Genomic DNA, 144,179 nt, shown 5'->3' with positions numbered 1-144,179 from the left:
GCATGGACTCAGTGCACTTTAAATGGTACTGATCTGTTTTTGATCATTTCAGATGACAGATGACAAAACATTCTAGAGAGATGAAGCTGAGTGTGGGAAAATGAATGTATCGTACCCCAAAGAAAAAAGTTGTCTACCAATTTCCCTGCAAACCTGTATTCCATTCGTTTCTTTATCAGTACTAAAGCTAGACTGGAAGCAGCTCTTCTTTAGAATAGTACAATTATTTAATCAGGTATTGATGCTAGAAATGGCAAGAACGTGGACATCATTCTTTCAGTATATCTACAAAGGCTCAGTTTTGATCACATAGGAGCTCTGTGATATTCTATTAAGGCTTTGTCATGACGTGAGTCACCAGAACAACAACACAATTTAATTCCCCACCCTAACCTGAATATATTTTATATAGGGACCTAATCAGGCCTAATCCTTCTCCTCAGCATCACCACAACCCAGGTGCACCCACCGATTTTTAGCTGAGCTATTTTCTCATCAACTTGGCCATTTGCAGTACAGTTTTGATTGCCTATGGTTTTGCCTCTTAAGTATATGTATCTCTTTAAATCAGGTTTCCAACTTCAATTATCTGTCTATCAAAGCTATTTTTGATTTATTGGCCTTTTCTGATGAGCTCATTTATTTGGCATAGGTTGCCAAAACTATGCTCAAGTTTTTCATAGATTAATTACCATTACTAAATATATTCTTGTCTTTGTATGCTTTTGGCTAGAAGAACAGAAATGAGCAGACACAGACTTTTTCAGACAAATGAAAAAACATGAAAATGAATGCATGTGTAAAACTCATAGTCTGCGTATTCCAATGTGGTTTTAAAATCAGGACTGGCAAATTGCAATGAATAATGGGAAAGCAGGGTCAAAATGATTATAGGGGCACCACTGCTAAACTCCTGAAAAGATCTAAGTCAGCATGTTTAAGACTGTGCATATTCCAAAGGTTATGCCCTAAAGCAAAATTACATTCTCCATTGCAGTCTTCTTTTTTCACTTGTTAAGTCACGTTGTGGCATTTAAGCGTTTGGCAGTTATGCTTGGTTTCAGGACACTTGAATATACACAATTATTTTATTTTATTCCTTTCTAAAGAACCACTTGAAGAAATTATAACACCTTTTTTACTGATGAAAAATATACAGTAGTGATATAAATAAAAGGACTCAGCGTGACAACTAGTAAAATAAATAATTCTTAATACAAATTAAGTAAGGTTTTATACAGTATTGCTGACAAATCACTTCAAATGATGCAGTAGGCTGTCTATGCAGCCTGGCATTATTAACACACACTGTTTCCTGATTTTAAGTCACTCCTTAATCAGCATATTTCCTTTGTATCCAAAGCTCTCATAATACTGTCATGGGCTGGTTCTATGACTTACAGAATTTCACATTTGGGCACTGAGTATAAATACGCTAATTTTTAAAACAAATTAGTTTGAAGTAATTTATGAAGGTATCTATTGGTGTGTAATTGTTCTAATGTATTTATAGTGCAATACATTAGAAAACTACTTTCTTCAGTTATAAGATCCAACTAAACGCACACACTGCTGTTCAACTCGTCATTTCAGCTCCATATTCCTTCTTAAATTTCCCTATCGCATTTACAGTCTTATTCTAGTAACAAATTATGAATGAAAGAAAACACATAGATCAGTTGTGGACTTCATACAATGCATCCATATGTTGCAAATATTTCAATAACATGAAAACTTATTAGATTATATTTATCACATGGTTTTTGGTAAGACCAAAGTTAACTGTAGGGTCATTACTTCTGGATTAAGACTAACATTTCAAAATACTGTGAATTTCTTGCCACTAAATGAAATACAGATGCTTACATTGACAATCTCTCTCTAATAAGCACAGACTCTTATGTTTTATACTCACTTAAATTGGATACATTCTCATATCAAACATTTGCAAACAAGAAACCTTCTTCAAGCTGTAAAACAAATTTATTTCAAAGCAGTTTTTTTCAGTTGACCGGAGGGTGTGCATTTCAAAGGACAATGTGCAGGCTTAGGCCTGCTGCTGTGGAAGATTCCAAAAAAGGCCCAATTACTGACCTCAGAGGGAGCCAGCATTCCAGAGATTAGAGTCACAGGGAGTTTGCTTCACAAACTCACTTCTCATAATTTAGCATGGTCCAGGCACCATTAATCTGCCTTGACTCAGTCAGCAATAAGATATGTCTGCAGGCCAAAAGAGTTATTAACGAGAGTAAGAGCTAAATCCCTAATTGGAAACAGCAACATTTGCAAGCAATGTATTAACAGCAGTTAACAAGCAGTCCGGAATACTAGGTCTGAGTTATGGCATTGTCAGTTAGGGTTGTGTTAAAAGCAATTACTACTGAAAAATAATGTGTGCTTTAGTGTGTAGTTATTGACCATAAATGGTGGGTAGTAACATCTTATCTTCTATGAAAACCTACTGCTTTTTCTAGACCTTTTCAGAAATGGTGGGACCTGTCTTCCCAGTTGAAGCATGGATTTTTTGATGGCCCGTCAGTGAGTGGGTGTAACTACGAATCTTCCTAGCAATCAGGAATCAGCTCTTCATCTGTTCTGATTCCATTAAATTAACCAGGCCTCCTTTAGGTATGATAGATGCAACAGACAATTATGTACATAGAATATGGCAGCAAGTTTAGGGAATCCATCTGCACAATGGCAAGAATTCGTCAATAATCCAAACTTGCAGGACACTGACAAAAAAGTGAATGCATATGCAATACTGACATTTAAGTGTATTGTGATGATTTACACAAACCAGCCTTTGGATTTTGTGCTAAAATGGGAATACAGCATACAGTATATTTAATTTGGTGTTTTTATGTAAAAAAAAAAAAAAAAAAAAAAAAAAAGGAAAAAAAAAGTGGATAAAGTGGATTGAAGTTCAGTTTTTCTTTGTTTTTATGTATTAAAAAAAGGCAGACAGCTTGTACTTGTTTTGTTGTTTTTCCATTCCTTCTGTCAAGTGTGTCTGAGAAGTGGTTTCCTTCCTGGTTATTCCCTGAGCTGTTTTAGTACAAAATTGGAAATAAAATAAGCAAAGAGATTATGCAACATCCACTCTCTGGGCACCGTGACAGTTGTAACAGCATTTGTGTTATCATATGTTTAAAAACAAAATAAACATGTGCGCGTCACAGGGGATTACAGCATCAAATGGGACACTAATTGTCGGTTTACAATATGCTGGTCCCATTTGATAGTAAAATTTAGAAAAATGGTCCCAGGTGTATGTTCCCATAGGGAAGATTGTGCATAACGTAAAGTGGGCCATCCTTATTTCCCTTATTTAAACACGAGCATAGTCACAAAAGACCAACAGTATGCACAGGTTCTGTAACAATGGCTTCTATATTTAAAAAAAGACACTGGGCTCAACCTTGTTTTTGTTGTGTTATAGTCGTGAAAACAATGCTTCAAATTGCTATAGAAGATAGGGCAGCACTTTCAGCATTCAACACAGATCTACAAATAAAGGAAAGACTGTCTGATCCAGAGTGTGGTTCTTGATTAGCTGTTTCAGTGTTGAACGTTATGGTACCTCTCCACAAGAGAATGTTCCAGGCTATTTTTTTAATTTTTTTTTTAATAGTAAGATTTGACAATGCCAAAATGGAAAATGTTAAAAAGCTGCACCAGTCAGGTTAAAATAAGGGCATACTCTTGGTATTGGTTATGGTATTTATCTGTTAAGCAGCACGTGGCCTGCACAGAGATTTCTATTTAATCCAATAACACTGATAAAAATATCAACTGTTAAAAATCATCCCTAATGCAACATGTTTAAAGGAACAATGGAAATGACTGCTATCTGCAACTATCAGACTGCAATCACCTCTGCGTAAGTCCCAGTGTTAACTTGTGTTCATGTCAATACATCCAATAGAAAAACAAGATTACTTCTGCTGCTTATTGATAAACAAAAATGGCCATTGACTTCCAGTACGCCAAATTATTCTGTTAGAAGTTTCCCAGGCAGGTCATATTCAATCGATTGGAATAAGCCTTTTCAGCTCGCCTCAATCTCCCTCATTCCCCTGCCCTGTAATTAGTTAGGTTATGAGTCTACTCCTCTCATTTGTCACAGAGCATGAGTATCCAAGAGCAACTATTTTATTGGGGTTGTATTGATTTAGGAATTTACAAATGTTGTTAGCAAATTGTATTGTATCTCACACATACACACATACAGGCATCAGGGATGTACCTTCACTGTTAGCCTGAAAAGACCATTTGTTCTCTTATTATTTCCCGGTTGAGAAGGATTCATTGCAGAGCAGATTTACAAAATAAATCTTGACATGGTAATTGTTGAATGTGGTGTTTTAATCATTCCTTTTAGCTCCAATCTTTTTGCTGTATTTTTTTATTATTATTTTATGTGAGGAACTTTTCAGCAGTTTTTTGGCCTGGTTGCTCATCCACCCCCAGCAGTCAGACTGGTTTAGAATAATGTAAACTTGGCATCTGCCACAATAATAATTTTAGGATTGTTAAGAGCCACCTTAAACATTCTCCAGATAGACAAAGTCTGGCAAAATCATTTTTTATACAATATGTTTGGGCAATGGCAACCACCATAGAACAAACCCAAAAGCACTAATGGGGAGCACTGTTATTCTGAATGGGTATTTTACCATTATCTTGTTGCAAATCTCTTTCATTTTTACTAGTAAACAAAGACTATATTAACCCTGCTATCCTTTTAGCAGCTTTGAAAAAGTACCAAATAGCAAAATAGACAGCTTCGCTGGTGTGCAAGTAGTGCTCTTCTAGTCCTTTAGGCCTATTAAAAATAGAAATTCATAGATAAAAGACAAATACTGTAAAACTAAAAGACCAAGTATGACTTGGCTGTTATTTCAGTGACATATTATTCACATTCAACTTGTAGTGTTGATGTTGCAACAGCTAGCAAGTCACAGAAGATATATATTGGGCCCACACAAAAACCTCAATGTGTACAATATTACGCAATGCAATACTTAGGTCTTTTACTATAGAAAATGCAGAAACTTAAAGGACTCTCTTTAAAAATATAACAGCTGTTTATGGTTACAGCAAAGAACCATTAGAAGCTTTCTTCGTGGAGTGCTTTGTAGACCCGCCAGAATTTTTAATTGGGGTTTGGCTCACATATATTGTCCAAACCAGTCTTTACAGTTGCTATGGGGATGAAGGAAAAGGGTTAATTATTTTATTGGTTGAGTCATTTATTGTACTTGAAGGATAATACACCTGTAAAAAGTATAAGCTCCCATAGATAACAAAAGAAAAAAGAAAATTATGTGTTATGGTCCCTTGTATCAGACATGTGTTTTCCTCTTACACATGTAGAAAACAGCAGCATTTCAGCAACTGTAATAATGTATGGGAAAACTGACCAAACAAGTTCTCTTCAGCAAACCATAATCCAAGAGACCAGATCCAACTGAATTGACAAAAAAAACATCTCCTTGACTGATAATGAAATAATGGCATTTTTTTTTTTTTTTTTTTTTTTTTTTGCGAATCAACATTGCAAGACTACTGTCAGTAAATCCATTATCTCTCATCTTATAAACACTGTCGGGTCTACTGCCACACAAAGCCACCTGTCACTTTAACCAGTCAGGGTATTGATTTAAAAAAAAAAAAAAAAGTCAGATCCTAATCTTCCCTTATTGCTTTGGTGCAGACACGTTTTGTTAATCACTTTGAGTTACAGTTTTCCTTCTTATTTATTTTTCTCCCCACTCTCCCCAAGGATTTCTTTCTTTTTCATTGTGACTATGCTAGTGATGGGAAGCCAGAGGCAGTCTGATTACCAACAGGAAATTAAAAGTTTCAACCCAATATGGTATATTTGTTTTCTTCTTTAAATCTAATGCTAGTGAAAAAAAAAATGAAATCATTTCTTGCCTCTAGATTCCCTTTTTATTAAGTTGTATCTTAATCTTAATTTGTGAATGTGTTATTGTGGTATGTGTTTATTATGCCTATTTTATAGCATCTTTCATGATAAAACATTACAATTACTGCACATCAAAGACAAAGCTGCTATAATCAGCAGATTATTCTTGACATTCATATAAAAACAATGGAAACATATGTTTGGCTTGTATTGATGCTATAATTAATTTACTGGCTACAGTATTCAAGAACAGAAAACCTAATTTGTCTAATTTAATTTTTTTAAGATTAAGAGTTTATTCTCCTGAATACTCATTATTAAACCTGTACACAAAGATTATTATTATTTTCTTGCTTTGACTTTGGAACTAACTGCAGTTAAAGTGTATTTAACCATGTACAAGACAATCATTTAAAACATTTTCCAAAAAGGGGGTTTATTACCAATAACACAGCAAATAAAGGTGCTGAAAAAGTGTACTTGTTTTTTACTATGTAGGAACCTAATCAAAACATCAACCATGACTGAAGCATAAACCAAGGAAGCCTGAGCCTGGGTTTAGCAAATACAACCAAGATAAGGCATGTGATGAAAAGAGAAAGCAAAATATGTCAAGCATAGTAGATTAGTGTAAAAGAAGCAGGTAATAACTTTAACACATGACATCTTGCCACTTTCCATTACAAAGGCAACTTCAAAGAGAATATGGTATTTATTGATGGCCTCATAACTCAAGATCTTGAAAAAAATGGTTGGGTTTCATTAGACAAAGCAGAGAAAATATGAAACAGATGCTATGCTGTTATAACTATATGACGTGTATCTTCTGGGTAAAGTAATAGTAAATTCCAAAAAAAGTATCCTTTTGTATTTAATTTGTCCACCAATTTATTTTACTTATTAAGTTCTGTAAAACAGTTATGCTGCCTTACAACAGCTTATTTTTAATTATCTATCTCCCTATATTCTCTCTCTCTGTCTTTGTCTGAATTTAATGAACACAGCATTTTCTAAGCCAAGTCTTAACCACAATCAGAAAACAACACCTAGTTTAAACAAAACCCCTTTATGATCTAACTGTAAACAAATTTGGCGAGTGAAAAAAGATTCATTAACAAAAAAAGGGTAAATTCCTGTATAAGTACATTGATTGACTTTAAAAACTCCAACAGAAATTCTGAGGTCAAAACAGTATAAGTTATTTCTTCATCTAACTAATGTATAGATGCATTTGTCTCTTGAACTTTACAATGCTGTGTATAACTGAAACCTTTTTGTTTAATCGCTGGTTGTGCATTTTTACACAGGGCACAAACCAAAACAACTTTTTTCACCTGAGAAAGCTGTTTCTCACACCTCTTTCAGACACAATATTCTGGAGATGTGTATTTCAAAATGTGCACAGTCACAGAAAACAGCTCTCTCTTTTTTATATATATATATTTTTTGTATTTTATTACTTTGCCAGCTGCCCGGAGAAGGGGTATGAACCCTGAACCTCATTTCTTGCCTCAGAAAGCTGTCTGTTGTACCTCTCTTGGATATTTGTCATGTGTATTTCAGGACGGACAGTCACTCAAACAAGGTTAATGACCCTTGAATCTCATTTCTTCAAACAGATGCACCTCTCTGTCAGGTTTGATATTGTGTTAGATATTTATCATTTTTCTCGGACAAGGGGCATGAAGTCCAAACCTAATTTCTCTACTCAGAAAGCTGTTTGGCACTCTCTGGAATAAGTGCATTAAGTTCAAACATCACATCTGATACGATATTACAGGTCGCACATTTCCAGTGTATTTCAGCTCCCACAAAGGACATTAACCCCAAACTCATTTCTCAATTCAAACCACAGTAAAACATTAAAAAATACTTGTAAATACTTTAAAGTTTTTATTGTTGAGGGTATACATTGAGATGCTTGACATGAATATTTCACACACCACGTGCAATGCTCTCCACCAGAACTTATTACATCTACTGTGCCGTTCTGATAACCATACTGGCAGACATAAGACAGATCTATTCACACTTTACACATGCCAGAGGATTTCACAAAGCAAACACTGTTTTGTGAGAGTATTTAGTGTGGAAATCTGCTGCTGTTATAGATCTGGTTACAAAGAGGGCTTCCAAAAAATATGCTGTAGCCCAGGAGATATATTGCTTGCATGTGATTCTGGTTTATGACCATGAAAAATAGCTGCTGCAGTGAGTAATATTTTGGCAGCACAGCAAGAATGCCTCAGGAGAGATAACAAGATGTACACTTCTCATGTTGTCAGTGTTGTCTCTGGGTTGTGCTCATTGCCAACAGTGCTGGGTGTGCTTCACATTCAATTAGCCAGACAAGGCAAGCACATTCTAAATCTGCTGTTTTATATGAACATGCTAACCTCACAATCAGTGTTACCCCAGTTTTGGTCCTTTAGAGGTTTGTATAGTCAAATTGGTATAATTCTAAAACCTTGACCTGCCTCACGTAAAGTCAAAGTTTGAATTGGGAGCTGTATTTCTGCACCACAATAGTAGTTGCTGTGATTTACAAAATAATTTGAGCAACTTTGTGTAACCACTACAAAAAGGTCAGACTTTTTTGCATGCTTTATATCATAGGTTCAGTTGAGTTGTATGACAAATCTAATTCACTTTCCGCTCAATGCTAATAAATAAATAGATAAATAAATAATTACATTTATTAAATTACTGAAATATAGATCTTTATAAGTACAGAAACAAAAGTTAAACATGGTCTTGTTATGAAAAGGCCAGTGTCTATTTAGTTTGGAGCTAATACAATGAAACATGCAATTATAGCACAACACAGCAGTGAGGCCATAACAGCAGCCTCTGATGGTGGATTTTCTTTTAAAGAAGTGTAGGAACGGACAGTGCTGAAGATTGAAGCCCCCTGTTTCAACACAGACAAGAAGCAGGCAAAGTGCCAGGCTTTACTGCACAGCTCCACCAGTTCATCTCATCTTTGATTCTAATGAACTACCCTCATTTCCAGTTTAATACTCAGTGTTGAACCTTATCTCTCATTGTGTATTCAAGCCTGTCCACAAAGCTTAGGAGTATAAAACACAGTTTTAAAAGAAAACATCAAACAGGGAGCCTGACCATGTATTTGGCAAGCAAAGGGACACAAAGAAACCTGGTTCATATTACATGCTTAGAAGAGATCTTATCTGTGTGTTCCCATACTGCCTGGTGGTGTTAGGTCTCATTTGCTCCCATTTGTAGTCCTAATAAGCCGATACAGTGGACTGTACCCATATCCTTTCTAGTCATCTCCATGGAACCAAGCGATAATTTGTTACTGTGGAAATTTGTAAATAATACTAGAACAATTCCCTACTGTCTTAACATGGGACCAGATACCCCTTTAAAACAGTAGGTTCATAACCTTTTCTGTTGAAGAAAACGCTTAAAATACTGTATTGTGAAGCGGGATTCTTTGTAACACTATCATATGCATAGTGTTATATTTTGGGGATCTGCTACAAGAGAAATGACCAGAGGTATAACCCATGCAGCATATTTACAGTAATTTGGTATAATGACAGGTATTACAAAGTGATTGGGTTCATAGTAGCGTGAAGAGAATAAACACACCACTGCCTTTAATAGTATCATTCTATTTTATTATTCAAATACACTGTATATTTTATGTCATGCACTATATTATGTGTAACCATTTAGGGCGATTCTACTGCCTTTCCTTCTGTGCAATGATAATAAGCTGTGTATCCTTGTTTAAACCATTATAAATGTTATTTGTACTGTAGTAGCTGGAAGCAGTGTTGAAACCACAAATGACGTGTTGTAGTTATTTATTTAGGTAAAGAAGCTCAAATATTTGATGAAGCAATTTAGTTACAATTATAATGTGAAATTACTTAAAATACATGCCTTGCCTTTGGTATGGTTTGATGATATGTGTGTTATTTGGGGTAATTGAGTGTGACATTATATTGCACAGCTAATGTACTATAGTGTAACATAAAACAAATAAACTAAAAATTGTATGCTGGCTCAAAACTTCTGCCTTGTGCCTCTCGTTTTTGATGAATTCTTGCACATTGTAACTATTTGTTGACTCAACAGTCTATTGCTACTGGTGCTAGGCCTAAACTTCTATAAACTCTACAAATTGAATTAAATATCAAATACAACAACACTGTAGTCTCAGCTCTTTAAGATTTGCAAAGCATGCAAAAAGTTGCCTCCATTTTCTTTTATTTAAACATCTACAGTAGAAGATGAATGATGATTCTTCAGCATTTTCAATCTCAAAGAGCAATGTGGTTATTGGTGTGCAATGAATTACAGATGCCATTTTCTTTCCTGTTCTATTTTGTATTCCCAAATCTCTGAAACACAGGAAATGCTAAAGGTAACATTTCTGGGGGATCTGGTGCATGCTTTAAAAAGTAGTTTGATGTTGGAGCCTTTGGGCATATTGCAATGATTATGAAAAAGCAGTTTTATAGCAATGTAGTCACGTGATCAGCAAATAATAGACCTCTATGAAAAATGTTTAATAAATGCTGGAGGCAACATTCTGTTTAAGTTTGGCATATAAAATACAGTCCCTTCCAACTTGATGTGTGCTAAAGTTCATGGCAGTACCGGTAACTAATATAAAAATATAATGATTTCTTGCCAATCAGAGAGTAAAAACCTATATGTTATTTTCTCTTGAAAATACTAAATTGATACAATTTGGTACAACAGTAATAAATTATAGGTTGTCAAATGTATAGCTAAATAAAATGTTTTCATTCCCTAGGACAGAGTGTGATTGAATTTGCATTGAATATGAACAGAAATACCAAAGCAGTTGGTTAATAGTACTGGGAACATCTTTTCTCGATTAGCACATTGTAGGTCTTTACTTTGGCATTTTTTCTTAATACTTCATCCAAAAAGACACACCATCCCAAAGCCCATGATAATTATAACACAAACTTTCCTTCTTATTCAGCACAATGAAACTTCTGGTTTAATAATTTCCAGAGAATGCCTCCTTGAACCCTGGTCTAATACCAATATTACATTTTTTTATTATTTTTTTTTTTAAAGAAACATTTTAATAACAACTATTAGAACAGTGTAGAAGACAGAACTGTATGTAGTCTTGCAGCAGTGAGTTCCCTTTCAATTCAAAGACGACCACCGACAATACTTTTTCACTGAGAATTTTATGTCAGAGCTGCCGATAGGCCTCGGTCCCGCCTCCTGAGGGATCAAGCAATCACTCCATGGAACTCACTTTCTCTTTTGCTTCTCACTGCTACTAACCTGTCCAGTTACTATGATTGAGTCTGTCTTAAAGAGCTCTCACTCAAGTTTACTGTAGTTCTATAGTTTATTTTCTGTAGTTTATGTTTAAGAAAATATTGCTGAAAGTCGGCTTGCCACTTCCCTTCTAACGGAGCTATAATCACTGCGCAACTGCGCTTCATTAAATCTTTTTCTTTTTCACCAGTCTGCATCGCATTGTGTCACAGGCTGCTTTCTAAACAAGCAGCAAATGCTGTTGTGTGTATATTTTTCCTGCTAATTGCAGTGAAAAAAAAAAAAAAAGACGCGTGATTTCCTACACCGGGGACTTGTTCTACCTTGCCCCGCTGTTGAGTAGACTACTGTAGCTCTTTGAGCTTGTGCTCTGCTCTGGTGAATGCTGTACACTGCTCCGGTTGTGTGAGTGCACGCAGTCCAGGCCAGGCTATCACCCACGCTGCACCTTCGGTGCCCTTGGTGTTTCATCACCCCTGGTGCCCTCGGTACTTCGACACTTCGGGGCCTCAAAGCCTCGGTGCACATGATGCCCTTGATGCTTCGGTGCCTCGCCACTCCAGTACTTAGACATCCTCGGTGCCTCAGAGCCTCATGCCCTCGCTGCTTCGGCACCTCAGTGCCTCAGCGCTCTACTGGTTAATGCTTCGCACCCTTGGGTCTCAGAGTCTCAGACCCCGATACCTTCGGTGCCCTTGGTGCTTCGGTGTCCTCGGTGCCTCAACACTCCAGCGTTAGATGTACTAGTTTTTCGGTGCCCTCTGTGCTTTCAGCACCTTCAGGGCCTCAGAGCCCCAGCACCTCGATGCCCTCTGTGCTTTTGGTGGTTCGCCGCCCTCAGTGCCTAGGTGCATCCATTTCTGGATGCCCTCAATGCTTGAGCAATCGGTTTTTCACTCCGGTATTTTACACCTTGTGCAAGTGGTGTAACCTCGATGGCAAGCATGCTTGCATGACCTGCAGAGGGACGCTTCCTCCAGAGGACAAGCACTTCCTTTGTGTCCGGTGCCTGGGCATGCAGCACACCTCCTCTGCCTTGGGAGATCTGTGCAGCATTCCAGACACGGGTCCGATGCAGCAGATTCACAAAGTTCACCGCTGTGGCTTCTGCAGCTAGCTCGGCTGAGCCGTCCATGGCACCTGGAGCCCCGCTCTTCCCCCTTCTCCATCTATCCGCGAGCCCATCGGAGAGCATTCCCTGCGATCAGGCTCTGATGCCTTGTTCTCGCACTCCTGCGTGGAGTGCTAAGCAGACGAAACAGTCAAAGCAGGAACAGGATATCTCGGACTTGAAGGACCAACAAATGGCTCAAGTCCTGGAGTATTTGGCCAGGCAGCAGGCCCAACCCCCTGCTCTGGGGCCGGCTCTGCCGCTATCACCTGTCCCGGAACTGGCCCCATCCTTCCCGGTGGTCACCTGGGACGTTTTAGAGCCAGACTTGGCTGTGGCTGAGGAAGACGGCCACCTGGGACAATAGCTAGGAAGGAGATGTCCAGGAGGCAACCTCAGACGCTGGGCTTTCCCATCTTCCAAGCTCATTCCTGGTGCTTATGAAACAAGCCTCCAAGTTCCTCCAGGTTCCTCCAGACTGGCGCCCAAACTGCGCCAGTCTGTCTTCAGGATGCAGGCTTCATTGCACCGCCTTCAGCCCTTCCAGACATGCCCTGATTTCCTGGAAGAGGTATGGTCTTCTTGGAACCACCCAGTTTCTGCACTGAGTGTGGTGAAACGAGCAAACCCGCTGGCTTCTTTAGAAGGCATGTGGGCGCTGGGCTTGGTGGAATTCCCAGAAGTGAACTCGACCATTGTGGCCCTGGTGCGATCCCCTCCAGTAGGGGGTTTACCTAAAGACACTGCCTGCCCTAACGGTCAATGCAGGGTAACAGAGGCCCATTTAAAAAAAGGCCTATGTGGCAGAAGCGCAAGTCATGCAACTGGTTAACATGGCAGGCCTCTTTACGGCTTACCTGGATGGCATACTGCAGTCGGCGCCCCTCCCTGAACCGGTGGCTTCAGAGCTGCGCCTAGTATCAGGCACGCACCTCCAGAGTTCCAGCTTCCAAGGGTAGGCCCTGAGCAGGAGCCTGGCAAGCCTTGTAGTGTTTCTCAAGCAGCTTTGGCTATCCCAAGCAAGGGTTCCTAATGCAGAGGTGTCGATCTCTCCCAGGCGTACCATGGACTTAAAGGACACATATTTTCACGTCCCTGTTCATTGAACACACAGGAAGTATCTCCGCTTCGCCTCTCAGGGAAGCTTCTTCGAGTTTTCCACGCTGCCATTCAGGCTCTCCTTAGCCCCCTGCATGTTCTCAAAGTGCATGGATGCCATCCTGTCCCCCTTGCAGCTGCAAGGGATCAGGGTGTTGAACTACTTGGAAGACTGGTTGATCTATCCCCAGTCGCAGAAAGGAGCAGCATGGTTTACTTCAGACTCCGGCTGGAATGCGAGCCTAGCTGTCAGACAACGTGGCATATGTCAACCACGAGGGAGGACTTTGGTCCCTGGGGTTACATTGTTATAGCCTTCTGATTATTGACTTGGGCACAATGGAACCTGCTATCCCTCCGGGATGTTCATCTCCCTGGAGTAGTCAATTGGGCAGCAGACCTCCTCTCGAGGAAGGTTCCTCACCCATCAGAATGGCAGCTCCACCCTCAGGTGGTGGAGCATAATTGGGAGCATTTTGGCAAGACCATATCTCTTTGCCACGGCAGAAATGACTCAGTATCCCCTATGGTTCTCCCTTCTCTGCTTTGGCGGTCCACTAGACATTGATGCCCTAGCCCACGGGTGGCCTAGGATGCTCATGTACGCATTCCAGCCAATACAGTTGCTCCCGGACATCCTAGACAAGGTCCGGAGAGAGAGGGAGACAGTTCTCCTGGTGGCCCCCCGATGGACCAGGAGAATCTGGTTTTCGACTATTACAGCTATTACAAGGCCAGCCCTGGGAAATCCAGCTACCGCTGGAACACTGCAGAATGCTAGGGCCTTCTCCACAAGGTTGTTGTACGCCTACAAATGGAGATATTTTCAAGATTGGTATCTGACCCGGGGTCATGACCCTATCTCTTCCCCTATAGCAACTATTCTGCAATTCCTACAAGAACTTCTGGGAGCAAGTAAATCCCCACTAAAGGTGTACCTGGCAACCATATCTGTATGCCCTGTCCCCGTTGACTCAGTGTCCCCAGGCACCCATTTCCTGGCCACCCGTTTTCTGAAGGGCACACAGCAGTTATATCCATCTAGAACGGACGTCCTCCCCGAGTGGAGTCTAGATGTTGTACTGGAGGCTCTCATTAATACCTTTCTATGAATGCAATCCTTTTTGTTAGCCATCACCTCCACCAAGCGGGTCAGTAAGCTACAGGCTCTGTCTGTGCACTGCTCCTGTATGCGTGTCTGGGACGATGGAAACAGGTTATCATTACATACGAACCTTCATTCCTCCCTAAGGTGGTTACGGCTTTCCACGTAAATCAGTCAGTAGCGTTTTCAGAGGAGGATCAAAGACTAAACTCCCTCTGCCCGGTTCAGGCACTGAGATGTTATGTTGACAGGACGAGAGCTCTGCGTCAGTCTGATCAGCTCTTAGTCTGTCATGGTGTAAGAACTCTGGGTCAGACCATCTCAAAGCAGCAGCTGTCTCACTGGATTGTGGACACAGTTTTGACTGCATATACTAATGCCGGCCTACCCCCATCTGGGCAGCTGGCCATGCACTCTATCAGAGGAGTGGCTACATAATGGGCCCTCTTTAGAGGAGCCTCATTGTCTGATGTTGTCACTTGTCATGTATTGTGGCTAGCTGGGCTATTCAAATACGTTCACCTGGTTCTACCAACTTAATATGGTAGATCCCTCTATGCCTTAATTAGGCACAAGGGTCCTTGAAGTTGCACGCTCGCACCATAAACTCTCGTTTTGTGGTAGCAAGATGTCCCTTGTCTGCTGTCTCTGCTCATGCTCACTCTCCCTCGCAACGGCTTTGGTATACTTTTCCCAAAAATATTGGTTGGTGGTTGTCTAGGAATTGAAAGAGAACATTAGGTTACAGATGTAACCCTGGTTCCCTGAAAGAGAAGATGACCACCAACCTCAGAGGTCACATCTGTCGCCTTCGCAGGTTCAATGCAAAAGAGGAAGTGAGCTCCATGGAGTATAACTATTTAATCCCTCGGGGGCGGGACTGAGGACGTCAGTCCACCGATCGGCAGCTCTGACATAAAATGCTCAGTGAATACCTGACCTGTAGCCGGCACATCCCAAAAGTATTGCTGGTGGTCGTCTTCTCTTTTAGGGAACCAGGGTTACATCTTTAACCTAACATTTTGCATTCTGGTTTGAAAAATAAAACTGTTTCTTTAAACTGGTAAAAACCTTGCGTAGACTGTAAAGACTCTGGGTTGACTAGCTGTCATGAACCCTGTGTTTGTTTTGTGGCTTTCCCTTTGAATGCGATTGTTTTATTGAAATGTGTTTTTAACTAGTACTTAATGCCAACTGGTGGCTAAGTGGTGTAATTACACAATTATGTTGTGTATATAGTAACATGTCCCTCATGTTATGTTATTTTGAGAAAATCTGACTTTTATTAGAAATCTGCCCACTTGCAGCTTCAGATAAAGACATAGTGTTCCCCTGGTGTTTTGTCTAACACTTGGGCTGGTCCACTTTTGTTATTTATTTATTTATTTATTTATTTATTTATGGTCTGATGTAACAGTATCCCCCCCCTTGATGTCAGATTGGCTTGTTATGTTTATCAGGCTTTTTTCAGAGATTCAATGTTTTCGCACATCCACATGTTTTGTGAAGGGTGTTCTTTGTTTACACAAGGAACTATATTTTATATACAGTACTTCCAAAAGGGAAATTACAGTGTCAGAATGTATCCCACAAATCTGAAACTTTGTGAGACTTAGGGAGCCATTTTCCAGATCATAAACAAACATTAAAAAAGGCGGCTATGCCACTTTTATACTACCTGGTATTATAATCCACAAAACAATTTTTGCTACACGTTTTGTTTCCATATAGGAGGCTGTGTGGTCTGGTGGTTAAATAGAAAGGCTTGTAGCTAGGAGGTGCCTGGTTCAAATCACAGCTCTGCCACGGACTCCCTGTGTGACCTTGAGCAAATCACTTAATCTCCTTGTGCTCTGCCTTTTGGGTGAGATGTTGTTGTAAGTGGCTTCAGCTGATTGGTAGTTCACACACCCTAGTCTCTCTAAGTCGCCTTGGATAAAGCTGTCTGCTAAATAAACAAATAATAAGTAGTGCTGTTTTCTAGATTAATAAGATAAAAAGGAGAATGCATGTTCTAGTGTCATTTTCAGTTTTGTTTCTTCTGTGTTTGATGGCCTTGGTCTAGATGCTTTAAGCCTTTCAATGGGCTTTCCTTCTACAAACACAGGGATTCAAACCTAAACTGATCCATCAGGCTAAAATAACAGGAAGTTTCAATTTTCCTGAAAAAGCTCACATACCCCTTTCTGACTTCTGACCTATATTAAATAAGAGTAAGAGCCGTCACATTTGACCTGCAACGCTCATTTAAGAAAGTCTGATGGAAACGTTACTAACTGAAAGTGTATCATCATCATAAATCAGGTACTGGAGCGGTTGATTTTGTCAACAGGACAGCTGGTGTATTTTAATCTGCATTTTGAGTGTGATTACAAGAGTACTTCTACTATTATCTTGTTGAGCATTTCTTGGCATTATTGCTGTCAGCAATAAAACAAAATGAAATAACAGCCCAGCAATGGGCCAGCACTTGTGTGAAAAGGAACAATGGAGACTTTTATTGCTTTTTGATGGCATAGCAACTATTTTTGTTTGTTTTAATTTATGAAAACAACTAGCTGCAAGTTTTGGCAAATGGTAGACATTCTAGCTTCTACTGAGTCAATAATTATGGGCTGCGATATAAAAATAACTTGACAGAAGGAATTTGAATACCAGATGGCCCAGTTGTTTATTATCCACTCAGGAACAACTGATGAGCCACAAGCTACTAAATACCTGCAGGGCATACATGCCAATCAAGGCAGGAAGTCCTTTCAATTAGGGAAGAGGGACTCAACTAGCAGGGCCTGAGGCAGGCCTCTGTTCAGAAAGGTTGTCTTCTTAATGTGTGAATCAGGAAAGAAGAAAAGAAAATGTTTATATTTACTCTTAACAGTTCAAAATCTACCATCACAAAATGAACGAAGATCCTTATGCACAGATACAAGTACGGAGAGCAAATTCGCCAGAATTGTTAGTCTTGGCTTGAGAAGGGCCCTGTAGAACTAAAGGGCAGGGCCTGTTTAGATCATGAATGAGTTGGGGGGGGTGGGGTGGGGTGGGCAGGTATTGTCCCTTACCAGGAGATGTCCTTGAAGGGTACGACAAAAGAGAAAACTATCAGGGGAAAATGTTCTTTTTCCCTCTATACTTTGTCTTGCTGGCACTGTGTAGGTGTGTGTGATAGTTTTTTTCTTTTTTTTTTTGTTTACTGTAGTTTGCAAGTTGTACAAAATAATAACAGCTAAGCATTCATGTGGACAGACCAATGGCTCGCTCTAGCATTGTAATTGTTTTTTTTGGAAATTTCTCAGCATACCAAAAAAGACAGCTACAACTACAGTTACAGAAACATAAGTTGACTTCCCACCCATCAAATGCCAGAAATGAAATTAATTACTATAGAAATAATCTAGCAACCTTCTTCTGTATAGAAAAACATGTCAACAGCCTGTCGTTTCTGATTTCTGAGAAGTAATCTAATTAAAAGGGTAGACAGTAAAAAAAAAATGATACAGCGGGCCAAGAATGCTTAAGACATCATATTCCATGTTTTAGAGAAAAATGAAAAACATATTTTACAACTGACATCTTGGTTGTGTGGAGACACGATCAGAGGTGACTAATATCCTGCATTCAAGACTGATAACATGCAGTCTAAGTAATGGTTTTATTGAAATAGGTAAGCTCAATTTATAGTACTTGTACAGCTATGGCCAAAAGTTTTGCATCACCCTGTAGAATTAATTAATTTTGCTTCATAAAGTCGAATGAAACATGCTGAATAATATTACGTTAACATATTGAATTACATACCGCTTTGTAGTTTTCCATATACTGACATTGAAAAATGTGAAAATGTTCAATCTAAAATGAAATAATGTACTACAATTGTGGCTTCCGGTGGACTTTTGCTGTTTGTAGTTTCTTTGATTACATGATGTTAAATAAAAGATCTAAATTATGTTCATTCATATATATATATATATATATATATATATATATATATATATATATATATATATATATATATATATATATATATATATATATATTTTTTTTTTTTTTTTTTTTTTGCATGATGTCTCAATCCTAACATTTTAGGCAATAGCATTTGGCAATAGCTGTACATATCAGAGTCTGGTTGCAAATTTAAAGCTTAGCTTGGTATTACTTTTTAAGAGCTAAGCAAACAACCACTCACACAAGTATGAAATCCTGGTTATGCATGAGTGCCTCAGGATTGCTTTTGCACAATCCCTCTCCTTCAGCTGTAAAAATGTAGTTGTTTCTTTAAATTGTTCAGCAGCTCACTGGCTAAATACAGCAATGTGATTTACAGAAAGTCATTATCAACAGCAAATACAGGTTAGGCTCTAGCAAGTAATTATATCCGAACAGGAAATGTATGGTGCCAAAATACATTATTAGAACATCAAAAGTTTCCATTGTATCACAGTTAAATAATCATCTGCATGCTTTTAAACAGTCAGGGGTAGATGTACTAAGGTGGGTCTCAGTGCAAACAATTTGCAAAGTATACATTTTGTCATATGCACAAAGTGAACATATGTTAATGAAGAGAGCCGCAATATACCAATTAAAATATTTGTTGCGTCATCTTAGCGAGATCTAGCATTGCAAGAGTCACAGAACATTTTATTCCAATGAATAATAAAAGTCAGTTTATTCCCATCAGACTCTATAGTGGGGAACCCAAAATTGCGGACACATTCATTTATACTGCTCAGTGTATTTTAAATGTATAAATCATTGCACTGAAATAACACTAATTTGTTTTGGGTAGGCTACATATTACATTATATAAAAAATATAAATCTGTACAGTGGGCCTATGCAGTATACATTACAGCAGTAAAAATCAAATGAATAGCTAGCACACTTACTTTAGCCTTCTGTAGGCTACCACTAACACAAAATAAACCATGCTGCTGCATTATACACAATTTGGTGCACAATGCGAATAAAAGATTATTTTAAATTGAAACTAAATGACTTTAGCAGGGTTTTTTTTAGCATTATTATTTTTAGCCTAGACAATTAACACAAAATAGATCATGGTGCCGCATTGACAAATTATGTTACTTACTGGACGACAGTCAATTCTCATTAATACAAATTTCAAGGAACCAGCAACAAATTTTGCATTATACCACTAATTTGTATTATCATGAGTAGCCTATAAGCCAAATGTATACTGCCAGTTTTTGTTTAAGTTAGTCAGTGGTGCAGTGCTAAATTGTGTACAATTACAAGCCACCTGCACTCTAACAGAACAGGTGTGTTTCCTATTATACTGGAGGGTTAGAAGCACATGTGTGCAGTTTATTGCTCCCAACATGTTGGGGAAATCAGAAATGTCACAGAAATTTGTTTTCAAGGCTTGTAAGTACACGCTGCTTTTAGGGGAAAATAAGTATTTGGGTTTTTGCCTCAAAAACGCTTTGAGCACAACTGGCAACGCATGACAAAAAGCAGACTGGGAAATGCCAGCAACAGTTGTGACAGTCCCATGAAAGGACCCAGAGGCAGGATAATGCAGGGTGGACAATAGTTTGACCCCTGCAGGGATAGCCCATGGTTTCTCTGGGTGACAGGCTCCAGGTCATCTTTTAAATCTGACAGATCAAGAATTATGTGGCTGCCGAGCCTGTACCTATTCTTAATTTGGTCTTTATTTAAATCAAAGAGGGTAATGCGGATATGAAATACCCTTTCAGCACAGAGAATCCGCAATGAATGATTTATCGATGCAATTGCAGATGATTTAATGAACTGTGATGGGTGCTCAGGGCCCGATGACTGTGATGGATGCTCAGGACCCGAGTGAAAGATAAATTTGACCGGAAGACTTGTCTGTGGGTGCTCGACGGTTACCTGCATGAGGCAGGCTGGAAAAACATGAACAGTTACATGCATCCCAGTGCCGCAGATAGGAAGTGGCCCTGGGACGAGGCACGCTGCAAGGTGGTGGCTGGGGCAAACAAATGAAGTGACATGGGAGAATAACACACAGAGCCTTTATGCGCTTGCTGATGATATGTTGGTTAGGGGTGGATTCTCCTTCCAGAAAAGCAACGAGTTTACAATTCAGCACAGAGAATCAAACTGTGGTGGGCACTGAAGGCCAGATGACTGTGATGGATGCTTGTCCATGGGTGCTCGATGGCTACCTGCGCGAGACTAGCTGGAAAAACATGAACAGTTACATGCAACCCAGTGCCGCAAATAAGAAGTGGCTATGGGCCACCTCCCCCAGAAAGACGAGGACTACAAACCATGAATGGAAATATAAATGATTAACGCACCCCACAGTGGCGCACTGCCACCTACCCCCCATATTGAAGAAATTAATGAAAATGAGCAGCTGAGTTATGGCCCGTCCCCCAGAGCATGACTGCACTGCGGGAAGAGCCCAGCCTCTCCAGGCCGACCACGCACCCCGCAGAACTAAATACGAACTGCTCAGCACTCAGGTAAGGAAAAAACCCCTTCTCACATATTTTACATTTTTGGTGTAGGGGGGAACCTCAGGAATCCATGGCTGAGGGTAGACCTTCCTCCAGATTCTAAGCAGTCGATTCCTGTTTCGGCTTCTGAGCGTGTGACTGAGAAGCCGAAACAAAAGAAGCGATATGGGAGAATAACACACTGAGCCTTCACGAGCACGCTGATGACGTGTTGGTTAGGAGAGGATTCTCCTTCCAAAAAAGCAACCAAGTTTACAATTCTCATCCTACAAATCCCTCGCTCTTGCTGAAGACGATGTCTCCTTGTTGTAATCACAGAAGCCGTGGTTAGGGAATAGTGTTTTTCATACTGCCTTTTAAAGGTTTACTAATTGTCGCAATTGCCGGTAGCTTTAGTACATCCGATTATAATATTTGAGAACCTAGATTTGCACTATCTCCACCTGCTTTTTGTAAATGTATGCAGGAATGCCCATAATTACATATTCATCTATGATTGAACCGCAAAGAAAAGCTGCTTCGGCAAAGCATTTCCTACGAAGTCGCTAACAGCATTGCGCATTACATTTCACCCTAGACTTCCGACTCGTTTGCACATGGCTTGCGATGACTGGGACAGGCCCAGCACTTTAGTACATCTACCCCTCAATCGTAAAAGCACATTATTACTTAAACTTTCTATTAAGTTAAATAGAGAAATACAATCTGTATAATGTTATACATCCCGATTACAGAAACTTACATCACTGACAAATTTGTAATTAAAGTATCTACGGTATTTTGCCAGTAATATAAAATAATTTTTCCTATGTGGTTTCTTTTCCTTTTTTTTTTTCTTTTTTGGCAGTGTTGCTTCTATGGCATGTCTGGTATGTTAACCTCTGTCTTTCTTCATTAAGGGTATTGTTTCAGAAATAATCCACAAATGATTTGAACTGAGCAATTCTTTATTGCATTTGACAGCGCCATGCCCATGAGGGAACAGGATACATATTTTTTTGGCCCATGGCCTTGTCCATTGGCACTCTACAGCCACCACATGTGCTGGATGAAATGACAAGGAGGCAAAAGGTTATTTATAGGAACAGTTTGATTATGTATGATTAGAGGGCGGATCCTCCTATCAGAAACACAACATAGTTTCCAATTCATGTTTGCTTCTTTAGAGATTAACTACTAGTCAATTAGCAGAGTTCAACTAATATTATCTGAAAGTATCCACTTAATGACTATGCCTGAAGTGGAAGCGCTTGAGGTGTGCTTAAGCGCTGGCATCACTGCTTGCATGGGATCTTTTCCCTTCAAAGTCACGACATAACACACAAGATTGAAATGAACAGCGCTGAAGCGCTATTTTTAATAATACACACAAAACAAACACAATAAACACCTAGCTCTTACTAGAGCGCTAACTGAACAACAGGAACCTAACTAACACAGGACAGCTAGGCTGTTTACCTGTTTTAAAAACTAGCAAAACACACACAAAAAAAACATTTTCACACAGTACCTTTTTTTGTAATGGCTGAAAGCACCATCCACCTGGCCCTCCACACAGCAGCAGCCTTGAGCACACTGGTTGCTTTCTTTAAATACCCTGCACCTGGCTCTAATTTACAATAATCACCAGGTGCAAAGGATAATTAATAATAAAACAATTAACAATTAAACAATTAAACACACACACACACAAACATACATATATATATATATATATATATATATATATATATATATATATATATATATATATATATATATATATATATATATATATATATATATATGAAATTCAGAATTCATCAGCAATTTCCTTCAGACAGAACCATGTGATTGCAGTTTGCATATTATGCCAAGGAAATAAAGGCCTAGTGGTTGAATATCACCTATGACCACAAAATATATGAAAGCATTTTGGTATTTATTCTAGATGATGGTAAAGAATGTTTGAGCAAAAAAAAAAAAAAAAATCTATCTAGCATGTTAGGACATGGCTGAACCTTATCTCATTATCAAGTACTTGCTTTATCTAGCAGTTACGGCCAAGAACTTGTATTGCTGTCTGTATATATGTGTCCAAAGAGGACAAAGGAGAAAGATTTCTGAATATACTGTGATGCCTAATCAGTGTTGATTAACATCGATTTAATTTAGAAACAAACATTTTGGCTCATTTGAATTATATATAGTACAGCAGATAAGGACAGCTAGATTTTCATCAGGAGAAAACAAGCTGCTGAGTTCAGCCGTATAAACATCTGTGGTTTGTGGTTGAAAGCGATTATTTATTTCCTTGTCAGGCTGATACAGCACAGTACTTATGTAGGGAATTTGATTTTTAGTTGAAGGTGACGTGAGTCTAAACTATACCCAAATGATCCCTCTTCTAATACTTTTAGAGGTAAATTCCACTTGATATGAGGTGCCTGCAGATCCTAAATCAATAACATCACTCAAAGTATGAATTAAAGGGACTGTGATTCAGATATCAAATTAAAAGAAAAGCATCACAATTTTGTCACATGACTACAAGCACCCTGTAATTCTTGTAACTTTCGCAATAATCCTCAGATTTAGATACCTGAATGAAAGCTGCAGTGCCCCTTTAAACTTTTCCTTAGTTTGTGGAAATGTGAGCAACCTAACCAGCTGAAAGGGAACCTAGCCAAACAGGTTAGTCCAAATTGCCTGAGAAAAATAACAACCCCCCCCCCCTCCCCGGATTTACAATTATAAACAGAAGTTATACATTTATGTAAATGAGCTCAGAAAATACACCAAACACAAATAGATAGCACAACCAATGGGAACTAACACACTCAGTCCACAGTCCAGGAAGCCGACCCCCTGCTCCTGCTGCAGCTGTTGCCTCTGACTGAGCTTCCCTGAACAGTGCTGCTGCCACTCCTTTATAATTTAAATCCAAACAATTTATTATTGAAGTAACATCTCTTTGTGTAAGCATGATGTTGTATGATAATTATACAGGACTGTAAGCCTTCTGTTTTCCAAGACAAGTGGTCCCTGATAGATACCAACATCATCATTATTAAAAATAATATCAGCTAAGCATTCATCATAGTTCAAATAATAGCTCAAAAACGCAATTGACCATATGTGAACTTTTCCCCAGAGATTAAATTGTACATACTGCATTAGATCTTTGATTAGACCCCTCATGTAACACTGGCTGTTTGTGTCATCAGTTTGCCTAAACTGTTTCCTTTCTGAAAGGTAAATGGAGATAAGAAAATTGTTTCTTCTAAAACAACAAGCTCACTTAACATAGCCTTCACATTCCCATGCAAACAGCTAACAGCTGCAATAGGAACACTTGTCAAAATATGACTCTACTGCACGTCTGTGTTGCTGTGCAGCTCAAAATGTTCCACAGATCTTCAGTCCAGACTTTGAAGTTTTATCAAAGCTAAAACAAAAATGCCTCTGGCAAATGACCAGTCATTCTCCAGGACCATGTAATGCATTACAGATCTTTCCACATCAGGCAATCCAAACGGTAATGCTTTGTCTTTTTTTTTTTTTTTTGCTATTTAATAAATGTGTCATTCCTTCCAGGGGCTTTACTTTAACTACAAAACCACCAAAGTATAAAAAAGTTAGCCCATGTTCAGCAAAACTGATTAGCTAAACTTTCCGACACCTGTGTTGTCTAATTACTTTCTTTAAAGGACTTATTTTTTAAACAGCATTATTCAACTTTTTAGGATTTTAAAAGGCTATTGGTGTTCTTAAGTATGTTTTAAAATATTCTTTTTGTCTTTTCATTATAACAAAAGAAACCAGTTTCGACAACATAAGATGTGTTCTCCTTTAAAATGTGTATCTCCATTGTTATTTCAACAAAGGCTGGTTTATTCCCGCAGCCCAGTTTCTTCCACTGCAGGACTGCATATATCTTAACATTAAGGAGCATTGTCTTGAATCATGTACTGCACTTACCAGACTGGGGAACAAACTGAGCACCAAACTTCCAACAGCTACAAAAAACACACTCAAAAATGATAGGAGAAGAACAAGCTAAAGATAAAATACCTAAGCTGAAGCACACCATGTACAAAGATAGACTCACCAAGGACAAAGTGTCAACAGACCCAGCAGTTACCTTCACGCAATGCAGAGACCATTAAAGCAACATATTGACAGTTTGGGGTCTATTCAATTAATCTATTACACTGCTAGATTAAGATACTGCTTTAGGCAAATGAAATTGGATTCACTTGTGTGTGTCTTTAGTACATCTACAGTATGTAAAATACAGCTAGGGCTGTATTTCAATGATTTTGGAATTTACAGTGGTTGACTGGACTTATTGAGGAGTGGCTGGGTTGCTTTTGTAATTTTATTTTTAGAATAGTAAACTAAAATATATTTTCAGGAAAAAATAGATAAAACACTCAAAAACACTAGGCTAGGTAAAGAGATATAGCAGAATCCCTAATCCTAACTATGATAACTGGATACCAATACAGAACATTTCAGACAATTTCTTATCAGGTTAAAGGGCAACAAAACCTGCTAAATGCAAATATTTGTATTCAATACACTTGTAAAGATGATACCCACCCCAAAGGACAATCCGATATTTTAGTTATATGAGATTTGCTTGTTAACATTATTATTCTATCTTAAATTGATTAAGCCTCCATTTTGTAGCTTACAATTCTGTACCAGTCGCTCTATATAAAGAATCTCTAAGCACAGTGATTGATGTCCATTTGCCTGAGTGCAAGCATTTCAAACATATATCCTGATATTATCGTGTCTGGCCAGTTTTATCTGTGTCATCCATCATTGCATGTTCTGGAGTTTATACAACAGATATAGGATTTTTAGGCATGGATTTCAAGATATAAATCACTTTGGAGATGCAAAGTAATTTGGCATCTGGCACTTGGAGATGGGGCTGTAGCTTGTAAACATATTTGTAACTCTAAAATTGATAACTGCAATTTGTTAGAGGAACATAAAAGCATATCCAAGACATGCACATAAATCTTTATGTATTTATTTATTGATTTATTTACAATATTAAAGCGCGAGAGCCTCAAAGATAAAACACCTCACTACAAGGATATCTTGTCCCCCGCAATGGGGAGTCATGACATTGAAGAATTATTTAAAGGGGAATGAGCTGCCATTGCGACCTTATTATAACATCCTCCCACATGCAGTATTAGCAACTTTGTTAAATGAAAACTAAAGTAACAGCCTTGTTGTACATTGTACCCAATATATCTGTCGTGTCTGTAGCAAATACATTAACATTTCTTTAATATCCATTGCATTTGGTTTTCCTTGTTCAAGCATATACAGTATGGATACATGGTCTTGCCTTCTGTTACATTCTTCTGTGCTCATCAGTGAAGTCCGGATCATGTAGGCTGTGCATTACAGAGGATGATTGTTTAAGAGTCTGGGCCTAGTTTTTGAACAGGCACTTCAGCAGCATATAAAGGTCAGCTAAAAAAAACAAAAAACATTGAATCAGGTATTTTGAGGCGATTTATCAACTAGAACTGTATGTGTGTGTGTGTGTGTGTGTGTGTGTGTGTGTGTGTTTTCTTTTCTAAGCAGGATTATTAAGGTATTTGGATATAATGAGAGGCATATGGGCAATGCGGCTGTTTGAGGTCATATATAAGTATATTTAATAAATAAACAGTTTGATGTTTTTTTTTTTCTAGTACAGTACATGTCAATATAATTATAAGATGAAATTCACTGACCAAACATTTTTCTAAGTTCATTTTTAATGCTACCAAAAACAAATGCTACAAAAGTCATTTAGTCAACAGTAGTATGAGGGGAGTATAATTCTATGATAAAAGTATTTTAACAAAACAATACAAACAGGCATATCAGTGACATGGCCGTGAATGAATGGTAGAGCTATCATTAACATAAAAAGTACATTATCATGAGCAATAACCACTGTTGTAAAAATGTAAGCTGTACATAGATACAGACCAACAGATAGCTACATATATCTATGAAACTAAGTAACCTGTGCTAAACACAAGGTCCTTAGCAAGTTTCATCACAATTGGACCTGGAAAATGAGATGTAAAACTGCAAGCTTGAAATACAGTACAGGTACACAGAAAGACAGATAGATAACTCCTATATTCTGGTACTGTCAATAACTTGTGCTATAGAATGGCCTTATAAAGATTCATCACAATCAGATAAGTGATTCTCCAGAAATATGTAGGTGTGACATACAGACATATGGTTAGACAGACAGAAAGGCCATATTATGATATACTCAATAACCAAAGAATATTGCACCAAAACAGGTTTTATTAGAACTGGACAACTGGTTATCAAGATAAATGAAAGATACATTGTGTGACATACAGATAATCAGTCAGACAGACAGCTCCCATATAACCCCAGATTATGAAAAATGCAATCACTTTTGTTAAAGAAGGTCTTCAGCAAGTTTATTCCCAATTGGAGAATCAGTGCTCTCTCTATATATACAGTGCCTATAGAAAGTCTACACTCCCTTTCAAAATGTTAACCTTTTGTTGTCTTATAGCCTGGAATTAAAATGCATTCAAAAATTGTTTTTCATTAATCTACAGATCCTACCCTACTACTTCCAAGTGAAAAACACAAATATTCTAGAAACTTGTAGAAAATTAATTAAAAATAAAAACTGAAATAGCTTGGTTGGATAAGTGTCCACCCCCCTTGTAATAGCAATCCTAAATTATCTCAGGTATAACAAATCACCTTCAAAATCACACACCAAGTTAAGTGGCCTCCATCTATGTTAAACTGTAGTGATTCACATGATTTCAGGATATATTCAGCAGTTCCTGTAGGTTCCCTTTGCTGGGTAGTGCATTTCAAAGGAAAGACTCAACCATGAGCACCAAGAAGCTTTCAAAAGAACTCCAGGATAAAAATGAAAGGCACAGATCAGTGGATGGGTATAAAAAATATCAAAGGCCTTGAATATCCTTTGGTGCATGGTCAAGACGATTATTAAGAAGTGGAAGTTGAATGGAACCACCAAGACCCTGTCTAGATCAGGCCGTCCCTCCAAACTGGATGACCAAGCAAGAAGGATACTGATCAGAGAGGCTACCAAGAGGCCAATGGCAACTTTGCAAGAGCTGCAGGCTTTTATGGCCAAGACTGGTCAAAGTGTGCATCTGACAACAATATCCCAAGCACTCCACAAATCTGACCTGTATGGTAGGGCGGCAAGAGGGAAGCCATTACTCAAGAAAGCCCACCTTGAATCAGATTTGTAGTATGCAAAAAAAGCATTCAGGAGATTCTGTAGCCATGTGGCAAAACATTTTGTGGTTTGACGAAACTAAAATGGAATTTTTTGGCCTAAATGCAAAGCGTTATGTTTGGCACAAACCCAACACAGCACATCACCCAAAGAACATCATCCCTACTGTGAAGCATGGTGGTGGCAGCATCATGTTATGGAGATGTTCCTCATCGGCAGGGACTGGGGCACTTGTCAGGATAGAAGGGAAAATTAATGGATCAAAGTACAGAGAAGTCCTTGAGGAAAACCTGCTGCTCTCTGCAAGAAAGCTGAAACTGGGATGGAAGTTAACCTTTCAGCATAATGACCCAAAGCACACAGCCAAAGCTACACTGGAGTGGCTAAGGAACAAAAAGATAAATGTCCTTGATTGTGGCATGACTTGAAGATTGCTGTCCATCAACGCTCCCCAAGGAACTTGACAGAGCTTGAACAGTTTTGTAAAGAAGAATGGTCAAACATTGTCAAATCTAGGTGTGTAAAGTTGGTAGAGACCTATCCCAACAGATTCACAGCTGTAATTGCCGCCAAAGGTGCTTCCACCAAGTATTAACTCGGGGGTGGAGACTTATCCAATTATGGTCTTTCAGTTTTGTATTTTTATATATATATATATATATATATATATATATATATATATATATATATATATATATATATATCAATAATAAAAACTTTTTTTCCCCTTAACAGTGTGGAGTATGGTGTGTAGATAAGTGGAAAAAAATCCTCATTTAAATGTATGAAACTCTGAGGCACTGACACAACAAAATGTGAAAAAAAGTTCAAGGGGGTGTAGACTTTCTATAGGCATGTTATATTGAAAACTCTACAGTGTGATGTAGGTACAGGATGGCCAGGGTTATGCATTCCCAACAGGGATAACAATGCACAGAATGGATTTTCTGATGAGACACATTAGCCCTTTTTAGGTGCCACGGTATTTAGGGCTGCTTTTCCAAACAGAGTAATACCTGCGGTATGTTTACAAACGGCTGTTCAGACAATCAAACACTTTGAGGGTCAGTCATTTTCACACATCAGTCCTCTTCTTTGAGCAGGAGTTTACACAGAGCATTCATGTGGAAAAGTGATACCTTAGCACCAGTGAAATGCTCACCCATTGGGCTGTTAAAATAACAGAACACTCACAGGGATAAGAGACACTTTGTTTCTTCAGCACTGGTGACTCCCCAGCTAACCCGTTGGAAGTCAGCCATCCAGTAGATGTGTGCTTAGCCCTGACCACCATTTGGCTGCCCTCACTGCACAGGGTTATGCTGTTGAACAACAAGGCAACATTGCTGTCTGTTAGGGCCAGATTTGTTAAACTTTTATTCCAGTGCAAATTTCAATACTCTGCTTGTGTTATACAAACAACTTTTGACCATATTTATAAAAGTTAGTGGCCTGTATTTTAATGATCCTCAGTATTGCTCAGTGTTTAGTATGTGATATAGAAAAGACATTAAAGATTTTAAAGCAACATAAAGCATTTAGCGCATCAATCATTTAGTTATGTGTTTATTTATTTTAGCTTTTGTATGCTCTCCATATTTCTTGTCATCAGGCATTGACTACTATTTGCAAAAATACATACTGTACATACATACATACATTGCTTTTAGACTGTTTTCCTCCTAATATGTGTTTCTTATATACATTTTGTGGGAAAGTAATAGGTAAAGTTCATAAAACCAGTTACTTGACTGAGTGCTCTTTATTCAACATTACTTCTAATTCTGAATCATGTGCCAGTTTGTTCCAGCAAATGATTCATTTCAAAACTTTTTTTTTCCACTTTAAAAACACTCCTATAATCAGGCCGGGGACTCCAAATGGATAACAACCGACATTAGCTTTAAAATGAACACTGTGCCAAATGTCAAACGTGCCTCCTTTAACACTGAACCTGTTGTAAAAGAGGCAATTCACATATAGGTGATTTAAGTGGAATGTATGTGGAAAACATCTGGTTTTGACAAGAAATAACACCTAATATGAGTGAAAACAGACAATGCATTACAGAGCCAGAGCTTGTGTAACATAGTTTGAGCTGTGTTTCTCAAAAGCACAGCTTGATGCTTATGTACAAAAAAATGACCAAAATCTTGATTCAAACTACCATAAGAATGTATTCAACCAGATCATTCCTATGCTATTATACTTGTATACTATTTTGTGGGAGGTGTGACGAGATGGTAGGACTGATGGATGAACCTTACTGGAAGAGGAATAACCTTATATATAAGAGGAATAACATAAAAAATGATTCAGCTAATTAAATGGATTTCCCATAAACAGTTACATGAATTATGACAGACTGTGAAACTGTGATGCATTAAGACCAGTTAGATCACATGTAATATCTTGCATTTCCAAATGTGAAGGAACTGAAAGGGTCAATGGATCAATACATACCCTGAACTACACACAAATTATAGTATTACGCATAGCTTGGTGATTGAGATCAATCTGGTAACTGAAAAATATGTTCTGTACAATGGTTTGCAACTGTGCATGTTTAGTGAAAACTTTTAAAGGATTACACATCCTTTAGGATAAGCAATTTATGAAGCTCTGTGCATTTTTATTTTTGACTGAGGGACAAATCATTGACAATTTTAAACAGGCAATTAAGAATGTAGTTTTTCCCTGTCTACAACTTAGAAAGGGTTTACTTCCTGCTGCAGCGCTATCAGGGGTACAATCTGAAAAACCTCATTTTTCAAAAGAAAAATCGTCTTTACAAGCATATTATCATCTGGAACAAAAAACAGAGCTTAAACCCATGTAAAAAGAACCGAATTTAGGATAAAATTATGTATCTTAACTACTGTATTGTACGAGGCTGTTTATTTTTCTTGATTTATCGAACAAATATTGTGTGAGTGATGAGTGACAAGTTACTCTTATCTGCCATGATCTCAGTCCCATAGGTAAAATTTTACAGTACGCTTTGTCCAATTTGTATTCAAATTTACTGCATGTGAGGGGCAAGTTGAAACGGGGTGTGGAATTTAATGTCATTTTTTGCAATGCAGTAGCGTAGTTGTTTGTACCCTCTCAGTTGAAATATATATATATATATATATATATATATATATATATATATATATATATATATATATATATATATATATATATATATGTTACATGTACAGAAGATAAATACTTCTATGGAAAACCTTTTTAAGACAACTTAAACAAGAGATGAGGTATGGAAGAAAGAGGTACTTCAAATTGACATACATTCGCTAAGAGTAAAGGAGCATAATTACCTTGAACTGCAGCGATGGTGATTAGTCATTCTAAACAACTCGGTAAGAAACTTAGACGGTTTCAATTTTTCATTAAAAAAATTATTTTAAACAACTGCACTTTAGAATATGGACTAGGTAATTAGGCAGCTGGTTCCATAATAGACAGTGTTATAGTGTCATTACATAATGCTTCAAACACTCCATATAGTGGGACTATAATTTTGAACACCACAAAATATGTACTCTGTGTTATTTTTCCTTTATGCTAAATAACATTCTTTGAACTGTGTAGAACTATGATGAATTCTAGAGCACCAAACACTGAGCATGATAAATTGATTCCAGCAGCTTTTAAACAAGGGGGCGGGGGGGTTCCTGTACAGTGCAGTTTATAGAAAACAGAATTCACTACTGTTTTGCAGTGAGGTTCATTCTGTTTTTTTTTTTAATTTAGAATCTATAATCCCAATTTGGAATGCACAATTATTATTATTATTATCCCAACTCAGCGCTGCAACTCCCACGCCGATTCGAGAAATAGCGACTGACACTCGCGTCCTCCGAAATGTGTCCAGCCAAGCCGTTCCTTTTCACATTGCAGGTCTACAGCGAAGCCACCAGACCCATAGTGCTGGAGGACAATACAGATCTGAGTTACTTCTACAGCAGACCCGCAGGCGCCCTGTTGGCTGGTGCGTGGTGAACCTAGGATTACCCTGCCGACCTGAGCCCTCCCCACCCGGTCAGCGCTCGGCCAATTGTGCGCCACCCCCTGGGAACTCCCGGCTGCGATCGTCGATGGCATAACCTGGACTCGAACCATCATTCTCCAGGCTATAGGATGCATCCTGCAAGCCTTTACTGGCTACGTCACTTTTTTTTTTTTCCCTCCAGTATGACACATCCCCTCTAATTATGGAGGTCATGTTACGAAGTGCCATTAACATTATGTGACACCTAACAGGTGTTATAGGGCCATAACAAATGGAAACATCAAAAAAATAAATAAATGTGAGTTATACTGTGATTAGAAAAAATGATTGGTGCTAACAAAAGGTCGGATACTAGCATAAACTAGTTCTGACAGCTTTACCCCTTTGACCATTTGATTTCAGTGTTATCTTGTTTGAAAGTATCTGGGGGGGGGGGGGGGGGGGGGGGGGGGGGGGGGGGGGGGGGGAGGACACTTTGACTCCTAGCACTGCTTTCCACTGTTGGCTCATCCTCTGAGGTCAGGAACATTGTAAAATCAGGATTTCATAACTTCATAATTAACGTCATTCCGTAGCTGGGTTTGTTACACATGCTTAAAAAAAAAAAAAAAAAAAAAAAAAACCTTTACCGTAATTCAACTTTCTATACTCCATGCACAGAGAGACTGTCTTCTATTTTGTTTTCTCAAAGCAGTTAAAACAAACAGGCAAAGTAGTGACCCTTGTCTAAACTTGATCATCGTTCAGAACATCTGCTTGTATATCACGATATAATAATGTTCTCACCTGCTTGGCTGCTGAGGCAAAAACTAAACAGCTGGCACTGAAGTTACAATTGGAGTTACATTTTTATTAGCCAGAAATTTTCCATCACATGATCGCTGTTAATCCAGCCAACAAATTTGGTTCCAGCAGCCAGAACAGGAAACACTAAGAAACTGTTTTGTTTTCTATTGTTGTAAGAATAAAGTAGAAAACAAAACTTGGAAGAAGGCACACATGCACAAATACACACATTCCTTGGGTTACTATGGGATCTGTAAAACAGAAGCCTGTTGAGTTCAAGACAAGACTTTTAATAGGTGCTGGGCACAATGTGGTGTTTTGGAACATTGATGTTTACTTTAAACACAACAAAAACTAAACATGCACATTTGTGTATTAAGGAGGCACTAAGTGCTGATTAAGACCCATACAACAACAACTATTATTATTATTATTATTATTATTATTATTATTATTATTACATGTATTGTCACATTGCATTCACCTCTGGAATAACTGCTCTCAATAAATAAATTAGAGTAACACATTTTTAAACTGTTTTTCTTTTTCCATCAGAGCTTGCAGAACAAAATATAATACTGAGACCTACTGTAGCACTCACATGAAACACCAGCTGACTTTATGCTAACAATACATTTAAATGGGAATTCAATTCAGTTCATATTATTTCAAGACTGTAGCTTCTTCCACTACCTGTAGCATAGAATTGAGTGAAATTTAAAATAAAGTCCGTAAATGTATTGTCTAGTCTCATAGCCCCTGATTAGCACTAATATTGGACTACGAAAGCTTTCCACGGTAGTATAAAACAGACGCTAATTGAGGTCTGTGAAACCATACACTATAAAATCATATAATATTAACAGCAAAAACAATGTTGTAGTGTTAAAATGTACTTTCAAATCTTGTTTTTTTATGATAACCTTTAAAGGTATGTTTTTGTTGTTTAAACTATCTGTAATACTTGAATGATGATGACTTTTCATTCATTTTAAATGGTTTTTGCACTTCACAATCTCAAGTCGCCCTAACCCCTAACCTCCCATGCTAGTAAGTAAATAGGTGTTCAAGAAACTACCAGCAGCTTAAAATAGCTTAAATTTGACAGACAAACAAATTACGAAAAAAGGGTGTAATTACACTTCAAATCTGTTTATAAAACAACAAACAAACAGCTTGATTTAATCAAAAGAAAAAAGTAAATCTCAAAATAAGACAGTAAGTTCTACAGCACAATACAATGTACCAAGGTATAGATCAGGGCTTCTCAAACTCAGTGCTGGGGATCCCCTGTGGCTGCTGGTTTTCGTTCCAACCGAGCTCTCAATTATTTAACTAGACCCTTAATTGAACTGATAATTTGCTTAATTAGACTTTTTACTTGTTTTCAGCTCTTAAACAGTTGCAGAGTTCAAGTTACTTATAAAATTGTATACCTAACTTGAAATATGTAACTGTTAAGAGCTGAAAATAGTTACAAATGTCTAATTCAGCAAACTAGCAATTGAATTAAGGGTCTAGTTAAGTAATTGAGAGATCAGTTGGAAGGAAAACCAACAGCCACAGGGGGCCCCCAAGAATGAGTTTGAGAAGCCCTGGTATAGATGAACAGTGTGTGGGTGAGGGTTTACAGCAGGGGTCTCCAACCCTGGTCCTGAAGAGCCCCTATCCAGCAGGTTTTATAGGTCTTTACATCATCAGTTGTTAAAGGTCTGGTAAACGCCTGTTAATCATGACTAATTAAGATAATAATTGGTTCAGTTAAGTAACTGAGAGATTGGTTGAAACAAAAACCAGCAGCCACAGTGGCCCTCCAGGACCAGGGTTGGAGACCCCTGGTTTAGAGGATGCCATTTCTTTTATCTAAATGCATACAATATAATTATTTTATGGCTAGATCCTACAGGAGTACAAATTTTTTTTTTCTTACATTCCTTATGGTTCTTGCCACAGACCATGGATAATAACCCAACATGATCCTGAACAGCTGTCCCTTAGAGTATTAGTGTTGTGTAACCTTCATTTTATGGTCACTTCCAAATAACCCAATACACCCACCATTTAAACTACATGTTGACAAATACTTGTCAACGCATCATTTCAATGACATCTACCCACAGTATTACAAACTGTGAACAACAGGAGAATTCAATGAATTCAGAAACAAGAACATAAACATCGCAATGTCCTAGCCACATTTTTACCAAATTACGTTTTTAGGTTTTTTTATGCATTATTACACCAGGAATATATTGCTGGAACCTTCCAATAGAGTTTGAATAGCAAGACAGGTTAACCTTTACATCTCATCAGGTAACAATCTCCACAAATATGCACTGCACCATACAGTAGATGAATGGTGTTCCAGGTTATTAAAAACAGAATTAAACTTGCACCCTGACTCAAGCTAAATCTGAAAATGTCTTAAAATAGCTCTACACGTGCCAAACAATAGGGCTATCATAACAAAATCTTTATTTACAGCTTCTGCACTTCCATTTTGGAAGAGATTAGAAGGAATAATCCCAACACAATATCCCAGATAAAGGTACCTAAGACAAACAGATGAGGCGAGTAGACAGTTGCCAAAGGAATATGTCCTCTTTGAATGCAGAGCCTTATTTGAATGCCTTTTCTAATTCAATAACTCTTCACCCTCTTTCAATTCAGCACTGGTTCATAAAAAGGAGTGCCCTGAAAGGGAACAAATAACATGCTGGTCCTCAAGAGGGATGAGTTAATCAGCTGTTAGACAGGTTGTGCCTAAGTAAACATGACAGATGTCCGTTAACAAGTTCAAGTCATGTGAGAAGTGAATGTGGATGGAACAGAAGAAGCAATTAGGTTGATGATATTTTCACATTTGTAGAGGCACAGTCTTCTATTTGCCATCTCTCTCATAACATTTATTTTGGAAAACATCTCCAATATACCACGGCTAATTAGGATTGTAGTTCTAATGGAACATGAACATTATGAACCAGACCAATCTTGGCCTCTTTGTTGGGCAATGTCGCTGGTGTATTCAGTTTACTTCCAGGGAATTACATTTTGCCCATGAAGGTAAATATTATTTCACTCTTTATAAACAATATCAGAAATGTTACCATGCATTAGAAAACTGGATGAGTATTCAGCCCAAAAACAACATAATTAGAAAGAAAAAAAAAACAGTTAAATCAAAAATGATTTTTATTTCTTTCAAATTATGTTGTTTTTTAATGCAAGAATATCAATACTAATCATGCAATCTAAATCTAGAAAATACAGATCTTTATAGGCTCACAATAAAGCCATCCATAACAGTATTGCATACACCCAGGAAGAATTGAATGACAAGATCGAATTTTGTGGTTTTACCCACACCAGAAATTAGGGAGTTGTGTTTGTACATCATATTGAAACTACAAATACAGACGTCTGATTACAGTATTGGCATTAGAGTGCTATATAATTAGTTAGTTTGTTTGATGTAGTGTTTCTATCCCCTTGGGGTTCAGATAAATGTTTTAATGCACTTCTAAATCAATTAGATGCTCGTAACCTGAACATTTGTTGTCTAATTTATTCCCTTGAAGATGCCATATGCCCCCAAAATAAATTCTTGTCAGAAGACAGGAGGGTCTAAATAAACTGAAACCTTTGATGTAATTCTTACACTTGTGTGGTTATGAAAGAGATACATTTATTCAATGAACAAAATAGTAATGGGTTATAGTTCAGTACTTATGTACTGAAGAAACTCTGACAAAACTCCAAACCTCTGTTTGCATCAAAGTAGGTTGTAAATTAAATTGTAATTGAGTGGACAATACCTGGTCAGTTATTTCCAACTGCATATAGAATATTTACATCACACGTGATCATGTACATTAGGACTGGTGAAAAGACAACGAAAGCAACAAAGCAAAAACAAAAGCCTCTTTATAATTCCCTCCTCGGATACCGGTAATACAATTTGACATTGAACTTACAGTACGCGGTCTGCTTAAGATCTGAAAGTGGGAATTACCAGCAAATGATACCCCATGACATCCAACCACTCTGATAGCTCCATTGCAGTAGATTACCTCATCCAACACCACACTCTATGGGGGTTTGTAGATTAAAACCAGCCTGATTAAATTAAAAAAAAAAAACACATACATACAAAACGAAAACTATAGAAACTATAAAAGAAGAGAACTAAATAAAACAATAAATAAACTTGCTTTAATTAGTCCTGGTGTGTTGGATTCTGTAAATGAATCACGTGCAGTAGGGATATTTTGTTTAGTTTCTGTGATTTATCATGCAGATTACTCACCAAACCCAAGTCCCAGGTAAAGGTTAAAAAATGTGTTTCCATCTAATTGTTGACCGAAGATGTGTGAATAAAACTATCAAAACAAATGTGATTATTTAAAAATATATAGGACAACACAGAATTTCTATACAGCAAAGGTAAATTATTGCAATTTTTGCAAACATTGCAGTGTGTTCTATAACAATTTACCACATTATGTAAAATATTAAATTACAACCAGCAGAAACCAGTCCCAGATGTTGTGGCTAACAAAAGATGAGGTTGTCTCTGGAAAGAAAATAACATGTAAGGCCGATTACACAACATCATCATACACACAGCATTTACATGCTGCCCACTGCATGACTGGGGGCTTAATAAGAACAGGAATTGTTTGCACCCAAGCAATTTGATTAAATGAAGTATTTTAATGAATGCTGAAAAGGCCTCATAATAGCCAATGAAGTTCTGCTATTAACGATTCAGTCGTCCCTTAGAGATAAAGTTATTTTTTTCTGATCAAAAGCTTTCAGCCCTGTAGACCCTTGTAAAATGTTCCAGTTCTCTCAAAGACAGCTCAGTGCCTCATGCTATAGTTCTAAGGTTTCTCAATCCCCAGCTGAATGTCAGACGGGTGCAGTCGCCATTTCATTTGCAGTGGTTTGCAATGTGGACATATCAGACAGAGTCAGTAAAAAAAACAAAAAAACAAAAAAACTGTCAGATTCAATTTTGCTTTTAGGAAATAGTCCATTAATACAATTCTATAAAAGATATACCGTATTTACATTTTACACCATCCCATACCCCACTTCCCAACCTGTACCGCTTATCCAAGTCTCAGTCTGTTACAAATGTGCCATTCAACAGTACTCCAAGAGTATTGTACAATACATTGGGTCTCCACAACCAAAAAAAACAATCATCAGTTATCTTTATCACAGTTCTTATTGGTTTAAGTTGCTACTTTTTAAAATACGCTAGATTTGCCTTTGCACTCACGGCCCTAGTAATTATAGGATCACTGACTCCCATCTTTTATTATTTATTATTCAAAAAGCCCCCATGTATCTTATAATAATAATTACAATATGCTACATCTTATAATGCCTTATAATGCACTATTAAATTAACTTGATCAATACAATGAAGAGTAAAGAAAAGATACAATTGTCAGTTAATAAAATAAAGTAAAATTAATGGTTTGTATCAAGAAAGAAAGCGGGCCACAAACAAAGGGGAATGCAGGAATTTCGACTAAACACAAAACACGTTCATGCACCTATTTTGTGTTTAGCGGCAGATTAAAACCTACTAGATTTTAGAAGAGCAAAAGACTACAGATAATAATTATGTAAATTCCCCTTTTTGCTAACAAATGGTTGCCTGGTAGTTTTATAACATTACACAGATTAGATTACAAAAGGTGCCGTTGTCATTGCTCTTGCTTTCAAAACAGGGACCTATGCGGTTAAAGCAACACTGGAATTTGTCACATGAAACTGTAAAACTTTTCAAATGTTAGCTGCAACGTGATATGTCTCAATAGATGGCTCCAATAACTAGCTTAAATTGTTAGGAAAAGACACCTGGTTTGAAATTGGCTTCTGTGTGGGAGAAACAAAGTGCTGGGTGTCATGAAACCTTGATTAAAATTCTTCCCTGGGAATAATTTTCCAATTCTCTCAACAGGTGTGTTGAGGAAAGTTGGTTTTAGCCTTGATAACTGCATCAGATTCCTTTCCTATCCTTCATCAGGGCCTGTAATGAAGGCTGACTGAGGTAGGCCCTAATCCTGGCAGCCAGGGTGGAATGGGACTTTGACTGAAAGTTGACACCAACCTTGAGGTGGAAGGTTGTAGCTATGGCGATAGTTTTTTTTTTTGTTTGTTTGTTTGTTTTTTTTGGTGATACATTTTAAAGAACAGGGTTAACAGTTATGTGAAAGTAACAGCTGTTGTTTCCTGTGTAGAAAATACAAGATCATGCATGATGCAATTAACCTTCTTTTCAATTATTAGTTTCATTGACCTGCTAAACAATTTAACTGCAGTGAAAAGCTCCTGTTCAGTTATTAGCTTAGGAAAAACATCCAGGTTGATTAGAACAGCAGGCACAGTTTGATATTTTACATTAAATAAGAAATGAGGTAATGAGTCACATTCTCTGAAACAGCTAGATTTTGGCCAATTTTATACAAAGAACAACACATTTAGCATTACATCTTAACAACAAAAATCTTTTGATTTATCAATGTACCCTCGACAGCCGTAAAAAATGTAGAGTTGGAACCATTTTTAAACTGTTTTAAAAGCTGCATCGGATTAACATGCCAGCATAAACATAGCTAATCTAGTTTCTTTTACTCATAGTTTTACCATTTCATTGCTGTATCAGAAACAGATTGAGGCTAATAGTGCAGCTATGAGTGATTTGGTAGATTTCTACTACATGCACTGTATGAGAACCCAAAATGTTTTCTTTTGTTTTTATTTTGTTTTTTTGTTTTGCCGTACAGGATTAATTAATCTTTGCTGCCAAGATGTCTGCTATGCAGACATTGTTCTTTGTTTGGTGGTGACTTTTTGTTTGGATTCAAAGTGGTATTACATTTTACGGAGAGGGAAAGCATTTGTTTGGAGCTCGTAGCCAGGATACGGATGTGTCTAAAAAATAGTGTACAAACCACACTAAAGTAAAAGTTAACATGAAAACAGTGCACTAACTAAAAATAACAAATTACAAAAAATGTACATATCACTTGTATGTCCATGTTGGTTGATTTAGGTTTCTTCAGCTGTGTTTAAAAATGACAAAGAAGAAAGAGGGAGAGCGAGAGAGAGAAAGAGAGTGAGAGAGAGAGCTTGAGAGTGAGAGAGAGAGAGAGAGAGAGAGAGAGAGAGAGAGAGAGAGAGAGAGTTACACTTAAGCCAGCACTTCTATATAATATTCATATTTTGGAAACTATATATTGGTCATTACACAGAACAGAGTGACCAGTTACAGTACCTCACCAAGCAAAATTCAGCAGAAATTTTCCTCTAATGCAAAGTATATTTAAAATTAAAAAAAAAAAAAACAGCCATGTTGCATATATCCTGAAATCAAAAACTGAGTTTAGTTTGTTCTGTTTTATCTGCTTTGCTGAAAAAGTCCATTTATCCACAAAGTTAAAAAAAAACAGTTATCCTCTACTTGGAAATGCTTGAATAAAAAAAGCTGCAATGTGTTGGTGCTTTCCAATAGAGTATGTAAAATAAAATATTCCTCTCTCTCTCTCTCTCTCTCTCTCTCTCTCTCTCTCTCTTTATCTCTCAATGCATAACATGGCAAATAGCCCTGCATTCTATGCCCTTAAAAGCACAGAAAAACATGGACAGCCTGTTTTGTATTTATCATTATGTGTTAAGGTTTATAGAACTTGTAAGGAATTTTAAGAGATGGAGCACTTTGACTGTGCACAGTTTAATCAAATCGCCATAATGGATTAAGAATCTGAATAAGCAGTATAAAAGACCCCATCATATTAAGAATATGTTCTTCTTATGTAGTTGATGCTACTGTATTCTCGCTTGATTGAAATTAACCAGCTGGCTAAAACAGGAAAAAAAAAAAAAAAAAAAAAAAAAAAAAAAACAGATCCTGTAGCACATGGAAGCAATTAAATGTTCCCATTGGGCTGTTGTCTGTTAATTTATATGAACAGATAACTTTTTAGAACAGGACATTAGAGTTTATGGGTATCATTAGCAAATGATACTGGTGTTTTTACTTCCCTCAATTACAGTCTCAGATGATCTTGTCTGCTTTCTCTTTTCGACTCTCCTCCCTTTCTGGTTTCTGTCTCCTCTCTCCCTTTCTCTCCCTCTTCATCCCCTCTTTGTAATTCCTTTCCCACCCATTGACCCTTTTCACAGCAAGCACCATGACTTTTACACTTGATTTGTAGTGTGCTCATAAAAGGGTCAATCCGGGTTTTATGGTTTACTTAAAACCTCTTTCTAGAAAATAATTGTTGCTTAACAAGTGTTAGGAAAATAGAGATGTGTATCTATTTTTTTTTTTACAGCATTAACGGTTAATGCTATTGAGTTATCATAAGTCCCTATGATTACATGCTTAACAATACACAGTACTGTAAATGTCACATTCTGAGGAAAAAAACAAAAACAAAACTATAAGTCAGCTAGACTATAGCCTGTCAGCTTTGAGTCAAATCAATTCAGTGTTAATACAAAATATGATAGTAAAACAGCATTTTAATTATTTTGATCAATAGCTTGCATTGGCAAAATGTTTTAATAAAGGGCTGCACTTATGACTTGTATTTGTTAAATGTGTCTGAAAGTAGTTTTCTTTTATACAAGTGTATTTGTCTACATTGCTATGTTGAAGAATGCCCAGTGGGGATGCAAGTTAAACTTATGTGAAACAATGCTGTTCATTCTTACTATACTAAAGCCAAATATCTTACTTTAAAAAACAAATTTGAAATTGATCTTAGCCAACTTCATGTGTGGTCGAAATGTCTGACTGAAGGCCTGTTATATTTTACCCACTTTACATAAAGTATGAGATATTTTTAACCCTGAGACCACCAGACTTTGTCCATAAAACATTGAAGGCAAAAATAAAAGTACTATTTAAGGAAGATTGATGTTTAATAAAATAAAAGGTTATTTGTCAACAGATGCATGGAAACATTCTGAAACGTGAACATTCCAGACTGAACTTGTTGTTGGATTCTTATGATAATCATCCGTTCGGTTGATTCTACTAATAAATAAACGGCTTTGTACAAAATGAGCTAACACGGTTCTCAGGCAACATGCAGATATGATGTATAGTGGCACCCTAGTGACGATAGTCATAAAACATCACTGGGAAAAATAAATAAGTAGCAGCTTTTTTGCCTTTGCACGCTGGTTCCATCACTCTGCTTCATATTCATTAATTACTCTGAAGGTCCATTTGTGTTTAGTTTACAAAGCCTCTTAAACTCACGCACCAGTTTAACATATTTATGACCCCTTTTCTCTTTCTTTTCCCAGAGACTGTACGGTAATTGTTCACTAAACCCGGGTATTCCAGTGATGAAAAGAGACAACATAAAGGAGGAAATGAATGTGCAAAGGATGAATACCTTCCAGAAAACAACTGGGTGCAATTTGGCCCCTGGCCCTGAGGGTCAGTTTAATAGAGTTGAGCCTCAGCCCCTATTGAGTGAATAGCACACTATTAACTCTTTAACAACTCCCAAGCTTAGGTTCATTATTTATTTCGTTAAAGGTTTTGTGGCTGCTGCTTCGATTTACTGCTCACTCTGCCTATATAGTTGATGGCAATACTACATAACTAGAAGTCATGTGCTGAATAAAAACATAATCACGTACCAAATGAACAATGTTGTTTGTGGGGTGGGGGTGGGTGATGGGGGGAGGCGGGTTAAGTGTTTCCATTTCTTACTTAAACAATCGGTTCTCAGCTACAGGTGGTCCAATATTAAAAGATTTAGCCTAAGCCAACAGCTCAGGTAGTATTTTTGTATTTATTTTTTTTTGGTTAAAAAATGAAAAATTACATTTTATAAGGAAATTATACAAAGAGAAAAGATAATATATTATATATATATAATATATATATATATATATATATATATATATAGCCAACGTCCCAATTTCTCGGTTGAAGGTTACAGAGTAATACAAAATCGTCTCAGTATGTTTAAACAAAACACAAACTTTTTTTGTAAACCTCCATGAATTGCTGAGCAACTACGGTCACGTTGATGTGAGTGAAACCATCAGATCAGTTTGGTAGTACATGTCACTAAGTAAACGAGGCATTAATTACTACTTCTCGTTAGCAATCAGGAAAGATAAATTTGGATTTCCGTTAGTACCAAACTCAGGCATCATGGTATTGAATCTATTTATCTATGGAAATGTATAATTCTAGAGATTTTAGGAAAAATGATAGGAAAAATATTTTATAGCAAAAGGTTTGCTTTTGTGGACGAGGAAACAAAGTTACAAGAAATTATTTACAATTATTTATTTCAGCAAATGTTTTGCAAAACTGAAAAAATGCTAATTCAAAAGTATTCATATCCTGACAAGGAAAATTTTATTTAATAGCTAGTTGAGGCACTTTTAACAATAATAACCTCTTTTAAACAATTAGGATATTTGTCAATGAGCTTTTGGCATGATTCGTTAGTGATCTTCAATTCAAAATTGTTCCAGTTTATCCAAATTTCTAGGACTTCTCTTGTGCAGAGCCTTCTTCAACTCATACTCAATTGGATTTAGATTGGGACATTGACTAGGCCATTCCAGAACCTTGATTTTGTTCTTCTTTAACCATTATGAAGTAGATTTTGATGTGTGCTTTGGATCGTTGTTGTGTTGGAACGTCCAGTTGCGCTTTAAACCAAGTTTTGTAGCGGAGGGTTTCAAATGATCGGCCAATATCTTTTGGTATGCTACAGAATCCAATTACCATGTATTGGAACTAAATTTTCTTTGCCATTAGAGGAGAAACAGCCCCATAGAAGATATTACCACATCCATGCTTCACAGTAGGCATTGTGTTCTTTTCTTTGTATGCCTCACCAGACTTTCTCCAAACGTAATGACTATTTGTGTGATCAAATAGCTCGATTCACTCCATAAAACCTTTGACCAGAACTCATATCTGGCATTCAAATGCCGTTTTGCAAACTTTATGCGATTGTCCTTCGACTTTTTCTTAAGAGTGGCTTTTTCCCGGCCAATCAATTTAGTTGGTAGTAGCGTATTGATCCCATAATCTCATCAAGCAGTTTCTTGAAGGAACCCAGGGTGTAAGCTTCAACATTATTGGGGAGTTGTTTCCAGACCCTCACAATTCTCTGTATAAAAAGTGCCTCCTATTTTCTGTTCTGAATGCCCTTTTATCTAATCTTTTTTACTACAACTATATATATATATATTAGGGCTGACATAGGTTACTCGGTTATCCAGGCTATCCGGTAACGATATTACCTGAATCCATTTTCAGGATTCGATTCCTCTTCAAATCCCTTTCTCCTAAAATCAAACATCTCAGTTTTCCATGCGACCTGTTGTAGAAGAGCCTCTCGACTTGACGGCTAGACCAGTGTTTTTCAGCCTGTGGTACGTATACCTTTACTGGTATTCGACAGACTTGCCACTGGTATATTAACACCAGCAGAATACAAGAACCCCAGTTTCTTGTAACAGTTGTGATTGTGACCAAACGTGTGAGACTGCTCACAAAAAAGTAGCTTAAACTCAACAGTTGTTTAAAATGTAGAACAAGAACAGAAAGAAATAAAAATACACTTAAAGTTTGTGTCTTGGGCACATGCCATTAACAAAATGCCCTGAAAACTTAACATAATTAATGAAGGGCTGTCATGCAGCAAAAAGAGCAAGAATTAAACAAGGACATGAAAATGTTACTGTGCCAAGTTGAAAAAAGTTGTCTTGTGAACTCCAATAAACCAATGTTATCTTTCTCCAGTCAAATCGTAGAGTGCCTCAATAAAGTTTTGAGTCAACACAAATTGATTTTTTTTTGTCTCTTGTGTCTTGCATCTTAGGAGATTACCATCAGGAGTTAAAGTGATTTAATTACACAAGATTCCATGCAGATGATGAGCTGATAATATCTCTTCAGCCAAAGAATCAGCCACAGTAATTTAAGAGCAACGTTACCATCATGTAGCTTTGTACTAAAGCAGGGTCAGCTGTTGAACAAAGTTTATTTCACAAACTGACCATTTAAAATATGTGAAAGCACAACACACAGAAATGCATGCGGTCAGCTGGTTTGCATTCCCTTCTCTTCTCCCCTGCTCCAGCTATGACGTTCAATGACCTTCAATGACCTTCAAACTTGATTATTTCGACCTACAGCCACAAACACCTGTGCATTAGTTCATAGTGCTTTAGAGGCAAAAACGGTGTAATTAACCCTTTGCAGGAATCAAGTAACCTGGTTCCTAGAAGGCCTAAAACTGACTCTGAATTATTCTACCCATATATATATATATATATAAACACTTTTTTTTTCTCTGTATTAAAAACAAGAACGCCTCTTGTATGACAGCACAAGAGGCGTTCTTGTTTTTAATACAGAGAAAAAGTTAAATGGAAGGTAGTGGTCCATACCAATAAACACTAAAAAAAGGAGGCAACCATTTTGGCAAATGCCGAAGTACTAGACTTGTGTCTACTTTGTTATATTTCCTTGTAGGTTCACCTCAGGGTTGTAACAAGACACTAAATGAGGTCCTGAAAAATGAGGCCCAAGACAGGCACAAAATCTAAAAGCAGGAGTATGATCTACCAAAATATATACATACCATTTTAACTAATTCGGTATCCTTCATTTAGTCTATATTTAGTTATAATGTAGAATACAAAAAAAATCTGGATTTGAACATACAGGACCATTGATACTTCATATTATCAGGAAGCATAAACAGTAATTATAGCACAAAACAAATGACAAACACAGTACTCTGCCTTTATTAACATAAATAAGAAGGTTGTTTAGAGTATTGTCTGGGTGTTGTGAAAGCAATTTAATTGGAGTTTATAACCAACTTTGCCTAAACCTTTTCTAGTACTATTGTTCCATCTCAGTTTGTCAGAAGTGTCTTCATATATTTATGGTTGTCAACATCAATATTAAATACATTGATTTGCAAAATATTCACACTGTACTATTTTAATTGATCTTTCATAAATTAAACTAAAAAAATCTTTAAGAAAATTTATTATAAAACTGAAAACAAGATCATAACATAAATGCAACCAAAGATGAATGAACCAATTATATTTTTTGTAAGCTAGGCATCAGAAATATGTTTGATAACTTGCCATTTTTCTTCACAGGAATATATGTGTATGCATATGCATATTGATTAGGTGCACATCCAGCCTATTTCTTGAAACCCTAAAACACCTTTAAGAAGATACAGTTAGTTGAAAAAGGTAATTTGTAAGGGGGCTGTGATTTTTATAGGTACATAAGACAGATAGATAGATAGATAGATAGATAGATAGATAGATAGATAGATAGATAGATAGATAGATAGATAGATAGATAGATAGATAGATAGACTGATCCTTAAAGGGTGATTAATTTAAAGTGAGCAAAGTCCGCTTCATTAAGACAAGCCCATAAATCGTGGAGATCACCTCCTCTTTTCAAAAGGCTCTCCACAGTCTAAGTTTCCCTTTTGGGTCAGTAAGGGCATTGAAGTTTTAATGGCATGCCACAGCAGATTACACGACACAGCTGTCCCGGCACCGTGAAAATTAAGTTATGCCCCGTGTCAGCAAGTTTTGTGTTTCTTTCCCTCTCCCTGTCTAACTCTCCCCCTCTTCTCTCTTCAGTCTTTATTTTTCCCTTTCTTTCTTAGCTGGGTGAAGCTGCTGAGAAGTGCGCATCCAGGGAGTCAAAGTGAGTGTTCTGATCGACCATTCAGTGTTGGTAAATAGAGATGATGGCCAGTATAGAATAAAATTGGAGTCTTTGTCTCACGTCACAGAGAGAGGTCTTAGCCCCTCGTCCACATTCAGACACTTCAGCGCTCATTCAAGACACTAGACAACAATCACCCTTCAGTTTTTTTTTTTCCATGATTTCCACCTCACAACAATCTACTTACTTAATATGTTGAAGGTTTGTTTTCTTCATTCACTACAATGCCTCCCCCCTATTTAGGAGATTCGCTGGTTTTAGTGTACTATACATAAAAGTAAAGAAGGTCAAAAATATTTTAAAGACCTTTTGTTTCTTGCCACAGCTTCCTTCCTTCCTTCCTTCCTTCCTTCCTTCCTTCCTTCCTTCCTTCCTTCCTTCTGAGTGCATTACCTTCATGCAGTTCATTATCTTAGATATTCTAATAAAATTATTCTCAAGAGGCAGTGGAGATACAACCTAAGCAAACATTATGTTAAATACACTCCATATATATATATATATATATATATATATATATATATTATATATATATATATATATATATATATTATATATACAGAGATGTATCTCTCTCTTCTCTCTTCTCTCTCTATCTCCCTATATATATATATATGCTCTATATATATATATATATATATATATATAGAGAGAGAGAGAGAGAGAGAGAGAGAGAGAGAGAGAGAGAGAGAGAGAGAGAGATAGAGATCAGTGAAGTTTATTATATTCAAGATATATATTCACGTATATATACGTTATTATATTAGCGAAATTTGATTATAACGTTGTATTGTAATTTTTAAGGAAGGAAAATTTATTATCGTATCCTTAACGACGGTAAGCAAACATTAATTGAACAATTATCTAATTGTAATTAACTAGGATTTTTTTTTTTTTAAATATTGCCTTAAAGTTTTGTAAAGGGATTCCTAACAGAAATACGTGTTAGCCCAAACAGAACAAATAAGCTTTTGATAAATCCAAAGGAATTTACTACTGCAGTAGAAGAGTTTGCCATCTCTAATTGCACCATGTACGATTGCTCTAACCATTACAAATACCAGCAAACAGTCATAGGATAGAGGGGGTTGTCCCAGTGCAACTGAAATTGAACTAGGGAGCCTTGGCTATTGTGGGATGTTGGAACTTGGACTAATCAGCTTTCACTGAAAACTGAATGGCTTCTTTAATCAGCTAACTCTATAGCCTTACTGAGTCTCACCCTTAGGGGTGCCTGAGATCCAACTCTCACCATAATAGCCTGAGCTCAAGACTGACTTTAATAAAAGACAATCCAACAAGGTCTTTCATGCAAAGCCTTTTGAATAATTATGAACAGGACTAAGACTAGGAGCTATTTAAAGACATCTGATTTATTAACAATGCTCCCTAGCACAGCAATTGGGACCGGCAACCTTCTTACCTGTGGTGCACCTGCAAATACATTTTCTAATTTTTTTTTTGTAAATAAACAATAATGTTAAAAACATTCAAATAAAATGTGTAAGGTTAATTCAAGACCTCCTACATGCACCTGCAAGTTCTGTAACACTAGCAGGTTTTTTTTCTTTTTTTTTCTAATTCTTTGTGAATATGGCCCTTACAGTATGAGGGACATTCACTTAATTTTCACTCTTCTGACATGAATGGGCGACCCTCACTTCAGAATTGTTATTCATTGCAGCCTCTGCCTTTCTCCTATTCTGAACACCCATACTGTGCTTTAAAACCACCACTAGGGCTGTTTTTATATACTAATGATAATTGTGAACTATTTTCTAAGAGCTCTGTCGCATTAATTATACGGCCATTTCATCTGGAAAGCAGATGTCTATAGACTGGACTTAACAAAAAAATTCTCTCACTTTTTGAACATTCTCTTTCTCCTCTGTTTTGTCACTTCAGTTAGGATTATCTGTTCTTTCCTTCTTCCCATACCTCAGGCAAGAACAGAAACAATTTCAGCTTACTGGTACACATGACCTTACATACACAAGCACCAATAATAACAGATACAACCTTTTGAAAGCTAGGAGAAACTAGCATAGTTATTTATTGTTACAGTGGCAGGTGTGACCCATCATGTAGGTTGATTACTGGAGTAATTTACTGGAGTTTACTTGGGAAATTGGGAGTAGACTTTACAATAACGCCAATCAAAGATTATTGGAACCTTAGTAAACCTATTGATTTGGTGTGTATTTGTGCAATGAAGTGAAGTAGTGTAAATTAGTCTTTTAATATATTTTTGCCAATTTTGGTTTCTTCTGAGATATTGTATAAAGGTAATTTGTTTTCATGGGTTATTATGAGATTTTTTAATATTAAAGATACACTTCACAGTCTTTTTAAGATCTCAGTAGCTAGACATGTTAACCCATATCATATCAATCAAGTAACTGCACTGCAAAGTAATGTCAGTCCTTGGTAGCAGGCCTGAGGCATTCCCCTCGAGTTATGGAGATGGAGTAGTATTAGTTGGCACACAATGGGTTAATGAGTGTTTCCAGGTTCGATGGTTTTGTTCTTGGAGTTATTTTAGGCTATTGAAATGCATTCTCGGCTCCAGGTCTTAGTGTGGAGGACTCCAGTGGGTTATAAAGCAAGGAGCTGAGGATCTGTAACTTTATCAAATAACAATAACTGACTGATTGGCATTGTCACTATTTTTTTAATTTCAACTTTATATTTCATTACATTTAAATCAAACAGTTTCTAAGTAATTCAAACAGAGTCTTCCCAGGCCACTAGAAACAATATCTATATAATAATATCCAAATGCAACCGTCTAACAAGTGAATAGATGTCTGGAGGGATTCAGAGCACAAACAAGCAAAACAAACACATTATAATCCAATGTGGTGAAATGACCATCTGTTAGCACAGCTGAGCCTAGATAAATAAAAAGGGGAGCATACAACAAGAGGTCCTTAACAGGTTCAAATGAGATGTTAAATTCTGTGAAATTGAATATGTATAATATAACAAATAAAAAATGGAATGAGTTATTTCCTGGTCCTGGGTGAATCAGACACTTAAAGAAAATATGATGTATTGTTTAATGTTTTAAGACACTGTAGTCTATAGCCTGATTACAGTATGTGTTCCTCATTGTAATGGTAATGCAAGTTCAAGTAAAATGGCAAACACTATAACCATTTCTTTATTGTGAGACCCTATTATAATAAGGTACATGTTTTTTTTTGTTTTTGTTTTTTATTTAGGTGAGAACAAGTTAAAAATTGAACATATATAGAGCTTTTTTTTTTTTCTTTTTTATATATTACATATATAGCAAAACAATATTTTGCATTTCCAGGCCAGATCTTTTTTTTAGCAAGTATAGTTTTAGAGCCGTTATTATTTAATTTCAACTTAATGTGCCTTCATGTTTAAACTATACAATTTCAAAATAGTTTAAACAGAAGGGTAAGGGGTTTGTTTGAGAAAACGTTAATCCTGCAGTTCTCTCTCAGGACCTAGAGTCCTGGCCCCAGCTGGTATAACTGGATTAAGAACCTTTTCTCATTTCAAAGGGTTGTGATCTCAACAAGGGTTAGATGTGATGAAATCAAAGTGGCAGCTTGGATCACAAAAACTATTTGGATTTGGAAATCTGTAAGCTTAACTCTAGTGTGGCAACTGGGCAATAGTGTGGATGGCTTCAAACGCCATCAATACAGCCAGAGCCAAATATTGTACATCGGCTGTGCTATGCAAAAGGGGTTCTAATAGGAAAAGTAATGAGAACAAGATGATTGCTTTGGTCATGTGTTATTTTATATTAAGCAATTCATTACAACAGAAATTCCTCCTGTAATACACATACAAGTAAAAGAGATGTGGAAAGGTTGTATCATACTTTTTACAACATTAAAACTTACACATGATAAATTAAGTTATAGGTACAATACTGTATAGGTAGTGAGATGTAACTATTGTCCATTTACAATAAAAACAAGATTTTTTTATTAAATTTTATGGCTGTAAAAAGGTTCAGGTCCATGTGCAGCTATGGCCAAGAGTTTTGCATCACCCAATAGAATTAACTAATTTTGCATTGAATTTTGCATGTAATATTACATGAACAAATTGAATTGCATACAGTTTTGTAGTTCCCCATATACAAAAAACTGACAAATTGAAAATGTGACATTACAAAATCTAACTGTACTACTATTATGACTTCCGGTAGACTTTGGCTTTCTTTGATTACATGATGTTAAATAAAATATCTAAATAATGTTCATATAGTTGTGTTTTTTTAAAATCATGTCTCCATCCTAAAATCCTAGGTGATGCAACACATTTGGTCATTGTTGTAGTTTGCTCCTTCAGATTCAATGTTTAGCTTTCCAACGCTAAAATGGAAGGCTTATTTCAATATCCATATAAATAAGCATTCGATTGAAAGGTTTATCCAGTAGTCACAGTGATGCCAAGTGTCTGACCCTGTCTTCATCAGACACCAGATAATAACTCAAAGGACCCTGTCCAAAGCAAACTGAAAGAAACTCACATGAAATCATTACCCTCTGCAAATCCATAACATTCAGCTGAAACTCCTTATCAATGAGAGTCTTAGTGAGAGAGCAGAAGTCGTTGAATTATGATGTGCTTGTTTTAATGAAATTCTACTCCTGCTGAGATGTTCCCTGCAGATTTTCCATATTCAGCATGGGAAACGTTTGGTGCTTTCCTGTCAGTGCCAAGAGTTAATTGAAAACATTTCAGGGGAAAGTCGGGTTGGGGGCCAACACTTCCAGTCCTTCATTATCCCTAACAATAATAAAGAGGCAATACGATTATTAATGGGCTAAAAAGAGCTGTGTTTTCTTAAAGTGACAGTACCCTTTTGTGTGGCATATCAAAGAACTAAATGCATTACACACACACACATCTTAACAAAACAAATTGCAGGTGCGCTCTATACTTTTATTAATAACTATGCTGAAATAATATTTCCCCCTGGGAACTTAGAAAATAGTGTGAAATAATATGCACAGTATAGCGCAAACACATTTACCAATAACACAAACAATCTTCTGCAGAAAAGAATGCCACACACAGGCTACACTAAAACCAAGTGAAGGCAGATTTTTGGTAGTGTAGTATATATATATATATATATATATATATATATATATATATATATATATATATATATATATATATATATATATATATATATAACATTACATTCCCATGTATGGCTGTTTATCTTAGACTCTTTCCAGTAGTGTTTCATTCAATAAACAAGTCACTTGTCAAAATATTTGTCTGCTAGTTTACCAAGATTTAACCCTATGCAATTGAAATTTGGGCCTAGAATTAATTTCGAAGAACAAACTTTGAAATGTAGCTCCATATTAGCAAACGGCTTTGTCTCAAATCAACCTCTACAAAATTCCTAAATTATACATATATTGGTATTCATTTTATTGTCAAAGTAGTAGAGACATATGACACAAATCGTATTATCTCTGCTGTTTTTTCAGTTGATGTGTAATTGTGATTAATACGAGCCGGGTTATAAAAATACAACATGTTGCTAAGCTTCTCACTGCATGCAATTTACAACCTTTTTTTATTACGACTTTAGTTAAACTCGAGTAATTTGGAAACATTCTAGAAACATACTTCCAAGAAACCAACCTCTCTAAGAAGAGCTCTGTACAGTGGCTGCTATTTCCTTAATTGCACCATAGCAATCTTTATGAAGAAATATTTTTTGTGACAGTGGACCTTAGTTCTTTACCTACCATTTTCACAAAGCATGATTTATCACCATGCTAATACCTTCTTTTTTTTCTAACAAAAATTTAATGTTAAAAGCTTTCAGTGAATGACCCAGGGCACTCATTCAACACCCACTACGTGCTCCTTAGTTGTTTCTTGCTAGTTCTGTAACATTATCAGATTGATTTGAGATTTTAGGTTAGCATGGTGGCAAATGCTTTGTGAATATGACCCCTTGTCTATAAGAAAGAGCCACACACAAAAAGCATTACATTTTCTAGTCTAATGGGGAAACTTGTAACAGATGCTGGTGAGGTGATAACCAGCGAGAGTTACTAATCAGAACACACTGTACTGGTTACTTACTTACTCCCAGCTGGTATATGAAATGCCAGCACAGGTGTTCTGTTTTTCTTTAAATATTTGAAATAAATAAATAAATAAACTATTGAATTTCCATCTTTTACACAAATCGACTTGAAATATATTTAACCAAATAATATAATAAGCTGCATAATTTTACATTTACAAAAATACTGAGAGAAATAATGTAATTAGTCCTTCCTGCAACTCAATTCTTCCTTGCTGCACTGTAAACATGTTTAAGGATGAAACACAAATCCTATGAAACAGATTATAGTTAAATTGTAGTATTTACGTCACTTAAACTAGATTATTTATTTTGGTAACACTTGTGTTTTTGCGCGTCTCAAGTATAGTAAATTAAAATAAGCACTAAACTATGTTTATAATCTGTTTCATACAGTGTATGTTTCATTTGGTTACTTGTGTGTAGTATATATTTAAAGTTTTTTATTTGTCACTAAAATGTGCCTTCATTCTTTTATTCCAAAAGTGTATGATTTCAAACGGGGAAGACAAATACAAGTACTGTAAGGTGACTGAAGGAGCTAACAAGGATCTTTCACCTTGGTATTTTTGTAACTCAGTGCTCTTATATTTGCTGTTGTTGTAGCATTGTCATGCCATTTGTTTTTCTTTTTTTTAATGTGATAAGTGATACTTGGTGGACTTCATACAAATCTTTAACAGTTTCTACAATACCAATTTGTTTTACTTATACTACAGAGTTGCCTTTAAAGGCAGTGGCTTTGAACTCTTAAACTCCACTGAGATTAAAACAGCAAAAGAAACAATTTGCTCGGGCCTATTCTAAAGCTTTAACATTTGAAATACTGGAAGTTCCTGCAAATGTCTAACAGATTTCGGTATAAGATTACATATCAGATGAAACCAGGCTTTACAGACAGTATGCCCATATTTAGCAGCATTCTGATACTGCAACACTTAGCTGATGCCTAAATGCTGTTATGGCGAGCAGATCTTTCCCACATCCCTCCCTGCAGTTCCTGTTGAAGAGGTGTCAGTATTGCTGAAAGAATGAAGTGCCTCCACATTGTTCGTCTGAACTATTATGTGCTTAACATTTCCATGACAAAAGTGCCACTCGACTTCTCCCCGATTAATTCAGATGGAGGGCTCTTGTCCCTCCTTTAATAAAACATTGTTGAAATCATTGATTTGGAGTTCGTAGCGACTAGTGGGAACATAGTCTGTATTACTAGGTTGATATGGCTGGGACAAATATACAAAAGTACATTTCAACTTTTAAAATTGTATATTGTTTGAATACATTTAGCTAAGCACACAAACAACACATGGAAAAGGTATTTTGTTCTCCTTTAACTTTACGGTATATTTTATATATTTATATTAAAGACTAATACAGTTGTAATCTTATACAATAATAACAGTGAAAAAAGAAAATTCTTCCAGTTGCATTTATCTATTTACTGTAACAAATGTTAAAAATATTGCACATGAGTTACTTGCAATACATAAAAATTTAAGTCAATTTTAATTTAGAACTTAACACTCCCTTTGGAAATAAACCCCTATAGACTTTAATTTTGGCCTATAACACTCAGTACAAAAAAGTTTCCCATTCTCATTCAAATAAATTATACTATGTAATACTGTATGTTATTTGAATTGTCATAGTTATGAATCCTATCTTTCTGGCAATATGAATGTCTTTGTTTCACTTGCATTATTTATTGTATAAGTAAAGTAACCACTGTATATATTTTGTAAACTATAAACAAATGGTATGCTCTGTTTTTCACTGTTCAGTGAAGCTTGAATCTCTTTCTCTAGTTACTGTATGGCCACTGTCAGTTCAATGAACTGCCCCATTGTTCCCAGGCTTTGTCCTGCAAACCTTTTAACTTTTGTCACTTAAGTGATTTCAAAGACAAATAAACTGCCATGAAGAATATGGCCCATGGCAAATTGTATCGATCAACTGAGATTATCACAAAATTAACTAATACCAATAATCTCTATTTTACTTAATGGATTTTGGATATTTATAAGAAAGTTAAAAGATCAATAAAATAACATTATTAGGGGATTTGAGTTTAAGGATGAAGTGATTTACAATTGCAATTAAATAAAGTTCAGTTTAGTTGCAAAGATTATTGGTATTGGAAGTGGCATGATTGAAACCTGAATTAGTTATTATTGTCATGTACAGCACTAAAAGATGATGATGATGATGATGATGATGATGATGATGATGATGATGATGATGATGATGATTGTTATGACAATAATAATCAGCATGTGATTATAAGGCACTGAATCAATTGCAATCATTTTCTTGTAAATGATGCAATAAGCATGGATTTTGAGGTAAGGGCCATGGTCATACTGCTGTATGTAAATAGATTTGTATGTTGGCCGCATATAACTGATCAATGGACATTTACAATAGCATTGCATCAAGGCTCCTGGCTATTCTTTCCACTGGTGCTTTTCTGTGTTGATTTATTCCAGACAGATGCTTTTGACAAGAGCCTGTAAAATCAAGTCTTGAGTTTATTGTAGCAGTTAATTATTAGTCCAGCTGCCAGCTTTGACTCCTTTCTAGTGCTAATGCCTTTACTCCTTGCTGGGAACAAACTTCAGTGTCCTACTGGGACAAAGGATTAACTTTTAATGAAATATGTTAAAATGATTTACAACACCTAAACAACTATTAGTAGCCTACCTTGAATGCATCGATACCTAAAGACTGTAGAAACAAAGAATGTCAGCTAGGGACACAGAACAAAAAAAAAAAGGGGGGGGGGGGGGGGGGGGGGGGGGGGGGGGGGGGGGGTGGGGGGGAGGGGGGGGGGAGGGGGGTGGGGGGGGTATCTTTCTCCTTCACGTAAACACCCTGTTGCCTGTTTAGAAGTTACATTAAACTTTACAAAATGTATTGGTTACTTTTAACTGTATTAATAATATGGCTGGCGTTGTCAAGAAAATTTTATTTTTGTTACATACAAAATCATTTTAAATATGTTGATGTTGTTTTTGTTTCAATACTGTAAACAATTTAACTTTATACAATGTATCAAAAAATCTTACACTAGCATAAACGAAAGTCGCCTACGGTAATCTTGTTGAAGATGTACTGTAACAATTTGAAGCCATATAAATGTTGCAAATTAGGGTTTAAACAGCACACTGCCATAATTTTATAAGTGAAACTGATTCCGTTTCAATACTGTTTTAAATGTTACAGAGGAACTTCATATTGAAATTTTCTATTAAAACGCCCTTAGCGGCACTGCGGTGCTTGCAAGTCTCCAGACTTCAGTCAAAGTATATTTGTGGTGGCTGTACAGCTCTCCCTCTCTTCTGACCGCAACTTTTTTTTGAACATTTTAAATAAACACAATGAATAAAAGATAAATAAACTTTTTGTAAGTGCCTAGCTTGGCGCGCTTCAGGCTTAAATCCCCCAAGGACTAAGCTCTCTCTTTTGTGCTGATGTTTAAAAGATTTTTGAACGCCGGAGTTTATTCCTACTGCAAACATTTCTATTTACAAGGTCAAGTGTATCAGTACTCGACACTGCTCAAGAGCATAATTATTTATCTAAAGCCTTTTGGGTGTGTGGACCAGTAGCCAGCAACAAAAATATAATTTGCTGTCCATCTAAACATTTCCCATCCATGCTGGCAGCTCTTGTTTGTGGTCGTGGCATTTTTAAACCTAAAATTATACAAACTGTCAACAAAATGTGTAATCACATTTCTCACCATGTTCACCGCTTTCTTATCGTTTTCTTATCATTTCTTTTTTAATTACCCCACAAATAAATACTGCCAATTGGTAATTATAACGTGCTTACTTTAAAATGGATGCATTTTTGTTTCATTTTATCAAATTTCTTGTAGCCTATTCCTGTATAGATACTCGTTATAACTACTGTTTAAACCAGTGACGTATATTAAAGACACAGGGTCATTACTGTTTTGTGTTTTATGGTATACACCCCAATTCCATGCATACACACCAGTTCCTAATTCAATAACACTTAAAAAAAAAAAAAAAAACACACAAGACGTGAATGCTTTTAAACAATAAGTCTCTTTTTATGCCTTCTATAAAAATACAACGTTAAGGCAGTCATACAATGCATTTACACATTTCTAGACAATGAATAATTCCTCTCAAAAAACAGTTAAAGATAACCTCTGAAAATCTATATAATACACTGTACAGATGACGTTTAGAGCGTACATACATCAATGTAATAATAAATCATTTCCCTTTAAAATAAAATCGGATTTTGTACCTTTAGCTATGAACTGAATTACAAACTTAGTCTTGAAAACTATGGAACTGATCAGAACACTTTTTTAAAAAATAAATTATTTCCAAATGCACCGATTATAACATTTTATGTACAACAACGATTCGACTGGTAACTAACTCCAATCTTAAATAGACTTTAATGAAGATATACCACGGGTGAAACCCTGATACCACTGAGCAAAATCTTTAAAAAATAGTTTTTATATAAAAGTAAAAAAACAAAAACAAAAACAAAAACATAACTTGCACTGTTCATTCATTTTACCATGCTAGCCTTTAAAATGTATCTAAAACTGACACACACACACACACACACACACACACACACACACACACACATAATACATATACATACATACATACATATATATATATATATATATATATATATATATATATATATATATATATATATATATATATATATATATATATATATATATATATATTAGATATATATATCTAATTTTAAGCCAACTCGACTGTCAACAATGACAGCACACAATATAACTTCAGGTGACAAATGCTCAACTGAAAGATGTCAAAAATACTGGCTAGTATGTGATTAATTTAGAAAATTGCAAATTTCTGGCAGTAAGGCAGTAGTATTGCAAATACAAAGCTTATTTGGTAGCATCACGTTCACTTCATGCCAACACAGGCAAATAAAAAGCATTTAAAAATAAACAACAAAATGTAAAACTCTTAACTACTGACCAATAAACAGTAATTTTTAACCAGTTCTACTGGGAAAAAAGTTGCATAGAACACGAGCGCGTGATAGCCCTTTGGGCTAAAATCAATGTGTTAAGATTGGAAAATTAGATTTTGCCATGCAAACTTTAATTCACACGCTCTTTGGGGTCGCATATAGTCAACGGCAACCAGACATGCGTCTTTGAGTGACAGATAAAAGTCTTTAGAAGAAGTTAAACTGACAGAAGCAAAACTTGGTGAATGATTCATTTAAGGATTAAAGAAAAGGAAATACAAGCAAAATGGATGCCATCAAAGTCAACACATTTAGGGGTCTCAAAAGACATCCGCCGTTGTCTTTGCTGGGGTAGTCCACTATGACTGGATCTTCATTATAATCTTCATAGTCGTCGTCATCGTCTGAACCACCGCTGCCGGTGTTGAAATCAGACCCGAAGCAAAGCCTTGCCATGTTATCCTTTATTGCCTCGCAAATGGGCCTCTCCATTCCATCACAGACACAGTCGTTCAAAAGGGCTGCTTTAGGCACATACCGCATGTCGTCTATTACAGCCCTGCACTCATCAGTGCACCGAATCCCGTTGAAAAGTTTGCCACAGTGGATTAAATAATTACGCATGGCACTGCTGCACCGGGGGTCCCTATCGCACTGGCGCCTTGCTTCGGTGCAACCCAAGACTCCACTAGTCCTTGGCAAACAAGGCTCGATTGCTCGCTTGGTGGCTCTGCAACGCTCATCCTGAGCACAATCACAGTCCTCCAGAGCTGGTCCATTCTTAGTGTGGTTCAGCTGAATGAGAGCAGAGATGCAGTGACTTGGGCACCGGTGGCGATCTCTGCTTATTATCGAGGCGCAGGCTTCAACATACTGCCCGTAAGCATAGTTGCATTCCCCTTCACCCTGGCACTTCATGATGGCTTGCCAGCATATCATCCGACGGCCATGGGCAGGTAAAGTCAATGAAATTGAACAGAAAACCACGATTAAGCCCACGAAAAGCCAGACCATCCGTCTGATGCACTGAATCAAACAGGCAACATTTGCCATCGTGGTGCTTGCAGCTGAGATAATACTAAACTTTTGTTGATTTTTTTCATAAGGCTCTCACATATCCATTAAATCTGAAGCAAACAATCCATGAGTCCGCTGTTTTGATTTCAAGACTGCGTGAAAGAATCGATTCTGAAGTGAAATCCTTCCTGTGCAGCACTTTCCCACGATCTGACAACTTTCCAACTGGATCGCTTTATTTCCCCCTCGAAGGCTTAGTCCAGCAAGTAGTAAGCAGTCCTTGTTATGCTGCACTTCCACAGGGGTTGTGGTTGAAACAGAAACGCAGCTGCCCCCTTCTTGTTGCTTCCCTTACAACATAAGATACTAAAAGCTTCTCATCTCCGTTTATGGATTATTAGGAGACCTTAAATACAAACCTACGGTCACAGCATGCTCTAATTATCCTTCATTATGCATGCATGGAAAAGCAAACAAACAGCAAAAATTAGCAACGCTTCTCTTCTCGTTCGCATTCTGGCTTCTCCCTCTTTCTCGCTCATTTTTCTTTCTTCGTTCAGCCCCTCTCCGACGTTTTGTGGGCTGCCATTGGCTCAGCCTGTTGTTGTTGTAAATTTTTAGGTCCTCAGGGGGGATGGAGGAGGAGCGAAAAGGCAGGAATTAAAAAAGAGACACAGAGAGAATGACAAGGGCCCCGGGGCTATCCCACCCTCTGTAAGGAGAGACACGGGGGTGATTTATAGCTTTCATAACTGTACATGTATTTGTCTCTCACTTTAAATAAAATTGTTTAAAAAATCCACAATTTGGTTGTTATTGGATTGGTTGGATGAAGTTTTGTAGATAGTTTTTGAATTGTCACATAAAAAAATATTTTGCAGTAAACAATGGCTGTTACTTTCCTAACAATACTTAAGACATAACTGCCTGTGGCTAAAATGCTGAACAATTATTAATACTCTTTTTTTTTCCAGAGATTAATTACAAATCAAAGTGTAAACTAAATGTATTGTAACATTTTACCACTAGGGGCGTACGTTGTCAATTTTCCAGGGAGCACTGTGTCTCACTTCAACTCCTTAACAGAACAGTAATGTAATACTAATGTTTTACTCTAAATTGTAAATAAAATACAATACATATATAAAGTAATAATTTAATTAATAAAGTAACCAGATACAACAGGGGAGTTGTATAGTATTTGTCCCCGTATCCTAAACCTACGGTGGCCATGAAGTGAAAAACAAAAATGCAAATGGAAAAACACAAATAAAAATAACAAAACACAAATACAAATCAGAAAACACAAATGCAAATCAAAAAAAAAAAAAAAAAAAATGCAAATGCAAATGCAATTAAAAAAACAAAAAACAAATACAAATTGAAAAATGCAAATGTAAAAAACTGAAAACGAAAAAAACAAAAGCACGAAATGCAAAAACAAAAGCTGGAAACACAAATACAAGAACAGAAAACACAAATACAAAAAACCCCACAAGACAAGGGAAGTAATTTCACAATGGAAATACATCATGATGGAGGCCACTCCCCCAGATACCCCAACACAGACTCTACCTAATTCTGGAGTCTTTAGTAACTTAGTTGGCCATGGTATATTTCTGTCGTATTATAATTGCGCATTTCACGACATCAAAGCCAAACTTTTTTCATTTACAAAAAACAAGTCAACATTTTTAGTCCAACTAAAATAGTAGTTTTTAACCACTATTACTGCACACAAAAACATGATTACTGTTGCGATACCAATTATAACACTGACAGAACTATACCACGGACAACCAACTTCTAACACTAGTAGGACACTATTTTTTATTTTTGTTTGTTATCTTTCTGACATAGATGTATGCACCAAAATTAATGAAACTTGGGCAAAATTCCTGTGTTGTGTATGCCCTTTTTTTCCAAATAGGAAAACTTGCATAATTTTAAATAAACAATTATGTACAACATACAACAAAAAACAACACTGAAGTAAACCCTTGGTATCTTTGGCACATGTACTTTTGTACAAATTTCAAATGAATTCTAAAATAGTGTTAATATATACCATCTTGAGTTATTATTTAAAACAGTTTAAAGTCCAAATACTAATACATATTTTGCATAATTTACACTTAGCATGTTTTTCAAGGTGTAACCTGAGACAGAAACTAATACACTGCCCATGCTTTTTGATGCTGACCTCTGGAAATTGCCTGTCTCCTCAGTATGGGTGTGGGTTGGAATGATTGGGAAACCCTGATGAGAATGTGAATGGTGTGCCAGTGACTGATCTGGACACAGTCCCAGAAAAAGGCATCCATTTAATGAGCTTGAAAAAGGCAACCGAAAAATATCGTGATCACCAAAAAAGCAGGTTTTGTCCCTCCCTCATATTTTGCCCTCGAATCCCACCTATGCTGAAAATCACTAATAGATGACGTAAGCAACAAAATATGAATACAAATAACATTTAATTCAAATATATACATTTTGGATGTTTATTAATCTAGTACTGTATTTTAAAAATAGTAAATTTGTGTTAATTTACTTGTTAACCATTTCATGTGTTTGAGCCAAGCAGACTTCAATGCATAGATTTTCTTTTGCTACAATGTGCATTGGATAGGGAGAAAGACATCTTGGTATTTAACAGCAAAGCGCGCAATCCCAGCTTGAGAAAGAGAAAAACTGCAAGCAAGTGGATGAATCAGAGTAAAGTCTATGGCACATCAAAAAAAACTGGCCTTGCATAGAATACATTCTACACATGCGGATATAGATTTCTGCAGAGTATGATATAAATGAACATGGACTATTATTCAGTAGGACAGTAAGATGTGTGAACAATTCAGTGCAAAAGCGGCTTCTTTCTATGTAGTTTGGGAAATGATGAAATACTTCATAACCTTTGAAGTATATTACATAGCCTTAAATACCAGCCTCTGAAAGTTCTTTACATCATTATATATTTATTGATATCTGTTCTAATATTTTGTAAAAGGTGAAGAATTGGACAATCATACAGTAAATAATAAGAGAGAAAGGTTAGGGTATCTGTTTTGTTTCTGTAATTGTATCTGTCCTACTGTGTGGAAAAGGTGATGTTGGTCCATAAATACTGAATCCCAAAAAAGGAATATTTATACACACACACACACACACACACACACACACACACACACACAAACACATGCATTATTTTAAAATAATAAAATGCACAAATGATTTCATGGTCTTCCACAATTCACGAACAGGTCAGCAAAGACTTCCTTTGAGATAAGATTGATTAAAACATATCTACTTTGATACCATAGAAATGTGATATGAGATCATGCACCACCTTATTGAATTTTGTTCACTTTAGTTCTTATGCTTGACTATTTGGTCATGTATACTTTTGTATAGTTGTGGCTTCAGGCCCACAGATATGGTAAACCGATATGGTCCAAGTTTACACATGAATGCACTCCTCACTTTTAAAGGGACTGCATATACAGTGGCTGGAAGAGAGTCAGGGTACAAAAAGGCTTGTGTTCTAAACAACTTTCTGGAATGTACCTTTAGGCCAGCCATTCAGCCTAAGCAGAAAACAATACACTGAATGTCAGTCATGGATGGGCAAAGCTGCCATTATTGCTGGTTTCCTGACATCACAGTAGTTTGGAATGATGGATGCTGGGAAACACTATCCTCCCAAAGGGAGTCAGGTGGTTCTCCAGGCACAAAGAGAACAAACAGAATGAACCAAGTATGGGAAAGTTCATGATTTTTTTTGGAGGGGGTGGGGGGGGTGGGGAGGTGTTGTGCCAAGAAAAGGCACAACATAATACAGCTGTTGGATGCTTTTCTTCAAGGTTCTTGAAATAAAAAAAGTCAATACTAACTAAACGCTCAGATGTTCATGTTAAATATTTACGATTTCAAAATTACTTTTTAGTTAAGTACTTCTTTTTGACAGAGGGAATGAAAACACCATTTATATAAATATAGATATGTCGTTCATTCAGAAATCTAATATTCCTATAAAAAATGTTACCATACAGACATGCATACAGCATTTGTTTAGAACTCCAGACTACTTGAACAAAAATGCAGTTTACATGTGGAATTTTTTTTTTTTAAGATGGTGGTCCTCTAATTATTGGAAACTTCATTCCTTGAAAATATATTTGCTAAAACATAAAGGCACATTAAGTGCTGTACTGACATATTTTCACGATGCTTGGCACATAAGTTATGTTCTTAACATGGTTAAAACAAATGTACCCCAATGTTTACAGATCCATAAGTTAAAAAAAAAAAAAAAAATCTAATGTTTATTCAAATTCAACTTTTACTTCTTTTTCAAACTTTCCTTTTTATTTCACAGTTCAATCTGTTATTCAATACTGCTATTAAACAGTTGTGTAACATTTAATAAACCACTCACTCTTGAGGTATATCCCTTGATTGATTAGTTTTTCTTGTATATGATCAGGTTCACCAGTAAAGTATTAAAGGCCTCTGAAATAGCAAGTCACAAGCAACACTTGAGTGTTCATGCTCACTAAAGTGTGCCCTCTCACTGGGGAAGAAAACAAACATTCACTTGGCACACAAGCAAGACTCGTGTTGTTTCTGAATGTGGATATTCATTTTTAACAGGGGCGTGCACAAGCGGGGGGCAAGCAGGGGCACTGGCCCCTCCAATAATCTTCTCCAAAATATTGATTTCTGCTTATCAATGTATTACGTTTGCCCTTTCTGTCGCTGAAACTCACAAACTGAATGTGTTTCCTCATAATATGTAGTTATAGACGCGCATGTTCTCGGTTTCCACACATTCCCCCATAACGTGCAATTAAGGACTGGCACGTGTGTCCCCTTAATATTTGAGTCCAGCTTAAATGATCCTATTTTATGCTAAACTGACAGCCTGAAAACTGTTAATATATTAAAGGAAAAGCACTTGTGAAGCTGAATCAAGGATTTCAATACAGTTCCTGAAATGCAGTATGATTTAGTTGTACACCACATTGAGCCTATTTTTACACTCGGGAATCAGACAATGCAATGTCTTTTCATGAACTCATGAAGGTCTGTAAAGAACACGACCTGGGACTGACGTATCCTGATGTGTTCGACCTACTGGTGATTTTGGCCACGCTACCTGTTACAGTTGCAACTGCAGAACGATGTTTCAGTGTTAAAAAGTTCCACAGTGTATGGACTTTCATTGAAATGGCGAGGGCAATGCTATTTATTTATATAACCATATCAACACACTTGCACATATATATCAGGGGCGTGCGCAGGAATACAAATTTGACCGCTATTGCGAGACGACGACATTAAACTATATATATATATATATATATATATATATATATATATATATATATATATATATATATATATATATATATATATAGTATAATAATGTCGTCGTCCCGCAATAGCAGTCAAATTTGTATTCCTGCGCACGCCCCTGATTTTTAGTGTTTCACAACTTTGCATTATTGTGTGTTTTATAGTTAAGGATGACATTTATTTTAAAGGAAAGCTGCTCTGCCTCTCTTTGTTTTCCTAACCACATCTCTTTGAGGTGGCCATTTTGTTGGAAAGACCACTTTTTTTAGCCATACGAAAACATGGTGGTTCAATGGTACCACATAATGTGTTACACATATAATATATATATATATTCTTATATATATCTCAATAATATATTATATATATATATATATATCTGATATATATAAACTATTTGCCAGATACTGCAAACACTGCAGTACTAAATTCAACATGGAACTGAAGTTCTGCATGAACACATAACACAAAATGTAGGCATCTTTTTTCCAAATGTTTTAATTGCTTTCTGAATTCACCACAATAATATACGCGTTGTAAAATAAAGTTGGCCACTGTGGTTATTTAGTCCATCCAGCATAGTGCATATAACCAGAGATACTTACTCTGACTGTTTACATTTGTGTGAATCATCTTTCAATAAACTGTCTAATTAAATCACAATGTATTCCCATTTGAGCTGTAAGGATAACATGGCAACTTATTTTTATTTTGGCCACTGTGCCGTTTTGTTTTGATACAGTGTATTGTTTCTGTTTAAACCTTTTATTTTGCAACAAATCTGCGCACCAGCGCATTCATTCATTGCCCAGTGCTGTATGTGTCTGTCCTGCTTTGACGTCACCCACCAAGCCATCTCTGTTACAGGCCTAAATACCTTTCTACTAATTATTACATTGTTTTAAAAATGTATAGTCTCCAGTTTTTTTTTTTTTTTTTTTATATGATTAAGGTAATAGTTAGTTATGCACAACATTTCTGTACAAGACCATTCTAATAATAACAAGACAGAACAAGCCATTTAAGTACTTTAATTTGCTGAACAATGAAAGGTGTACATACATCAAATTTGTGCTTAGCAGGTGTGTGTACAGATGTTGTCAAGTTAGTTATTTCTATAATTATGTGTTATATAAAATTGAATCATTATGCCAGAAATGAATTAAGAGAAATAATAAATGCTGTGTTTGTTAATAGCCAACTTTATATACTATACTTTGTAAATACCCCCAAATCTAATACTCATGTTTTGAAACTGTAATTGAAATAACCTATTTACATTGGCATCTCTCATGGTTTTGTTTGTCTTGTATACAAATCGAAGGCACAGATCCAAACTAAAATACAAGACTGCTGTGCATCATTAATTTGATGGTCTAATTAAATGACTGTTTGGGTTGAAATAGTTACAATTATAGTATTGATAGAACAAAGTCCTGCCGTATGAAATACCACATGCTAAAGAAAACGAATCTAATAAACTAGAAGCTTTGATTCTTTTCGGTATGTGTGGAACATTCCTTGGCTTTCTGCTGCAGACTTGCAGTGCAGAAATGATTTCATATCCCAGAAAATCTCATTTCAATGTTAGAGTGCTAGTAAACGGCAGGCACAGTATTCAGAATATGTTCAGTCAGGATATTTAGCTGACACTACTAGAATTCAAGCACTGCAAATGCAATTTCTTCAGCTCAAGACATATCTACCACAGGAAATTAACGTGCAGGACATTTATATTGCTTCCACTATGGGAATTTAGGAAGCAAGATAATGGAAAAAATGTTAAGCTAATTGAAATGGAAATTTGGCTATGGCTTCCTTCTCATTTTTTATTAAAATGCTTTATTTGAATACCATTAATAGAGGATGAGACTGGGGATGCATGGGAAGGTCAATACATTCCCAGGGATGCGGCTCATGTTTGGGATACGAGCGCTTCAAGATTCAAAACTAGCCTTTAAAACAAAAAAAACATTTCACTTGTTATTAATGATATAATCTTGATTTTTTATTTTATTTATGTTTTCATCCACCACTATCAGCACAGGTTTCTTCATTTTAACATTGTAGTGATAATTACTACACACCAGCAGTGTACCTGGGATGTGTCTAAATACCCCTTATCCTAATAGTTGAATTCTTATTTCCTTCCCTCCCAAGCCAGAACTGGATAAGGACACTGTTCTCTTCAATGCACATACTATATCCTAAACTTTCATTATTAAAACTACAGTGTACACATTAAGCTGCAGGTTATTCTATCTGACCGCTTAAAAAGGCTCAGGGAACATGCACTGGTGACTGCTGACAAGCTGAATACATATGCAATGCTTCTACAAATAAACAGATCAGTCTTGCTTTAGGATACTCCTGGAATATGTTATTTTTTTCTATTTTTCTTTAACATTATCTTATGAACAAGGCTTTGTTTCTGTCACAGTCACAAAAATCGTGAAAATGGTGAGTTTGAATTAAATCTTGGAAATGGATTTAAAACACATTTGATTAGGCGCTTATTTCTATCCCAAATGCAATATGTCATTGTAGCAGAGAGAGATCTGTGCTGACTCTGCTGGCGTGTTCATGGGCTGCAGAAAGAGGGCGGCAGTCGCCCAACAACCGCCTCTGAGTCATGGCAGTGACACGGGGAGGTGGGAAAGTGGGTGTGTGGACTTTCCCCCTCTCTGAATGGCTGAGAGGCGAGTCTTGGGTGATTGTTGGTCCTATAAAATAACGCTCTGCTGTCTCCTCAGGTCTGCCCTTATAGACTCGCTGAGTGCGGAAACGCTGGTCGCGGACCGAGAACCAGCCGGGAGAGAAAAAGACACGAAAGTGTCACAGTGAGATAGTGACAGCGGGGAACCCTTGGGCATACCCCTTAAAAATATAACAGAGCAGGCTAGGTAGCCGGCAGCGTAGGACGGAGATCTGGGTCGCACGGGCAGCGGCGACCGGGATATTGCTGCAGAGTGCAGCACCTTTTATTTGTAGTTTTGTTATTGTGTTATTTTGTCCTTTGTTATTTTTGCCTTCTGTTTTCGTTGTTATTTCTTTGAGCACCTGCAAGGCACTGGTATTGTGTACCATCGCTTGGTATGCCCATGGTTCTGTTTACCATCGTTGGTAAATCAGACCACGGACCCACAGCGCCATCTGCGGGATAAACTGAAAAACAGCACCCCGAAAAATAAAACTGGGCACCTGTGCGGTGTTGCCAAATCCAACTGTCTGTCTCCTGTGTCAGTGAATTACCCACCACCCTTCCACAGTCATGCACTGAAAATATAAATTGTTTGTTTGTGTATGCACACAGCATTTATGTGTAGCTGCAGGTCAGTGATTGAGATTTGTAGCGGAGCAAGTGTGTAAATGGGTGACAAGTAAAACACAATAAAATAGTGAGCAGTTTTAGGTAAAGACAGAAGAACAAATTCATCGGAGAACAGAGGTGGCTTTCTTTACAACATGCTGTTTCAGAATCGTGGAAAACTCTAAATCCTGGTTCATGCTTCTGTCGCAGATGACTTTGGTATGTCAGGCGCAGGCAGCTATAAAAGCTGCGCAGCTTCACTATTTGCTGTGTGATGCATCGTGTCGCAGCCCTTTTTACTGCGCAAAGTTGTCGCAGCTGTTGTTCATACTGTAAATACAGATCGTATTTGTGAAGTTGAATAAATTGACATTTGAGTAGATGTGCTGAGTTTGTACCTCTTATACAAGAGGTTTAAAAAAAATAAATAAATCAAAAGTGACGTCGTTGGTACATCAGTCCTCTCAACCAACTGAGAAACCGAAAGGAAGAATTTCATACATTCGAGAGATATTTTAGGTATTTTAGAATGATGTGAAAGGTTTAACGATCTGTTAGCCTGTACGCCTTTCCATAAAACACGTTTTGGTGTACTATTTAAAAGCTCTTGTGTATGTTGATGTAGCTAAAACTACATTATTTGGTAACCTTTCTGTGAATTATTTGTTTATTACCCCACCTCGTCTGTGAAATGAACTAAAAATTACGGTGCCAAAATCGTAGCCTTACTTATGAATTGTTAATATAACTGCCCTTTTCCTTTGTGCTAAATTTAAGGGCATAAAAATATAAATATTTTTGTTTCTTCAGCCCTGATGTTAATCAATTAATCCCAAACAAAAATCCTTAAACTCCTGACATAGGTGTAATTTCGATCAACCAATATCCTGCAGGGATAAGCCACAGCTCTATCTAGAAGAGCATTTTACAGAACTGGGAATTTACCCTATATTATTACCCCTAAAAACAGGATGGCTGATGTGATTAAGGCTGATTCCCCAGTGCTGTAAAATATTCTATTCAAATCCAGTGGTTACTTATCCTGGTTGGATATAGGTTGATCAAATAAACAAATGAGACAGTGTGGCAAAGTGGTTTGCACTGCACAGGTGTAGCGGTGATGCAATGCGTAAATAGATGACAAACAACAAAGTTCACGGTCCATATGATTCTTTTATTTATTTATTTATTTATTTATTTTATAATTCGGGTCATCTGGAGACCCTACATAATAATCCCTGGCAATACACAGCAATGTGTTCTGCACAGTGAAACCACGGGGTTCAGACCTGAAATAACAAACACAGTATAAACACACCCAGAACACAAACAAGATCGCAAGTCCAAAGTGAGTGCTAACGTGCAAGTGGTGAAATACAGTTTATTAGTGAACAGTAGTGCAATGCTGTCCAGGTGTGTGCTGGCCTTTAACGACAGCTCCCGGCTAGTGTTAGCCGTCTATCAATGACAAACAATGACAGTTAGAACAACAAAACAAAACATGAAACACTCATGGTTATTTTATCTCCATACTCCTTTTACAGGTCCGTCTGTAACCATAACAAAGAAACAAATTGGCCACATCCTCTGATATATTTTCAGTCACGCCCCCTTCGGTAGCGAGTGCAATCATGTATCTTCCAATCCATGACTGACACATCACCTACCGCATTAAGGCGATGACTTCTGGTATTGTGGCTCCGCCCCCTTCCTTGATGGCCGACTTCCAATTGACCCTGGAATGAACTGTCAAACCATCCAGTCCGGGGCACACTGTTCCTGTTATACAGTGTCCTCACAGGTCGAGAGGAAGATTGTTGACCTGGATTCTTTCGCTCACTGTCACAGAATTTCAGTGAAAAGTTGTTTTCATTATAAAGACTAATTTGAATAAATATCTGCTGTTTTGTTTTAGTACAAATAAGTTGTTTTTTCTATCTGTTGATATTCACAAACAGCAAATATTATAGATAACCCCACCCACAACAGAAAAACATATACATGCTTTTTTTCATAATACTCATTTACAGCATCAGATAAACTTACAGAGATAATACATGTATCAAAATTGCCCTGCTTGGTCAAAACATCCTGTCCCAGCAAGACTTAAAGTAAAGAATGGGCATAATCGCCTTGAGGTTTGGAGGATCAATAAAGATCTGCTAGTTTTAAGATATCTCAGGCTGAAAGTATGTAGCATACTACAGTGGCAGATGGTCACATTTGATTTCTGCATGGGAGGTCCAGCTACGATGGTATATTTTATCCACTAACATCTAAGTGCGTGGGTGTACATTTGGAAGGCCCGCCTTTCAAAAATCAATGAAATATAATGTTTAGTTCCCTTCTGGACTTGAACAATTCCACTTCAATGACCAGGCTAGTTTTATTTGAAGTGAGCTCTTTATGTCAATATCACATGGGAATTCATATAAGCAGATCTGTATGATGGCCAGATGTTTAAAATGCAAACTTAATACCACTGATAGCAAGCACAAATGCGAACCACAGCTTGTTTAAATCCGTATGGCACAATAAGAAAGCACAGATATTTTCATTTAAATCATTTCAATGGTGAGTTTTCTATCAAAAATGGACCTTACAGTTTACATTCCATAATCTCATAGCAACCATAGCACAGCACATTTTTTAGACAGAGCTGTGTGGCAAAGCGGGTTGCAGTGTGCAGGTGTAGAGTTGATGCAGTGCTCGAAACAAAGACAAACAACACAGTTCTGATGAAGTGATGATTGTTTATATATAATCCAGGGGTCGAAATTGGCCAACAGAAATAATAATAATAAGATACAGGCAATACACAACGATGTGTACTGCTCTGTATATTTCCTTCACGAGGCACTCCCAAACAATGTACACGGTATTCAAAACACATACACAAATCACAAACACAAAAGACATACATGTTCACCAGTCCTCAGTGAGTGCAATAGTTCTCATTCTGTAAATGCAATTTATCGTGCTCCATTGTAGTGATGTTCCCGGTAAGTGCCAGTAACAATTAGACAAAACAAACAAAACACTCACAATACAGTACAATACAGGTCTTTCCGGGTTCAAAGCTTTAACCAGACGAAGGAACAGATTGTTAAGCCACATCCTCTTTTATACCACCAGTCATGTTCGCTCCCTTTGGTAGCGAGTGCAATCGCTTTTCCATTTTGGGGCAATGACTTGCAGTATTGTGGCTCCCCCCCTTCTAAGATGGCCAACTTCCAACCCTGGAATGAATTTTCTGGCCATCTGAGTCCAGGGCACTCTGTTCCCTTTAAACAGCGCCCTCACAGGTAGGGAGGGAGATTTACCACCAAGAATCATTGTATTTCTGTCACAGGCTGAAACAACAGAGAGAGTTTACATTTATACATGATAGAGCACAGCTTGAACATTTAAATTAAATAACCATCAGGGCTTGCCACCTCCTTTTGTAAAATGCTGTGAGTATCGGTATGCTGTGCCTTAACCATTGCAGAATAAATTAAGAAAATTATCTGGATCAGTGTACTAGCAAAAGTTCTTTCCTTAGCTCTTGACTGCCCAGGGTATGTTCCCATACCTATTCAAGGGCTATTTTCTCAATGTCAAATATATTGGTAACCTTAAAAAAAAAAAAAAAATCACTGTTGGCCGATATCCAATATTGTAGTGATACTGTATGTTTACTGGTTGTTCAGGCTTGTCATTGCTAAAATGATCCTAATGTGGACCAATGCTTTTGTGACTGCAGATATCACAACTTTTTGTGTTATTTTAAATCTTTTGATTATTATTATATTATTATTATTATTATTAATAATAATAATAATAATAATAATAATAATAATAATAATAATAATAATAATAATAATAATACAACTTGTAAGCAGAATTTAAACCAACTTAGACTAGTATATCAACACTTCTACTCCAGGTCTTTGTTTCAACCTAGACAGACTATTTTACTCTAACTTGCACCACCAGGCCACCATTCGTTTCAGTCACTTAAGGCACTTTAAAGGCCTTAAAGGTAATTAAACACTGAAGCCACAGCCTTCATTTCAGATACTCTATGCCAGTCAGGGTTAATGTGTTCTAATGTGGTGCAATACTCTAGTTTGGGAAATGTGTTTAAACAATAAATATGTTTTTCCACTACGGAAGAGATACAACCCATGATAAGATCTAGATTGGCCTAAGGAAGAATAATGATGCCAATTAGAATGGTTTCAAACTATTTTGCCAAGTATCCGTTCCACTGGGAAATTAAAAATAATTTGAGTGCTCTTCTCAGTGTTCCATTGGGACTGGATATTAATGTCCATAATCTTCCATTTGGAATGTGAAACTTTTGGCTTATCATAGGGAATATCAAACAGGGAAAAAAACCTAAGATGCTAATAAAGGACCAGCTATTTTAGAAGCAGTTTACTTCGTGTCCTGCAAAAACATTTAATTCCCTTTTTGGGAAGAGCTACTATCATAGATGAGGTTGGTGTATCCCAAGATAGTCTATTGATTTTTTTTCTTCTGATTAAAAAGCTATGGGAGTTATTTTCAAAGGAGATCCACTGGAGGATTGCACTATATATGCCATTATTTCAACTGTTTTTACCACAGATTTTGATTTTATAAACTGCAGAAAACACGGCAGGAATATATCCGCTAGTTTGGTTCATTAGTTATTCTGACACTTTCTTTTTTGGAGGAATATATAATCTGTGCCTATTTTCCTAAGATCAAAGTGGTAGGTAATTGAAACTTCACCCGTTTGCTTTCCTCCTGCTTCAGAGTGGTCAATACATCTGTCCGCCAGTATAAAAAGAGTGACAGCACTTCAGATCATAGGTACAACTGCCGTGCCCCCCTTAACTTTTTCAGGCAACCTTTATGTCCCCTTAAAAATTCAGGAAGTCCCATTTTAATGGGAACACTGCTGAAATGAACTGTGTCGATTCTGTAATTTTATTTTTATTTTTTTATAAACTGTATATACAAATGCCCAGGCTGTGAAACACGACTTCATTCAGATCACATTGTTGTTTTATATCCAGTGCTATGAAGAAGTGGTTACCCTTTCAGTTTTCACCTTCTTATTTACAGTGTAGCCGATCACTTCTTGAGACCCCACTATTGATAGTATGTACTGTTAACAGTGACTTTCACAAACACAAGTGTACATTAAGCATTTAAATATACTTGGGGGGAGGGGGGATGTATTTTCTGGTTATACTACAATTAGGGCATTTGTATTTTACACCTGGTAAAAAAAGAGACTACTGTTTGCTTTTAGACATATGTTGGATTATAACTTTAGAGCAAACAAATAATATCCTGTTATTATATTGCAATTTATACATGTTTACTTGTAAAAACAGGTTGAACAGTTATGTTTTACTTACAGTAGTCGTTGACAAGGACAGTGAGATGACGGCTCCAAAGATTGACTTGAGCTCTGGTGTCATGCTGACATATTTTTTCATGAGGGACATCTAGTGTGTCCAGAATGACACAGTGTGTGTATGTTAGAAGATTAAGGGTGTGAAATACTCTTTAGAGGGAGATATTATATTGATTACAGGGAAGGTATGCCTATTTCAGCACCTGCATTAGACATCATGGAACAACAAGTTGAATAATGTATGGGTCAGAATATATTATCACACAATAATATGTCTTGAATTGATCTGGGGCAGTAATGCATGAATGCATGGGAACAAATTATTTTTAAAACAAGAGACAAGGAAACAAAGGTATTTCTCTGCTTCACTGTGCTTGTAGGAGATTTTTTTTTTTTTTTTAAAAAGGACACCGTTTGTTTACAAATGATCTGCTGACAGTGGAGTGTCATGTCAAAGGAACTTGTATATTTTCCCATTCCTACAAAATTCAAGGATACATCTATAGAACGATGTTCCATTTCCACGGTAAAAATGATTATAATGTAACTCAATACCAATTTTCTCTTCAAGCAATAACTTTTGGGCTGGTTGGGTGTAAACAACTGAGTCCCAAGTAGATAAACACACAAGATTTTGGACAAGGTGGGAACAGGGTGACAGAAACTGAAACATTATTTACTATCGGGCCTGTGGCTGCACTACCAGGCCTCTAAAATAACTTTCAACAGACTACTCTACCAGTTTCTATCCTTTTAAGTGATATCCAAGAAAAGACTACTCTGTTTGAAAGGTTGAGGTGTAATTGAAAAATGAATGAAATATGAAGTTTACATGATAATTCCACTAAAATAAACCATCTATGCTTTTCTTAGCTTGGCAGTAAGGTTTCACTGCATTAAAGGTGAAGTTCATAATAGCACGATTTCATTCCCACCTGTCATAGTTAGACGACAGCTGCTACATGTCTTACTAACAGAGTGCAGCTAGCCAGCTGCTTCAAGTAGCAGTTCTGTAATTGAGATATAAGTGTCCCCAATCTAGCTTTCAATCTCGGAATGTGTGGGATTAACTCAAATGCACAATTTTCTGTGTGGGGAGATTTTTCTAATAATTAACTAAATTAATTTTGTCTTACTGTGCAAGATTTTAAAGCAACAAAGGGTGTTCTCGTTTTTTATATCATATATTGAGCATATGTGAAAAGTGAGTATAAAAAGTCTCCCTGTACTTCTGTTTTTATATGACCTGCACAGCCATAAGACTGCCTATGCGTTTTGTTGAGATTGCATGTTTGGAATAGTTTGCCCTAAATACAGAATTAATTGAATGTTTTGCAGCAGATACAGGGACAATGATATTGGCAAGTTGATTGTATGAGGAACTTGTTTAGATATACGCTTCAAACTCTTTTTAGATGTTCTTATTCAAAGCCACAATAACTCTGAAGCAACTTGTCAATTCCTGTTGAATAACTCACATATAATTTACAGCAAGTATAAAATCAGAGCAGTTATGGCTGCACAGAAAATGTAAAAGTTTTACACCCTGTAGCTTTTACAATAAATATTTTATTTTACCTTGGGTGTATCCGGTGTGTTCCATATCACAGCAATGCATTTTCATTCACACACCGTGGGTCATGTAAATCACATGAGCAATGCATTTCTTAACTTTCACATAGGAGCATTAGCCAGGGAAAAGAGAAAAAACATTGCACTGTAACCAGATTATGCTCCCTCCTGCAACAATACTTTTTTCCTGTTTCCCACAAAACCTCTCATTTCAATTATATTACCAGCAGTGTTGCAGGGAGGTGCATGATCTGGGTACACTAAGATGGTAAATAGAGAAATGATCTTTCTCGTAGCGAATGCTCCCAAGTAAAAATTGAGGAATATATTCCCCCAGGTTATTTATTATTATTATTATTATTATTATTATTATTATTATTATTATTATTATTATTATTATATATGAAAAAATACAAGATTTAATTTAAATCTGGAAAATAAGCTTTTCAACGCTTTTTTTTTTTTTACACATGGTACCCCATATGTCTCTGAGCATAACTCATATTTCATCCTCTGAAGAGGCATCTTTCTTATAGCTTGTCAGCCCAATAAAGCGTTTTGTAAATGACTGAAACAGTAGAAATGTAATTACATGTCAGGACCTGACAAACCAAGTCCAGGAGCTGGCAGTATATCAGGCTGTTTGAACCCCTAGACGTGTTTCCTCATAGATAGTGGGACAACAGCTGTTATAACACACGTGGCACTGCTTCAGTCTACACCATAAGTGGCTATTTATAAAGGCCTAAGGGCCTTATATATGAATGCAGATGGGTAAATACCACAAGCACATATGGGCATACCAATAAAGACATAACTCCTTACAGATATATTATTTAAAGGTCCTAATTTCAAAAACTTTGTGGTACTCCAGCAATGTAAGTCAACAAAAAAAAAAAGCCAGATTTACCATTTAACATTAAATTGGATAGTCAGCATTTCTCTATTTGGTGGAATCTCTTGTAAACTGTATTATGCAGTGGCACTACACTGCCAAAGCTTCTGTACTAAGGGGCAAGGACAGCTACAATGGTATAAGCCATTTGTAAAATAGAAACACCAAGGTAATATTTTCATATTTTGTCAATGGTATGAAACAATACACATTATAGTAATGTATTTCAGTATAATGGCTTCATATCAGGACCATTGTGAATATGATTTTGTCCCCGCTGGTAGTATTGCAGTCTTCTATGGTTTCTGCTGGTTAATGTGTTGGTATTATATTCAAATGTTCATTTTTTTCAAACTTTTCTGTACAGTATATTGTGGGAAGCATTTAAAAAGCCAAGGTACATGTCTTATACCATATGGAAAGAACACATATTTTCAATATATTATAAATATATGCAATGTATACCGTTTCATATTTTACATACATGCATCTCATATCCCTCTATTGATGTATATATGTTCTTAATGTGTTTTAACTATAAGCAAAACAAGAACATTCATGATCAAAATTAATGATATCATGCAACCAGATTTGTATGCCATAAAAAGACAGATGAATGTGTGTATATAGACAGATAGAGTAAATAAGGAATATGTTAAAAAATTTTAATAAAAATGTTGTACACATTTATATACAAAAATGTGAGTTAATGCACAGATTCCAAATATAAAAATAACGAAAATAAAAATTACAAGATTTTTTTAATAATAATAATAATAATAATAATAATAATAATAATAATAATAATAATAATAATAATAATAATAATAATAATTTATATTTTTCTCATACACCATAAACCTTTTTATAAATATCATAAAATCACTTTCTGCTTAAAGTTGCTTTTTACCTGCAAAGCATAAATCAAACACGCAGGTCATATAAGATACAAGATATCTTAGTTACACAAGACACAATTAAAGCTACCTTAGCACCCATATCATCTCATTGTAACATTGTACCAAGGCCCTTGAATAAATATGAGATTGTCTATCAGTTACTACAATACACAGGGACATATTTTCAAAGTGTTTACTCCAGTCTTTATTAACTCCTGACTATATATCTTGTGTTGTCTTTTCTGTAAAGGACAAATCCTAGGAATTATATTTATATGAAATGTTGCATTTTATATTCTGGTGTGTAAGTATATACATGTGTTATATAAACTGTGTATATTCTAATATAAATGTTCACATTTTTCTTAACTGGACAATGGATAATATAGGAACATATATAGTCATTTGTATAAAACGTTGACCAAATGAAGGGGTATATTTTCATTATATATATATATATATATATATATATATATATATATATATATATATATAGTATAAAAAACATATATGGAGAGCAATATTTGCTACATATAATAACACATAAAATCCTTATATTGAAAATACTATAAAATCTGGCCAATTTCATAATCAAGCCGTATGTAATTTATATATGAACATATAAAAACCAAATGAAGAGGAATAACAGCATATAAGTGTAACATATATTTATTTTTGTATATGTGAAATATAAGTTCTTTCCATATGGGATTCAGAGGCTTTATTATAGTACAACCTTCGTAATATATATATTTTTTTTTAAGAGAAGCTGCTGCAATTAGTTGACCACTGGCTCTTTTTGCTCCTTCATCTCACATTCAGACAGCACCCTAAACCTTTAAAAAACAACAATAGCCTTTTTTAGTTCTTGCAGCTTTTGATATATTCAACCTGGTGCCCATACCTTAAAGCCCTGGCAGACAACCAGAAGCTAGAACCCAATTAGACAGATTAGGCCCAAAGAAAGCATAAATACAGAACTCAGACAAATTATCACAATTGTTCTTGCTTAAACATTCCAGTGCCATGGCTGTGTGTGCAAAAAAAAAAAAAAATCAGTGTAGAGATATCAAACTGGGAAGAAGAAATGGAAACGCCTGGCACGCTCCTGGCATTTGGCACATTCTTAATTTTACATTACGAGACCACTTCACATGAACGCAAACTGTGTATTTAAAAATCTGTCATAGTCGAACTAACATTGGCTTGGAGGGGGTTGTTAGAATAATCAAATGACACAATGGTTTCTTTTTTAAATAAACAGATGTGGGTAGGTTGTTAATGCTTTTTTTTTTTCTTTTTCCAGAAACCCTGGTCTGTTTCCGCAGCTGCTGCTAAGTACAAGCCTCCCTCTATGCTGGCTGCAGGAACGAGATGCTATCTGCTGCATACTAAGGCCCCATAATTGCATGTCATTCCTGACTCCTGAAAACGCACATATCCTCCCACGGTCATTGCTGAACACATGCAGAGGAAATAGCTGTACTCAAAGCACCAAATTCTCTCCAGATGATGGTAAAGTAAAAAAAAAAAAAAAAACACAAAGTGAGGTCATATTTGAGAAAAAAAAAAAAACTGTTTTGTGCATAATATTGCACACTAGCTTTCAGATTTCATTTTCACCTGCTCTTTATTTGCATTTGTTTCTAATTTGCATCACACTGCCTACAAGCTAAGTTTTTTTTTTCAGAAAGAAAAAAGGTTGCTTTTTGAAGGTTTTGCACAACTTTGCACTGAGAAAAATCTATTTGGTTTGAAAAATGTAATAAATATTGTGCCTAAAATCACTTCACTTTCTTGTTTTCATTTTATTATAAAGGGATCTCTACTTGCTTTATTATTATTACTAATATTCTTTTAAGTTTCTTTCAAGGGGGACATATATTCTGTAACACCAGCAGCAACTCCCATTCGTCAAGGGTGCAACTGCATTATGCAGAGCAAATGTTTAATATTAACCTGTGTTACTCTCTGTCAGACAGCTCCAGTGCATTAGCCTCAGTCACACAGCACAGGATAGTTGGCAAGTTTATGGTTTGGATTGGTTGAAAAGGGAGGTAATGAATGTCAGTCGATCAGTAAAGTTAAGTGCCCTTCTGATAACCTATCCCCATGTAAAAGGAGCTGTAACTACATGTCTGATTATATTTCCACTGCATACACATCCATTCGATAAAAAAAATGAAAAACAAACTGAACAGAAATGCACAAAGGCTGTAAAAAACGACTTCATTCATCACACCTCCTTGTCTTTTATCTAATGATATGACATGAAGGATTGTTGACCATGTTCATCGCTTTCTTATACTGTATGGATTCCGCCCCATGATCCATAGCATGTACTATTGACAGGCTTTCACAAATATTGGACTCCCTTGAAATGAGATGCATATCTCAAGGGTTCTATCCTGGTTAAATAAATACATTTCACATTTACATAAAGCACTTTATTGAATATATATATACCATTATTCAATATACATACCGTTTGCTTTTGCACGGTAAATGTTTTATTAAAATTCAAGAATGTGATTTAACTGTGTCACCAAGGTTTTTGTTTGTTATCTTTTTATACTTCAGGGGCTAGTAAACATTAGTGTGTATGTGTATTTTGACTCGGTTAGAATTTATTTCATGAAATGTAATTATTGATTATTGAAATATATTATTTATTTTAGGACAGGAATTTAATAATACATACAATATTAACCATGTGCAGGCTTTAAATCATGACCCCAGTCTCTCCTACCTGCAAGCAGTCAGCTATATATATTTATTTATAAGATGATATTCTTCCCCAGTTGGACGGTCATATTAATATATGTATATCTCTAGCTGAGCGCTATCTCGTGTTGAGCAGCAGTCTGGTTATTAAGGTGCAATATGTATTTAATTTTAAGAATATTCAACCATAAAACTGCAAATATCTATTATAGGCAAGTGAGCACCAAGCCCAGAAAAGAAAGTTAAAGTGTAAAAAACACATGGGAGAACAGGCCTGCACAGATAGGAGTGAATCCCTTCCCTGCTGTTTTTTAGACTAAAAATACTTTCTTTAAAAAAGCTGGTCACTCTCATGCTGGCGTGTCAACCAAACATGTGACAGCTCAAACACAAGACCACTCAACCCTCACACACTGCTTTTAACTTGGATGAAAAACAACAATTTTGATTATTTTTTTGTACTTTAACTAACTTACAAGGAATAAAAACTTGCTGTTTTCCGCTGAAGAAAAATGAGTCTGTAAAGCACATTTAAAATGGTTGTGCGTTTCATTCTTGCTGATGAAAAGGAAAATGGATTGAGACAGCATGTTATGATTTTACAGTATACACAAGTAAAATACAAGCTAATATTGACCAGATGAACTTTGAGAGTATTACATTTTATTCTGACCTGCATAAATCTTACTACGTGAAATTTAAAACTAGTTCTCCCGCATTCGTGTTTTGTTAGGGTTTTTTTTTGTTGTTTTGTTTGGACTGCTTATTAATGCAAGATGTGGCTTTCTTCATATAAATGGACAAAACACTCCATCTAAAACCCAACCAAATCTTCCCAGCAGTAATGTCTTGCTGGTTAAGTTAAAACTTGCTCATGAATGTTAAACAAAAAGGCCTCCATGCTGGTATTTTGCAATAATGCACCCCAGTGGTGTCTCGTTTCATCAACAATGCCAAGGTCATAATTTCAGGTAGTGGACTGGGGCCCCCAGATGTCTTCAGTAGAATTAATCACACTTTACCTAAAGGTCACTCCCAGGTAATCCAGTAGGATGTAATTGTAAATCACAACCTTAATGTAAAAACAAGAGAAGTCCTTTTTTTTTTTCTTTCCTGAGTTCATTTCAAGGTTAGAACAGGGTAGTCAGAACTTTAATTCTCTGTGTGCTGTTTTGATTGGCTACAGGCACTCGCCAATGCCTTGCCGTTTTTACAGGGGTTCAAAAATAACATAGAAACACCTGCCTGGTGTAGCACATACCTTTGAGTAGCTGACCTTCAAATGACTGATTATGTGTTTATGTAAACTTTGCTCCCTGCTGCAAATCAATTTAGGCACTGTCTATGGGAAAGGCAGCAGATAATAAGTGAGAGATGCAGCTGTTATATATTACAGAGTACATGCCAGAGATTCCATTCACAGAACACATTCATTGGTCATGTGAGGAGCAGGCCATTTACACAACCTTGTGTTTTACATCACACTTTTTGTCCAGCCCCTGTTCCCCCCTGGTAATTAGTGGATACATATACCAGTAGGTATTACTGCCAGTCTGGTGATAATGACTTGGCATGGCAGACAACCTACACATCAACATAATTGAAGTCTTTCCTGTTGTTTACTGATGGATGGCTGTTGCCAGCAGGTGTCTGGAGCTCTGATTTCTTGTTCTGGCAAGCTATACAGAAATGAGGCGGGGTTGAAAGATTTTACCTGCTTGTGGAGTCAAGGGCCCAGTGTTTGGAATTGGAATCCACAACGCATTGTGTCACGATCTCAACCAAAAACTGCAAAAAATCTCAACAAAAAACTATAACAAAGTGGGACTAAACATTAACAAAGTTCACAGTGTCCTTCAGTGTTTGGTGGCTATCTATTATCAAACTGAGAGGTGTTTCTTGCTATCTTGTTGTGTCATGCCCCAGTGTCTATCTCATCTAAGAGCATTGGTTCTCAAAATGGGGTCTGCAGAGGTTGTACAGAGTTATTTTTTAAAAACCCTATCTTAGAGGGTACCATTGTAAAAAAATATTTACTGTTCTGACGGTGAGGTAAGGAGGAAGAGTTAAAAAAATCAAAATATTACTAAGAAATAAACTAAAATCACACTTTTGTCATTGATTTTTTTAAAAGATTTTATTTCAGTATTGGCAATATTGGGTGTGTAATAGTTATGGATGAATTCAAATGAAGTAATCCTCAGTTCATTGTGTTTTTATATTTGTTCATATTTAAACCTTTATTCATATTAACTGACACCTACATGTATTACTAGATGGAGTGAGAACAATAAAACTGCAGTTAAACAAACCCAGTCAATTGCATAAAAATTGCCTCTTATTTATTAAGATTGCAGCTCCTGTCTGCCAGTTTTCTGATGCTGATTTTGAATTGCAGTTGCTTCTGGAACGTGAGATATACTGTCAGTGATAGGTATAAATAAACAGATGTTTTAGTTTCATTCACAATATTTTTGTGCAAATCTGTCGATCGAAATAGTCACAATTATAAGTTCTAATAATAGAAATGACACAGGGTTACAGAATGTGGCTGCTGTGTGTTATGTGCTACATACAAGATAATTGCATTTTATATTATGCATAGTAAACTTTCAGCTTTCAAAACTTTCAGTGGTTTTGTTACTGCTCGACAATTTTTAGATTATACTGATGAATGTATTAGAGCATGGAGGCTTGCTGCTGTTATTACCACTGTTGAAAATCAAGGCTTCATACATGTTTTATTTAAAATAGAAGTTGTTACTTAACAACAAACAAGTAAAATAAACTAAAACTGGTTGTGATAAACCGCTCAAGCTTTCCTCACATGTATTGTTACCGTACGTTTTTGCTGAGTGCATTCCTCTTTACATGATAATATTACAAAAGACCTACAGCAAGTGCCTTTGCTCCTGATGATTGATCATTTAAGCAACTCTTATCAAATCCATTTATGTTTTGTAATGAACGGATGTTAGTATTGTGTAGAGCAATTGCTGTATCTACAGTCAATCATTGTACAATTTTTTTTTAAATTAATAGCACAGAGAGCTAAACAACATAATACAGGAAGCTATTAGTTGCACTAGCTGTATTAATCCATGTTTGTTTTTACAAGGATAACTGTTGACTCATTCAATTCGACAGGATTTTTCAACATATCAATTCTAAGCCTGTGGAAAGCTATTTTTAAAATGGTTTGGAACTGTTCTGGTGGCCTCCTCCCATTTTAAAATATAGTTTTTTTGGACAAGACTCTACATCACAATAGCAGATTTTTGGATGACCTGTGACATCAGAGCATGTCAGTGTGATTCACGCGATGTTGGGTAAACAAATGTACTATTGTGAGCAGTAGTTTGAATGTAATCAGAATTCCACAATACCTGGCAAGCAATGAGAATATGGGATGCTGATATTATATCATATTAGTGTACTGGTGAACAGAGCACAAAAAAGGAAGGAAAGCTGAGAAGATGTACAAGTTTTGAGTACTGGTGTCCCAACGGTGCCTCCCAGTACAATAGTACCTCCCACTTGCATATGCATAAGCCCTATCTGGATGTGTCTCAACACCCCCCAACCTAAATAGTGTTCTGTTGTTTAAATATTTAATTATACTTTTGTATTTAAATATTCAAGCTAACATGCCACTAACTCACACAATGCCAAAATAATGGAAACATTCAGGGAAATAATACATATTAGTAGGCATCAATACTTAAGAATGACACTTGTATATGCTTGAAGAAAAAAAAAAAAAGCATATGCAGACTCATTAAGCATAATCAATAAATGTGTACCGGAGTGAAACCGAATGTAGAAAGCATAGTGAATTTTATGTAGAAAAATATTAATTTTGCTCTGTTCCAGGTATGGTGCCATATGTATCTAAAATATTTTTCTAAACCCTGGATTTTGATTTGTCTAAAATTAGGGTAAATTAGGGGGTTTATGGCAAAATGGGCTCTAATATGCAGCTGACCAAGGATTGGAGGGGCTGTTAGTCATAGTTTTGTGCTTACATTTGTGTGGATCTTTCCCCCAAAACAAAGAAGATTGACATTTTATGACGTTTGAAATTAAATCAGCGATAAGAAAGTATCACGTCTTTTTTGAACAGATTCTGTACAAGTTTAAATTTCAAATGAAGTTTAATTTCCAAATGAACTTGGGTTCCACCTGTAATTTGTAACTTGTGTTTCTTCTCAGTAAATTCATTTACTATTTTAACTATCTTATCATTAGTGAATAAAAAAAAAAAAAAAAAAAAAAAAAAAACTGGTATTGTTCAAAACTAGATTATATAACATGGCTAGGCAACGACCTGCATGCAGCTCCCAACAATTAGACACAAAACCTGGACCAGGCCCATGCAGACAAGAACTTGAACTTGAAGCATATGTGGAACCATCACCGTCAGCACATACTAGCATAGAAAGAAAACTGATATCCCTTTTCCCACAGTATATAATGAGTAAAGAGCTTCTTAAATATTGTGTATACAAAGTCAGTGGTCTGTCTGGTCACAAACCCAAAATAAATTGTACTTTTCTTAACTTTAATATATGGTAAGACTAGTGTTTCAAACTAAAAATAAAACGTGTTCATGAACTTATATAACAAACATGCACATACTATACAATCTGACCAGTTGCTGTCTTTTTCAATGAACACGCACAGAGGTTGACTGAGTCTAACTGCACTCAGCGTGAGTTTGCTGTCTCCGTGTCCAGATACATGTTCACATGTGTGTGGTCAAATTCGAAAATAGTTTGCTGGAAAAGATTTCTATTTATTTTCGAAAAGGTTTAAAAAAGTGTGGGAACTTCGTTCCGCTTACCAAAAAAAGGTTCAATGCATAAACCTTCTAGGTTCAATGCATAAACTAAGTGAAGAAATAGATTGTGATTCTCTATCCCCTTTTATGTCATCACACATGACCCCTTGGTAAATCAGTGCAACAATCTCTCCAATCTGAGACTGCCACGTCGTTTCCCTTCTGGGTCAATTCGTTAATGAAATGGAAATGAAAATATATATATTCCTGTTGAAACCAAACATGCCACAACAGGTATCCAATTAATCTAATTAAACTATCACCTTCCACTAAGAAGTTTAGGTGTTTGGCTGACTGATTAATCCACTAAAGTCAAGTATACTGCATTTGCAGGCATTTGCTTGCTGCACTTTGCGAATGTTGCATTGATTGTAGGACAAAGGTATGATAGGAACAAAAATAGATTAAGGTTAAGCCCCAGGATCAGGCTTTTATGTCATCCCTGATTACTTGATGAAAGATAAAACTTAACATATGGGTATCATAGTGTTGCTAACACATTTTAGGGTGGTTTATTAAGCAAATCCTATACAACATTTTCACTTTTTTTCTTTTTTTTTTTGGATGTATGTATTATATCATAAAGAAACCAAAATTACATTTTCTAGCTTTTGCACTGGCATTTTCATGTGCTAAAAATGCAATGCAGTGCACTCCAGTATACTAACAGTTGCTGTTGCTACTTCTGTGCTGCTGTACGACACATTCTTTTCAATTGTCTTAATGCTCTGACCATGTGTGATGGGGTATCCCCCACCCTCGGGTGTTATTTGGGTTTATTTTGTATAGTGTGGGTTATGTAGCACGTGTAATTTAAAATGTATATTTATATTAGGGCACAGGGCTTGCACAATCACTTCACGTGCTGATTAAACGGTGTGTTTGTATGTGGGCACAGGGATTGTACAAATTAGATCATGTGCAGATTGTGCTGGGATTCAAGTGAATGATTGATTAGCAAACGAGTCCCGGCACAAAGAGTCAGTTGACACGCACACGGGGTTGGTGTGTTTCAAGAGAAAGAACGAGGGAAAGAGTCAGGAGAAACAAATATAAGATATAAAAAAAATTGCTACTTGTGCTGCAGGACCAGCACGATACTTGTTTTGGGTTAGTTCACAGGTTTTTGTTCGTCTCTTTATTTTGGCAGTGTGCCATTTGTTTTGTGTACAAGTGTTTTGTGTGTTTAAATCTTTTATTTCTAATTAAAACACGCCGCAGCACTTTCATACCCAGTGCTGCCTGTGTGTGGGTTACTCCTTCCTGGTCTGACGTCACCCGCAAAGCCATCTTGTCACACCATGCCATCTACAGTACAGGTCAAGCAATGAAGTAACATGAATTTATAGCACTGTGCTCTTCATATACTGAAAAAAAAGATCTTCAGTTCAAAAGAATGAAACCTAATCATAGTGAAGAACATGCATTATGAAACATTGGGTAATATCACTACATCTTCATTTATATACATCTATACAAATAACCTTTATAAAAAGTTAAGGATAAGTAGGGAAGAGCATTGTAAAAAGTTAAATCATAGTAAGTAGATGGTATACTGTTTTAGTATTTTTATCTTTCTGTAAATACGCTTGCCCATTTATCTGTAGTTTACCATTCTTACATGTGCTTCACAAAGCATCTGGTAACAATTTACAACTGAACCTATTAGTAAAACCATTTTTGTAAGTAGGGAAAACATTTTTGGCAATATTGTAATATTTTTGCTTAAAAGGTATTGTGTCCAACTCACACAAAACCTCAAAAAGTTTGCCTTGCATTTCGTATTCCCACAGGCCATTTAGTGCTGAGGGGCAGCAGCCTGTTTGGATTGCAAACCCTTCAGGCCCCACGAAACCTGATAGAGTCACTATGGTTATCAACTTTTTACTGTTTCAAGTGAGGATACTGTGAGCAGGTGGTCACTGTGAAGTGAAGCTCAGTAAAATGCTCCCGGTGATGTTTATGTGTGAATAGAAGCACCCCTGCTCCAGCATTAATATTAGGGTAAAGTGCCAGGTTATCTTCAGAAAACCTTTTCAACTTCCATCCTAAGCTAAGTTAGGCTTGGGGGTATTTTAATGATCTTAACAGTGGCAGATCTAAATACTGCCACCATTTAATTAAATATTAGTCTGTCTGATGTTTTCCTACAGTGGTGGTTTATTGACCATCTTATTAACATCATTACAGACAAAAAAACTGTGGAAAGGGGTGCACAAATAGCAGGTTTATACATTTTTGGGGATGTGGGCGTAACTCCTGTGTTAATATAGCTATGATGACAGTGCTACTGGCTTTGTAACAGCTCGTTGGAGACATGATATGCTGGCTATGTGTGGTTTGATTTGTCAAGTCAAGGAAGAATTATTTCAAATGCCTGTGTCATTCTTGTAATATTATCTATTTGAACTGCTTAAAAGGCAGTCTGAGATATAAACTAAAACTAACTATGCACAATGGCTTGAAGATGTTTTTCTTCCAAGGTGGGTTGTACTAATTTATTCTCAACAAATTGAAAACTAGAAAGGTGAGGGCCAATGGCTTTGGCTAGTCAGCCAATAATATCCACTAGGAGTCAGATTTGTGACCTGAAATGGATTTACACCCCAAATTGATTTTTTTGTGTAGTCCTCAAAAAAATGTTTTGTTTAAATAATCTAAAACAAACATCTTACAAACAATACATGAAGGCAACTTTCGGTACTAGCTCTTTTATAAATGGTTAATAGTGGTTCTACTAACTACTAAATAAATATTATGTGTGGTCATTATGCTTAGCTCAGAGAGGTACTCACAGGATATACTTCCAGATGCAGTCTGTATACTGTAGTCCTTTTATTTCTATATTGTCAGAAATTCCCACATGGAAATATATATAACTGTGACTGAAAGTTAGGGAGAAGAAGCAGATCAAATATAAAATTAATGAAGCAGCTATGATAAATGACTAAAAATCATAAGGGTAAATGTTTCCTGTTGAAAATATGTACAGTGCTGGTAATGGTTGCATTTCTGAAAAACCTGATGAGGGTAGGGTGGTTTCCAATTACAAACATTTCCTCTGAAGTCTCAGTGTACACATGTAAAGTTTTTCTTTTCTTTCTTTTTTGCTGTCAGATCCTAAAAGTTAAAGTAAGCAGTTCATGACTTGCAGGAGATGAGATCGAGTGTGTAATTTGAGCTGAAGATGATAGTCTTATTCCTATCAAGATAATTACCATGATGATGATGATGATTATCAGCTATTGGCCTATTACCTGACCACTTCTAGATGAAAGCATCTTCAACTTCCTGACCAGTTTTCTAATCAGTCCAACATACCTTGTAAAAAACAAAGAGATTATTAGGGGACCAGTGTGGAATTTCCTGAGTATGTTTCTCCTTACACATACTGGACCACCTCATTATTCTTATAGTCACATCAGTCGATAATCACATACAAAAAAAAAAAAAAAAACATTCTCAATTGTTGTCATGAACTACAGCTGTCACATAAACAAAAGGCTGCTATATTTTTCAAAGTTTTGATATTTTAGCTTCCTTCGAGCCACTATGTGAATCTATTAGCCATTTAGGCATGCTCTGCTACTGCTAGCTATCCCATGAAGCAAATTACAGTAGAAATTGCATTTTCTTGCATAATACAGATAGCATTTTGCAGAACTCATCTACAGAGATGTTATTAAATTTTCAACATGGGCTTAACCTCTAATGACTGATCTATAAAGCCTGGTTGGGTGAATTACTGGATTTATTCTTGACAAAAGTCCTATTATTACTGCAGCCCTTTACCAGTTGACCTAAAGTCATTTAATATGTATTTATCAAGTTAATAACGTACTCATTTCTGTCACAGTCCTCTGCCCTGTTTAGTAAAAAATCCAATATATGGACCGGGGGTGTTGAAAAGAGTCAGGCAAAGGCAAAAACTGATTTGATCATCAGTATCTGAAGAAGAAATAATGCAGTGTGTTTAATTACAACTGGACTTAGACGACCAACATGGAAAGGGAGCTGCTTTTAAGATACCTTTCAGAGGTGTTTCAACGTGATGAAAACACGTCAAGAAATGATCAGGACCTCTCAGCCAATCAGAGCGCATGTTTTGCCTTCTGTATTCCACAATACTTCCCAGAGAAACCCTATTTAATACAACCCTGCCTCTCAGTTTTTACTATGCTGTATTCTCCATGTCAGCATGATTATATTGGCACTCGTAGTGCTTAAACAGACCTCTGCTTTCAGCCTCAGTCCATTCACTTCTACTTCTACCGATATTCCACCATACACTGCCACTCACCGTCCTATAACTCTATATTAAACTCAATCTAAATAATTATAAGGGGGAGGGTAGGTTGGTCAGTGAGAAATGCCAACTGGATTATAAAATGTCAGTTCTATCACAAATCTTATCAGCAACAAGTTAAGTTTTACTGGGTGTTTCAGTAAATATCTGGTCAAGCCTATGTAAGACTTCAAGGTTTAATTGTCCCTATATGAAACACGAACATGAATTAGTGTGGTCAAACACATTACAGAGATATAGGCAAGTATATCTTTCCCAATAAGAGATCATAGAGATCATAGATTGTAGAGTCTGACAGTGGTTGTTCTGCTGAATGTTAACAAGGATAATTGTCCAGGTGCACTGTTCAAGTACTAAACCAGTCCTGCCCTCTCCATTATGTACCAGGGATGAGAGGAGGGATTTCTCAGGACATATCACTCATCTGTTGTTCGATTGCAGTCATTCACATCCATCTATGTTAATCTCTCCCTTTATCCTTTCATAAGTGACCAGTATGAAAAGAAGTCAGAAGTCAAACTTTGGACTGGAGAGAAAAGCCTGATGAAGTGATCAAACAGTTGACAGCAGCACTGTAGTCAACCAAAGTACATATTATCAATATCAGCAATCTTTGTTCTACATACCAGGAATAGCGACCTTTGAACCTTAGCGAGCTGGGATAGCGACCTTTGAACCTTATTTAACATATGCTTGCATTTTGGATTGTAACCAACAGATGGAACTGGTGGCAGCCTCAATGACATTGTAATGAGTTTAGATCAAAGTTTACAGTCCAGTTTCAGTGTCCACTTTGGGTTCCTGGTGGTAAGAGTGGGTTGATAGGTGGCACAAGAAGGCAAGTTGCAACCATATTGTACTCCTGAAATTATCCACTTTACTCTCTTGATGAACTTCAGTATACCACTGTGGCTTTCCAAATCAAACCTGTCTGAACACAATTACCAGCTCTGCCAAATCGGGGTCTGGTTCTTAATAAAACACAGCAATTGTTTTTCAAACAGGATTAACACTCTGCATGTAACACATTTCAAATGGAATGCTTGTTTTGAAGTTTCTAAACGTGGGAGGGGAAAAAAAAATACAGACACTGAAACCTTCTGTCTCCATCAAGTCTCCTAATTAGCTAGATGTCAGTTATTGTGAAAGGTGGGTGATTTGGCAGTATAGTGGTTTGGCTGCAGGTCAACCAAAGATTTGAAATGTTCCCGTACAGTATATGACAAGTATGAAGAAGTATTTCAGCATTTTCCACTTTAAGAAGACCAAAAGAAGGTGAAATATCAAACTAAAGAAATATATGCACACCAAGTTGTTTCCCAGTAATTAATTAAGCAAAGCGGTGGTTCTAGCAGGGAACTTACTTTAACCATAGATCAAATCAAGTAAACATCAAGCATATTTTAGGAGCTTCCAATACCAGATTAATTTGTCAATTGACAGCCAGTATCTTATTGTCCTTCGATAAACAATACATCCAATGACCAGCAATGAAAGGATTTATATCTTTCCTCAATCCACTACATCCTCACTGTGTTCCAGATTCCGCCTCTTCCTCCCCAGCCTCCATCTGCTTTTTGGCTTTGACTAATGGGAGGGCAGCTATCCTGCCCCTCTGCCCATAGCTCCACTACCACCACCCTCTCCACTTATCTGCAAGATGATTTATGGGCAGGGATACCTCAAAAGGCGAGGCCAAAGACCAAAGAATGTAGTGTAAAATATGTATAATCTAGTAGTGTTGTCTTGTCTATGTTTTAACAGATAATCTATCGTATAAGTTTCCTGACTAAACTATAATTGCTTTAAAATGATCTAGTTTGCTTTAAAGAATGACAGTTATTAAAGTAACTTTTTTGGGAAGGTATAATATTTGGAAATATAATTATCAGTTAAATAGGTCATTCTAAATATATTTCTACAGTATATTCTTCCAGGAGCAGCAGAGCTTACAAGTTGTTTACATCTCATCCAAGAACATTTTAATGGTGTTTTTTTTTTTTCAGACCCACTGCTATGCTATCAGCGCTGCCATGTTCACAACTCAATCCCAGCAGGTGTTACTTTTGCAGGGCTGGATAAAATTAAATACAAGCCTGAGGAGTTGCATAGTCTCCATTGGAATGATGACCCCTGGGCTGCGCTTTCAAGGAGGTGAACAAGATGGTAAATCTCTCAAAACCTCAGGTTTTTGTTTTTGTTTTTGGTTTTTTACAGCCCCTCAAGGGTCATAGTGCAAGATGCTATCTTCCAGGTGTGCCCTCCAATCTTTTACAACCAGGGGAGTCATTTATGTGGGTTTGTAAGGTCATATGACCCCTCAGTAACTCTTAGTGACCCCGTAATCAATTCTTCTATGTAATAATTCTAGAAAAAGGAACTTTGACCAAAAAAAAAAAAAAAAAAAAAAAAAAACATTTGACAAAAGTCTCTTAATGTCTTATTCTACAGGGTTTGGTGTGGTCTACACCCTCAAATGATAAAGCTTGAAAGTGTGAGAAGAATTTAACACATGCTTGGTGGACCGTTAAGAGATTTCACACTTCAGAAAGACTTTTAGAAAAATGTTTTTTGAAGCTTGTTTTCATATAACATTTTTTATAGTTTTTATAGTTTTAAATTAGACCACATAATCGTGATGAGGTTACAGTTTTCTATTGGTAGTATTGCAGAAAACTTGAGTTGTATTTATATTCATATGTGTTTTATTATGGTTCACTAAGTATAGAATATCCCCTATTTCAGGGCCATTGCACAAAGAAAAGCTCCTCGCCCTGCAAACTTTAATCAGCTGATTTTAGAAGGTATGCAGAGAGGCTGTGTCTTCCAGAGGTAAGCAAAGTCTCAGTTTTCCTCAGTTCTTGATTACAAATACCATATTTCTGTGCACTGACCATACATTATATTATGATTTGCTTGTTTATATTGATTTCATATTTTCAGTAATACTGAGGCTAGATAACCCATAACAGCTATGTTCTGAGGAAAATCGGTTGTTAGTATGTCATTCTTAACTTTAACCAAGGTTTGCATTTCTTGGAAAAGCTGAATGTTTGCCAGTAAACTCTCATAACTATTTCCAGACAGAATCTCAGTGATTCAGGTTTCATTAGTTGATATTTAAACACTGTCCCACTTTATTGCAGAAACAAAAGGCCTCCATTCATTTAGAAAGGACAGCTTTTAAAATGGTTTATAAACATGTCATGTAAAAAAGTTTGTGTTTATTTTGGTTTCTTATTGTAAACATCATTTACAACAGTATACATATGTATTATTGAGTTGGGGCATACAAAAAGTTACAAGTTTTATGATATTTTCTTGATGAGCTTATGATAGAAGTAAAATCTTTATTTTTTCTAGCTGTGATTTTGCAACCCTATTTGCAATGAAGACAACACATTATTATTATTATTATTATTATTATTATTATTATTATTATTATTATTATTATTATTATGCTTCATTTAGGTATAAAGATCTACAGTTAAAGGTTAAGGACCCCAGAGGCTGCTGACTGGAGCGCACAGTAGTAGACAGACAGTGGGTACATGGAGCACCACTGAGCACTCAAAGGTAGAAACATGGGCTGCAAACTGTCTGTGATAACACTGAAACAATCCCACCCTTCTTCTGCCTTGGTTTGTCAGACATATTTGTGCAGTGAATCCACTGGAATGAAGATAAATGTGAATACCAGTGATGATCTGGAGTAGTTTATCTGTCAACATTAGTCTGTCTGAACTCAGGGAGTAGATAGCTGGATAATGTCACTTTGAAGAGTTAGCTCTTTGCTCTGTCAGGTGATTTCCTATTAAAAGTGCAGTGTTGTATTTTTGGCTGGCTCAGTTTTGTATCTGCCATGTCTGACTTGAAGAAACTCAAAATGATCATCATAAACTAATTTAATTGGATAGCACTGGAAACAATAGGGTTATGGCTTTTGGTAGCCATGTTACATAAGATTACAGTGTAAAATGTAAAATGTAAAATGTTTACATTCCTATTCATTTGCATTTGGTACAACTTCCCTGCTCAGGGATCAGTCACTGCAGGGCCAGTCCACCAAAGACTTAACATTTATAATTAAATAATCATCAACTTCAGCATTTATCTGAATTATATTACAAATATACAGAACTAGAAACAGCCCATGAATCAAAATGATTTTGTGAATGGTATAGTACCACAGTTATATTTCTTCAGTAACACAGTATTTAGAAGCAGAGCAATCAAAAAAGGCCTAAAGCAGCTCTGGTACTGGATGGCCATTCCACAATGGTTTTAATATGTACAATTAATAACTGAAGTTTAGTTAGCTTGATGCAATAATTAAGGGCATGCTGTTGGATCAAAAACCTGGATTGGAAAAGCTCAAATAAGTTTCTCACAGGTAACAAGCAGGTTCATCTAGGAAAACATTCTAAGCTCTATTAGTGTTGCCAGCATGTCAAGAAGGGTTGCATTTTAAATCATTATTGAGGAGAGGAGCTCCTGACAGCGCTATAGGTTTGATTTATGCATTTCCCTGTTTGACGGTGGCAGCTGTGTTCTGTGTGAAGGGGAATGTCATCTCTGAAATTCCTGCATGGCTCCGTTCCTCTCAGTTCTTGTCAGCACTCAAGATGAGATTCTTATTTTGTCAGGACATAGAGGCAAAGATCATTATGCTTTAAATCTCAACTGTGCCTGTCGAGCTGTCGAAGCTGGTATGCAAATACACACACAACACAAATTATAAGAATACGTGAAACAGCACGCTGGTTACTTTCCTGAGAATGACGATTTCCCAATCATACCATGGATAACTATGCTCTGTAAAATGTCAGTGAAGCAGGGACTAAGAATAACATCATTAAAGATAACTTGAATATCTGAAGTGAAACATTATCTTACAGAATGCACCTTATCTGCTGTTTCAGTTTTCTGGGGGGTTTTTATCGGGTGTATTAACAACAGTTGTTACTCCACAGGTCTACAGAAATAATAATGTTTTAGACTGATGAGATGGGATATTTTCATAGTTTTTTGTAGGAAGTTAAAAGAGAGTGTTTTTTTTAATTTGAACAAGGGGGTAGTTTTTCTAGAGGTATAAAAAAACAATAATAATGCAATAATATTCCTTCTTACACGGTTCAATCTGTTATTTTAAAACAAAGTAGAGTAATATACAAAGCAGGTCAGCTGCAGAGCTCTCAAATGTTAATCAAACATGCCAAGTATCAGTACAGTGTTTTAAAATGGGTGTAAATATGAAGTGCCCAAGATAGCACAAACTACTGTTCAAATACACATAAAGATAGAGCAATATGTTGCTTGTTACAGATAGACATTAAAAATGGCATTGTAGACCTACAGCTGATAAAGTGTGTCATTGATATAAAAACACTATAAAATGTCATTTTACAGAGATAACAGAAATGATGACCGTAATTATCTTTGCTATATTTTAATACCTTTATACAATAGTAATTATTGCTTGGTTCTAATCAATTAGAATCAATTAAAAATCTAATCATTTTACCTCATATACAGCTATGGCTTACAACTATAGCACTTTCATATAAGCAGATAAAAGAGCTGTCAGCACAAATATCGATTAATACACCCATGAAATATTCTCATTCTGCAGCACGAAGGAGTGAAGGCTGTTCCCAAGGCCTGTGTATCATCTCCATTCATGATGCCCGGGACTGACAAAAGGGCTGGCCAGCTGTAAGAGCAGTATTGTTTACTCACAATAGAGCTCTTCTGTTTTTTATTTTCCAGCCCAGTTAGATCAGTAAAATATTAACCAATGTGATGAAAGGCCCATGTCTTAAAAGACTCTTCATATTATGAACTCCACCTTATCTTTCAGTTATTACTTTAGGAAGGGATCAGGAATTCAAGGCAGCTGCTGATAAACGGGAGACGTCCTTCATCACAGATAAATGTAACTGTTTTTTTTTTTTGTTTTTTTTTTGAAGGACAAAAATGCCCTGGGCTCTCGTTGATGTGAAGAAAGAACACCATAAGGGATGACCATGAACCCACATCAGAAATCTGGTACTGTGCTTGTTGTTACTAAATGAAGGTTAACACATAATTCATCAAAATAATCACCCACTTCACATTCCTCCAACCTTCTATACGACGGTCTCCCTTCAGCCTCCTCCAAAGGTTTTTACTTCAACCCGCTCTGTTTCTGATCAACAACAACAACACCAACAGCGTGACTCACAGTACGGTTTTGTGTGCTATGCCCAACCTTGAAGTCGAATGGCCTTGTTTATAAAAGTTGGCTGAAGTTTATAAAAGTGGGTTTTAAGTGCTTGCTCTTTTTTTATGCTGTTACAGTTTTTTTAACCTAAAGTTTTTCACTCATTTAAAGTTTCTAGTAACTATTTTGTTACATTTGAATGCAGATTTGCAAGAAATTATCAAGTTGTTAAAGTACAATTGATATCTATTATGAATTGGGTTATATCTGTCCTTATTAAACAAACAAGGAACTTAAGCATTAATTGTGTCCGCCCACCAGTCAACATGGTGGACATGATAATGGCCTCGATTTTGCATTAAGCTTTTAGCATACACTTTTTTGCTATAACCTGGGCTGTATTTTTGGTGAATGGTAAAAAAATGCCTCTTTTCACGACACATCACAGTCACATAAAATGTCCACTTCTTGTACTGTACAGACCAATCTTTAGCAGAAATGATGTGGTTGTTCTGTAAAACTGGAACACCAGTAACGTTTAGATGCCATTCAATATTGATTCTACTTCTGGAATACTTCTAGGTAAATGGGCTAAAATGGGTCAATAGTATCTTTCAGTTTGTGCATGACCCCACACCCAATGGTATCATATATCATGGTGTGATTGTAACTGATAAATTGTATACAGGCTCCACATCCCTCCTAAATTATCTGTGCAATGTCATACTCTTAAGATTTTATTTGTACTCAATTTACATGCCAGCTGGAATAGTTTAGGCATCACCAGTAAAGGGTAAAGAACGAAAAAGACACAAATGATTTCTTTTACAATGTGACTCCCATGTTCCCAGTGTCACTTTCGTAATCCACTAAGAAACATGCAACTTTTACCAGTAAAACTAAAAACTACGCAAGTGGTAAGTGTCACCCTTGCAATACAGGAACTACAGCTAGACATTAACAAATATGTCAGGAACACACATCTTGTGAATTATAAATCAGAGCTAGAGGTGTGGTGAAAAGGTTAATGACCATGATATGCACAGAATAGTGAAGATTAAGAAATGAAATGTTTAATCATAATTTTATATGCAATAATATATATATTATATATATATATAAATATATATATATATATATATATATATATTATATATATATTATATTATATATATTTACTGTATATATTATGTGTTATGTGTGGGCAAACATGTACACATTCATGCAGCGGTCGCCCTACTTGTCTATGTGGAGTACAGCAGACTATAAGATTAAGATCTGAATTTAGTTATACAATTATCGTCATTTTGTCACTGTTTATTTATATACTGGACAAGAAAAATGTATGCATGCGCAACTGCCTCCTCTATAATAAGTCTTTATTCCAGTGTCATTTAGTTTACAAGATCAACACCTTTGTTTAAAGCACAGCTAGGGACGGCCATAGAAGTCTGGTAAGTCTGTATTTAAATATACCATTAGTTTTACCACTGGTTAAAGTTTCATTGTTGTTTTTTTTGTTTTGTTTTGTTTTGTTTTTTGTTTGTACATGTGGCTCAATTTAAAAGTTCAATTTTGAGATGCTCTTTGACACATGCAAGATACTGTATTGCAGCTGGAAACACTAGAGGCTTTTAGTTATTTTTGAGAAAAGTCAAAATTGTACTGGAATTTATTACAATCGATAATTGCTTTTTATGTGCCTTAGGTGTAAAACACAGACAAGGAATAGCTATAGAATAATTGAAATATGAAAACCCAGAGCAATGTTTATGCAGCAAAGTCCCTTATTACACACTGGTTATGTGCTAGATATCTGTGTGCATTGTTATACGCTATAGTCTATGTTTTGAGACAAATACAAATTACCAAGAATAACAAAACTCGTAATCTACAGCAATAAAATTCATTAGTACATTTATAATGTTCTTTAGGAGACTTGTAGACTAGAAGAAACTGTGTAGAATGTCTTCACTGATATTTAAAAGGGTTTTTTTTGGAGAAAAAAAATATTTCTCCAAGAAGAGATAAATAATTTGTAATGATCAATGGAAGTAGTTCCAGAAGTTGGGTAGTGAATAGTTGGTTTAGCTTGATTTGATAGTTGCAGTGACCCCACCCCCTGCTATCCCTGTATTACTGTGCTCATTAATACACCACTGCTTTGAGATAAGGTTGACAACTAGTTGCAAGATTTTAAGAACCACAGGGGAGTTGGTACTTAGATCCTTGTCTCTGCTCTTGTTTACTGTGTTGGTTTAAGGGAATGTCTATTGCAGTTCAAGAATTACCAAGAAATAACACAAATAAACAGGCGGAGCATTTCAACAATTTGCTCCCTTTTTAGAAACAACCTTATTACAATTTCATTTGTAACTTGACCACAAGAAAGAGGCCATTTATTTTGATCTACTCTAAGTACCTTGTCGTTAAAAATAAATTGCCACATTTTTTATGGAGTCGACAAAAATGGAACTCTGGGAAGATGTGTGCTCTGTTGCAAATTTAATGTATTTATTTGATTGTATTTCGGGCAGTTAATAGGGAGGGTGATACATCCAGGGGTACAAAATGTTTTGAAAATTGGTGCAAAACTATTTTGAAAGTTTAGCACCAGAGACCGTATTGGTGCTAAATTATCAAACCCCACCCTAATCAAACACCTCACACACCTTCCACATGACACAAACCTTCTCTCCTGTGTATGTGGATGAGTGACGGTGCATCATGTGAGTAGTCCAGACCCAAAACTATCATAATCTATGGTTGCTAAGGAATAAAAAATAAATAAAATAAAGTATGAATAAATTAAATATGCCTACTGACATCAGAATTTAATTGTGCAGGCGCTATATGAGTTACCCTAGCTCTAGCGCCACATTTGCACCAGTAAATCATTCCTTGCGGTAAACATTGGTAGCATACATGTAGTGTTAAAGAGCTACACTTTATATATAAAAAGTGGCACACTGTATATCTGTTCATAGTAAAGTACAACATATTTCAGAACGAGTGTCCTCAGCTTCTACTTTGATTGCTTTAGAGTCACACATGTCTTCTGTAGAACCCACTACAATGCATTAACAATATTGTCTTAGATGACTAAATGTGAAAAAAATATCAACAAATTGCCTTCTAATCGGATTGATTTTGCTACAACAGAAGACGTTGATAGTATACAACTAAATGTAAATTTGAGAATGTAAGGATGCAATTGCAACCTACTGGCTTGCCAGTTATAAAACAGCCAGTATATCTCTATTGTGTTTGATTTTCAGAGCCCTTGGTCTCCCCCAGCTTCACCTTTACATCTATTCCTTGGCTAACTTCTATTCTTATGGGGGTTCCAATTACCTTGTGCACAAAGCCTAGAAATCCTGCCTCAGTCAAGACAGTTAAAGGCAGAATAAAAATAAAAATAAAAATGATAGCCTTTTTTTACTACACTGTCTTTAAAGTGTTATATGAAATGTAGAACATTTTTTAATATCAATTATGTTATTTTAGGTACCCAGGGTAAGTTACAGGGACTTGTTTTGGACAATTTAACAATCATTATGGAATCAATAGTTATAACACTCAATATAACCAAGTTCATCACATGGTGAAAAAATAAACAGATGAAATAAAAATGCCAAAAGGTTACATAACAATACACACAGTAAAAACATGGGTGATTGTGTATGTCTATATAACAGTGTCAAGGCTCTGCCTGGGTTTTACCCATTTTAGTTTTTTATATGCACTCTGCTTGTCTTATTTGTAACAATGGCAGCCTTTTTCTCACCTTGTCACCACTCCTCAGGACCACTACCACCTAATACTACAATACAGTATCTGGAGGCATAGTGCTGCATCAAAGAATTGACCAAATCCAGTGACACTTTCAGCGAACTTCAACTTGAGGCTAATGGGTTAAAAAAGGTTAACTTCCAGGCACCATATATGATCCCAGGTACTTGGGTGTGTGACCTTTTAGACCTGTAACATCAACCTACCAGCAGCTGCCAACCCGTATTGTCTTCAGATTTTTGTGCTGTATGTTCTTGTACAAAGACTCCACCCAGCCTGTCGCCAGCATCCATTTAGGACTGTGAAAGACAGCCATACTGAACATGACAGAGCTAGCTTACTGCAGAATTTTGTATACAGGGACTTTATTCAGAACTCTATATTGATCTGAAGGGGAAAGTGTCCAGATTTCAGGAATCTGATCCTCCTCAGCTGTGCCATGCTCCTTCCCCAGGAAATAGCTGTCTTGAGAGGAGAACAAGAACAGGACCCCTGAACAGAATGGGCATTGTTCATACTGACAAATGCATCGGGTTGTGTGACAAGAATAAATGTTGGCACATTTCAAAGCCAAAAACCTCCTCTTAGAGAACATTATACATATGTATAGGTTAATACAGAAATCTCAAATAAAATGATTAGGAAATTATCTGGGCTATGATTGATGTTGATGGGTAGGTCTTGTTTTCCTTGTTGCTCGGCACACCCCACATATTTATACAACAGCTGTTGAGAGAGAGAGAGAGATCTATCATAAAATAACTTTTTTTCTGATTCAAGACTACAGAGTGAATAAGTTGAATTCATTCGAATCTAAAAATACAATTGCTTGGAGAATGGCACTGTTCCTAATAATGCTATGCTGCTAAACCGATGTGGGGCTTCATATAAGGAAAGTTATTAAAAAAAAAAGCAGGTCCTATTGGTTATTTAAAGGACGAGGGATAAAAAAAAGGCATAACCTATTGGTTAAAAGGATCCTGAAAAAAACTCCTAAAGGATATAAACGATATATATATATATATATTTATCATATATATATATAATGTCACGGAACTTTTCACAGTGCTTCCTTTCAATCCTTCAAACACAAAACGATTCAAATCTTCAAAAGAAAGAAAACAGTAAAGAATAAAATAATAAAAATTAAAAAACTGAAATGTCATCATTTTTTAAGTATTCATCCCCCTGGGTCAATACTTGGTTGAACCACCTCTGGCAGCTATTACAGCCAGCAGTCTTTTCGGATTAGTCTCTATTAACTTGGCACACCATGTTGGAGCAATATTTTCCCATTCCTCCTTGCAAAATTACTCAAGCTGTGTCAAGTTAGTTGGGGAATGGTGATGGACAGCAATTTTGAGGTCTTGCCACAGATTTTCGATGGGATGGAGGTCAGGACTCTGACTGGGCCACTCAAGGACATCTATTTTCTTCATTTTAAGCCACTCCAGTGTTGTTCTGGCAGTGTGTTTTGGATCATTGTCCTGTTGAAAGACACACTTCTTCTGCAGTTTGAGTTTTTTGGCAGAGGGGCGCAGGTTTTTATCCAGGATTTCTCTGTATTGTGCGCTATTCATCCTCCCATCAATCCTGACAATATTGCCAGTCCCTGCTGCTGAAAATCATCCCCATAACATGATGCTACAACCGCCATACGTTTACGGTGGGGATGGTGTCACCTAGCTGGTGTGCAGTGTTTGATTTGCGCCACACATACAGCTTAGCATTCAAGCCAAAAAGTTCCACTTTAGTCTCATCAGACCACAAGACATTCTGCTACATAACTGCAGTATCTTCTAGGTGATGTTTTGCGAACTCTTTGCAGGCAAGGATATGGGTTTTTTAAAGTCAGGGCTTCTTCCTTGCCACTCTCCCATAAAGGCCCTTTTTGTGGAATGCCTTGGAGATTGTTGATACATGAACATCATCGTCCATCGCTGCCACTGACTTCTGTAACTCATTCAGAGTCACAGTTGGCCTCACAGTAGATTCCCTAAGAAGTACCCTTCTTGTCAGGCAACTAAGTTTAGCGGGGCGGCCTGATCTAGGCAGTGTGGTGGTAGTTTTGTATTTTTCCCACTTCTGTACAATGGACTGTACTGAGCTTCGAGGGATGTTCAATGCCTTTGAAATGGTTTTGTACCCTTCCCCAGATTTGTGCTTCTCTATAATCACATCCCTGACTTGCTTAGAATGCTCTTTCATCTTCATTTTGATTATTTCTTTTGAAAGTCTCTACCATACTGTGGGACCATACAGAGAGAGCGGCATTTATCCTCATGATTAATTTAAAGCAAGTTTCTTACACAGGTGGAGTCCATCAACAACTTGTGTGACTTGTTGAGGTGATATATTGCACCTGAGCAAATTTAGGCTTGCAATTACAAAGGGTATGAATACTTTTTTAATCTGATAATTTCCATTTTTAGTAAATTGTTGAAACTTTTGGAATTTTTCTTTTGATTTGATATGGTGCTCAAGGCTTCGTAGATCAGTGGGGAAAAATCCTAATTTGATATATTTTAAATTTTGAATCTGAGACTTTTAAATGTGAAAAAAAGGATGGGAGCTGAACACTTTTTTAAGGCAAGGCACTGTATATATTATATATATATATATATATATATATATATATATATATTGATATATCTGTATATATATATATGGTTTGTGGTTATATATATGGAACACCAATTCAATAAACCACACTATCTCTTTGTGACAGAAATATAATGAATCTTGGTTGTAAATCTCTCTCCCGACCTGTGAGGGTTCAAATTATCAAAGGTATGGTCCTTTGGACAGGCTGGCCCAACAGTTCATTTCCAGGGTCGGGAAGTCGGTCAGCCTGGGATAAGGCGAGACTCCGTTGCCAGAACATATTGACCAGGACAGGAAACAATGTAGCAGCTGCAAATTATAAAAGCAGCTGCAATTGTTTACTAAAAGGTCATGCGTACCAGCATATAAGGAGGGCGGAGACTCGTATATGTTCCTTCGCTTTGGTTACGAAACCTAACCTGGAAGGACCCGAGCAGTGCATGAAATAAATAATCTTGAGTGTTTGTTTTGTTTTTCTTGTCTATAATTGTTACTTGTGTGTTTATAGACGGCTAACACGTTCCGTGAACATCAATTGGATATCTGGTTTGTATTGGGCCGAGTGTGCAAGTGCCAGTTGGGGTGACATTGCGATATAACAGACACGTTATGTGGGCCAGTTGACTCAACACGTGCGATATCTAGCGTGAACAGCTGTGGAGGCCCAATGCATAAAACCATGGACAACACTTCACCACTTGTTCCCACTGTAGCACGTATTTATATTGTACGTGTTTGACAAGCCGCGGACTACTTTTTCGGACCTAGACGACGTGTGGTGTGTCTAATAACGCCCTGACGTTAGGCATTTTCACAACTGTGCAATACACATTGTTGTGTATTACAAGCTCAGTATTGTTTACTAACTGGTCATCAGACCATTGGATTATAAAACCATTAAAAACAAACCATTTCGCCCGAACTTTGTTGTCTGTTTGTTTCTTGTGAATACTGCTCCAGCATCACACCTGCTATACACCTGCCTGACTAATTATCATTTTGTCAGTCTTATATTGTGACTATGGACGGACTGATTAAGCAGTTATGTGTGTAACACAAAGATTTATTTCCTATTCCATGTTACACAGTGCCTGATAATTACAAAATTTTATTTCTTTTTTGTACCAAAAAACACAAGAGAGTCCCTTGTTTTAGCGTAACGAGGTATGAGAGTTCTCTTGTCTCTCTCTCTCTCTCTCTCTCTCTCTCTCTCTCTCTCTCTCTCTCACTCTATCTGAGGATTGTGGGAGGAACCTGTGTGGAGTAAGGGTTGTGTGAGTGGAACTTAGGGTTTTGAGTTTATTTTCTTGTATCCATTTATTTTTCAATCATATTTATTTTGTGCATTTTTACTGAACAGGAGCTGCTATGGGCATAGGTATGAGTTTAAATGCATCCCCAGCAGTTCTGTTAAAGTAGAAGAGTGTTTGTTGGCTGCTGGGGAAAAAATCGGCTCTAATAACATTAAATCTGCATCCAGAATGAACAAAGCTATTGTGGTGTTTCTTGGTAGGGAACATCTAGTAAACAATGTTGTAGAAGGAGGATTGACAGTAAAGGAAAGGTTTGTCAGAATTTTACCGCTGACCACTAAAATTATTCTTTTGTATGTACTGACATTTATCAAAGACGAGCTATTGCTTACAGAACTCGGTAGGTACAGAAGGATAATGTCCCCTATAAAACCTATGTTACCTTTAAAATCCTGACGGAAAACATGTTTTGTCTCTTAGGAGGCAGGTTTATATTTTTTTAAATGACTCAAACTCCTCTATTGAAGTTGCCTGGAACTTCAGTATTGATAGTGTAGATTACATTGTTTTTGCCAGCACTGGGCTTGTCCATAAAAATCAAATAGCGGGGAAGGGGGTCAGGATGGGGAGGTTAGTGGGGAAGGTGTCGGAACTTCTGAAACAGCACCGGGAGCAGAGCAGCGGACACAACCGCTGCCTCCGGAGTGTGTGAGACCAGATCCAGCACTTTATCTGAAGCGGGTTCATGGTGTCGCAAGTTCTGCTGATAATGAGCCAAGTACATCCTATGTGACAACTACTAATGGTGAAAACTCAGGTTTCAAACTAGCTCTAAAATAAACCCGGACAATTAAGAAAAAGCAATCTGTGAGCCCAGGCACAGCAGTTGAAGGAGAGGAAACACTCTCAGGTCAGCAGCACTGGGTCTCAGCCTGGCTCAGCAGAGAGTATAGAACGCCATTTGTGCCAAAACTATCAAGCCATTAATTTGTCAATTTGTTTGTCAATCTGTTTGTCAATTCTTGAATTTGTCTATTCGTTTGTCAATTTGTGAATTGCTCAATTTGTCCAGCAATTCATCATTAAATTTGTAAATTCATGCAGTAATTCATAGACATATTTGTTAATTCATTTAATAATTAACTAACTAATTTGTCAATGTATTAATATGAAAGGCTGTACGGACCTGCAAATTTCCAATCAACCAGACAAACTTCCCAACAAACAGACAAACTTCCAACTGTCAATCTCACACTGTGCTGAAAACACTACAACCTTTCTAGCCAATGGGAGCACACACTAATATTTGAATCAATGAAAATCCAGCCTAACTCATAATATTGCAGTTTATTAGAAGGGCATTTCAAAAGATATTCTGTTTAACAAGATACTTCAGTTACTGATATTCAATGGAGACTTCCGTCTTACTGTGCGCAAAGCATTGCTATTGGCACAGTACTCTCCTGGTTGCGATCCCACTTAACCTCCAAACATCAATTTCTGTCCTTTGGAGGATCAAAATCAACTAATTCTCTTGTTGTTTCTGGGGTTCCACAGGGCTCTGTTCTTGGTCATTTACTTTTTAATGTGTATATGCTACCATTGCGTAATGTGATGAGACAACATGGTTTTAATTTCCACTCTTATGCCGACGGCATCCAGATTAATTTTAAAATGAGTTCAGATGATGTAAACGTAAACTCCAGACTATCAACTTGCATTGGCAAAATAGGGACTTGGATGTCAATTTCTTTGCAGTTAAATGCAAAAAACAGAATTTCTTTTAATTAGCTCTAAAACAGCATTAAATAAAATCCCACAACCAATGACACCCGTGTGTGCGACCCCACCCCCCCCCCCCCCCCCCCCCCCCATTAGCTCTTCACAAGTCTTATTTGATTCTACTCTTAGTTTTCAGCATCACATTTCAACTGTAGTGAAGTCTGCTTATTATCATTTTCAGAATATATCTCAAGTCCATTTGCATCTTGCAGAATTGGACGTAGAAATTTTAATTCATTTGTTTGTTTCATCTCATCTGGATTACAGTAACACCCTATTGGCTGCGCTACCTTGTAAATTTATCAATCTCTTACAGCAGGTTCAGAATACAGCTGCACGAATTCTGACAGGTACAAAAAGATTTGAACACATTACACATATTACAAGGAGATGCATAGCCAGGAGATGAACAGAGAGGCCATGTCGTGTGCTGTTCACAGTAGAGCCCTGCGATGAGGAGCAGACTGCCCTATTGCTCCAGGACCACCCAGACTGTCCCCAGAGGAAAAGCACCCCCTGGAGGGCCCTCTGAAACTGCAGAAGATGAAAGAGGCCATCACCCAGCTGTCATCAGGAAATGCTGCAGGCATTGACGGCCTGCAGGCAAAGTCCTATAAAGGACAGTGGTCTGACTTCGGAGAGGAGAGAGTTCCAGGTCTTCAAGAGTGTGCCAGAGAGCAGGACTTGCCGCAAGGAACATGCTAACCTTGTTGCCAAAGAAAGGGGATTTAAAACAACTGAAAAATTGCCGCCCTGTCGAGCTTCTCTGCTCGGATTACAAAATGTTATCAAAAACCCTGGACAATAAAATGAGGGAGTGCATTAACATGGTGGTTCACAAGGACTAGTCCTACTGCATCCCTGAAAGGACAACTTTTGATAACATCTTTTTAATTCGAGACATTCTGACTGTCAGTGACCTTCTTAACATTGACCTGGGGATTATCTCTCTTGACCAGGAAAAAGCATTTGCAAGGGTAGATTCATGTGTTTCTTTTTTAAAACAATGGAATCTTTTGATTTTGGGCCCAATTTTATTTGTTTTATTAATCTACTGTACAAAAATGTTTTAAAAATCAACAACAGTCTGAGCCGTCTCTTCACCTGTACAGAGGGGAAGTCATCAGGCATACTATACCCCCGCTGTATTGAACCCCTGCTTTGACAGTCTGGCAGTGCCCTCAGCACCCAGCGCCCCCCCAGTCCAGCTGTCTGCCAATGCTGACGATGTCACTGTTTTTATCACTTCTCAGTCTGATGTTCCGGTACTGAAGAACAGCCTCAACACCATCCGGTGGACAAAGTCAAGGGGACGCTGCAGCGCTGGCGATGGCTGCTCCCTCAGCTCTCATACAGGGGTAGGGTTCTTGTGATAAATAGTCTGGTGGCCTCCATGCTCTGTCATAGATTGGTGTGCCTGCCTGTGGCAGGCTGGTGAGTGGATAGAGGCCCAGAGACAGACTGCAGTTCAAAAAAATAACTATTTTATTATAAATAAACACAAAATGAAAGGGCACAAGGGCCAAAACAAAACAATTTAAACACAAAGAAAGACAAAAAGCAAAATTTACAAAAATAACAATCTCCAGGCTGGGCAATGCCTTCACTGGATTCAAGCTCTCCAAACAACCAAAAAAAAACCAACCTGCTTCCTCAGCTCCCTCTCCCAAATGAGAAGCAGAGGCCTCCTTTTATATCAGGTGGCTGGGCGCTGATTGATCGTTAATCAACCTAATCAACTAATCAACCCCAGCCACCTGAACATAATAAACCCAGGCAGGTAGGGGAAGTTAACCCCATCCCTGCCAATTTAAAGGGCAGAGCTTTGCTCTGCCACACTGCCCTAGAACATCCCCTGGGGCAACTGACTGAGATCCAAAGAGAGCTGCTGCAGTTTTTCTGGAATGGACATCACCGACTACGGCCGGCCACACATCCTATACCTACCCACGGGTGAGGGGGGCCAAGGGCTGAGAGATGTGTGCAGTCATTTGGCTGCTTTTTGGCTGCCCGAGGCTGCTATTTTCTCCAGAGCTGAGCAGGAGGCGCATAACCTTCTCTTTTCTGTGCAGAGTGAGGGGGGCCGGACTGGGACTGGTAGCCTGTCCAAGATAGACACCTCCAGGGTCCCGGACGTCTACAGGAACCTGCTGAATGCCTTGTGCTCAGGGTGGAGGGACTCTCTGACAACAAGCTTGATGCTGGAGGAGCCGCTGTTCTTCAACCCGTTGTACAAGCCACCCCTGCCCAAGTGTTCAGGGGATCATCCACTGCATTATCACCACGGGGTGATATGTTCATCCCGTCACCTGTGCATTCTGTTCAGAGGAGAAGACTTTGTTTCCCCATACGGAAATAATACATATTTCACATATATAAAAAGCAATATATGTTACACTTATTGGCTGACCTGTCTCTTTATTTGGTTTTTATGTGTACACATATTATATACTCATATATAAATTATATACGGGTTGGTTATGAAATTGGTCTTTGGTATATAAATATACATTTTAAACATTCATGTTACACAGACCCATTTATATCCCGTGTACCAATGACTATACACCAACATTAACAAACAACAATACAAATTACACACAGGGGCGGGCACTTTGTCACACACATGTATATACTTACACACTGTAATCAGAATATAAAATGTTGTGATATAACGGTTAAGGATATATATAAAGGATTTGGGTCCTTTAACATTTGGGGGTAAAAGATAAACACATTCATAATTTATAGAGGGAGTTAATAAAGACTGGAGTAAACACTTTGAAAATATGTACCTGTGTATTGTAGTAACTGATAGACCATCTCATATTTATTCAAGGGCCTTGGTAAAATTTTACAATGAGATGATATGGGTGCTAAGGTAGCTTTAATTGTGTCTTGTGTAACTAAGATATCTTGTATCTTATATGACCTGCGTGTTTGATTTATGCTTTGCAGATAAAAAGCAGCTTTAAGCAGATAATTTGTCAGCAAACATTCCACACTGGTGAAGCAGTCACTTTTTGCACGAAACTGTTTCACCCAATGATTGTTTATTATTTTTTAATAAAGAAAAAAAAACTTGTAATTCTTATTGTCGTTATTTTCATAATTTTTTGTATATAAACGTGTTATACATATAGAAACAAAAGGGAGGTTTTAGCAGTTTAAAACCCAATTAATCCAATGCATTCATGGTATAATATTAATATTAACAACCTCGTTGCTATTGAGTTTCCACTGCTTATTCAGGCAGCACAAATTGTGTTCAACTTAGTTCCAGTCTTGTTGTTGCCCTAGTTATGTTTTAAGAACATTATCTGTGACTGTTCCTGGTAATAATTATTAAAAAACATTATTTCCTAAATAAAGGCAAGTAGAACATCCTTAAATTTCAAGGTCAGCTATGTCTGAATGTGTGTCATAGCTAGCCAGAACAGCTTTGTGTGGATTCTGGCATCTGCCTCCTCTCATACACCGACTGGAACTACAAATACCCATATCTATGAGTGCATTGTCAGCAGCTGACTGTGACATGGCCTGTTGCAATCCGTCTACCAACCATGGGCAACTGCTGGAGGGACATTGGGCTCTCAAGGCATGCTGCTACAGATTGGTCCTTCTTTGCATAAGTTGCTTGCTGCCATTTTTGCTGTACCATAATGCATCAATAAAACTATTTTCCTTGACTCCACAAAGCTTTGTCAGCAAACATTCCACACTGGTGAAGCAGTCACTCATTCTGGCCAGGCAGACCACTGCACTGCACGAAACTGTTTCACCCAATGAAGCATGTGTTGAACTGGAACTATTGCACTCAAGTAGAAATCACAAACATAGTTGTCCAAAATCACATGGAATTGCATTAAAAGCAGAGTGTGTGATGTATATCTTGTGGTTATTTGAGTAACCACAATGTAGGATCATGTTTTAGGTAAACCCTTGGGGTGACAAATTATGTCACACCCTTTTTTACCCTACAGTAGGTTGCTACATTCAACAGAATGAAATGTCTGTGAAGTGGAATTGGAGATGGAACTTTTCAAGTAACTTTTTAAGCAACAAATGTAGTTTAGGGATTCATTTTCTTGTTTCCCATGTGAGGTTTTTAATTTCAAGAAAACCGCTTACAATGACAAATTGAACCACTTGCTTGTCCTTGTGCTTCATTATCTTCACAGAGGAGCCATCTTTAATATGCCAGTAAAAACACTGGTAACTGAACATTAAACTCATGTAACACTAGAAGGAGCTTGTCACAGTTACCAAATAGGTGGTAGCTTGATTTGTTGAGACCTGAAGATTCAGTGGGCGTCCTCCGATCCCACGACCAAGCCAGCTTATTTTTTCACTTAGGAACCCAGGAGTGGATGTCAGTGAGTTATTGACCTCTGGAGGACACAGGCCAGCTCTGTAGATGTCCGCTCTGAGCTCACTGGGCGCCTGGCCAGCAGAGTTCGCTGTAGAGTGATCAGTACAAACAGTCCCTGCTGGTTTTACCTCCCTAACCAACGGGAGCGCCAAAGCCAATGCAACCTACGCTGTATGACTCACCCTGTACACAAGGCAGCTGCGCTTTTATCAGGTGACCCAATTCTATCTTTCTTAAATTTCTTTTTTGCTTTAGGAATTTTGGCAGTCACGTTACCCTCATTTGATTTTATCTCCCAAAGCAGGTTTTCTGTATGTATACCTGTATTCAAATGGAAATGTGGAATCCATTCATATCTGTTTTGACATGGTATTCAGATTTATAATGAGCTATAAATAAATTAAACAATATCTTGCAATACCATTTTCTTATGTCAGGGGTCTTTATCTTGGTTAAGACAATAAATAAAATGTAGTTCAATTTAACTTCTGTAAAACAAAACAGTAAATATCCTTAAAAATAAAACAGTATATGTAAGCCACAGTATAACATTGTATTTAACTATAAGCTTATTTTTTTATGCTATTAATAGTATCTTTAGACTTCATAATATCTTTGTATTTCATTTCCAAAGCTCTTCTGGTAATAAAATAGACCTGCTATGCCTCAAGGTAATCTGCCATATAGTGTAAATGTATACTTTAATGAAGTGACTATCTGAATCAAACTAGCTAGATACACTGTTAAAAGCAATTGTTCCATTTGAGATGGCTTGTAGATCTGAAAGTTGTGAACAGGAGCTAGTACTATAGCAATCTGATACATTGCAACTCCCAGTATGGCCTGTAAGGTATTAGATATATGCTGATGGTGCTTTAGAGGTAGAAGCATTGTTGTAATTCTCGATAACTGGTTACTAGTCTGTGTGCACTATAAATATATGCAATATGAATTTCAAATATTCCCTGCCAACTCAACACTTAACCAGTTCAGTATCCATGACAGATAACCAGTTAGAAATATCATTATTTTCTGTGTGTAGTTGTACTATGTCATAATATTCTAACCTACAAGAATATAGAAGATAGTGACTGAGGATCTAATCCTGGTCTTCATTTACAGAGACCAACGTAGCATCTGCTGTGTTAAAAGTGCCATGTTTAATCACCATAGCTGACAGACGTGTCTATAACACAACTCCACTCAGACAGCTACCAGTGTCTTTATATTATTACTCCTTGGTGCTTCATACTGGGAGTGTGAAAAAACTTTAATAGGAAATCTCATGGTTAGGCAGCTTTTTAATGTTCTTCAACCCAGAGACGTTCTGCTGGATGAAAAGATGAACAACTGAAGCTATTATTAATTTCCATTGTCACAGTGAGGGGAGATCAGAGATTATTAGTACGAGGCTGAATGTTACAGAATAGTGGAAATCTGACCCTGCTTCTGCTGGTGGTGGCAGCTGGTGCAGAAGAGAAGAAACACAGCTGTGGGACCAGGGACCGGGTTCAGGGACCAGATGCTGACTGCAATCTGTGCTCTTTTGATGCCAAAACCCCCAAAGACTGCAACCTAGTTAGGAAGTATACTGCAAATCAAGAAAAAGAACTGGACAAAACTGACTGCTGAAAACTCTTAGAGGAATTCAGGTCTATATTTGTAAGTACTGTATTTTTTTATTTTTTTTTATAACTTTTATTTATTTATTTGTTTATCTATATAATTATTTGATTTTCTTTTTTCTTTTTTTTAAATGATATGTTATTATTACTATTTGTGTTTTATGGGGAATTCTTAGCTTTTTTATATCTGCTTGTATTATAGGGAGACGGGCAGTGGCGTTTTGACTGCGCTCCTTGCTGGTGTAAATGTCACAGATTCAATATGGGAAGGGAACTGGGTTGCAAAGGATCCCCAACTGGGGATCCTTCTCTTCCTAATGGGTTATCTTTTTGGGGGGGGGGGGGGGGGGGGGGGGGGGGGGGGGGGGGGGGGGGGGGGGGGGGGGGGTTACTTTGGGTGTTTGGGGTTGGGGAGGTTTGGGTTGGTGCCCTTTTGAGGAGTTGGGTTATGGACTGCACTACTGTCTTTGACACTCTGTCTTTCTGCTCTCTGCTAGATGCTGGTATATACATTTTATTCACACAAACCACTATCTGCTTGATCCTGGCATTGGTTTTGATTTTTGATACTTATGACTAATATCTCTGTTCTATCATGGAACGTAAATGGCCTAAATACTCCCTCAAAACGCACCAGCCGTTTGGACTTGCTGCGTAGAAAAAAGATAGATGTCGCAATGATACAGGAGTCTCATTTAATACAACATGATGTTTCTAGGTTGGCCAATAAATACTACTATGTGGCAGTTTTTTCTGCTGCAGAAAACAAAACTAAAGGTGCTTTAATTATCTTGCGAAGAAATCTTCAGATTTCTATATTGGGATCAGGAGGTGATGATCTAGGAAGACTGACATTTCTGAAAACTATTATTTCAGGTAGAAAATTTGCCTTTGTTTTGGTGTATGCCCCTACTACGCTCGATCCAGACTTTTTTAACTCATGGAATCTCTGCTAGAGCCGGCTGAATTTGAGGTAATTCTCAGTGCAGATATGAATGCTACCATGAATTATATGCTTGATAGATCAAAGTCACAAGAGACCCAGTCTTTGGCATCCACAGCTCTAAGAAAATGTGGGTCGGATTTGGCCCTGGTAGATCTATGGCGTGTGTTCAACCCTTCGGCTAGGGAATTTACTTTTCTTTCAGGTAAGCATAAATCATACTCCAGAATTGACTTCATTTTTGCTTCCCAGGCTCTTTTTCCCTCAATACGCACTGCTGAGCTGTTGCCTATGTCATTATCTGATCATCATGCAAATTTTTGTAAAATCGTACTGGCCAATAGGCCTAAGCGTGCCCCCCGCTGGCGTTTTAATTCCACGCTGCTACAAAATGAATTGTTCCGAACGCAATTTCAATCTAAATTGGAGGAGTTCCTTAATTTCAATCGGGGCTCAGTTGATGACCTCCGCATTTTATGGGATGCAGTTAAGGGCTTTTTTAAGAATAATTCCACCATATTTGCTTCTCAATTACAAAATTCTCGTCTCAGCAAAATTACTGAATTAGAATCCAAATTAGCTTTTTTAGAACATGCCCAACAACTAACCTTTTCTGATTCTATTGCCTTGGAAGTTAATCTGCTTAGAAAAGACCTAAATGTACTACTTAGACATTGTGCCGAATTTCTCATACATAGGTCTAGACAAAATTATTACTTCAATAGCAGTCGACCTAGCCACCTGCTGGCTTTGAAACTCCGCAACAATGAACATTTTGCAGATACCCCTCTATCAAATCTTCACAGGGGGCATTATTGACAGATCCTATGCTGATGAACTCTTCATTTCGTTTATTCTACTCCAAATTATACAGTTCTGACATTAGACATGATCGACAGCACTATATGAATTTCCTTCAAACCTTTCAACTGCCTCGTCTCTCACCTACAGAATCAGCTGTGCTTGGTGCTCCTATATCCTTAGCTGAGCTGCTGGAGGCACTACAAGACATGAAGAAGGGCAAATCCCATGGCATTGATGGTCTCCCTCCTGAACTTTATTTGACTTTTTGGCCCCAACTAGGCCCCTTGTTGCTCAATATGATACATTCTGCTATTGACAAAGGTTCATTTTGGAGAGATATTAATAGCGCAGTTATATCTCTTTTGCTGAAAAAGGACAAAGATCCCACTTCCTGTGCGAACTATCAACCTCTATCTCTGATTGGCTCGGACATCAAGCTGTATGCTAAACTGCTGTCACGTCGTCTTGAGGCCTATGTGACCAAACTAGTACGTCATGATCAGAAAGGCTTTATTAAATCTCGCCTTTCGTCTGATAACATCAGCCGTCTCCTACATGTTATACATGCTGCTGCTGACATTGCTTCCCCATGTGCAGTTCTCTCATTAGACACTGAGAAGGCATTTGATAGACTCGAATGGGATTACTTGTGGTCAGTTCTGGACTATATGGGTTTGGGTTCCGGGTTTATTAATATGGTTAAGCTTTTATATGCCAATCCCTCCGCAATGGTCTTGACAGGCCAATCGTGTTCTCCCCAGTTTGTTATCTCACTCACCCTTGTTGTTTGCCCTATCTCATGAACCTCTAACTCAGGCAGTCCGTCAATCAACTGACTCTACCCCTATTTCTGTCACTAATACCCAACATCACATATCGCTGTATGCAGATGAGATATTATTATACGTAGGCAATGTTTCCCAATCCCTACCTCATCTGCTGACTATTTTCGATGATTTCAGTGCAATATCGGGATACAAAGTTAACTGGTCTAAATCTGCATTGCTATCCTTAAATTCTGCAATGACAAGAACCAACATACCCTCGATAGTGCCGCTGATTAAACACTTCAAATTTCTGGGTGTTGAGATTTATCCTTCTTTACATAATGCCACAGTAAATAACTTTAGTAAAGTCTTTAAGCAGGTGAATACAGATTTGAACAGGTGGATGCACTTTCCTAATTCTCTTCAGGCTCGTATTTCCATCATAAAAATGAATGTGTTTCCTCGCATTAATTTTTATAGCTCAATGTTTCCTTTATCTCCCCCTTCAGGGTATTGGGATAGACTGCATACAACAATCTCCAAGTTTATATAGAAAGGGAAACAACCACGCATCAAATTTTCCATTTTGCAGCGCGAAAAATCCATGGGGGGTTTGGCTCTCCAGAATCTTACATTTTATTTCTACTCATTTAGTCTATGCCCAATCTCTGTTTGGCTTACTCCTGATATTCCTGTATCTTGGCGTCCTCTTGAGGAATACATAATCTCCCCTTATAGACTCCAAGATTTAATCTATGCCAATGCCCCCCTCAGACAGTGTAAATTGCGCTTTGGCCCTTTAATTTCTCATGTAATTGCTACGTAGCGTCTGGTAGAGAAGCTTACAAATTCCCAAACTAAATGGCATTCCGATTCACCTATCTTTCATAACTACAAACTCCTCACAGGCAATTCTCCTTTCTCTTTTTCACATTGGAGTAATAATGGTATACATAATTTTGCGGATATTTTTAATGACAACGGTCTGCGTACGTTCCACGATTTGCAACTTCACTATAACTTGCCAGGATCTTCTTTCTTTTTCTATTTACGTCTCCGTTCTGCAATGCGTGCCTATGGGGTTCCCTGGGGAGCACAGCTGCCTATACACCCATTTCACAATTTATTAGTTAAACAGGTCAAAATAAAAGGGTTAGCTTCAGCCATTTACATCTCTCTTTTAAAGACCTCTTATAAACCTCTAGCACTTTTTACTGTATGGAATAGAGATCTGAATTTTGGAGATGACGAGATTTGCTGGAACACTCTCTGGAATATCATAAATCTGGCTTCCAGGAACCCTAATCATCAAATGATTCATTTCCATTTTTTTAACAGGGTATAATTAACCCCTCGCAGACGTTTTCAAATGTGACTTACCCCCAGCCCTTTGTGCATGCTCTGCCCCCAGACTGTGGAGGCATGATCCAGTGGGATGAAATCCATAGAGGAAAGGGGGCACCAACCTTGGGGGGGGGGGGGGGGGGGGGGGGGGGGGTTTGTGTTTGTGTTTTTATATTATGTTGTGTTATGTATTGTTCCATGTTGTTCTTTACTCTTTAAATAAATATTACAGTGCCGGGGCAGCCTTAAGGACCCTTATTGGGACAGGACTTAAAAATGGACTTCGGAACGGGGTGGGAAATTCTTCAAATGTTGCTGTGATTTTATGCTACACTGTTTGCTTTGTATGTAAGCGCTGTGCTTGTCTGTGTGAGAGCATGCATGCTTGAGACTGTTGTGTCTACACCCTTCTCTTTCTCCCTATGTGTGTAGTCTTGTTTTTCCTGCTAGTTTGCTGTCAGCCTATCTCCTTGTTGTGATTTCAGTCCCCTGTCCTGAGCGAGGGGGGGAGCATGGCGCTATAAAGAGCACTGTCCCGCCAGAGTGTGGGCGGCGTTTTTTAAACAATAATTTAGACAATAATTTAAACTTGGTAAGGATACTGTACAAACCTGTTCTAAATTAATCGTCCACGTGGATAGGCTAATTCATATTAATCTTTGTTTCAGCCTAATTAAGCATGAGTAATTGTGTAAAATGAATAGGAATAAACAAACTAAGCACCCATTCCTTCAGACCATCTTTTTAAGCATCTGGCCAAAAAAAAATGAACAGTGATTTCTATTTCTAAAGCGACACTATTATAGAATAATTTAATGCTAGGTTTATAAAATGCAATTTGTCAATCGTGAACAGTCTGTTGTGTATAAGACCTATTCTAATGCAGTGGAATTGAAAACAACTTTGCTGCTCCTAATGAGAAAATATATAAAAATAACAGCACCTGCAATCATTTAGCTCTCATTTGTCACTTTCAATAAAAAAGCAGTTACTTTTACTCAGCATGATAGTTTTACAGTCTTAACTATGTCAGCTATCAGTAAATCAGTGACAGGGATTATGAAATGAACTTGTGTTATTTGACATGGTATATGTTTATTCCCCCCTTTATACTCCAGGAACACCAGATGTTATTCCATAGGTTATAATCTATGTAATTTGCAGCTGTATACTCTGCAAAATAGAGCTACACAATTGGATTAAACGCATGTGTAGTTAATAAATTGTAAAGATTCTCCTTTTGTAAAAAAATTGCATGCTTTTGCCTAGTTCAGCACTATAAAGATGTGATATCTATAAAAAAAAAAAAAAAAGGCAAGCCATTACGTATTAGAAGTCATGTGACAAAACAGCCATTCCTATACTGTACTTTAAGTACAGGATGAAATTGGAGGAAATGTATGATACTTCAATGGTTTAAAAAAAAAAAAAAGAAAAATAAAAAAAAACCCTGTAAAATGTTACATTTTCATAATGGCCACAGGAAGATTGTGTTCCCGTTCTAGATCTTCCCAGCACCAAAACCATTTATGTGAGAAAATGTGTAGAATTTACAGTTTATTAAGAGACCACATCCCATCAGCGGTGGCTTTATTAGCCCTGTTTAAATGACCAACCCATTAAACATCAGAGGTAGCAAGCTGGTTCAACCAGAAAGGCCTGTAAGTGACTGCTGTGAAATAAAGAGCAACAGCCAAGATATTTCTCCAACTGAGGGCCTTCATATGGCAGCACTGTTTCAAGGGACTTTAATTTGAGACTCTTGAAAGACAATATTCAGACTTCAGACACAACAATGGTGGTGGTCTGACCCCAAAAGGTTCTCCCAAGGGAATGGTATAACTAAGAACCATAAGGGAGTCACAGCTTTAACATGTAAAGGACCTTGGCTTAACTTAAAAGTTAATTTGATCAGCCTACTGTATACTGGAAAGATAAGTCACAGCTGCATTTTTTTAAAGCAAGGAATACCCTAGAAATCAACCAGGGGTAATCTTTGTTTTATCATGGTCAGGTTGTTGATGCAGAGTGATTCTCCAGTATTGTAAAATGATATAAGAAAATCATCTGTGACCTATCCCCATGGGGGAAAGGTTGATAAAATCAAATCCTGACTGGTTTACAGCATTTTTCTAGCCTGGGCATAACATTTGATCCTTTTATCCTTTTTAATTTGTTGACTTTTTTTATAAAAATAAGTAAAACATGTTTACTGCAATTATTATTATTATTATTATTATTATTATTATTATTATTATTATTAGTAGTAGTAGTAGTAGTAGTAGTAATATTATACTGTCTTGATAACAAATAGAACAACACAAAAATAACAAGATATTTACAATTCTGTCATGGAAAATATCAGTATAGAATTTGTCATTTGATGTCACTTTGGATGACACTATGGGTTTCATTTCAGTTACCAGAACTGCTTCCAACTGGTTGGTGAGTCCAATTTTTTACATTAAATGTTACCCTATGAAAAAAAGCCAGGATATTTATCATGCGCGGTTTCCATTGAAAACCTTATTGGCCTACAACACTTTAATAGCATGACCTACATTTTTTTGTTGCCCAGCCCAAATTACTACAATACCATCTACTACAGCTGTGTATTGGGTATTTATCACAACAACAACCCCACAGCTGTCAAGCAGACCATAGCAGATCACATGTTCAAATCCTGCAGTGAAGGAACTTGGAGTTACCACATATAAAAGCAACCCTTATGATGCAGTTAGGTGTCCTTCGTCTGATATATGAATCTGGGATTACATCTACTTTACAGAAGGCAGATTAGACTCACTGTTGTACTGACATAACTTTGCCCTGATAGATAATGAACTGGCAAAAAATGGTGTAAACAAAGCCTTGGTTTACAATTGAAGTATTGTTTTGTGTTGTTGCTCCTCCATACACATTCTTTATGGCTTGTTAAATATGTAAATTGAAGGCTCAGGGAAAATGCAAAGTTTTCAAAAGTGTCTTTGTGCATTACGACCACAAAGCAAAAGTGGCAAAAGCATGAAAAGCATGAAAATCCAATCATCAAATTATCTAATTCTGTGGTGAAAGTATATCGGACCCAGAAACGATGGGAAATGAACTGCTATGAAAGTCCCATATCCTCGATTTGCTCCGAAGGTTATAGTCCCAATCACAGTTGCCAGAAGGTTACATATTTTGAACAAATCACAGCTGCCAGTATGACAGTGGCACTAAATAGGTCTCTGTGGCTTAGCAGTTTGTGCAGGTCCCTTCGGATTGGGGGTCAGGGGTCTTTTCACTAGCAAAAGTTGAATCTGTCTAGGTCTCTAGCTTCCTGCTCAATGGGTGGGAAAAATGTTTCTGCTTAATTTCTTTAAAAACATGTCAAGGGGAAACTTGTCCAGTCCCATGGACCCTGATAAAGAAGAGTTAAGAATGAGACTGCAGTATACGATGAAGAAAACTAGATTACAATACACAGGGATGCTGTCTGACATTAGACTGCTCAACAAAAAGGGCAATAGTGAGCAACTGGATATTAATATTGAATCAGCCCTTTTAAATGGAAAGGAGGCATGTCTAGACAGGATATTATTCAATGTTATAATGACAAAATGTTTGGGAGAGGGGGGGGTGTATGGGTCTCAGCACCTGCATTAAAACCTATTCAGAGATGTATGGTGAAGTTACCAGTTGAGACATACTGTCCATATATCCAGGTTCTTGAATAACATAAAATCTAGGTTGTGTCTGCATTGTTCCTGGGTTCAGACATTATTTATGAGTTAAGTTTTGATCAAGTGTTGCTGTAAAAATGGGAAAAATATAGGTTCCGATTTTAGTACAGTATAATATGTATTTATGTATCTTACCATTTAATATTACCATTTAATTTCCAGTGTATTTACTTTTTTTTTTCAGGTGAACATTATTCACAAAGAATTATGTTATCCAACTAACTATGTTAGTCCAAATTCCCATTCTAAAGAAAAACAGTCCATCTAAAATGACTAGTAGTGCAGAACTTCAATACGATTAGATGACTGCAATCCAGCCTGAATATAAAACAATAATTGTTCTTTGTGTAAAGCAACACTGTGCAATGTCAACATTTATAAACAGTTTATAACTTTTAAAGTTGTTAAGTTAAAAGTTGTGGTTGTTAAATAAACTGTTATTGATTTGTGAACTTTAATTATAACCTTACAGGGTGGTTGGAATTTTTTTTAATGCCTTACAGCTGTTTTATTTCACCATTAAAAAATGCTAACGTCGACTCTTACCAAGTGACATTAATTTTGATTTATGCATTACGTTTTTTCCTCTGAACAATTTAGTAAATTAGCATTTTCCTGCTTGAGGTAATCGCAACAGTCAGGAAGTTTTTAAACCAAAGCCATGCAGCAGCTCTTTTAAAGAGCCTATTCAGTTGTCAGAGTGAATTCAGTCACAGAATTGTTCAACCTAAAGAACATTCTAGCTAAAAGGCCCAACACAGGAGTTTGGGATCCTAATGCTAAGGCTAGGAAACAAGCATGTTAAGGCTAGATGCCTAAATCTTTATATATATATATATATATATATATATATATATATATATATATATATATATATATATATATATATATATATATATATGTTTGAAACATATACACATGGAATTAGAATTTTTTTGCATTTAACAGGTTTAAACAGATAGTTTAATTAACTGGATGCACCACTTTGCATGTTTGGCCCAGGCATTTTGCATATTAACTTTGTTTTTATAAACTCATTGGGATGTCTCAGTTTTTCTTTCTGTTTTTAGCTGCCTCTTGCTGCCAGGGCCTTACTGGAAATTATAAATACACTATTGTTTTAATTCCTGTGACAATAGTACCAGCTTACATCCTGTGAATATGTACCAGTGAAAGCGGAATTATTTAACATTTACTTTCCTTTCCTTTCTTCTTCTTCTTCTTCTTCTTCTTCTTTTCTTCTTCTTCTTCTTCTTCTTCTTCTTCTTCTTGCTGTTGCTGTTTTTGTACAATAGTCATGTTAAGTCCTTAATGAATAACATGTTGAGTTTCTGAATCCATTTAGAAGACAGGATTCCCCTTATTATTTATAAGAACACTGGAAAAATACCATATGAATCTGGCAAAGATTCATTTGTTTATCCCGCTCCTTTAACTTGCCAAATTATGAAAAATACAACACAAGAAGATATCATTAAATAAAGAAGATAGTGGTTTGTAAGTGTTTTTGCAATGAGAACAGAAATGCGTTCAGTATGTTTTCCCTATTTTATTTGTTGACAAGCTTTTAGACTCCCAGACCCTGAGGTGCAAAACAGTTACATCCCAACAGTAGATAAATCTAAATCTAAAATAAAATTGCCAAAATGGTTCAATAATCAATTAAATAAAAATATTCAGAGAAAAAAAGGTTCTTTACACTACATTTAAAATAGACCAAAAACAAAGTACACAAAAAGAGTACTCGGAACTGCAAAAGCAAGTCAAGTTAGAAAGGCCAAGAGAGAGATAGAAATGAACATTGCTAAGGGGGCTAAAGCCAATTCCAAAATGTTTTTCCAATATTACAACAGCAAGAGTCTCTTGACACAGGGGTTGTACCAACAGACTGGAGAATTGCAAACATAATACCGATCCACAAAAAGGGAAGTAAAACCAAACCAGGTAACTACAGACCAATAAGCCTGACTTCTATTATATGTAAACTTATGGAAACTATAATAAGATCCAAAATGGAAAATTACCTGTATGGTAACAGTATCCTGGGAGACAATCAACACGGTTTTAAGAAAGAGAGATTGTGTCTAACTAACCTGCTTGATTTTTTTGAGGATGCAACATCGAAAATGGATAATTGCAAAGCATCTGGCATCGTTTATTTAGATTTCCAGAAAGCTTTTGACAAAGTCCTGCATAAAAGAATAATTCTCAAACTGAACGCAGTAGGGATTTAAGGAAACACATGTACATGGATTAAGGAGTGGTTAACATGTAGAAAACAGAAAGTACTGATTAGAGGAGAAATCTCAAAATGGAGCAAGGTAACCAGTGGAGTACCACAAGGATCAATATTAGGTCCTCTGCTATTCCTAATCTACATTAATGCCTTAGATTTTGGTATAGTAATCAAACTTGTTAGATTTGCATACGACACAAAAATAGGAGGAGTGGCAAACACTGTTGCAGCAGCAAAGGCCATTCAAAATAATCTAGACAAGATTCAGAACTGGGCAGACACGTGGCAAATTACATTTAGTAAAGAAAAGTGTAAGGTACTGCCCACAGGCAATAAAAATGTGCATTATAAATATCATATGGGAAATACTGAAATTGAAGAAGGAATCTATAAAAAGCCCTAGGCTATTCAGCCTTGAACAAAGAAAACTATGCAGCAAACTGATTCAAGCATTCAAAATTCTAAAAGGTATTGACAATGTCGACTCAAGTGACTTTTTCGACCTGAAAAAAGAAACAAGGACCAGGGGTCACAAATGGAGATTAGACAAAGGGGCATTCAGAACAGAAAATAGGAGGTTTTTACACAGAAAAGTGTGAGGGTCTGGAACCAACTCCCCAGTAATTTTGTTGAAGCTGACACCCTGGGATCCTTCAAGAAGCTGCTTGATGAGATTCTGTGATCAATAAACTATTAACTACCAAACAATTAAGGTGGGCCGAATGGCCTCCTCTCGTTTGTAAACTTTCTTATGTTCTTATGTTCTTATTAGCCCTGATATAAAACAATGATCTGAGGTTGGGTTTTAAGTAGTTCTGCTACCAAACCAGGCTTCATAATGTACTAGCTAAGTGTGGCTGTCAGTATTTTCTTGTTTTGCAATGTCGTTTATATGAGCTGGAGCATAAAAAAATCCCAAACCCAAATGAATAGTATTACTTTTGCAAGGAGTTATTGTGAATACAGATGCTGCAGTAGTTTAAATGTAACATTTTACTTGGGATGTGGTAAAAGCACAAATTTGCACTTTGCCATCATTAATCCATTAAAATGATATTGAAGTGCATTCAAATGAAGAAAGGAGCATGGAACTGGGTGGGATCTGGATACTATGCAGGCGCAAACATTATAATGTTATATAAGGATTTTGCCTTGCGCTTGAGCAATTGCTGACCCTCCAAAAACTTTACATCTCTTCTTACAAGGTGCAAAACATAGGCAAGAACATGTTTGGAGGTGAAGGGCAAGACGAAGAAGACCCTGCATATTCAATCCCAGGGTCACCTTTTTGGGATGCCAGTGGATGTGGTGCTAAAGTATTATCATCTCACTCTGCAGGTCATCCTAGTCGTAATAGCTGAATTGAGGGATGAGCTAGATAGCAGTGTCAATCTAGGGACCGTTATCCTACCACATGAAAAAGTGCTGTGTTTCCTCTCAGACCACAGTTGGAATGTCAGGAGCGATAGCCCAATCCACCTTTTCCAGAGTGCTAGGCACATTTCTGGATGTCATGCTAAAAAGGGCAGTACAATACATACAATTCCCTAAGAATACAAGCATAACTGATGTTGGCTGAGGCTTTTCCAAACAACTCCATTTCATGCTGTGACTTCAGCTGTAAGAACTCTCAACTCCTTTTCAGAAAACTTTTCTTTTCCGAGCACCAAGAGGACTTTGCTACCCTTCTGACTTTGTTTTTGCTTTGTAATTTCATGCTCTGCAATTGTCATGCAGCGACTACTGCTCTCTGTACTCTTACCTCTGCAAGTATGACTGCTAAATAGACTGATGGGCTCACTGAGATCCTTATTATCATGATTGCGGATCATTATTGGTGCATGTTGAGTAATTTGCATTGCTCTTAAACTTACATAGGGCACGGTGAAAAATAATTGCGTAGTCGCAATGCAATTTGAATTTTGCATCCGCAATTATTTGCACTGCGCCTATACTTACACGACCTCCTTAATAGGGTAAATAGCTGCTTTTCATTCAGTGCCAGTAATGGCATTCAGGACCCAATGACTTTCAGGACCCAAACCTTTCTGAACAAAATGATGCAAGGATAGGTTGGTATTTATACGTTTTATTGGTGAAAAATATTAAACACCAATGTTTATATATTGACTTAGAAGCTAATATGACAATATTCACGTACAGTACCATGTCTTGTGAATACTGTATGATTAGTTTCACTGGTTTTGCAAGTCTGGTTTTGTAAGTTGGAATGAACTACTCATGCTACTATCTCTTTGAGCCTACCCTGTACAAGTCCCACACTGTACAGAGTAATACAGAGAGGACTCTCTTTTACAGGAGCCTTGATTTGCTGTTGTTCAAAGTCTACTAAAAATAAACAACACAATATTATTAGAAATAAAGTTATTAAAAAGGTACATTCATAATGTAAAAAAATGATGACATATTTTATACTAACCAAGATTTAAAAAGTGCTAACCAATGTTTTAAAATATATTTTCTTCCTTTTTATTCTGATTTAAAAAGCTTTGTCTGATAACTACTCCTTTAAGCTCTGATATTGTATTCCAGCACACCTGCTAAATGAATACTAATACTGTATCATATATGTTTATGGAGAAAATAACAGTCTAATAACATTATTGAAAGATGACATTTACCTAAAAAAAAACAGTTTGATTATTCTTTTCCCCAAACTCAGGTGGGCTGTACATGTTTAAATCCTGGCTAAGCGAGGTTGTGTTACTGGGTGTTACACTTTGCCTTACAGTACTGCTCATATATAATAATTGAGATAATGATACATTACTCTATTGGCAATCGCAAACTGCCAATGAATTCTTGCAGGCACAGTCCTATTTGGGTCCCAAATATAGGTATAATTTGGCAAAGGAAAAAAAAATGAGTGTCTGATCTGGATTGTGTTGTGAGCTGAACCAGCATGGTGGTCTAAGCTTCTGGCCTAACAGCACTAAATAAATTTTAAAAAATGTTCCTCTGAGCAAATGACAAGCACTGCTTTCTATTAGAAGAGCTGTTAACCATTTAAGGGATAAGATAACATTGCCAGTGAAATAGATTATTAATGTTCCCTGATGAAAATGTCTAGCAATGCACAAACCACAGGATAGTGTTCAGTTTAGTTGCTGCTGTAACGAGGAGAAGATTAAATATAAAATGTATGATACATGGAAAACTAAAGAGAAAAAATAAGGGATTTTGTTGCATGTGTCAGTGCTGCATAACTTCAGCTCCACCCTGTATGAAATAATATCAAATCTTGATGCAGTGTCAACAGCTGGAAATTATTTAGCATACTGGCAATTTACCCTTGAGACTGGAATTCAAAACGCAGCTCAGACGACACTCCTCAGAAATCATCAGCAAGATGGTAGTAATTATTCCTAGGAATAATATGAAGCATGGAAAACATTGTATGCTCAATTTTCTAAACAAAATAAACCCTAGATAGTGTTCACCAAAAAGTAAACAATGATCTATCTGTCTGTCTGTCTGTCTATCTATATTACATTTCAATAAATTGTATGCAAAAGCTCCTACTGCCCTGAAACACAATACTAATTTGCAGGTATTTTATAACCAAACAGGATGGTGTTATTGCAGTGAGAATTCATAGTAATAAAAAGGGGTGTACAGCAGTCAAGCATAGAACCATGAGACTTTCCTCTGTGAGAAACCTTTGCATTCTGGTCAAAGACACTTACTGGGTAGACGTAAATAAGCGACTTGTTGTCTTTGTTTCTGGTAAACGGTTGGATTGGGAAGTTCCCATGATGACACTGCACCTTCCTGGCAATCATGAGTGATAAAGTGATATGAATGACCTATTGCCCTTGTGAAATGCTATTGGAGTTGTTTGTCCCATGATATCAAGGCTGACACCAGGAAGGGTCTAGCAGGAAATGCTGTGGCATGGGAGACCATTGTCAAGTTTGCCAGTCTAAAAAAAGATATTCGGCATGTGGGAAAACAGAAACAGAGAGGTACCTGAGAAAATGGCTTGATTTGATTGCAAAGACTGTGCTGTGTATTCTGATATTTAATCAGGATAAAATAAAAATAAAAACACCAATCTGTCTGTCTAGCATATGCTGACATTTGCATTGTTTTCTAACACTTTGGTAACATTAAGTCTTTTAGAAAAAAAATGGTCATTTTTCACAAGAAAAAAGCCTTTGGTCTTTTCATATATTATTATATTTTAAACATTTGTCTCATCATATAACATGTTGTGACCAGGCTTGCCATAGTTTGGGTCCGTGCCATAAAACGTGACATAAAAATAAAAACTTTGATTTTTAAGCACTTACACGCACTTTTATTCAAAGTACAAATAAATGAAACTCAAAAACAAACAAACAAACAAACCCCTAGCTCTCTCAGAGCACTAACTAAACACTGGCAGGTCCCTGACTAACGCGCAGGACAGCTACGCTGTTTACCTGCCAAACAAACCATAATATAGGTTTTACCTCTAGATCTGCACCCACCCTCTAGATCTGCACTCAACAACTACATTACTGAACAAACTGGCTGCACTCTTTAAATACCCTGCACCTGGTTCTAATTTACAATTACCTCCAGGTGCAGGGGATAATTAACAATTAACCAATAATACAATTAACAAATATATTAAACAAAAGCAATTAATTTAAACAAAACATGCATTTTCACATGTTTTTAGGCAGGGAGGAATCTGACCTTCCCCCTGCCACCTTATAGTGTATAATCATCTGCTTATTGCTATAAATAATATATTCAATGAAGCGTGGTGCTATAAGAATAATCTGCAGTAAAGCAGAACTGTTTTTCAGCTCTGTATATACACACAGTACTGTGAAAAAGTATTTGCCCCTGTCTGATTTTCTGCATTTTTGCATATTTTTGACATTGAATGTTATCAGATCTTCTGAGTGAATGAATAACACAACATTTTGATACTTACTTCATTTATTTATTAAAGAAAGTTATGCAACACCCAATGCCCCTGTGTGAAAAAGTATTCACCTCCTTAGACTCAATAACAGGTTACGTCACCTTTATCAGCAACCAAACGCTTCATGTAGTTATTGATCAGTCTCTCACAGTGCCGTGGAAGAATTTTGGCCCACTCCTTCATGCAGAACTGCTTCAATTCAGTGACATTTGTGGGTTTTCAAGCCCTGCCACAACATCCTCAGTGAGGTTTAGGTCTGGACTTTGATTAGGCCATTCCAAAACATTAAATTTCTTGTTCTTCAACCATTCTGATACAGACTTGCTTGTGTGTTTCGGATCATTGTCATACTGCATGACCCATCTGTGCTTCAACTTCAACTCACGGATGGATGGCCTGACATTCTCCTGTAGAATTCTTTGATACAGAGCAGAATTCATGGTTCCTTCAATGATGGTAAGTCATCCAGGTTAGGGTTATGCAGCAAAGCATCCCAAAATCATGACACTACCACCACCATGTTTGACCGTTAGTATGAGGTTCTTATTGTTGTATGCAGAGTTTGGTTTTCACCAGACATAACAGGGCCCATGTTGGCCAAAAAGTTCCACTTTTGACTCTGTCCATAGAATATTGTTCCAGAACTCTTGAGGATCATCCAGGTGCTTTTTTGAAAACTTGAGACGCGCATTCATGTTCTTCTTAGTGAGCAGTGGTTTCCACCTTGCTACTCTGCCATGAATCCAATTTTTGCCCAGTGTTTTTCTGATGGTTGAGTCATGACACTGACCTTAGCCGAGGCGAGAGAGGCCGGCATATTCCTGAATGTTGTTCTAGGTTTCTTTGTGCCTTCTTGGACAATTTTACGCATTCCTCTTGGAGAGATTTTGGCAGGACAGGCACTCCTGGGAAGATTCACTACTGTCCCAAACTTTCTCAATTTGGACAATATGGCTCCGACTGTGGTTTGGTGGAGCCCCCGAGCCTTAGAAATGGCTTTCCAACTAGGCTCTCAATTACTTAATTGAACTGATAATTTGCTTAATTAGACCTTTTTACTTGTTTTCAGCTCTTGAACACTTGCATTTTATAAGTAACTTGAACTGCAACTGTTTAAGAGCTGAAAACAAGCAAAAAAGTCTAATTAAGCAAATTATCGGTTCAATTAAAGGTCTAATTAAGTAATTGAGAGCTTGGTTGGAATGAAAACCAGCAGCCAAAGGGGGTCCCCAGGACCTGTGTGCTGACAACTTCACTCTGATGATAAGGGCCAAAGTTAGTCAAATTTGTATTGGGCAGGGCTGGTCCAAATCAGGCCTGATTGTTAACCAAAGTATTCAAACAGCTGACCCTAATTATCCCTTTAATTGGGTTGAGTTAACTGGGGGGGGGGGGGGGGGGGGGGGGGGGGAATAACTTTTTCACACCTGAAGATTGCATGTTTGATTACCTTGCATACCAAACAAATGAAAGAAGCACCAAACTTTGGTGCCATTTTTTCTCTCAGACTCCCTCTATATACTATTACAACCCACAAAAAGAGCAGACCAAATTCAATGTGAAAAATGTGCAAAACTACAGAAAATCAGACATGGGGCATATATATATATATATATATATATATATATATATATATATATATATATATATATATATATATATATATATATATATATATATATATATATATATATAATAAACGCGTGGCACCAATAGAATTATTATTAAACCGGGAAAGAACATTTATGGGAAAATGATGAGTAATATTAGACACATATTGGTACTTAGACACCTAAAGGCTTGGTATGGTTGTGATAAATGTCCCTATACAGGAAACATTTTGTCTGTTATCATTTATTATAGACTTGAATGCATTGGAGTTTTTGCTTTTATTAGTTTACTAGCCTAAATATAGATAAATATACGACCAGAGCTATGCAAGTAAGAGGTAACTGAAAGGATGTTTTTTCAATTTCCATAAACTACTTAGTTAATGATGTAATGATCTACTATTTAAATGACAACAGTCCCGCGGGCATCTATGCAAAATAGAAGCCTGCTAGATCTGGAAGCTGATTGGCTGTTCAAATTATACACATAAATAAATTTAAATATAAATAAGTGAGTGTGGTTACCATGGCTTCAAAAGACTATAAGTTTGTTCTGAAACACACTTTCCCGTATATATAATATTATTTATACAATGCTAAATTTAAAAAATAGAAATATATTCTTAAACACCTTTTAACTACAGCTTGTAGTGCAGTGGTTAGGGAAGCAGATGGAACTGATCCTGCAGCTCTTGCCAAAACAAACAAGTCTGCCCAAAAGTATTTAGATTGAATATGATCTGCCCAGTGCTGGATTTCCTAGTGCAGTGTCAGTGTTAATCCTGGTCTCAAATATCCTGCCATGGTCCTTTATGGAGTCAACACATCTCTGCAAACCAGCTGGTAGGAAATTAACTATTCAAGTGTAAAAATGCATGTCATGCATTAGAGATAAGTAACCCTCCAATTGGATTACATGCAATTTACTTATACTTTTATTTAAAACATAACTTGAGAAAAATTACATACAAATAGACACTACTACAAAATATATGCATAATAAAATCACTGTACTTAACATGTCAAATTATTCTCTTGCCTTTCCATATTCAAGTGCCTTATTGGCCGGTTGAGCTTCTCTCTCCAGTTGATTGGATCCCGAGCTGGTAAAGCTCTATTAAGGTGTATTATCTAAGGTCTGGTTTATTGTTGTTTTTAAAAGCTATTATGGTTAATCAATTGAGAGGTTTTGTTTTAAACATTACCATAAAACTGCATCAGATTGCCTTAATATTTTTTTGCATTGCATTGCTGTATGCTTTGAGAAGTGTTACACACAAAAGCCAAACAAAAGCAGTTTTTTTTTGTTTTTTTTTTCACAAGAAATGAGCTGCTGAATGATTTACACTTGGTCTCTCACAATAAAATTGTTGGAATATTTTATCAAACTCTCCACACTTACTAATTGTAAACTAATATTACCTGGGTGATTGTTTCTTATTTTTTGCATGTATGGTGTATTGTGCATTGTATTTGTCTGAAACATGCTGCCTCTTTCCTTGGGACCTGACTATAAATGAGACCTCAGTGAGTAATTTCTCAAGTTCACTTTGAAAACAAATAATTAAAGATAAAATGAATTTGTTACCTGGTGATGTTAATTCCAAGAACAACAGAAAATAAAATTTTAAGTCCTGATTTGATAAGACAAGCATATGGTTTTCTGTTCTTTTTTTTTTTTTTTTTATATTTAGAACCAATGGTAATTCGAGATGAGACTGAAATCATGACAGAAAACAGATGTCAAAACTTAGCCTGAAAATATGAATACAGTAGATAGAGTCTAGCAAGCCCAGTTTGAGACAATATTGTCATGCCTCAAGCCCTAATAATGCAACAAGAATTAAACATGTGCCTTCATTTTAAGTGGATGTAGAAGCATTGCCCTGTCAATCTGGTCCCAGAAGAGGTCAGTATACAAGAGAACAGCTTGTCTCATTTTAAGCTTGACTGAATGACCCAGTTTTATTTATTTTCTTTTTTTTTGGAGCCTTTATTTAGATCAGGGAGTAGAATGTACTCTTGTTAAAACGGAGCTAATCAATATTTATCAACATTCTGGTTTAATTCAAGAACAGTTATAATGTGAAATTACTTACAAATAAGCAAAGCTTAACTCAGCAACTTACACTTAGTCAAAAAAATATTTGTGTATGTTCTCTTACCCATAGCTTGACCTTTTTTGTATCGCCCTGTAATCTGTAACTAATTTATATTCGGTACTTAATTGCTCTGAACTAAAGTGGTGTATGCAGTATTTCCACATTAAACTAAATAGTCTGTCTTTGTAAGCAGAAAGATTATGTTTGCCAAACTTTATCTATAAAAAAATGTGTTTGATATATACCGTATATCTCGCTGGCTGAGAACATTGGGGCAAAAAATATAGTTTTGAGATACAAGCATTTAAAGTTTGAATTTCAAAATATAAATCATCCATCACACTTTCCTCTTTTTTATTTTTTTATTTTGTAGTTTACCAAGTTGTTGACCACACCAAGTGATGTGTATATAGATAACAAAGTCTCTGGTATTATAGTTGAAAACATTCTAATCAGGCTAGTGATAGATAAACCATTGAGGCTAGACTGTTAGACGATAATAATATTAACTGAATCTTTGACACATTAAGTTTGTATCTTACAATATTTATAGACTGCTCAGGATCTTTGGTGGCCCTGAAGTGCAAAACACAAATACAAATCGAAAAGCACAAATACAAATCAAAAAGCACAAATACAAAACATAAAACACAAATACAGAAAGCCCACAACACAACAGAAATAATTTCACAACGGAAATACATCACGATAGAGGCCAATCCCCCAGATACCCTAACACAGACTCCATCTGTTTCTGAAGAAATTGGAGAAATACAGTTCCAAAGTACAAAACTCCTAACACCAAAAGCCAATATCATGTTTACATACAAAATACAAAACTCTTAATCACCTACTCAATTCTTTAAGTACTATTGTCTTTCCTAACAAACTATTTCAATAGTTAATTGATAATCTGGCAAAATACTTAATTATTTGAGGATCTGGCAACAATTAATGCTCGTTGTTGCAAATTAGCTTATCCATGTGAGAATGCACGAAAGCTTAATCGTTAATCATTACATCACTACATAAAAACTTTTTATTTGTATCTGTGTTTTTTTTTTTTAATTTATATCTGTGTTTTTTTATTTGTAATTGTGTTTGTGTTTTGCACTCCAGGGACCACCGTGATCTTTCAACCAGCCAGAGCACATGTTTCATCTTCTATACCAAGACACCTCACGAAGAAACCCTATTCATGACATAAACTGTGCCACTTTCAGTTTTTATTGTGCTGTATTCTCCATATCAGCACAGTTGACAGCACCTGCTTTAAAAAAAGAACATTCCTGAGGCACCTCTCGGAACTCCATACAACTGCAAAGTCCATTCAAAACAATTGGCCAAATACCTCAGCCACTTAAAATCATTCTCTTTATCAGCCATTTCCAATTAAATTGAAAGTGGACTAAATAAAGGCTGGTAATGATTAGAAAACAAATATAGATGGATTTTTAACTTGAGTATTTATACAGTAGTATATAATTAGTTATAGGACATGAACATCTGTGTATGGTGGAATACTGACACATGTAAAAGTGAACAAACTGAATCAACTACATCATCAATCATGTATGTTTTGTCCATATTTTGCCTTTATTTTCTATTGTCTAACTCAAACATATGTTCATATGAAAGTCATTTTTAATAGTCTGCTTGCTTTTCAAATTTAAGTCTTTGACCACAGCCTTCTAATTACACACAGCTTGAAGAGAAAACATACATATACTATATATATATATATATATATATATATATATATATATATATATATATATATATATATATATATATATATATATATATATATATATATATATATATTTTTTTTTTTTTCCAAAGTTGTTTGATTATCCCTTATTTGTTTAAAGTAGTCCCCCAATCAGATGTAAATAGTCTAACTTATAGCAGAGAAATGGCATCTGGCCTCCAACATTTTAAACTGCATAAATAAGAAAGCCATATAGAAAGCTGGCTCACAGATGCACATATCCTTTTTCATATCTAGAACTGCCTCCAAAATTTCAAAGGCTCGGCTGTAGTAATATTTCCATATACATAAGTGTTTTTCTAAGTCTAATCTCTGTATTCTTAGATCAAGTTGAATCAAGACTGGATCATGGGTTTTGCATGGGTGTCGCCCAGCAATACAATAAACATGTTTAACACGGTGCAATTCAAATAATTGGACTGCATTCTATAACTTCAGAAAACATTCAATCACATTGTAAATTTTGAGATGAAAATCCCTCAGAAACTTTAAGGGTAGGTTAAACCATAACTGGGTTTATTCTTCGCATTTGACAGCACTGGAGATTCACCCTGGATTGTATCAACCAGCTATCCATAGTTTCCGGGATTACTCCGAAAATTAATTGGTTGATGCAATCCAGGTTGGTACTCTAAAATGCTCTAAGCCCTGGTTGTGTATAGATTGATCAGACATTTCTGCCAATCACTGATGAAGGTAATTTTTCACAAGTTTTACAACAGTCTTAAATTAATGAAAATAATGATGCTAACCAACACATTTCTTTTTTTTTTACCCTTTATTTCTGTTAGGTTTCAGAATTGAATCTTCAGTGTCTATATATGATTTATACATTTCTACAGCAAGCAAATTGCTATCATATTTCTAAAAAGTCTTAAATAGATCTGAAGCTCCTTAGGAAAAAGCAAAGGGCGTGAATTGGTTGATTAGGGGCATCAGAATTGACAGTGAATCCCTCTAAGTGAAACTCCTCTCTGTCTCCCATTTATTCATGTTTTTCAATAACTGAGCTATATAGTACAGTATGAGAAAAGTGTCACTCTTCATAGAAGTGTGAGACATTCCAACTTCAGTATTGCCATCACTCGGAGCACTCATTTTATTAAACACAAATGATTAGACTCCTTGTGAAAATAGCCAGCGAAGTTGTCCCCAAAAACACATCACTGCTAGTTATCAGTGGTTTCAAATCTGCACTACACCTGGATAAGCAGTTACTCAGGTGCAGAGTAGTTATATAGATCTTTCTATAATGGTAGTTTGCTATCATAAAATGGGACGCACGTGCAGTGCTACATTTCACAATTGCAAGTTTATCTTTAACCACAATGTTTAGAAGCATGTATATGTTCATAAGGTAATGGACTGCTAGTACAGAACTAATCAGAACTTCCCAGCTGAATCATTTCTGCCATTTGAATTAAAATGTAAGATTAAAGTAACAAAAGCGAAGAACAAGAACAAGCTGAAGGAAATAGAAATGGAGAATGAAATCCAGAGTATCAATTCAATAAATAAATAAATACACTTGTCTTTATTCTTATTTTGCAGTGTTGTTTCATTCCTTCTCAGGTACAGTGTGTTATAATGTGCTTTATCTAGTTAAACATTTAGCTCTTGATGTACATAAGTGGGCCAAAATTCAAAGAATTGATGCAAATAATGGCAGTCTCAGCCACACATGTAAATGTGGCAGAAAAAAAGAAAGGGGAATGAACTAGTGATATGTTTCTTTTTCACACTGAAATGTTTTCCCCTATTTTCCATCGTAGAAAAATGAATAAAGAGATATGGACAGCAAAATGACAGGGAGCATCTATGAGACAAGGCTGGGGTTTGGTGGGAGAGTGCTTGAATGGTAACAAATGTCAGTCAAAGGGAGTTGGAATGCAGTGTGACCAGGAGGGCGAGGTTACTGGGCCATCCAGAGCAGATGCTACTCCGGCCTTTCTCAATATACCAGACATGTGGTACTCAAGTGTGGACATAGTGTAGGGCCAACACAATCACCCGTCACTGGTGCACGCTTGGGGGCAAGTCCAGTCTGTTGAAGGTAAGGATGTTGATGGTGCTGGGGCGCTAGTATATCCACATTTCAGTATCAAGGGGCAATTATTGTATAGGGTAAATCTAGCTGCGAGCACAGGGCAGCCTGTAACAAAATTATTGTTTCCTCCATCTTGTCAGACCGAGGTTATGAGGCTGGTGCATGATATCCCTTTTGCGGGGCACCTCAGAGCTGAGAAGACTTGGGTGCAGATATTGGCTCAATTCTACTGGGTATGTCTTCATACTGATGTGTCGAAATATGTAACCACATGCCCAGACTGCCAACGAGTAACGCCGGGTTGAGTGCGCCCTGCCCCTTTGGTCCCACTGCCGATTATTTCCACTCCTTTTGAATGCATTGCAATGGACATAGTGGGCCCTTTGCTACCTGACTCGGGGTATACCATATATTAATAGTGGTAGATTATTCAACATGCTAGCCAGAGGCAGTTCCTTTGAGATCCACTAATGCCGCTGCAATAGCCACCGAGTTAGTACAGATTATGGATAGAGTAGGGATCCCGATGAGATCTTGACTGATCATGGAACCAATTTTTTGTCTAAAACATTACAGCAGGTATATAAAATGTTAAAAATACGTCCCATCAGGATGTCTGTTTATCATCCACAGATGGACAGTTTGGTGGAACGCTTTAATCAGACCTTGAAGTCAATGCTGAGATGATTTGTACCACAAGAGCAAAAACATTGGACATCGCTTCTTCCCTACCTCCTTTTTGCAGTGAGAGAGGTGCCGCAGAGTTCGACAGGGTTCTCCACCTTCAAGCTCTTGTACAGCTGACAGCCTCGTGGCCTCCTCGATCTGTTGAGAGAAGGGTGGGAGGAGCACAAAGGCTTGTTTCAAAAATGTAGTGAAGTATATGCTCCTACTAAGAGATTGCCTAGATTTGGTCAGTCGTTTGGCCCAGGACAATCTTTGATCAGCTCAGCACCGACAGTAGCAACATTACAACAAAAATACACTAATTCGAACCTTTCAACCAGGAGACAAGGTAATGTTGCTACTTCCCTCATCAGAATCTAAATTTTGTGCTAAATGGCAGGGGCCATATGAAGTGATTCGGGCTTTAGAGAAGGTGAATTATGAAATTAGACAGCCCGATCGCCGTAGAACGTGAAATTTATCATATAAATTCATTTAAGCCCTAGCAGGCAAAGGAGGTCTTATTTATAGCCCCAGGCAATATAAAGGATGATTTAGTCCCCTGTCCAAAGACTACTAGCACAAAAATAATTTTGATGGGGAACAATTGGTTCCAGATTAGCAACGGGAGCTGCGTAAGCTTATTGAGGAGTTCAGCGATGTTTTTTCTGACTTGCCCAGCAGAATTAATTTGGTTGAATATGACATTATCTCTCCACCAGGTGCCCCCGTGCGAGAGAGACCATACTGGATCCCAGAAAATCAACAAAGTGGTGTTCGCAAAGAGGTATGGGACATGCTCAAGCTTGGGGTGATTGAGCCTTCCAGAAGCGAGTCGTGCAGTCCTAGTATTGTCATAGTGGCCAAGAAAGTTGGCACCAACCACTTCTGCGTAGATTTGAGAAAGGTAAACACTATTGCCAAGTTTGATGCGTACCCTATGCCTCGGGTCGACAAACTTCTATGTTTATCTCCACTCTGGACCCGACAAAGGGAAACTGGCAAATCCCCTTAACCCGCAATTCTAGAGAGAAAACCACATTTTCAACACCGGAAGGGCTGATTCACTTTAAAACTATGACGTTTGGGCTATATGGTGTGCTCGCTGCCTTTCAGAGACTGATGGACCAGGTTTTATGCCCACATCATAAATATGCAGCAGTGTATATTGATGACGTGGTTATTTACAGCTCCACCTGGCGAGAGCATTTGGCTAGGATTGCAGCCGTCCTTCAGTCTCTAAGGGTAGCCCGGCTGACAGCTAACTTGAGAAAATGTACATTTGCCAAAACAGAGACTCAATATTTGGGATTTTTAATGGGGAATGGAAGAGAGAGACTTGTAGTCACCAAAATCTAGGCTTTGGTTGACGCGGCGATCCCCAGAACCAAGACTCAGGTGAGGTCACTACTGGGATTAGCCGGTTATTACTGTCGCTTTATCCCCGAATATGCCACAGTGGTTAGACCTTTAGTTGAACTCACCAAAAAGAGTGTGCCAAATTTAATCAAGTGTTCAGCTGAGTTTCACACTGATGCATCGGAAGTTTGAGTGCTGTCTTGTTCCAAATGGTAGATGGAGTAGAACACTCTATACTGTACATCAGTAAAAAAAAATGCTACTGCGTGAACACAACTACTCCATAGTCAAAAGGAGTGTTTGACCATTAAATGGGCTACTAGCTCCTTACGATAGTACCTGCTGGGACACTCATTTGATCTTGTCACAGACCACACCCCACTCAAGTGGTTAAGCACAATGAAGGACAGCAATACCCAAATAACTCTGTGGTATCTGGCATTGCAGCCCTTCATGTACCACATGGTACACCCTGCGGGGAAGGACCATCAAAATCTGGATTATTTTTCCCTGGAGGAGGGAGTAATGTGAAAGATAGATTCAGCCGAGTGTCCCTTCGGGTCCACTAAGAGCAGTGGGATATGTGACGGAGATATAAAGAGTTCTGGTTGGAATAATAATAACATAGGTGTGCATTGCTGGAAGTTTATTGTTTCGTCGCCAGACTGCGAGTACAAAAAAATAAAAGCCCTTTTCCTAACTGGATTATAATTGCCTCCCTGTGTTTATTTCTGCACTGCATCACCTCTGCACCTGTACACGATCCACAGATTGCCACAGCAAGGTATTAAATGGGATACAATCCTAGCGATTACTTCCAGTACTGTACATTATGGGAGCTGGAAGTCCACAAAGCCATTTACTCCAAAGTGCTATTACCATAATCGGATTCCTCAAAATTTTCAAGGGCTCAGATTTGAGGTATTTTTCAGTTCTTTATTTCTAATTTTGAAATTGTAAAAGCGTGTTTTTGTCTTGTCACAAAACTATGTGTGGCAGGCTGGCGAGTGGATAGAGGCCCAGAGACAGACTGCAGTTCAAAAAAAATAACTATTTTATTATAAATAAACACAAAATGAAAGGGCACAAGGGCCAAAACAAAGCAATTTAAACACAAAAAAGATAAAAAGCAAAACTTACAAAAATAACAGTTTCCAGGCTGGGCGATGCCTTCACTGGATTCAATCTTTCTAAACAACCCAAACAAAAAACCAACCTGCTTCCTCAGCTCCCTCTCTCTCAAATGAGAAGCAGAGGCCTCCTTTTATATCAGGTGGCTGGGCGCTGATTGATCGTTAATCAACCTAATCAACTAATCAACCCCAGCCACCTGAACATAATAAACCCAGGCAGGTAGGGGAAGTTATCCCCATCCCTGCCAATTTAAAGGGCAGAGCTTTGCTCTGCCACACAATGATACACATAACATATGATACACGCCATGTTTAAATCATTTAAAGAGTTTAATAAGTACTGACTAACATTCAAACATCAATGCTAGCAAACATATTCCGTGTGGTTTTTTTTTTCCATTAACACATTCATGCACTAAGCCACAAATGATATAGCTTTATATACCACTGAATTAACTCTTTCTGCATGATTTAAACTATTTTGTGACAATCCTTAATACCTTTACAGTTTCATTTTTGTACTTGAACGTAGAAATGTAATAATAATAATAATAATAATAATAATAATAATAATAATAATAATAATAATAATAATCTTATTTTGTATAGCACCTAAATGCAAGCATCTCAAAGTGCTGTAATTGTTATTATTTATCATGCCAAATACCTGACTTCAGACACATTAAACATGTTTATTAAGTATTGAAATAGTACTCTGTTACGATTTTTCAATTCATTCGAAGAATGAAAAGCCATTTTCCCATGAGAGGTAACAAGAGGAATATATATATATATATATATATATAAAGAAGATGCTGGAAACACTTAGCTGCAAAAAGCTGTGTAGGTCAGATAATGATTTGCTAAAGCAACCCACATCTGGTTTGCCGGCTACAAACCCGAATTAATAGTCTGTCGGATGCAGGCCGCTGCTCTTTGCCAGTCAGAGTGAGTTGACTCAATGTTAAACAAAAATCCTAACTACAGGAAATTAGCCTGTTATCATAATATAACCATTTACATTGGCTACCAACCAGCGCCAGACATAAAAGGAGCTGTTTACTATTTTTAATAAAGCCAGAAGTTTACATATAAATAAATATCAAACTCTTGCAAGTTGCCTGGGGTTGTGAGTTTGTTTTTAGTATGCTTTATCAAAAACTGTGTCAAATCCACAGTGGAAGTGTAATATGATAAGTTTGTTTTACATCTTATCAGCTGTTTTTCTGAGCAAGGTTCATCTCTTGTATTTACAGAGCCTGTTCACAAGACAATACACTTTCACTCTTATTTGAGTCATCTCCAGCTGATGAATGAGTGAGATGAATATAGCATATACAGCATTTTCCTTCCTTGTTTTGGATCAGGACTTAACGTCAGTGATTTTAAAACAGCAAGGGTATTCATTCATATCGGCCCAATTACATTGCCTATAGAAAGTCTACACCATATTGAACTTTTTTCACATTTTATTGTATCAGTGCCTGTCACAAAGAAGGCCGGAGTGGGTGGAGTAAATACAGTATAATAGCAAATCTCGAAAAACTACTCACTTCTAAATCTTTTGTAGTCATTTTTGTATTACTTTAGTATAAATACATGTTAATTTGGATTCATATGTTGTTTTTTTCTGACTTTATGTGAACGAAAAGACACACATTTGCCCGTTTTCCCATTGGAAATAGTGGTATATTGAAATATCACTGTCCTGGTCACAAAAGCAAAGTTTGTTGGGAATAATAGCCATGTTCTATACTTGTGAGGCATAAGCAATTAGGAAATAACACTTACTAAACAGGAACAAAAAAAATAAATAAAATTGTTACACGGTATAATCAATCATTCAATTGGAGTCTCAGTACAACTGCACGTGAATTAATAAAGTGCAATTCCCTGTGCTTACATATTGCGCATTTTACTTGCACGTGAAGTGCTGTGCAATCCTCGTGCCTAAATACAAATATACATTTTAAACACTCGTGTTACACAGACCCGTTTATATCCTGTTTACCAGTGACTATACACCAACATTAAACACACAACACGCAACGTATAACAGAAAATATACACAGGGGCGGGCACTTCGTCACAGTGCCTCAGAGTTTCATACATTTAAATTAAGATTTCTCCACTTGTCTACACACCATACTCCACACTGTTAAAGGGAAAAAAGTTTTTATTGAGAAAAAAAATATATGTATTAAAAATCCAAAACTGAAAGATCATAATTGGATAAGTCTCCACCCCCCTCAGTTAATACTTGGTGGAAGCACCTTTGTCAGCAGTTACAGCTGTGAGTCTGTTGGGATAGGTCTCTACCAACTTTGCACACCTAGATTTGGCAATATTTGACCATTCTTCTTTACAAAACTGTTCAAACTCTGTCAAGTACCTTGGGGAGTGTTGATGGACAGCAATCTTCAAGTCATGCCACAAAGTTTTGATTGGATTTAGGTCGGGGCTCTGACTGGGCCACTCAAGGACATTTACCTTTTTGTTCCTTAGCCACTCCAGTGTAGCTTTGGCTGTGTTCTCTGGGTCACTGTCATGCTGAAAGGTTAACTTCTGTCTCAGTTTCAGCTTTCTTGCAGAGGGCAGCAGGTTTTCCTCAAGGACTTCTCTGTACTTTGATCCATTCATTTTCCCTTCTATCCTGACAAGTGCCCCAGTCCCTGCCAATGAGAAACATCCCCATAACATTATGCTGCCACCACCGTGCTTTTCAGTAGTGACAGTGTTCTCTGGGTGATGCACTGTGTTGGGTTTGTACCAAACATAACTCTTTGCATTTAGACCAAAAATTTCCATTTTAGTTTTGTCAGACCACAACACTTTCAGGCACATGGCTACAGAATCTCCTGAGTGCTTTTTTCCATACTTCAAATGGGATTCAAGGTGGGCTTTCTTGAGTAATAGCTTCCTTCTTTCCATCCTACCATACAGGCCATATTTGTGGAGTACTTGGGATATTGTTGTCACATGCACACTTTGACCAGTCTTGGCTATAAAAGCCTGTAGCTCTTGTAGAGTTGCCATTGGTAGCCTCTATGATGAGTCTTCTTGCTCGGTCATCCAGTTTAGAGGGACGGCCTGATCTAGGCAAGGTCTTGGTGGTGCCATATACCCTCCACTTCTTGTGCGCCAAGGGATAGTCAGGGTGTTTTTTTTTTGTTTTTTTTTCAGTATTTCAGTATTTCATTTTTTATTTTTTATTATCTTTATTTTTAATGATAATCTGTCAGTTTCCCATTCTTATGCTATGTATTTACCATGCTTTACAATCACTTTTACATGCTTTATCATATTTATAATTTACCTTGATTTACCTTGCTTTACATTTAGTTTTCATCTGTTTCCTTTTTCTTGGTATACCGTAGTAAAAACATATAGGGTAGTCGAGTAGACTCGAAAAAAATACCATTCTTGTGATATATTATTAGTAACTTGTTCCTGAAAACATTTCTCCTTTAACATTGATATTCAGATCAGATTTTTACATTTGTAGTGCATTGTGCCCCTGGTGGCAGAAAGTTAAAATTGTGCTATGGTTAAAAAATATATACATGCATTTAAGTATGTACTATTTAAACAGGGGTACATTTAAACTAAGGTGGATATATGGCATGCTTGTATAAGTTATACAGGTTTTCAGTGTAAGCGTTTTTCAAAAGCATCAGATATATTTGCAACTTAAAGCACTTGGTCGTCACTTTAATGAATGCATGATATTTCAACCTCATTAATATTCCCATGTATTTTTAAAAAATGTATTTACTCACCAGTTGTAAGTCAGGTCTTAAAACATTCAGACAGTTACATCTCTTAGGATACATTTGAGCTTTTTACATGAGTTGTCAGAACCTGCTGCGAGCATCGAATTGCCTATCTAACTCATAAAACATCTACACCAACTGATCACTTTTGAAAATCTTCTCTGCCCCAATTTAGCCAACATAAAAAAGTGTAAGTTTAGATTTCTAAACAAAATACAGTCCTCTGTACATCCCATATGTAACATCCTATGTGCCATGACCAAGAACAACAACATAAAACATTAACCTCATAACAGAGTCTTTAGATTGTTACATTTGTCTTCAGAAAGGTAATCCCTGGTGCCTTTAGAAGTTTAAAGGAAATACCTTGCCTGAGACTCAAGTCTAATTCCATAATAAGCCCTTGTTGTAGCTGTCAGACCTGAAGGAGTTGATTAAATGAGTCTCTGTAAGCAAACATCTCAGTCAAGGTATACTGCGGTGAGAAGCTTATGTGTGCCAAGAGATTCTGATGTAACCATTGCATTAGATCCTCATGTGGGTGTTGGTTTCAACAAAGCTAATTGTATAATTCTTATTGAAATATGTGTGAGCTAAAGTGATATTATTGGAGTTTAGTTGAATATACTACAACACCAGTCTCCAATGTCCTAAGCCATCCATTCTAGAACCATATTACTGTGTCACCCTTGTTAAGAAAGAACCCCACAGAGTTTAAAGGTTAGAAAACTACAACCCAGCTGGTAACACTTACATGTGAGAAAGGAAATTAAAACAACACAAAGAAGTAGTTTCTACTTATATTTCCAGTTTGGATTTTAAAAGAATGAGAACTTTTAACACAGCAAAACAGTGGCTACTTTCTTTGCACAATTTTTGTATCACATGTCTAATCGAAAACAAAAATTGGTAATCAGAAGATGATTCAAGGTTTTTGCAGGGTCATATGTGAAATCAGTTAAAGTTCTCCTAATCATGCTTGCATGGGTATCAGTCTCAAAACCCAAGCCAGAATTACCATTAATTGGATGACTTTATCTCCTTGCACAGAGCTTTGATCCAAATAGTTGTTAACGGCAGAACCATTTGGAAACATTTTTAAAGCATGATCTCAGATAACGGATGGAATTTTAACATTCTGATGCATAATGTCCCAACTATAGAAATAGCAATATCAGCTGTTTCTACTCATTGAAATTTGGCATGTTTTAAAGAGTCACCAGCATATTTTACTGTCTCTGAGAAAGCCCTGCATTGTAGTTTCTTCCCTCCTGAAGCAATGAGATTGTAAAGATTTGCAATGGAAAATCTCTGACAAACTCAAAATATAAATCTCTTTTATTCGATCTCATGAAAACTGGAGATCACTGAAATCAAAGCTTTCACAGTATTAACACTCTTACCTTGCTATATTTGTATATATCGTAGACATGAGCCATTCATATTTGACTAAACCATATCCCTTTCTTTTGAATTAGACTTGGAGAAAAACATAATAACATTGGATCATATTTACTAAAACTTTGCTCAACTGCAAAGTTTGCACAATATATTTTTCTTACAATAAACAATAGCCACTTTTGCAGGGAATGAATTCCAGATGTAATTTGACATAAATTACTGAAGCTGAGTTGGAGTGCAGTTAATGTACTTCCTGTATCCTGATCCTTTATCGATTACCCTGGACACAATGCTGGCAAAGGACAAAATGGACTATTGCGACCTTGTAATTTCAGAGCTTTAAGGGCACTGTGAATGCATTTCTCTGGGGGTGGCTGTTCTTTGTGATATCCTGTTTCTTCCATAGAAAAGGATTTCTCATTATGCAGCACTGTCTACTGGGATAGGAAGAATTATGGGAACTGTTTTGTTTTTTAATACACTTGAGACCCTAGTGGCCAAAACTCTTGTCTCTGCTTGTGATGTATGCATTATCAGAATAGATTGCTCATGTGTGTACTGTTGTTTAATATTGCTAACAGCACTGGAAAACAGTTTCAATTAATCATGGGGTGACAAGCGCACCCTCAGAGTAGTTTATGTGTGCCCTCTGTAGCACCCACTGTCTGTATTTTTTAATGTTTCAATAGAGAAATGTCATACATGATACTCTTAAATGTGAGTATGGATTTTTTATTATAAATTGGTAGCTCTAAAAACCTGTAGTAGTATGTAATTTTTTATGTAGTATTTTATTTTCATTTTTTTGAAGTGCGATACAGCGCTATTGTATTTAATATATTTATGGCATAAAAAAAGGAATGTCGTCAAAGTACTAACAAAAAAAAAAAAAAATAGTTATCTATTAGATTACTAAGCTACACACGTTAAACATTCAACTGCTAGGCTATGGCTATGGCAAGGTTATGGCCATGATCATGGCCAGGTACTGCATCTTTGTGCTAGAGTGTGCCCTAGCAGAAAGCATAGATGACAGCTAGATGACATCCTCACACCTTGGTTAAAGATGGCCTTGAAACTTATGAGGTAGAGAAACAAACCACATTGAGAAAAAATCCAAAACTTTAAGGCCGAGTTAAAAAAAATAGGGAAAATTGATAATAGCTATGATGATAAGACACAGTTGTCAGTGTAACTATGGAAAGTCTTCTTAAGAAGGTACATCTTGGACCAAGAACAATATCCTTGGGCAAAAATAACACTTTGCATATTCTGTAAAAATATTGAAAAATGGCACTGTTATTACATGTCCTCTAAATGCATTAATTATTATTATTAATAATAATAATAATAATAATAATAATAATAATAATAATAATAATAATAATAATAATAATTTTATAAAATGACAGCTTTATTATGTACACTTGGGTGCATTTTATTACTTATACAATACCAGTGAATTGTCCTTAAAAAATAAACAAATAAATAAATAAATAAATAAATAAATACTTGGTATAACCATTTCTGGACTACATCAGATTAGGGTATTGGAATAGCTTTTGTTAAATTAACTTGAAAGATGATAAAATAGAATTTTTTATATTACATAATGCTAGACAAAGTTATGGGTTTAAGGTAAATATAGCATCAAAAGAAAACAATTTTGACTGGAAATTGGAATATGCAGGCTTTTCTTAATACTGGCATCTTCTGTTCTGTAGAAAATAATGTTTCAATGTGAAATCTGGCAGTGTTTTGGGTTAGTGTTAATTTAACGTTTTAGAGTAAAATTGTGAATTATAGTTAGGACTCGTTTTTTGTTCAGTTTCTCTTGAAAATGTTAGTGTTTCTGGTGCATTTGGCTTCGGACGAATTGAAAATGTGCCCCAAACTCACAACAGACTGCAAAGTGGTGCCAGGTAAAGTTTGCCAACTGTGTCCTGTCTGGAAAACAGTAACTACTGGCTGAGAGACCTGTAATCAGTTCCACACAGATGGGCATAAACACCAACATGTGTGAATAAAATGTGTCAGTTTTGATCACCCAAAAGTAAACCAAGGATACGCCAAACATATCAAATAAACCAAAGAGGAATGTGCCTGGGGCCATCTGTAATGTTAATCTCATAATGGATCCTGTTTTGAACAGGTGTTGCTAACCCATGTTAAGATTTTAGCATGAGAAGGGTATTTTTGGTTACAATTAATTTATATGTACCTGAAATACAGTTTGACTCGTTATTATGAAAGCGTATTTTAAAACTATATCGTATGGAACATAGCACACGTGCACAGTCATTTTGTAGAACACCATGCTTTTTCACATGATACTATGTTTTTATTACAATGATTTATACACTACACTTAGATATACACTACTTGTCTGTGCTTTACCTTTCTTTTACTAAGTATTACTCTTTGTCATTATTATACAATGGTAGAATTGTTTGTAAATGTAAAGAGGGGAACTTGCAATACTGCACAGCTGTACCTAGAATTTTATAACTGAGACAAAATTTAAAAATGTGTGTGTATGTGTGTGTGTGTGTGTGTGTGTCTATATTGTTATGTATTGTGGGTTCGGAAATAAGTGAGCCGAGACAAGGAGAACCGTACAAAATCAAACGTTGTTTATTCAGGCAGTTACACACAGAACACAGACCTCAGAACTCAGAACCCCAAGAACCCTGAAAATGCACACTCGCCTTAATTTTAACTGCAGCTAACACACAGCCTTCCAAGTGTTGATCTACACTGTAACTATTTTGTGAGTGCTGTGCACGTGAACATGTTCTGCACCTGCAGTAATATATAACATCTCCCCCTTAACAAAAACACCCCCTTAATTCTTTTCCTCTTTTTTTTTAAATTACAAATTCAATCAAATTCAAAGTCCTTCCTACAATAACATGAAGTCATGGTGTAACATTATTCTTACTCATCTTTAAATATGTTTCTGTAGCTGGAAGCAATTGAATCCAATCAATGTGCAAATGGTGTATGATTACAAACTTGGGTCACGTCACAGCCCCATTGTCTTGCTAAACAATACACAATGACTTATTAGACATCTGTTGATGATGTGTTTACTTCAGAGAAGGATCTACAACAGTTAAGCTCTGCTTATCCTGAAGCTTACTCTGCACTTGCCATTGTAATTTTTGGCATGGACTAGTTGGATTATGTTCCAGCAGGCGGGTGGGCGTGTCTCAGCGGAGTGTCAGTATAAAAACATGGCGATCACTGTGATCGGGGCTGCTGCAGTCTGCCGTTTTTACGGTACTTTTGATTTATAGTTTGTGGTATTGTGTTTTATTTTGCACTTTCTGTACAGTTTGCTTTATTAGTCCTCTGTGCGTTACCATCGCTGGTCATCACATGACCATCTTTATTTTACTTTCGTTTTCTGTTTTTGTTAATAAAACCTACGCGCCTTAGTCGGCTTTTTTTAACATCATCACCACGTCTGTCTCTCTATATGCTTGAACAGCGGCGACCCACATGCGTGACATGAGGAAGACCCTGTCACATATGGTGTCAGAAGTGGATTCCGCTGCATCCTGCCGAAGCAATGCTAGATGGCTACAGAGAGACAGGAGGAGCAAA

The 144,179-nt window shown here is 36.8% G+C and overlaps 1 protein-coding gene across 1 annotated transcript; it reads right to left on the bottom strand.

Annotated features, from left to right (window-relative positions):
- Positions 1-57,756: 57,756 nt before the first annotated feature.
- LOC121300338 (growth arrest-specific protein 1-like) lies at positions 57,757-59,566 on the bottom strand. The gene has a single exon (XM_041228884.1). It carries the CDS (start codon positions 59,061-59,063, stop codon positions 58,272-58,274), a length of 792 nt encoding a protein of 263 aa, XP_041084818.1. The 5' UTR covers positions 59,064-59,566; the 3' UTR covers positions 57,757-58,271.
- Between the last annotated feature and the right edge of the window lie 84,613 nt (positions 59,567-144,179).

Source organism: Polyodon spathula, chromosome 2 (assembly GCF_017654505.1).
Source record: "Polyodon spathula isolate WHYD16114869_AA chromosome 2, ASM1765450v1, whole genome shotgun sequence".
Classification (NCBI taxonomy): domain Eukaryota; kingdom Metazoa; phylum Chordata; class Actinopteri; order Acipenseriformes; family Polyodontidae; genus Polyodon; species Polyodon spathula.
This window is presented reverse-complemented; position numbering and strand designations above follow the sequence as displayed.

What these genes read in the sequence shown, in the direction of transcription:
- LOC121300338 (XM_041228884.1), bottom strand. Translation starts at nt 59,063, where the DNA reads ATGGCAAATGTTGCCTGTTTGATTCAGTGCATCAGACGGATGGTCTGG.